At 38.5% G+C, this 109,666-nt stretch overlaps 1 protein-coding gene across 3 annotated transcripts; it reads right to left on the reverse strand.

The window, feature by feature from the left end:
- Positions 1 to 233: 233 nt before the first annotated feature.
- Positions 234 to 87,316, reverse strand: GALNT1 (polypeptide N-acetylgalactosaminyltransferase 1). 3 transcript variants are annotated; one of them, XM_059466432.1, is made up of 13 exons: positions 86,883 to 87,315; positions 61,901 to 62,076; positions 45,374 to 45,603; positions 37,924 to 38,098; positions 24,485 to 24,651; positions 17,475 to 17,682; positions 15,807 to 15,977; positions 14,256 to 14,373; positions 13,130 to 13,310; positions 5,908 to 6,047; positions 4,834 to 4,932; positions 3,934 to 4,068; positions 234 to 1,602 (listed from the first exon to the last, which is right to left on the reverse strand). In XM_059466432.1, exons 3-13 carry the CDS (start codon positions 45,510 to 45,512, stop codon positions 1,456 to 1,458), a joined length of 1,680 nt encoding a protein of 559 aa, XP_059322415.1. In that variant the 5' UTR covers positions 45,513 to 45,603; positions 61,901 to 62,076; positions 86,883 to 87,315; the 3' UTR covers positions 234 to 1,455. The 3 variants fall into 3 exon arrangements, with proteins under 3 accessions (XP_059322415.1, XP_059322422.1, XP_059322428.1); XM_059466439.1 differs by having other exon boundaries at positions 61,901 to 62,071; positions 86,883 to 86,901; XM_059466445.1 differs by lacking the exon at positions 61,901 to 62,076 and having other exon boundaries at positions 86,883 to 87,316.
- Positions 87,317 to 109,666: the final 22,350 nt, after the last annotated feature.

A 109,666-nucleotide genomic window follows, 5' to 3' on the forward strand; every position in this document is an offset into this window, starting at 1 on the left:
AGTTGGCCAAAGAATGACATTTATCATAAAAATATCCTCTCCATTAAGCAAATCTCATTTTTCTTTCCAAAAGAAAATTCAATGTATACTCTGAGCAGTCAGTGGCTCATTTTCAAGATCAGCCCACACAGATTTTTCTTAACAAAACAAAGCAATTCAGTTAAAAAATGCAGACCAATGTAATGACATAGTCATATTGCTTTTGGCTATGTTAACTTTAAAAACCATGCCAATTTCACTATTTTTCTTTAGGTTTTATTAGAAAAAAGCAGCAGATCAACATTACAATTCAGAGTCTAATCTAAATATGCACTTGACAATGAAGCACATCTGAATATGAAGTGAAAAAGGATTCCAGAAAACCTTCAGTTTTGCCAATCTTCTACCCAAATCATGTATCTTTTCTTCTGGCTTTCTGATGACTGAAATCAAACGAGGAACAAAAGATTTATTGCTATGAAAACAAAACTGTAGTACAGTAGTAGAAGTCTTGGGCGCTAAAGCATACTGAAGTTAACTTAATCTCAAAGTGTACTTAAATCTTTTGTTTGGCCATGAAAGTCCATAAGCTGACTGACCCAAGTATAAATTGAAATGGCGGGTCTGGAAAAAAAAAGTTAGACAGCATGTTAACCTCCAGTTTTCAGACAGTAATAAAAAGATACAATTCCAACAGCCAAGAAATTAAAATTAAAAGGAAAGTGGATCTGACATTCAAGAGCTCAATTTATTCTTATGCTCATTTTGTTTGCGCCCAAAATAATTTTAGACTCACCAGGACAAAAAAAAGTATTTATGGACTATCACACAATTGAAAAAGAGAAACAATTGCCTTTTGACTTGGTTATTTTCCCCCAATGAGGTATAAAATCTACATATAAATTTGATACTTCACTATAACAAATTGTACTTTTCATAGTTCTGATTTAGCTTCATTAAACCCTGTTTACTTTTTGCTTTTAAACCACAGAATTCTTATGTCATGATACTGAATCTGGTTTGCAGCTCTCTCTTTCATTTATTTGTGGATCTATACTTAGTAGTCTGGTTACCACTGCTAACCAGGAAAAAAAGAATTCTTGAAACTTTCTTCATTACAACAGCACTTTCAGCAGAGGTTACTGATGTGCAAGCAAACTAAAACGATATGCAGCTCTTCAGAGAGACTATTTCATTGATTATGTTTCCACTGTCCAAATGTTCTCTAAATTATTTGCTGGAAGAAACTCTTTCGATCTTGTAAACATCAGTGGGCACAGTTTCACTGCTATGTGTGGTAGTTTCACATCCTTATACAGGAAGGCTGGTTCACAGATACTGAGAAGCTGCAGGAGTTCTGACAGCTGAGGAGCTGTGGATTCTGCTGAGCAGAAGTTTCTCCTGTTGCTACTTGACAGCGTAGCCAAAGAATCAGCCGAGGTAGCCCAGTCAATCCTTGCTCTTCTCGAGAACCTCTCAGAATATTTCTGGAAGGGTGACGTTGCGGAGCAGCCACTGCTGCGAGCGGCTGCCCGTGCAGTCTCTGATGCTGGGTACCTGGCTGTCCTCTTCTGTGGCTTTGTCCAGGCACTGGTTACTGTTCACATGCAACAGGGTTAGTTTCTTGAAGAGAAAATAAAAAGAAATTAGCTTGATAAAAATCACCAGGCATAAGGTAACCAAAAAATTTCTAGTTGGCATCAAAACTTTTCCATAGGCAAGTAGGAACTAGATAAGACTGTAGTTATTGACTGCAGATCCCTATCCTAAAAACACTTAAACATGCTATATGACATGGTAGACACTAAAAACAGTGCTTTGTGAAAAACAAAATAGTCTTAACTTGTACATGATGTTCTTTGTCAACACCCACCATTCTATAAACAGGGCTACAGATATTTGAAGAGTTAGAAATTATAAGTAGGTAAGATATACAACTTCAGTTATTACTTATAATAGTAGCTTTTATCAGATCAGAATGAACACATTGAATATGTTTTCAAAACTATTTTTTCCTCAGCTGGGGACACAATACTGACCTTAAACTACGTTCCTTCAGCACTTTTTGGGCTCTTTTTAAAAGGTATGTTCTTTAATGAAAAGTACCTGCAACTTCATATAAGTGTATATCTTCTGCAATACCTACTAATCCCACTTATGCAATCTTTGGTAAACCACTCCATCTACACCTCATGGAGAAGAGATCCTCAGAAGCTGCATTCCCTGCCACAGATACTCCTTCTGCAGTTACTCCCCAGTGCACCAACTTGCCTACAGCACCAGAGGCATTTCTACCTGTATTTCCTCTCTCATTCAGCAGCTCAGCCAGGACATGGGAATGACTGAAAAGTAGTGGCCTTATGTGCACAAGTAGCAAAGGGTAATTTAAAAATCAAATTCAAAAACCTGAGCATATCAATTTCCTTCACTCATAGAGGTGCTGAAGAATGAAGGAAGGAGTTGAACAGAGGAAGAAAGAAAAAAAACCAAAGGAAAAAAAAAATCACTCAGCTATGTGAGTGGGAGTTCTTTTTAAGTGCCCTATAACTTTTTTTTGTGCTTTATTAGCCAGCTTTCAGTTATGTTCTGAAGATTATGCCTAGATTTTCTACTGACAAAATAGAGAGGTAAAATACATATAACCAAATTTATGGCTGAGGATCAACAAAGGGGAAGTCTGTGACAATCACTGCAAGACAGATTATGGCATTTACATGTCTAAAGATGCATTTTTATTATCACTGATAAGGTAGAAACCGAATGAAAAGCACTCGCTCTTTGGTAAATCACTGTAGGTGGTAGTATTATTTATATTATCTGCTTAAGTCAGGTAAACTAACTACATTAAAACCAAAAATGAATGGTTCCCAAGACTAACTTAATCCTGCAAACCTTCAGCTTTCTTCAGTGTCCCATCAACAACTGCCAGCAATGTGCAGAAATCCTAGCAGAGATCCATTGTCTTCCACATTAACTGCCATCCTAATCACAAAATCATCATTCACACATATTTGCTCTTGGTCTAAAAGGCCGCAGGATTTGTTAACACCTCAGCTACTGAAGTCTACAGCAAGTGCATTTAGTCAGAAATAACCTTGCTTTTTAATTAGTAGTAATTATGACTTTTTAGTAGCTAAACATCTGAAAGTTCTTTTTAAAAACAGTCACTGCAAATACTGGCAAGATTCTTCATACAAATTGTATCAAAACTGTCGTTTGGAATGACTGATAGTAAATTAAAAAGCACGAGAGCTACTTTTTTTCTAATTATCCATCAAGTCAGAGTTCTTGATGCATTACTCAATCACAAAATCATTTCTAGAGCTGGCAAATCAAATTAATGATGAATTGATCACTGGACAATGATTTCTAGATCTGGCACTTCAACATATGAACTTCAAAGTAAATTTGAGCACCTTGTAGAAGAAAGAACATGATTTAAGTAAAGGTGTTTTAAGGTATATCTAAGTTATAGATATATCTTAGATGTAACATTATTAGAAATGTAAAATCACCTTTATCAGTTTGCAATTCTCATTTTTCACTTGGAAATGTATTTCCTTTTAACTTTGTGAAAGACAAAATACTGAGTGCTAAATTTGTCACCACTTTATTATTATCGTTACTCTTATTTCTCCAATGGATACCTGGAATACTTCTCCATTTTTGATCTGATTGTAACACGACACTACACTGTCAGATAGTATTTCTCCATAGGGTCCTACAGCACATGCAAAATGCTCTTCCAAAAGCTCCCTCAAACTCCCCAGGTAATTAACACAGATGCCCACTGTGTGACTACATAGTGAATTAGTAACAGAGGGACCATAATCCTGACTTTGTTTCCAATTTTGTCTGTCCAGTAGTGGTCCACACTGGAATATGTTGCTCTGCAGGCTCATGTAAAAGCCAAAGTTGCCTCATTTTACAGTCAAAAGTCCTTAGAAGACTTACCACTGGATCATATTCCCAAAGCTGGTTTCCTTTTAGATGGTGGCACTTGAGCATCGTGACTGGGCCGTTAAGTTTGGATACATCTAAACACAAATCATCTGTTCGAATTTCTTTGTTGGCAGTATATGAGAAAACCTAGAGAGAAAAAGAATGAGAGGAACTGAAAAAGAACTGCTTCAACCAAAAGATTCCTGGAGTGAGGGGAAAGGGGAGCATTTGTGCATTACTTCATTTATTCCCACTATTTTTTTTTCCTTTTGCTTTCTGTTCCCTTCATAATAGCAAGGCATGGAAAGATTTTTTAAATTTTTTTGGGGGGAACAAGTATTAACAGAATCACAAGCTGTTCAGTCAAAACAGACTTTTTTTGAATTGAAGATTGCTTGCTGTGAAGGAACAGGAGACTCCCCAAACAGACGTAATCTCTGTTTATGTGAAAACAATTCATCAAGAATCATTAAGAAAGTAGAACAGAAAAACCAGATGAAACATAATTCCCACAACTGACACCCAGAAAGATATATATTGAAATATATTTCAGGCACAGGCCTGTTTTTGTTTTTTTAAGTAACAATGCCAATCAGGAGTTCTAACCAGAATGCATTTCCAAAGAACCTACAGGGGGTAAAGTCTAGCTCATAGAAGTATTTTCCTCCCATGATTTTTTTTTTTACTTTAAAGTTGATCTAAAATGTATTGCAATCAGGTCTGAAAAACATACAAGCAGAAACCAACACCAAATCTTCTCATGCATTTCCTCTTACAGGTATTTTCTTTCATGAGGGTTTCCTAAGTATACTTTGAAGATAACTACTGAAAACATCCAAGAATTGCCACAATAAGCAGTAGGGCCTCAAATAATTCAATACATTAAGAAAATTCCTTTTTAAAAATTGTCACCTGATTGCCACCCATTCCATGGCAGTTAAAGATTCCAACTTTCTCATTTTCTTTTCTTGCCATGTTATCCAGACATTGATTTGTCTCCACATTTCTTATCTGGGAGGGAAAAAAGAGCACATCACTGAAGGCGGATATTTTTAGGAGAAAATTAGGTCCTTATCAAACCACAGTGGGCACCAGTTCTCTCCATGCACCAGAGGTTATGTGAAATAAATGACCCATATTAGCAATGAGGCATCACTGTCCAAACTCTTAAGCAAATGTTCAAGCTACCAGGTTACAGAACCATGATTGTTTCTTTGCTTTCTTTGGGGGATCCTTCCACTTTGGGGCCCTTTTTGCTCAAAGATTCAGCTATAACAGAATGGACACAATTGAGTCTGCAGCCCAAAACCTTCAAAAGTGCCAGTCCCTATATCACTATATAGTGAGCAGGCATGAATACCAAGTCTCTTGATAGTCATGAAGAAGCACATTCTGCTAAAAGTGTTTCTTTTAAAATCAACAGTACAAAATCACTCTACAGAAAACTTGATATTTAGTTCAACATGACTTGTAGAGGAGAAGGTGCCTACTTATTTAGGACAGCATCATCTGTTAAAAAGGTTAAAGAAAAAAGAGAAATGCTAAGCAAGGCTTAGAAATCACTAGAATTTGCTGGTCACTGGTGAGGGTTCTGGGGGTAAAGTTCAGGACAACTTTTAGGCAAAAACCTTGCTTGACCTTGTATAGCTTTCAAGCAAAACTTCACTCATACTCTATATAAAGAACATTATACAGAATGTTATGCACAACTATATTTCTGAAGGATTATTTCTAAAGCCATTTATATGACATTTTGTACTACAGTATAAAAAAAGGAAAACATTCAAATTACAGTACTGTATACCAAAGTTCAGTTGTCTGCCCTGCTGAGAAGCCGGATTTGTCATTCTACATGGGACAGAAACACAGGTGCAAGATACTTGAACTTTGCTAGAGACAACTTGCATGCACTACTCAGTTCAAACCACAACTTACTGCACAATGTACTTTACACAGGGAAGATGCATATGAAAGATGAAATCTCACCTCTCCCAGAGAAAAGTAATGGCGTGGGATTTGGGAATCAGGATAAACATTCTCCAGGTACCAGGAGAAAGGCTTGCACTGGAGCTTGCGCCTTAGCCCAAGTCGTGACGATATGTCCCCATAATCAACTTTAGTAACTCCTGAAAAAAAAAAAAGAAGTTGTATTCAATGTCTGCCAATAAATACCAATTAAACATAAGAAAATCCATCAGTATAATTTACTACTTCCATGAAAGACTTTCTCTTTAAAAAGTCATCTCTATTCAAAGGGAGTTTTGCTTAATATAGCATTATGAACATGTCTGACAAGACCTGTGACTTCTTTTTCCACAACAGATAGAATCACTCCATCTGGGCTGTGCATGACAATTTCTTACCTGTGGTTTGTGGAACAATTTGAGTCTAGTTGCTTACTAAGTTAATAGAGGAGCAAGGCTGAAACCTTTTTAGTAACTAATGCCATTCTATCCCCAGTGGTAACTGGAGTGCGTATCTATGCAGCATAACACAGCAGTCTCCTTCTGTGGAGCAAGCAGAATTCCAATTTAATTTATTTCTGTAAGCCAGGTACCACCTGCTGGACTCTTCATCATCTATCTAACTGCACAAAGAAGCAGGCAGAAAGCAGCCTTCATACAGAGCACTAAACCTTAAATAATTCAGCATTTGTTCAATATAACCGCAGCATTTGCAGGAAGTATGCTCACCATTATGACTGTTATCATTTTTTTTGTGGTAGTTTGCTTGCCTTTTTATTCCTTTGCTCCTCATTTATCAAAGTGTTCCTTCTTCCTGTACCTTCCCACTCCTTTATGGTTGCTTTAATTCCCTCTGAAAATTAATTTGTGCAAGTCCCATCTGCAGATGGGTTAAGGATAGTGTGCATAAACAGTAGATATTTTTGCTTCACCTGAATTCAGCACTATTGTAATTAATATTCTATTACTATTATTATTACTACTACTACTACTACTACTACTACTACTACTATTATATAATTTCTACTTTTCAAGCATCATGTCTTTTCTTCTGTTTCCCACACCACACTCCATATAACACAGGTCAAATGCAGTACACTACCAAAAAACTCAAATAAAAAAAAAGAACAAAAACTGGCCCCAGCAATTTAAATTCCTCTAACAGACTACAAATATGGCTCAGCTGGCCACCATACTAGAGACCTCCAGCTGCACACATTTTTCAGAAATCTCTCCGCTTGGCGGACTACAAGTTACATTGAAAATTCTTGACCTTGGAAAGAGTTTGAGACATTTCTAAGCTGGCATACTGTGTGTTAAATGGACTTGCCAGCAGATGGTGTCTTTCTACTCAATTGAGATAGATAATTGGATCAAACTTTAGCTAACTGTCTGTAAATGCCAATGAAACACATAATATTTGAGAAAGAAAAAAATGTTAGCCAGGTTTTTAGGATTTTATTTTTAATGAAAGACCATTTTCATAAATATATTGGAAAGCTATACTGGTAAAGGAATGAAAGCGAAGAAAATCTTGTTTGTATAGAATCCCAGAAAACTTCTGACTGGGCTTTCAAGTCACAGAAGAAATCCCAGAACTGAGAAATACAAGACAAATTTTAAAAAACCAAAAAAACAAAAAGCAAGCCACAGAATGCTGCTCCCTCTTCAGGAAAGCAAATATTTGCTCTACAAGAAAGCAATACTCTCTCAAAAGCTAAGGAGAGAACAGAAAGGTTCCGACCACAGCTAAGTACTGGATTCTTCATTTTCCAGTGATGAAAAAGCAGCTGATGGATGAAGGAGTTATCATGCCCCTCTCACAACAACTTTACAAACAACATCCAACAAGACTCAAAACATACTCAGGTTGCTACACTGACTTCCCAAAACCAGCACTGTTACGGCTTTGTCACATCACTGAATGGCAATAAGAATTAAAGTCACATCTATAAATAATTAAATGTAAAGTGAGACTTAATAGCATACAAGCAAGCTGTTTCTTAAAGTCATTTTAAATGTCACCACACACAAAAAAAGTGCCAGCTGATTTTTCTCTTACATTGTATTCCATTAAACCATTTTTATTCAGAAAGGTTTTCAAAAAATCCTCTCTGAAGTCAGGTCTGCCCCAAACCATACACAAAGAATACAGTTAGCAGCAGGTTAGCAGCAGGACTGAAGAGCAGAACAGTTAGAGCTGCCCTTGGGGTGTCCTCTAGTAAGGCTGAATTTTTCTGTTTCCAAGATTTTTGGAACCTTATCAATATTACTGTAAACCAGCTTGAGTATTTCTCTCCAGTGCAGTGCCAGTTACTTATGGGTAATTTCTTTTGGGGGGAAAAAAGAATGGAAGAAAACAAGGAAAACTGCAGCAAAGTATAAAGCATACCAAAAATTAGGTACAGGTTTAAATCATTATTTCCTCCACATACTGGTAAAATTTATATGTATACCTACAACAGGGACATATAAGCTTCTAGGGGCTTTGGGCATTTGATCAAAGGCTCAGCTAAAAACAAAAACCAAATGGCAAAATGTAAATTATATCAGATTTCCTCTGAGGAGACAATTATGCCAGATTCCAAAGGGATCATAAGGAATACAGAAAAAACATCCACTTGTTTTTTTCAAACTTTTTGTCCATTAAAAATATATATATATATAGGAAAGAATCATATAATTACAGAATTGTTTGGGTTGTAAGGGACTTCAGGATCATCTCATTCTAACCCCTCTGCCATGGGCAGGGACACCTTTGTCTACACCAGGCTGCTCAAAGATGCATCTAACCTGACCTTGAACATTTTCAGGGATGGAGTATCCATATCACACAAATCAGAAATAGTATTTAAGAAACCTTGCTACTGTTGTCTTTATTTGACCATAACTATATTTTTCCTCAACCTCCCTGCCCCTACCCCTAATTACATTTAAAAGTTTGGGCCTCCCTGATGATTCTATTTGTCACACAGCTTGCTGTTAGCTGTGAGATAATCACATGCTTTTTTTTTCCACACGCCTGTTTAAAGACATAATCAAAATATATAAAATATTTTAAAATATATAATACATAAAATATTGGTAATGCAAAAAAAAAAAATCTCCAAATCATCCAGCCACACCAGCCATGTTGCAACAGTTGTGCCATCCTCAAATTTTCAAGATCTGAAGATTTCCTTGCCCAAGTTTAATGTGTGTCAATATATTTATGCTAAAATCCCTTGAAAAAAAATAGCATGTTGTTATCATCATGATTATAAATTGCTCAGTCATTTGCAAAAGCAGAGTATGAAAACTATTTCATCTAAATCTAGCCTTCTGATAAAAATAATATAACTTGTTTTTATTTAGTATTATGAAACTCTATAAGCAATAATTATTTAAAACCAATTTGAATAGCTACATGCTTTGCATTCTCAATTAATGCTAATAGGGACTGGTATCTGAACACAAAACCACATGGAAACATTTATTATATACTTTGTACACAGGCTTAGCTACACTGCAAGATGTGGACTCAGTCCCTCTTCTGTCCTCCCTATCAACCATAAATAAAGTTTTCCATTTCCAGTCTCTACATACTGAACCCTGACCTGCTGTGCCTGGCTAGAGACCAGGGCATGCAGCGATGAGATACAAGGCCTACAGAGCCAGCTTTCAGACCCAGAGACAGACCCTACAGACCCTGTCTCTGTCTAGGCGACTCTTGCTTAGGTAATTCCACGGTGCTGTCTATCCAGGCTTTCTGCCTGCCCAGCACAATACACCTCCTGACTACATCCCAAAACATATCTCAGAATACACCTTTTAGGGCAAAGCTGTCCAGTCTAATGCTTTGCAGCTGCTGCCAAAGGGGCGGCTTTCCCTTGCTCACCTTCAGACTCCTGCTGTACCTCCTGTGCTGACAGATTCTAACTCAACCCCAGGGAGCCAGCCCACAGGAGGAACACCCCTGAGAAATCCACAAAGTCCTAAAAGCAGCTGATGCAGATGAAGGATCAGCAGGTGAGGGGAGATGAAGCCCTATTACCTTCCCTACACCTGCCAGGAAAAGCAAGGCAGTCCCTTCACAGCAAGCTGTGAGACAGATATCAACATCTCGTGAAGCCTCCTCACCCTGGACAAGACAGTCCTAAGCTTTTAGCCTGGAGAAAGTGATGAATGACCAGCACTAGAAATAAAGTGGCAGAGTCCACAGAAAGAATGACTGGAGCCAGGAAACAGATTATGCACATGCTGGATTTGTTTTCTGAAAGCTGAAGTGAAAATGGTCTGGGAAACAGGGCCCTGGTGTAAGACATGACTGCAAGGAAAGCCAGCAGCTCATGAGCAGGGCCTGCAGCCAGTGCCTGCACTGCTGGGGAGACAAGCTGCTGCCTGCAAAGAGACAGGCTCCATTCTGGCCAAGCAGCAGCTGCAACAAGTTCCTGCCCAGCCTCCATCTGTACCTAACCACTCCTAAGCAGATGGGTGGCTTCTAAAATTCACATAAGCTTAGTACAGACAAGTAGCAGTTTCTATTGGGTTATACTTATAAAAGAAGGAAAGAATTTCAGGCTTACTTTTCAAGTGGGCAGCTTTCCATTTAACTACATTGCATCAATAGTAAAAAGTCTCTTGTTCCTATCATTCAAGCAGCCAGACTTTTTTTCCCAGACAACACAGATCACACAAAGTGCGAAAGCTACCTGAGAATCTTACATTTGCTTTCCTGGATGAATCCCTCTGTGATTCACTATCTTAGGGGAAGAGGAAAGAAAACGTAAAGGAGGAAACAAGTGTGTCTTGTTAGCTAGGCTCAGTGATTCTTGTCAGTATATTCTCTCCTCCAAAATGCAATTTTTTGTATCCATATCAACTAGTGAGAAAAATCCTAGGTGCACAGAGGATTGCTTGTTTTCCTCATTCATCTGCACCAAAGGCTTGCAAACCAGCATCAGCCTAAGAATCCTCACCTCTCTCCTTGCAAGGGCTTGTGACACTGTCACAGTAATACTGAAAGTACACATTTGTACCAGCAAACAGTTTCACAGGCTGCACACTGTGTTCTGCCTGAAGATTACTACACCAGCACTCTGTAAGAATGATACATTTAAATTTTTATATTAGAAGCATATCTGGAAAAGCTAAATGAGCCAAGCTAGCAGAGATTCACTAAACAACTAGCAGAGTTCCTAAACAACTAAGGGACTTACTGAAACGTGTACTGATGCTATTTGCTGTCAATGGGCAAAGTCACAGTCTGCAACACTCAGCTAAAATTGGAGATACCAGAATTACAAGAATGAGCTGCTTGTGAACTTCCCAAAATGGTAATCCTTGTTAGTTGATATCTACTGGCTCTCACAACTTATTGTGGATTTGGGAGGGTGAGAGGCATGAGTGGCTCCGAGTACATTTGTGTGTTCACACTCTGAACAACAAGTTTTCATCAGAGCTAAAGAATGACCCACAGTACTGGGCATCCTCCTCACAGCCCCAGGCAACAAATCAATTTCAGAATAACCCAACTTATTCAGATACACTATTATCCTGTTCTCAAGACACTTGAAATTTTTGGCATCAAACTTCAGTGCCTGGCCAATACAGTCACAGGGACACAAACGGGAGCATGTGACAGGGGGCAGATGCTCTCAGAGCAACTTGGCCAGAGCACATCCCTATCCAACAATCACTCAGGCCATTAGCATACAAATTATGCAGACATCCATCTTTTGAAAGGAAAGAAAATATACAGTGCAGTTACAGATAACTGCTGAACTTACTTTCACTGTTTCAGAATTTTTACTGTCTTTGGGGAATGCATGCATGTTCTACAGTACTGCAATGCTATGAAAGTCATATAAAAAACCCCCAATCCTACAAAATTCAAAGAGTGTAACTCCTTTTCTAGGTTACACTTACCTCACAAAATGGAAAGAATATAGAAGTGACATATAAAGTAACAGAGCCTCATCACATCTTATCAGTAACTTACATTTTTAGAAGAACTTGGTTATTTTTTATAATTAAGTCTTCCTGTAACTTTGTACCTTTTAAAATCTATCTTGACATGGATGCATAAGAGCAATCTTTACCAAAAAAGACTGCACCTATTTATATCCAACTTTTCTGAACGTTTCTACATGTTCATGTTTGAATTCATAATGCTGTATTAATTACATAACAGGGCAATAACAACAAGCTGTTAGCTTCTGATTTGCACCTAAAAAAGCTTTGAATAGTAGCCAGACTTTTTTAAATTAAAAGTCTTACACAGTCTCATTTGAGTAAAGCATTCTTTAAGGAAAAACCACTGTGAATCCACAATGTCAGTTGCTTTCAGAAGCGTCTGTAAAATCCATAATCTAAAATTTGACACTGTTCAGACTCATATTACATTGTATTACAGCTTTTAAATGTCAACAGTAATGCAGGTTTAATAAGCAGGTCATAAGGAAATACTAGCTTTAAAGAAATTTCTTTGGAAAAACAGATGTGGTCTATAAAACTACCACTTAGTACATAAAGTCTAATGGCTCAAGTATTTAGAAAGGTTGGCTTTTGCTACCTGAAGCTTGTCTTTTTATGCAACAACAAAAATAACCTGTAGATGAAAGTAATACTTCAATATTTCCCAGGCTTCCTTTCTTCTCCTGAATTTTTTGCAGAAAATCTGATTTTACAGGAAATTTTCCCACATATTTTACATCCTCTTGTTTTGCTAACAGCCACATAAAGAAACAATAATAAATATCATCACAGTCAATTATATTGGCAACTTGCCCCTATACTCTAGATAGTGAAATACAAATTCTATCAGACAGAAGATATTCACTTTTGCCACTCCTCCTTCTGTGTTTCACTTAAATCACTTGTGATGCATTCAACATGGAATGCCTACAACATGGGAGCCAGAGCCCAAAATTCAGCACATTGCAATATGACTTTGGATGGCTAATTTTCAGCACTACAACTGAGCTCTTTGATGTTCCACTGAGCTTCAATTCTATTGCATAGGAAGCTCATTCATAAATCATGTTCATGTTAAAAAGCAAACAAACAAAAAACCCTTCAGGGCATGTCTCTGGCTAACAAAATTATTTTTCAATTAAGACCTTACTTTTTGTAAACCTTAAGTGAGTTCTGTCTTAACAAACTTCAAAGCAATAACATTCTTATACAAATACTCACTTTATTTCCCAGTAGTAGCAACATTTTAATTCTTAATAAGTATTTCTCATAACCAAAGACCTGCTCACCTGGGGAAATAATGTAGAAAAAGTTTTTGAATTCATCCATCCAGACTTCTGCGAGCCGCCTGTTATTTTTGTTGATTATCTGCCCTGTACCTCCTGGGAAAGTGTATGGTGTTGCTTTCCTGAACACATGCCCAACATGTGAACAAGTTACAATTTCCAAAGTGCCACCACACTGCCAGATCTGGAAGCAACAGAACAATTATTGCATAGTTACAAGTTACTAAAAAAAGTTCCAAAACATTAATCATTTGCTTCTGCTCAAGGTGGGGAAACAACATTAGCTGAGGTCTTGAACAAATGCATGCTGCTTGGAAGAGAACTGCATGTTTTTTCCTGCTCAACAGCTAAAGATGCTCACAAGCTCAAGCAAGGCAGCATATGAAAGTACTTCAGCCCCTGAAGCAATACCACATCAGCCAGAGATTACTTTAAAGAACAGGGCAAGCTGACCACAAAGGAAGGAAAAGGCTCACATGAATCACAGGAACTAACAGGTGTCTAAACTAGTCCATTATAAAACAGAATATCCACGTAAAAGAACCCACACACTTCCCAAGTCTCTGAGAATACTTTCAGTTTTATCTTGGATCTTGAAAATAGATTCAGAAAGCTGAAGTACTTCAGAATTCCCACCTATGTGCCTTCTGCTAACAAAATTAAAGGAAATGGTGCCATTTGGTAGGAACAAAAATGAGAATACCACTGGTTAGGTCCACAAGCAAACGAACCCCTGAAGTTAGTAAGGAGAAAGAAGAGAGGGTTTGTAACAGAGGTGCTCACATGTCACTGGCACATGAAACAATGCACTGACGACATCACCCTTAACTGCTGCTCCCACAACAGCTTTTCTACCTGAATTCCTTTCAACACACAAACACTCATTCTTCAGAATAACCATCTTAATCTTTTAATCACAAAGCTATACCAACAATTCATCATGCATTTTTTACTGGCAGATACAGTCTTTGTGTATCTCTGCTGGAGGAACTTAACAGGGAAGGGAAGTGCCAGCTGCAACAGCAGAGGACACTGGTGCAGGTGGCAGATCTGTGTTTTACAGAACTCCAGATGCACTGTCCTGACTAATAAACAAATTATTAATAAAGCCCAGCAGAGTTTTACCTACCCTGAAGGAAATTTCTAAGTTTTCTCCACCCCAAATATCCATTCCAGCATCATATGTTCCAATTTCCTGAAAGTAATCTCTGTCTATTGAAAAAAGGCCTCCTGCCATTGTAGGTGTCCTGGGGGGAGAAAAAAAAAATCACATTGGTCACTGTAAAAACATGCTGAGATACATTTCACACTTACACTGACAAAATAGCTGTTTATTTCCCAAGTTCCTAGCATATTCCTTCTCAGTAGTCTTTCTTTCAAACTCTGTTACTGTTGGTGTAGTTGCTAGCTCAAAATTTTTCAGAGATGGAATTAGGTAGTGGCAGTTCTCCTTATCTTCTCACTTCAAACTGATGTCTGGATAGAGAAACAGTCCCTAGAAAGCTGCTGTCATTCCTTAGAAAGACTTCTGTCTCCAATGCTGGTAACTCATAAAAAGGAAACCAGTTCCACACAGGAAAATTGTACATCAGGCTACTGCCCCTGAAAAATTTTGGGAAGGCCATTAAGCAGCCTGCTTGCTTTCATTTTTATTGCTTCATGCAGGAAAATTGTACAGTCAAGGTTGCATCCAGATTTTCCTTACAGATTCCTTATTGGTACAAAAACTACAACTCTGCTAGTACTTTCTCAGAGCTTTAGAAACATCTCCCAAATTTCAACTTTTTTAGACAACAAACATACAATAAGTAAATCACATGTTAGACCAATGACATAACTTTATAGTTCAATTATTTACACTTTTAGCATAAATGATTTAATATCTCTAGCTATTTTGCTGAAATGTTTAGGGCTTTTTCTGAAAGACACATTAAATACAAGCTAGGTCACAACCTAACTAAAAACTTATGGGTCTTTACCCCTGCTAAAAGGAAACAGAGGGAAGAGAGCAATATCCTGAGCAGACCTCTTAATTTCTTAAACTAAAGACAAACAAGAATCAGCAAAGGCTGGATCCTGAGCTTTACTGTAAGTAAATAATGCCCAGTTTTCAGAAAAGTAAGGACAGAAAATGTAAGTTTGCAATTGTTAAAAGGTACACATTACACACGGACTATCTTCCTCATTACTTTTCTTATAAACCTACATGACATCCAAGTATAAATTTACCTCCCCTACCACCTTTTAAGACTTAAAGTTTGCATATAAATGCACACACAACAATATATATATATACACATAAATATACCGAAAAATCAATGCATCTTTACAAAATACAGTTTACTTTGTCATAATAAAAGATAAAAACAAGGTTCAATTAGAAAAAAAGAAAAAAAAGTTGTATTAAAATCTTGCGCATCATTGTAAGTGTTACCTGAAAACTAGTAATTCTGCAGTAATTAGCATAGAACTGAAAAATATTTTCAAAGTGACAAAGTGATAGATTCCTTTACTTCTATCAAAAGTTACTGACAACCACGCCATGCAAGAACTGTTATGTTGTTCCTTCAATCAGACAAAAAAGATGCTATAACGTTTGACTTAAGTACTTATTTTTGAGTATATCATAAAAAGTAGATATCAGACAAGGATATTAAGCCATTTAATAATTTCTCATTACCTAACAGGGAGGGTTCGGTCTCCTTTCCGTCGGTCCATCTCTCTCTGAGGAACAGGGTACCAACGAAAATTCAGCTTCCAGTTGAATCCACCGTAGGTCATGTCAGAACCTGCCATATATTCGAAGGTGTCATCACTGATTACATCAATGATGGGACACACTACTGTCCTCCTAGGAAAAGGAAAGAAGCAAAATTGTTAAATTTTGAACTAATAAAATCTATTAGTCAAAAGGGTAAAAAAGATGTTTGGTTTTTTTTTAATTATTGCTTTTACAAATGTAGTTGAAATTTTCATACCATCTCTTAACAACATTATTAAATAAATTAACAGGAAGCATACTAAAATTCTGTCTTATAATTAAAAATCTGATACAATTTTGGCCATGCCATATCTTTTTTTAAATCATATTTTCATTATCACCAGTAATAAATATTCATCCCTCCGCAGACAGAAATAATGATCCCAACTTTCTCATTGCTACAGAGTGATTAGATAGAAAACAAGAGGTTCTTGTTTCTAGTTGAGTGGTAAAAGTAATTTGCATGTTTTGAAATGAATACTTGGATATTAACTCTGGGTATTTTTATACATCCTCAGGACTAAGAGATTACAGTAATTGTTAACAATGTACAACTACTGCATCACAGTTGACAGAAAGTGGCCTCGTTGTCCACTGTTCTGACATTATTAACACACATATTCAGAAACCAATTCTAATCATCCTAAAGACACTTAAGTAACCATGCTCAAAGCACGCTTCTTCTCATGGGAAGCTCTGTAAAAAGATTCAGAGGCAGCTTGCAACTCAATTCAAAGGACTTAAGTTGAGATATTTACACAAATTGTAACAATGTATGTATTGTAGTCTCACAAGCCTGATTAATGATAACAAAGTTTACTTTGTCTTTGAACAGTGCTGAACAAAGATTCTTCGCTATTTGTAGCTCACTCATCATGTAATGCTACATTTTGTAGCATCAAATTTTAAGCTGATTTTTATCTATAAAAATAAAAACCTAGGGATCTTTAGCACCATGTTGTATTCTATTTAATATGTAGACTAACAGCCTAGTGCACAACTACAGCTACTGTTCAGAGGTAGGGATATTTTATAAAGCAGACAATTCTCTCACCTTCATCCCCAATACAATTTCCATTGTGTATATAAGTGCAGATGAGCATGATTCCAGTAATTATTCTAACTTCAGAATATACATCCCAGAAGACCAAGAGACAGCCCAGATTCCCCCAATCAAAACCATTATGTAATAAAGAAATCACAACGAGAGCCTGAAAACAGTTCTTGTTCACAATGTTGGTGCTACACAAAATCAGGGCTTGATTCCTTTCTCAAGAATATCTACTCAAATTCATGAAGGAATAGGCCAAGCTGCAGAATGAACACCTCAATTTCCCCCAGTTCCTCAATTTCATTCATTGCTCCTGCTATTTAACACATTATTCCATGCACCCCAATATAGACTTCGCTTGAAACAGAGTTTTACTTTTAAAAAAGTTTAACTGAATTAGCCTTTTATCCTTATACCAATGACAATTTATTCAGCTCTTCAGAAAGTAGATATTTGCTTGTAGGCTATTTTGTAATACTTGGAAAATTTCTTAATAAGTGAAAAAACTGAAGATGGGTGAATAGATGGATAATTACCTGTCAGCTTTGATCCTTGCCAGCAGAGGTTCAAGCCAGCCTACTGTACATTCACAATGAGCATCTAGGAAGGTGATGACCTGGCCTTTAGAAGCAGCAGCCCCCTTTAATCTTGCTCTGATCAATCCAGAACGCTGTTCCATTCGAATCACATGAACAGGTACTTTTAATTTTTTCACATAACTCTCCAGTGGTCTTTTCAAGAAGTCTGTAAAGAATGATCAAAACTGTTAGTTATGTAGTTCAGCTTTTTTTTTTTTAATGGAGAGACTTGAATCAAGATACATTTCCCCTGTTCTTGTCTATCCTTTTTCTACTTTCTCAGATAGTTTCCTCTACACTTCACAATACTCCTTTTTACATCTTCCAAGTGTTTCACTTGATAGCACAGAAAGTTCTTCCTCCTCTTTATTTCTTCATTATGGAAAACCCAAAAAGGAAGAGAGGGTTAGACACTTAGACAAAACTAAGATGGAATTCACAAGTATTTACAGCAGAGAAGATGTGACGCTTATTTTCAAAAACATGCATAAGTGCTCTTGGACTTCTCTACCAAGGAAATACAGAAATGTTTTGACCAGCTGAATGTAATGAATTGCCTCTGACAGTAATGCAACTTACAGATAATTTCTTTGTGAGAAGTTTAAAACACAATCAAACATATTTCAATTGTGCTTTCTCTAGGGTTTTATGGTTAATATTTTTTATATTAGATTATCACCGTAACAGCTAAAAAAAAAAAAGATAATAAGCTATACATAAATGAGAATCTGTAACACCAACAAATCTCAAAGTAGCACAAATTATGAAGAACAGCAGTCAGTTACCATACACCCCAAGAGTCAAAATTACTTGCACTGCAAAGAGCTATTGGGTTGTGATGATTGATGCCAAAGAAAGAACAAAGAAGTAAGGGAGAACACAATGGACGGTCACAGAAACAGACTTCTGCAATAACTTACAGTTTCAAAATGTGTAAAAAAGGCAAAATAGCCTTACTGCTCAGCTATGGAATATTAGATTGTACACTCAAAGCACATAGGAGTAGAAAGTTGTACCACAACAGTGCATGGCCTGTATCAGGATTTCAGTACCTCATACAAAAATAAGTGTGACATTGGAGGGGTGGGGGGGAAGCTCAGCATGAACTCTTAGTGACACTATTGTAAACCTCAAGAAGGAGGGTTGACTTAAAGGTGATTACCAATCCTTACCACTTCTCCAGATGAATGAGTTCTAATTGCCTTCTCGCGTTTTTCTGTGCATTGTTGGACTGCCACTAAAACCCACAGAAATAAGTTCTGATGTGTCTTGAAAGCTAAACTGTGCTAAAAGTACATAAGAGTTTGATAAATCTAAATATTTGTCTCCAGAAAAACTCAAAGCATCTTAATTCTTATTTTGCATATGAGAAGAGACTCAAATTATTACATGTTTCTTAGTACCAACCAAGTGTACACGTCAGAACATTTTGCAAGGCTTTTGGGGTGGAGCACAAAGATCATAACTGAGTCTGTAGCAAATAGAGCCTCATCTCTTTACAGTGTAGCTTTCCAAAGCCACTATTTTAAAAGAACTATTATCAGGGCTATGTTTATAGCTTTAATGTACACATGATGTACATAGAGAGTGTGTGCAGCATTTCTCTCTATGCTCATGAGCAAGTTACACAAATCAATATGTTTCTCTGCACATCTCAGGTGTAATACCGATAAGCTTTCAAAGTAGTTCCATCCACTTTAAACTTAGAATGAATTACTATGGCCTGTGACATTGGTTCTTGAATGTAGCTACATTAACAGAATGGTAAAATTCTGGCAGAGGGAAGAGAGAAAGATTGCAATAATACAACTGCAGCCAGTCAAGAACTTGCATAAAACACAAACTTACATACAGAAAGTCATGCTCAATGTATTGCATTTGAAAATCTTGAGTCCTACCTACATTTTATCAGTAAAGTATTTAAAATGTCAATTTATCGAATACTTTTAATTTCTTTTTGACTGTGAAAGAATCAGAGATGTGTGCAGTGTTTTCACTACAGAGGGAAAAAGGTTAAGAACAGTCTTTCTCTCATGTTTAACCATGCCCATAAGAACATTCTTATGAACTACCACCTGGTTCAAAACTGCAGAAGGGACTATTCCCAGAAACAAAACATTGTGACAGACCTCCAGTAACTTTGTCCTTAAAATATCACTAGAGCTCCAGCAAAATATGCAGAAAAGATAAGGCTTGATCTCTCATCCCTATAAAAGCATAGTAAATAATTCAGGCATCCAGATTTCTGAAGTTCCTCTGCTACCAGCAGTTAGGGTAAAATGTTCAAATCTAAGCAGCTATTTTCCCTCCAGGACACTCTAAGAGCAATACACATCCCTTACAAATTGCTGCCTTTGTTTAGGTAGCAGGAAACTAGCTTTTTTGATTAGTCATGCATCCAGAAACTAGTAATAGTTTTTTTAAGGAAGACTTGATTTTTTCCCTTAGAGAAAAAAAAACCCAAATATTTGCATAATCTTTTAATGAATGTAATACACTTTGACCTACAAGAAACATCAGGATAGAGCCATGAAGATGACTTTTTATTCAAATCTATTGAGGATACTAAATTCTACATTGAACACTGAGATGAGAAGTTTCATGCATTACAGAGTCAGCTGCTTATAAACGACCCAGGATTAGAGCTAATTTTTTAGCATTGCTTCATATACTTCACAACAGAGTGAGGTTCGATAATATTTTAAAAAAACCCAAACATCTCCACAATACTTCTAATTTGGAACATTAAGAATTCATGTAGTTTCACAGGTATAACTATAACTCTTTGTGGTGGATATTCTTTTCAAGCCTTTTCTCTGTCAAAAGGGTGCATAGTTTCACCTAGGACTGAGAACCTTCTGTGGAAGTAACAGAACAAAGGAAGACAAAAGAGCAAATATATTCAGTTCAAGTCAACTAAGTGCATTAGTTGAAAAATACCTTGCCAATTCTATTACCAAGTCACACTGATATGAATATAAATGAAAAATTATATTTCAACCCCTTTTTTATTATTAAACTACACTAAACCACAGGTTTATCATTTTTATAAGCATGCAAACATGTTTTCTTAAGAAGTACAAATATTTTTGCAAGCATTGGTGGCAGGACTTAGTTGCAGTCACTTAGCTTTGACCTGCATCTCTGTAGCTAAGTTCTGTGGATGTGGTCTCTCCTGATGCCACACTTGGCTACTGGGTGCTGATCTAGTCAGAGGTACCAGCTAATTGTGATTTCTCCTGTTAACTGTGTCAGACTAGTTACCAAAGATCAATACTTCAAAATTAAAGTTGCAATTGTGATAAGTAACTAGAGAACAATTTTACAGATACATCTTGTTTCTCCAATGCTTTTCTTTTGGGTGTAAATAAATGCATGCTATTATGCAAATTCATTCTTCTAAGAGCATGACACTAGCAGGTACAAAGTGTGCTTCAGGCAGACTGAATGCTTACTTTATTCCAATTAAAATGACTCTGATGTTAGAATTCAATATACAATACTCAGGCTGAACATTGTATTTTTCTGGAAAAGTATGCTGGTTTAATTGAACACAAACAGAATGCTTAAGTAGCAAACACAAACCCTTCACATCTTCAGGCATCGTACCCTTCTGTTTTGTTTAATGTAAAAGCATGCTTGATGGAACCATAACAAGCTCTTGGAAAACAGAACAAAAATAACCCCTCTCAGTAATTGTTGAAAATAACAACAAATAGAAGATGCCTAAGTGATCTGAAATGAAGATCACAGGCTTCAAAAAGAAATGCTGGAACAGGTTCAGTAACAGCACCAAAGGAAGTATGAAATGCTCTATCTTTCAGCCTGGAATTCAGTTAATATGTTTTTACTACCAAACCCAGAAAGAGAAAATTTATCTAGAGAAAACCACATGCTTTTTTAAGTGGACTAAAATCCTGTGATTCATAGTGAGGACATCTTCTTTCTTATTGCTTATTGCTCATTGAAATAGATTTTTTTCTAAAACAGAAACTGAAGAGGCAAAATATAAGTAATATGATGTCTACATATTCTAATATTAGCTTGCTCTTTATTTCTAGGTCATACTGAAAGCTGACCTGTCACAACTAATAATTAGCACTGATTTGAATTAGTGCTAAGAATTGTTTTGATAAATAAAATATAGAATTTTTTACATGAAGGTTTTTAACAACAAATCAAGAAGTATAATTACAAATTACCCACAAGTGCAAAAAGCAAAAATTTGATGTTGTGCCTTTGAAAAGGCAAAATTTGATCATGCCTCTCATTTAATCTGGAACACGTTTCTGTGGCACTTTGCATAGGCATTTCTCCTCTGCTGCCAGAATGTAATTGTATTTAATGCTTCTGTTCTTTCTTCCAAATTGCACTGGAATTAGCTGAAGCACTTGGAGTTGGGTAAAAAAGGAAAAGCAAGTGAGGGTGCCCAAGAGAGGAAAGGAGCAGAGACAAGTGCAAACACAACCCCAGTGTGTGTGCTGTGCTTCCCCAGGAAAGCAGAGCGGTGGGAGCTCAGCGGCTGATGGGATCTGTCCATGCTCCACGGGCAGCTGTGCCCCACACCGACCCAGCCAACCAGCCAGGCATCAGGCACACACACAGAACCTGGAGGGGCAGCTCAGTGCGTTTGTTACTGTCTAAGTGGCAGAGCAAACATCCCTTTCTAATGCTCTTCAGATACAAAAGCTCCCCTTAACCACGGTAAGTACCCTAAAACCTTCCCTTACACTGTGACCTGTGTATCATGGGGCTACCTGGGGCAAATCCAGCTCCTCTCTTCATATGCACAGATCTTGGGCAGATCTTGTCACCTGGACAACAGTCAGACATCTTGCTCTGAAGCTGGAATTACCATAGGCAGCAAAACATCAATTTTGCATCGCTAGAATGAGAAGCAACAGGCTGAGATGTCAGCATGCTGTAAAACCCTTCTATGTCTTACACACGGGAATTCCTTCTGCCTACAACTGGTGACTGTCAAGACTTTTTCTCTAGTGGCCTACTACATTGGTTCCAGTAGAAAACGTTAAAAATAGAAATAGAATGAAAAAAGGGTGGATCAATATAAAAATACAGACAGGTTTTATTTAGTAAACCTGTACCACACTCTCAACTCCATTTGCCAACACAAGGAAAAAAAGTACTTCATAACCCATACCATCAAGAAATATTAAGAACAAGCCAAATATCAAGTATTAACCAAAATTAAATGTAAAGTATTATATAGAATATTATTTTAATTTCTAATACATTGCAATTAAAATACTATGAAAATTAAAATCTAAATAATATTATTATATTTTACCAAAAAATCAGCTTCAGGTTTTGTGTATTACACATGGCAAGAGTCATTCTGTAGCATGGAGTTTTCATTTGGAGCACTATTTATTAAGAAATGGAACCTCCTGCAGCACAGAAACTGAATTTTAACTTCCCATGAATGGAATAATCAAAATTGATCCCTCTGAACACCGAGCCTACGGTGGCAGTGACAGTAAATTTAAATGTGTGCAACAAACAGAGCTGCCTTTGCTATTATTCACCAGGTGATTCAACTATTAAATACCCTCAAGCTGTATGAATGTGATCAAATTCTAAATGCAAAACACAAAAACTGCAGCAAAACACAAAGTCCATGCTGCCAACAGAAAAGCAAGCAGACAGATGAAGTTACACCAGCTTTCAGCGTAGAATGATCCATCTGTATTTCAAAATGGGCATTGCTCCCTCTGCCTTCCCCTGCCCCAGGTGCTGTGTTTTGCTAAGGAGAGCTAAGCTCACATCAAGGACATTCATCATGTCAGAACACAGGAAATTTCTCTGACTGCCCTGGAGGACTCGAGACCCTGACAGGGGGCTTGGAGACCTTGACACAGAGCCCAAGATCCCTCTGCCTTTGATCTTGACCATGGAAAAAAATTACCACCCTTATATGAGGAATTACGAGCCATGAAAGTTAAAGCAGAATGATAGCGAATTTATCACAGGGTGAGAATGTAGAATTTTGGGGTTTTTAGAATGAGGGTTCAGTAGGCAAGATGGAGGAAGCTGGGTGTGTCCAGTCTTTCTCCTTCTTCTTCTTGGCCTCCATCTTCTGCTGTGATGGTGGCACTTTTGGATTGGTTAAGAGTGGAAACACATGGTCTAACATAGGTGATAGGTATTGGGAAGTTATGGTAAATAATATACACATAGTTATTAGTATAAAAAGATAACACTGCCCCAAGGGCAGCCAGTGTGCCTCAACCCGACCTGCCAGACAGACCTGCGGCGGGTCAGAGACAGAAATAGATAAGAAAGAATAAACTGTAGCAAGCACAGACCCTGCAAGGGGCAAACAGAGGCCTAAAGATAGGAAATGTCAAGCCATGGTGAATAGCTAGAAGCCCCTCTCTTCCACCTTCAGACCCCTGTTTACCTCTCTGTAACCCTATAGGTTACTCTCCTTTAAGCCCTGCTATTGGACAATTTCTAATCCCCCTGTATCCTATATAATGGGCTGGTTTAGCCTCTTCTGGTTGGAAGAGCTGTCACTGGAACCTTCACAGACCACCCAACAAAGACATCGCTGTGGAACATCAGAACTGCCTTCTCCTCTCTCCCCTGCGTCTGCCTGCCTGGGCACCCAGCAAGCTAAGAGCTGAAATCACAATGAGCTGATCATCACTAAAGAGCTGATATCACTGAAGCATGCTAGGTTGCCAGAGGCTGAGAACTGCTTGAGTATTCGAGCAGTCTGTCCTGTAGGAGGACTAAGCTATCCTGGGCAGCCTGCTCGGGATCAAACTTGAACCCAGCAGGAGGCTGCATAAATAAACAACCTTGAGAATGAGAACAAAAGAATCCTGACTCCTTCTTCGACTGCCAGGCTGGGAAAAGAGACTTGTAGCAGAGATTCTGAGAGAAGCCAGCTTCAGCGCTGGAAGCACAAGGAGCAGCAGGTTGGGCGCGGGCGCCGTCCTTACCTCTCTCGCTGGCGTCGTCGACGAGCACGATCTCCTCGAGCATGTGCCGCGGGGAGCGGTTGATGACGCTGTGCACTGTGCGCAGCAGCGTGCTCCACGCCTCGTTGTGGAACACGATCACCACGCTCGTCGTGGGAAGGTTGTCTGCGTACACCTTCGTCTTACACCTGCAAACCAAGGTAAAGCAGGTATTTGTAAAGGTCAAGGCTCCAGTTAGAGCTGCAAGTCTGAGGTTCCTCTCTTGAGGATCCCTACTAACATCACAGATATATCAGTTTTATGCAGAGTGTGACAAAGGAGCACACAGTGCACGTTTTATACATGCTCAAAGTGCTATAAAGTTCACCAAATAAAAAGAGAATTATATTCACTTTCCAAATTAGCATGGAAAATCATAGGTTTACCTCTCCTAACAGCATATATAGGGCATTTATGTAAACTATAACATACACTTCAAGTGATCCCACATGGCCACCCCACACCCCAAATTTTTACATTCTGCAATGTGATTTTGAAACAAATTATGTTTTCATTATCTTCTAGAAAAATCAATACACTGTACATAAAGTACTGATCACAATTTCGAAAAAAATCCAATTCTGCTCTAAAAAACAACCACACAACTACAAGTGTTCTCTGAACAGATCTGCTCCTCCTGTACATTTAAAAATTACAGTTACTTATGTAAGCTTTGGTGTTATTAATTCTTTAAGAATCCAAATTAAAGGGATATATGCAGATCTCAAACGACAGGAAAACACCGAGGTGGAAAAAGAAATATATTCAACAGAGCTCCATTCCAACAAAAAAGCTTTTATTAGATCCCAAATTGTTGAGTCAGTTCACTCTAATGTAACCTGATCTAAATGCTACAATACATTAACACGTATTCATAAATATCACCCTAACAGCAGCACTGTCCAAGGGCTTGAGAAGCACAGAGTGCATATCCTCTACCCTAAATATCCAAAAGCAGAGCTTAAGGAGCAGCCTGCCAACACAACAGATCACAGTGTCAACATCCAGTACCATGCCAAACAGTGACACGAGGAATGTCAGCCAGAACTAGGCTCCCAATTTCAATATTTTATTAGCTGGATAACTCATTTAGCCAGAGCTCTTCTCAGAGCAGCTCTCACAGCAAACCAGCATTTCAGCTCTGAGGTGGTGACAAAAGCACAGCATGCACAGACATCTCAGAAAGGATCAGTAAGTCCAGGTGCAAATGAAGAAATACCTGGAACGGCTTCTGTGAAACCATTTCTGACAATTGAAGCAGTCAGATCAGGCACTATCTGCCTTCAATATTATGCCTACTTATTATACAACTATGCCAAATTTAATTATTCATCACACTGAACTGAACATTATAAAATCTTTATGGAAAGCTCCAATATATCCCTACGTTATCCTGATTTATTTCACATGTTAAAAAAAAAAACTTGCAAAGCATGCCAACTGAAAAAGCTACTTCTTTGGTATACCTTGAAAAATAAAACAGCTTTTCGCAAAAACACTACGAATTTCAGATGAAAAATTCAATCATAAGCCAAATAATTTTATCACCATGTTTGCCATTTGTTCAGTCTACTTTGCTACTTTAAATCCAAAATGTTTTATTCCTTCTGCTGCACTACTCCCTAGACCAGAAAATAAGTTTCTGATTGTAGACCTTCAGCTACAATAGTAATACAAATCTACCAATTGCTCCTCTTCTTTTTTGGAAGAATATTTGTAAAAAAGTTGAGAGAAACCTGTTAGCAGTTCTCTATGAAAAACAGTAACAATGTGTCATTCTCCAGGAATATCATGCTGGGATAGCCACAGGATCTACTATTGTAGTATGAAATCTCTCATCTTCAGCCTTACTTTTTATCTTGGTTTTACAGAAGATTTTATTTTACTGAGCTCAAATCAATGAGCTGGTATAAACATCAGCCAACTGATCAGGGCCTACAATGTTTATACAGCATTGCACTGTCTGAAGCACAAATAAATCAAAACATTTGAAATCTGTCATTGAGGGGAAGCTTTTTAGCACTAACAGGAAGGCTTACAGGAGTTTTTTGGGGACCCTCCTCCCCAACTGCAAGGCATTCCTCCTGCTCTGTCCTGCAGAAGGTGAATCTCCACCTTGCCAAAATGGAGTGCGTCTATTCTCACCCTCCAGAGAATAGAATTTTTGCTCCATTTTGCTCAGCCCTTCCTGGGGTAAGAGTCTGGAAGTGACCCTGCACTGGCACGTGGCTGCTGGCTGGGTTTAACTGATGGCATGTGTTTACCAAAGTGTAAAAGGCAGCCAGGACTAACACAGGGGTGGTTTCCAACCAAAACTGGCTGGGCATTTTTAAATGTTATTCTCAACAAAGTGTTTGGTATGAAATGATTCTGGATTCATTGATGCAGGCAAGACAAATGAAAGGGTTGAAATATAAAACCTTGTTTTTAATATTCCTTTTACCTGCCCTTCTATATATACCTTTTAGCTATATCTGTACAAATTGCTATGAATACATACAAATAAAGCCTCCTGTTTTGAATTTGGAAAACACTGGTAACTCCTTCCTCCCCAGGAATATATTGCTGCAGAACATAAGACAAATAAAATAGAACACTTGATGCCCATGATTAGACATTAGCCTTCTAAGGAAACCTCATGTTTTATTCTATTAACAAACATTTAAATTAAGAATTCTTTTGTCTTTCATTTGAAAACAAATTACCCCAGAAAGGAGTACTATAGAATTTAAAATTAAGCATTAGCTTCAACCAAGTTATGCAACATTAGAAGCAGAATAAAACCATGAGGGGTATGACACACAGGCTATGAATTAAGGACAATTTGAATTCTAATGAGCTACTAATACATTATGTTCCTTTTGTTGGATCATGCCTCAAACTGTTTTAAAATTGAGTGCATAACATCAGGAAGGCATACCATCCCCAGTAATTTAATGAAGACTCCAAACAGCAGCTGAGAATGTCTACTCCTCATGGAATGCATCATCCTTCCTTTAATCTACAGCATTCACTGTAGATTATGCAAACTCTCAACTAATGTGACTCCATATATTATTTATACTGTGGAAACTCCCCACAAACATCATATATTTTAAATACAGACACAGAAAAAAAAATTAGCTCAGATTGTTAAAATACAGAGTAATGGCATTTGTCTTCCCAAGTCACTGTTACAGGTGATGGAGCCCTGCTTCCCTGCAGATGGGTGAACACCTGCCTGCCCATGGGCAGTGGTGCATGAATTCCTTGTACCACTTTCCTTTCCATACATGTGACTTTTGCTTTCCTGATTAAACTGAATATCTCAACCCATGAGTTTTTTCACTTCTACTCTTCTGATTCTCTCTGTCAGCACACTGTGGGGGCAGTGAGCAAGTGGCTGCATGGGGCTCAGTTGCCAGTCCGTGTCAAACCACAACAGAAATAAAGGAGAAAATTACATAAGAAATAGAATTTAAATTATCAAAGATTTTTAATGCCCCATCAAAATCAGATGTGAGAAAAACCATTAAGTTTAGTACCAGGCTTTTTAAAGCTGTTTTACAAAAACACCACTATAAAGACATGACTCTGCATCTGCAGACCTTTTTAAGGTGCTCACAGAATTTTATCTTTTTGCAATCTTGCATCACACATTCAGAATATTGAGTACTGCATTGTGGTCTGGGGTCCTCAACATAAGAAGGACATGCACTTGTTGAAGCAAGTCCAGAGGAAATCCACAAAGATGTCTGAGGGCACCTCTCCTATGCAGACAGGCAGAGAGAGCTGGGGTTGTTCAGCCTGGAGAAGAGAAGGTTCTGGAGAGACCTTATGGCACCTTCCAGAACCTAGAACAGGTATAAATGAACTGGTGAGGGACTTCTTACAAGAGTCTGTAATGACATGACAAGGGAGAATGGCTTTAAACTGAAATAGGTTTAGATTAGATCTTAGGAATAAATCCTTTACTGTGAGGGTGATGAGACACTGGAACAAGTTGCCCACGTTGTGGATGACCCTGGGAAGTGTTCACAGCCAGGCTGGATGGGACTTTCAGCAATCCAGTCTAGGAGAAAGTGTCCACAGCAGAGGGGCTGCAACTAGGCAATCTTTAAGGTTCCTTTCAACCCAAACCATACTGTTCCATGATTCCATGAGAATAGATTGGCCCAGTTCATTACAACTACATACTTAGTCCACATCTCCCCAAGAACACAGGGCAGTGTTAGAAGCCAGAATACTTTATAACTTGAAATCAAATTTAATTGACTAAAAGCAAAGAAAGGTGGACAGATCCTAGCATTTATCTGTAACACTGCTAAAGAAGACCAATGACAATAAAATAAACACATGTTGTCCCTGACCACCTGTACTCAGAATCCAAAGTTTTAAGTCCATTACAAAAGCTTTTTAAATGAAAGGCTAAAAGCTACTATGAATTTTGTTTGCCTTGTTCATTATTGTGACTCTTTGTGAAGGTAATTTGAATCTTTCATAGAGAAGCTTTGCAGGTTTTACATGGGAAAATGTTCAGACAAAAAACCGGAGAGTATTTTATTCAGTGGACTAAGTATAACCACTTGAAAACTACCTGATGCTACTTCAAATGCATCTGAAGAGCCTCTGAATAAACTGCTTTCCTACATTCTTTTTCAACCCAGAGTACAAATAGTCCACAGGAGACATTACAAAAATAACCAGAAGAGACAACAAGTACGGCAATTATGTCCAAATAAAATTAAGCCATTAAATCTCAGAGTTTAATTGTTGCTTCAGCACAAACTTGCAGGCAAAGAAGACAAGTTTGCATTTTGCACTTTCTACAACATCACAACCATACATACTCAATCCTTCTCCACATCTGGCAGAACTGGAAGCTTCTCTTCTCTCATACAGTGAGGGAATAAGGGAACAAATGTACTTCACTACTGCAAGGGCAGAAGAAATCTATGAGATGATCCTACAAGATGCTCCAATTGAATTCATTAGAAGGTGATATTCTTCTGATCCCTGTCTGATATCCTCAGTGTCCAGTCAGAGATAAAAACACTACTCACTCTGTCCACACCCAGGCATGCAGAGACTCCAGAAACTTGGGACAACACCTGTGCTGTCCTCATGCTGTCTCTCTCATTTTACTGTTGGGTCTTTGACAAGTATTCCAAATATGACATTAGAAAAACTCTGCAACTGTGCAGCCATCTTATTACAGAATAGCACTTGACATTTTATCAATATTTTAAAATTGCATTCATGGATCAATTTACTTAGAAATTATTCCTGAAACCCAAGATTGAGTGCTACGTGTCTAATGTTAGCAAGTCTTGAAAGACAGATATTTACAATGCTAGCAGTGATCTCTGCACACCCTTCAAAGACATACTAAATCATTTCTGAAAGAGAAAAATAAGGATTTACTATTTGGATAGTTCTTAAATACCTTTTCATAGACTGAAAAAAAAAAATCACATCCTAAACAAAGCTACAAGCAGGGAAGAGATCTTATAGGAAATCAGTTACACACTACCATAATGCTTATGCAGCAAGACATAATGAGGAAAACCTCATTCACTGAGGCAAAATATGAAATAAATTTCAGATAATTTTATAGGAAGATGAGGCCATAATTATAGTCTGCATTAGAAATAAATGCTAAATTTCTAAAGTACAACAAGGCAGATTTCTACCCCTTCTGATGCTGCCAACATGTTATTCTCCACAGAGGAGAAATAAGAGAACAAGATACACATTGGAACGTTTTATTAATATGGATTCTTCAAAACAATAATCATGAAAATTAACAGTCAGACACTACCTGAGCTATGACCTGCTCTACTTCTTTCCAGTTTTATTCCCTGTTCCACCAGCCTTTCAAAGGAACAAGCCATGAGCAATAATTTACAATGGCTCAAAAACATTAACAGCAGTAAAACATGTATGCAATCCTTGTTTTCTAGCCCAGTGCACAGAGCCCAAAGCACTCTGATAAAGGACAGAGATGGAACACAAGTAGAAGTGTCTCCTGTGCACTGAGCAGCTCAGCTGGGAAATCCCAGTGGAGCTCAGATTGGTGCTTGTACGTGCAGCACGATAACACAGTGCCAATGCATTTCTGAAAGCTGAACCAGCAACAGACTGGGGCAGGAAGGGAAGCATGTTTAGTCATCTTACAAATTTAATACAATCTTTCATCTCGGATACTACAAACAACAGTTATAAATAAAAACTGCAGTTATAAATAAACTGCATCTCAGGACTTAAATTTGACAATGACACATAGGAATAATCCAAGTCTTGCTGAAAATCAGGTTAGAGCTGAAGTACTGAGGAAATACTACACAGCACAGCCTCTGTAATAAATTTGTTTAATATTACCGATGCAGTACAAACAACTCACATTTCAGTATTAAAATACATTGAGAGTCTCTGGAAAGTAAGCATCAGTATCCTTTGACTTGAAACCACACATTTATTTTACTTTGAGGTTACAAAAGTTAATTCCAGATCGATAGAAAACAAAATCAGAAAATCTGAACTCCCCTCATGAAACTTCAGGTTTAATTACTGATATCTGATGAATATCACTGCAGAGCTATAAAATGTCAGTATTCCATTGCTTACCTGTTCATATGCTTTAAGTTATAGCCTGCAATAAAGTTAATGTTACAGAGCTGAGGCACAGCTATGCCCAACAAGAAACCTCCTCTCTACTTAAATCCAGGTGAAAACAAGTTTTGAAATTAGACTCTGAGAGTCACCCTGAAGCTGCTGAGACTGACCTATATTTCCATCAAGAGAGAACGCCCTGTAGCAGGGTGTCAGAGAAAATGTAAAAACAACACATCAAGAACCACCAGGACTCAAGTCATGTGGTGTTTTTTCTGGTAAACACTGACTTAGTCTTTCCTGGATCACAGAATCACAGAATGTGCTGAGTTGGAAGGGACCCACAAAGATCATTGAGTATAAGCAGCAGCCTCATAATATCATTTAAGAGGGGGTGCTAATAAATCTGCTTTTCCATAAATTTTAAGAACACTCCAAGCTCCTGAATTGAAGACAATCAAGCTGAATAAAGATCTGATTTTCATATAGAAGCAATACAGCTAAGAGGACTAAAAGCAATTCTTTGGAGACATATGGGATCACTAGCTTTTGCAACATGCCAAACCATATTTCACTACTCAGATTTTGCATACCACCACACCTTTAACTTGCAACTGAACAAAGAGAAAGCGCTGCAGATAAGGTTGCAACAAAACTTCACACTACCCTGAATCTGGTTCTTCCAATCAAATCAGAACAATTCCTTTTAGGAAGAGAACTCTTTTCTGTAGTTCAGAATTCTTTTCTGTAATTCATATCACAACTTCAATTATTCTTTCTGAACAGGTGCCCTGGATGCAGGCAAATCCCTTATCCTTATTTAAACATTTTAAAACAGCCTGCTTAATATCTGCCTTCAATAGTATTACATAATTTACCTGACATCAAGAGTATGAAATTTTCCTTTCTTCTGATCTCAAAGATTTGGATATAAGAAAGGTCGCATTATCTCATGAGTCAAGTAGAAATCTTCTTAAACCCTGAAAACAAAATCCAAAATGGTTCTTAAAACCATTGTGGTTACAGAATTCAAGCAGAACTTCACAAAAATAATACTATTTTCCTTATCCTGAAAGCGATCACAGAAAAGCATCTCTTGACAGAAGCAAAACCAATTCTGTCCTCAGAGACTGAAATTGCACCTAGATTTCTAGACCAATTATTTTCCATACGTGACCTAACAATCTGAATAAATTTCAGGATACGGTAGCTCATCCAAAACGGATGAGCATGAATAAGAAGATTGCAATTAAGAATGAGACTGAGAGACTGCCAAGTGTTTGTGCACATATACATCTGGGTATATATATATATATATATATATATCTGTGTGTGTATAGTGTAACCCCCTCCCACCACCAAAATAAAACCAAAACGGTTTACAGGAAGTAAGCTGATTTTTAATGCTATTTTTTCCCCTCTAAGCTTTCTCTAGGGAAAAGGTTTATATGGAATTCTTTCAGCTAACTCACTAAATCAATGTGAGCAAGAACAATTCCAAACATTGATTCTGCAAGGGGCCAGTAGCAAGCTATAGGCACCATAAAAGCTTGATGAAAAAACATTCCTGCTTGAAAGAATGGTAAAGTCTTTAATACCTCACGTGCTTTCAGACTTCCATGACATTGCTGAAAGTTACACTGCTGGTGATGAGGTCAGCAGATTTCTTTACAGATGCCAGGTTAATTAACAGCCTGGATTTCTAGCTTAAGTCAAAAGCTCCTGAGTCTTCCACCACTTACGTTGACAATTTTACTCTTTTTTTATTGTCTTTACATTACTATGACCTGAGCTAAATGATTACCCAAAGTTCACAAAGTATATCACAATTTATGGAGCTTAAATCCCCATGGCCTTATGGGGATTTTAATGCTCAGGTTCTATAAGAAAGCTTTTCTTCCCACCACATTCCACATAATCCAGTGCAACTGTGGGCTGCTGCCAAAAGCAATAAACCTACCTTTTGCCATTACAGTTTTGTCCCATCCCCTTCTTTCCACCAGATCTGGTAAGCCACATGGCTGCTGTGTATGGATTCAGTTTGCTGAATCAACAAAGTATACTTTTTTTCCACTTTTTGGTGTCCATCCAGTCAGTGAACACCCAGGCCACACAATCATCAGATTAGTATCAACAGAAGTGATGAGAAAACATCTTTCATCTGCAGTCCACATTTATACCAAATTATATGTAGTATAAAACTACCCCTTAGCTATTCTCCTAAATTAAATAACTAAGTAGAAAGCACACTTACACAAGCCTCATATAGAAGCAAATACCTTGAGTGCTGTCTTTTAAAAAACCCTGAAATACCACACTTGAGTCCCAAGACTACGCTCTTGCACGTGTGCCTTCATTTGTTTTACTATGAATACTTCTACTCAAGCTATTTTCCTCACATTGAGATTGTGTTAATTTTATGAATGTGTTATATTTTGATTCAACTATAGTAACCTAAAGTATAGAGCAAATAAATTTGCTTTGAGAAGCTACAATTCTGAATTCCAGTATATTCTCACATGCATATGTCATACTTAAAATTAACATTACATTTTTAAAGCACAGATATGAAATCCACATTGTGGTAACTGAAAAAAATTATATTGTATCATCTAATTCACAGTGCTGAAATCTAAATTCTGTTCTTTCCAACCAAAGATATGACAGAATCAGTCAGAATTACTATTTTACTAGATTTACTCGAGAGGACCAGCATAATTGTCATGAACTCCACAACCTACATGTAACAGAGAAGAATGGCTTTTAACTTGGAAAATTGTCTACTTCCTTCCAGTTGTGGAAGCAAGCTTGCCAGCAGGAACTGAGAAGGGTAGTTTGATCCAGAAAAAAACCCTTCAATAATAACAATCTGACAACATTAATGTACCAGTAAAACATGAAGGTCTCAGAGATATGCACCTTTCTTTTTTCCATGAAGCGGCTGAAGTTGTAATTTGTATGGATTTAAACACAGTTGACACAAAGTATGTAGGGTCATCTAGCTAAAAACTCTGATTACACCTTAACATGATTTATAGCACTCAAAATACCAGTACACCTACCTTCCTAAGTACAGACAGTTTGAGAAAATGATAGTTAAAAGATCCAAGACACTCTGCAGAACTAAATGAGGTATAATAAGATGCCTGATACCCTTAATTCTGGCAAAATTATACCAATTGGAAAAAAGGAAAAGGAAAATCTTTTATGATAAATTGTATAGATCACGTAGCCTTGGAAAAAGGATTGCTGAGGGATCAGCAAGGAGCATGGATATTCCTGCTTGCTGCAGGTCTGCTTGGGGAAGCCATCACCAATCCAAGAAATATCAACCTGCAAATATGACACCCTGCTAGCACTGCATCACAAGCTCCAGGGGGGACCAGAGCTCACATGAACACAAAATCATTCTGCTGCAGCTATGCCTTCATTGTTTGAAGACTTGATTGCTTGTGCCTAGAAAAAAAGTGTTTGAAGCAGCTCTTTCCAAGAGAAAAAAATCTCAGAATTTGGTTTAAACTCTCACAACAGGGAACAAATGTCTACTTAAAAGTTTTATATATTCCACAAATTGCTAACTAATGAGTTCAGGCTGGAAAGCTCAGCCTTAGAACACAATACTCATTCTTCATTTTGCAAAGCAGTTTCTGAAGTCACCTCCAACAGCACTGAGAGCCAAACCAAGTCATACAACATGTGCAAATTTCATACTTTCAACCTCCCCACTTTCCTGCCTGAACATCAATCTAAGGCACACAGCCACAGCTGAACATGTACTTTACTCACTGGCACCTATTTTATTCATTGCCTCCCTCATCTTCAGCAAAATCAAGGCAAGACACCAGTGTTCCTGATCATCCATCTTTTACTCTCTGCTGTCATGTCAAACCCACAGCTGCATATTTTCCTGGCAACTGTGAATCAACTCCCACTTTGATGATTGATTCACAGGCTAGAAATAAGACATGCTTGCAAGAATAATTCTATTAACAACTTCAAACCAATCTGGTATGTACAGCTGCTTCTTCCCCTGCAACAGCTTTCCTCCAGAGGTTGTAGCCTAGTCCATCATATTAGTTTGTTATACTAACGTGTCCCAGTCCAGATTCAGGGAAGTATCCAGGCTAAAAAAAATTGTTCTGGTTTAGCTTTTTCTGTTGAGCAAATCACACTCAGCTGGGATAAAGAGAAGTAGAGCAGTGCTTCTGGTTACAGACACAAAGTGACCAGCAATTCAGGCACACATCAATGATTTTATAGGTGTCTGTGTGCATCAGTAATTTTGTGCCAAATAATAAAAATAGATATAAACCTGTAAATACAGCTGGGGCACACTTGGCAGAGCAGAGATGCCAACTTCTGTAGACGTCTTGTACTGAGGAGTTCCCTTAGCTGGAGAAGTGCCTAGGAGTTATTAAAGAAGCTCACATTTTTGTTCTTCTAGTAAGGGAACGAAATTTCTTGGCCAAAACAGAAACAGGGTGCCCAGAGTGCATCAACTGCGGAGATTATCCTATGAGCACTCCAGGACCAACACACTTGTTTTTGCACAGGTCACAGGGGTTTGCCAGAACTAGAAACTAATTGAAGGATGAAGCACTCTACTTCAAAAACTGCTCTCAAGCTGACATGTCATGCCATTCCCATTAAATACATGCGGCAAATTGGTCCTGGCACTCTTAATTCCACCAGCTTTCCAATGATTAACCGCTAGGCAAAACCTCTGCAGGCTTCTGTACTTCAGAAAAACTGACATGCTGGAGAATTAGAGGACTTGAAATAATCACTTCTTCCCGCCACACCACATTAAAGGAAGCAACCCACAAAACTTGTGAAGAAAATAATTACATGCTTGAACAGCTAAGCGTGCCTTTGAACATATCCTGCTTTTTCAAAACCTTGATTGAAAGTGCTACTGGCAGCTGTGCTGTAGGCACATAAATGTGGTAAGGAATGATTAAAAATTATCCATTCTCCTTCTCCACAAACTATTTCCATATTACCAGGGACATAGATAGAACAAATTATAACAGAAGTAATTCCACTAATGCAGCACAGAGTGTTTCCGACTTTGGAGTATTTTGACTAATCAGATAAATAGTTTCATCAGACATACACACAACACCAGAGTGTATTTATAGTGTTCACAATTCTGAAAAAGGCTACAGCGTTCTCAAAGAGTAATACTGAGCCACACATACAGATTAAGACACCCTTGCATTGTAAATACAGTATTGTTCTCAAATTTGACAGAGAAAGGTTAACGTTCTCCATGACTTCTTAATTACCATGACCTTATAAAGTACACGTTGAAAAGATGACAAATGGAAGAGATTTTTGGAAGGCATTTTTCTCTCAAAAATACTAAAAATGCACACACACATAAATGTTAAAATTTTGGCAGGAACTTAAAAGAACAGAAAAACCAACTCTGTCCTGAGGCTATACCTAAAATTTTATACTAAGATTCCACTTTCACACACTGAGTATAGTGAGAGTATTGTACACAGAAAAAAAATGGAAAAGAGAAGCAAATGCAACACTACAAAACTTATAGCACATGTCTCACTGTGAAACACAATAACTGCAGAGCATAGCCAAATGTGAAAGACAAAAATTTCTATTTCGCTAAACTGGATTTTGAAATAGCAATTTCAATTGCCCGCAAACTTGAGTTACGCCTAGGTAATAATTTTTTAATAGTTTATAACAATTTCTTTTTCCATTTTTGTCTAATTCAAAGTCTAGACCTCACAAAGGTTACAATTAAGTCAACTTTTTAGAGCCACAAAAGTATGTTTTCATATTTGAAAATCTATTAAAAATTAAAATACATTATTTCAATCTTGTGAAATCATATTTTGAAAAATATGCCTTCATTATTAGGAACACCAGCAATGCATCAAGAACACCAGCCCTACCAGGAACTCACAGAATCACTTTCATCACAACAGATGAAGGCACCTACAAACCAGTTCTTTATCACTCATTAAAAATGAAAAGCAGCAAGAGCTTCATCTCATTCTGCTAATATTATCTTCTGACAGAAGAGATGAAAACAATTCATCCAGGAGCTAGGCCTTGTATATACAGCAGCAAAGCAGAGTTTCTAAAGAAATTGTTCTTGCAAGAAGATAATGTAGATAATTAGGAAAATTTTGTTTCATAAGTTTTATTCAACCCGAATGTCCCTTTCATAAAGAAGAGGGGCTGAGGTGGGGGGAGTCATCATCTATCCTGTCATAGTCCCAGGAGAGTAAAGCAATCTTATTTTTTGTTAAAACAAGGCTACAATTTTCTTTTTAATTACTTATGACTCAAATAGCTCTGAAAGGATCAATATTCTAGAGGCAAGATCAAAACCAAACCAGATGGATATTAGAAAACATTATAATGCAATCCAAATGAGCCTTTGAACATTTCATTAGGTAAGAAAATTTTTGAAGTATTTCTCTCATCACCCAATCTCTTTTATTTTATATAATGTAGGATTTTAGTCTGCCTTATTACAAGCAATGCACGAATTTTTCAAACAAGTGATTTTCTCCTGAAATGCCGATGCTTAAGTTAACTTTCCTTCAGCCAAATTAATTTCCATTCCCTGAATAGGCTTCATACTTGTAATCCGATTCAAAGTTAAATAACACTGAAGAAAACTGGTTCCTGTTGGTCCACCTTATTTTACTAATAAGTATCTTATAAACAGGAAATCCTCCAACTGTTTCCTCGAACGGTAATATCTTAGAGACCTGTACTGTTTTTTTGGCTTCGTCTTCACACATTCTTCATTTAAAGAGAGTACATTTTTAAATACAAGAGAAAGTACTTACCCTTCTAACCTGACATCAGGTAAAGATCTGTTGAGTGCAATCATTTCACTTGCCATTAAATTAAATTGATTTATTTTAAACATTTCTTTCATTTTCTCTTGCTCCTCTTTTGGAATGACCACAGGCTTCCCCATCTCTCCAGGTCCTTCATGAGGTTTTTGCATGGGTTCTGGAACTTTGAAAAAATAAAATATTACTAACTCCTTTTAAGCTTGTTTTTGTTTGTTTATAAATTAATTTACACTGTAGGAGTGCAATCATTTAGAACAGTCCTAAACCCACCAGGTTTTGAAAGTGAAAACAAATCTTCATATTTGGGAGTTTAACAGAAATAGTTAAGTGCTTCTCTTACACACCAGAATTCATGTAAAAAACCAATAAGGATTTATTTCTATCCACCATTACATCATAATTGACTTTATAAAGTTCCTGTAAAGGAAAATTCAACTTTTCCAGGAAAGCCTGCATGTGCAAAAAAATCTGGGATATAAATGAGGGGAGACCTCAGTGCAGTCTGCAACTTCTTCACGAGGGGAAGAGGAGGGGCAGGCACTGATCTCTTCTCTGTGGTGACAGTGACAGGGCCCAAGGGAATGGCCTGAAGCTGTGTCTGGGGAGGTTTAGGTTTGATATTAGAAAAGGTTTTCCATCCAGAGGGTGTTGGGGCACTGGAACAGGCTCCCCAGGGAAATGGTCACAGCAGCAGCCTGACAGAGTTCAAGAAGTCTTTGAACAAGAGTGCCAAGCACACGGTGAGACTCTTAGGGTGTCCTATGCAGGGCCAGAGGTGGGCTCAATTACCCTGATGGGACCCTTCCAACTCAGCTTATTCTGTGACTCTGTAATAAATAATGTCCCAGAACAGTAAAGGTTCAATTAAAGTAAAAGTGGAGCTTTACATCTATTTCCACATTTTTATTTTGACAGAGTGACATTGGCAGCAACAGTTTAGAAAGAATTTCTCTTGTTTATACTAATGTTATTTTTATGCAACAAAATTACACTTTGAAGTTTAACATTAGTACTCAAAACAGTAACAATACACATCCTAAACCCAAAGAAATTTAAATAACAAATATCTGATCAAACTGAAGAGGAAAAATGGGAGAAAAGTAATTCAGACCCTTGAATTATTTAGGGTTTTATATCAAATACATATAAAAATCAGAACAGTTTTTAAAAAGTTACCCTTCTCTTTACAAGTACCATTCACTTTTCCCCAAACAGAAATTCCCAAATATGAATTTGAACTGTATTACTGCTTTACAAATTCAGCAAAAGTTTTAATTTAAATAATAGCAATTTAAGATCTAAACAGAGGAATAGAAAGTATTTTAAATTAAAGACACCAAATCCCCAAGAAACAAACCTAGCTTGAAATTATCTTTAATTTGCATCTAGGATAGCACAGTGTAATTAAACCTTAGGCAGAGAGTAAACAGGCATGTAAAGAATAAAAAGAAAATAAAAAAAAAATTAACCTTCCATCCTTGCTGAAACACTAAGACTTAAATATATATTACTAATAAATGAGGCTTTTTGCTGGTCTGCATTTAGTGCTAACAGGGAACAAGCACCACATCCTCCTTGAGAAACTTTCATTTTCAAGTACCTGAAGCGATTGCAGTAGTTGCATTCACACAGGAGCATTTAGCAGAGAAAACCCTCCCATCCTCCTCCCATCACAGGGGTGCTTTCTTTTAACCAAACTCTCCTTGATGGCCAGTTGAGCTATAAAACCCTAGAAGTTGCCAGCCATCTACTCAACCAGTGAAAATTGATGGAGTAAGTGTGTTCCAGCAGATCCTGAGCAGATGGGCCACAGGCTAAGCTGAGCAAGCAGTCTGCTTTGCATCTCTGCCTCTTCAGAAGGTATGGCTGGAACCTGCATCAAACTGCTGACTTGCAATTGCATAACCTTTTCAACTAGAATTTGTGCCTTCCAGGGGGTAATTAACTTAAAATTATGGTATACAATAAAGTAATTATTTGGGCTTAATTTTATACATACAGTGTGCTATTATTATCTGGGCTATCACAGCAACTTTTGTTAAGTGTGTAGCAATGAGTACATAGGTTCACTTAGACAGAAAGTGATTTAACAATGGGTGTTCCACATAACTAAAACAATTTAAAAAACCCCATCAGAATATAGTTGTATGCAGTATTCTGAGTTCTGAAGAGCAAGTGTCTTAATACCAAATGACCTATTTAAAAGAAAAAAAATTATTTCCTCTTTCATTTACACTTCCAGTTCTTTCTTAACTTTCACTAAACCAGTTAAACTGAATAGCTAAATCAGCCAAAAGCTCATCTCTCACATTTGCAGATCTTCCTGTTAAGATGAGAGTTTAGCACATACTGGATACTGGTGTACAAATCCCACAAATTAATCAGTTAATTTTTTAAATTTCATTAGTAAATACATACTGCTTGATTACATATTTTACCTCAGTACTTCATTCTCCTTGTAGAAAAACACAGCAACAACTAGCTAAATCCAGATATTTTGTGCGACTCACTAAATGCAGACAGTCAAGCTGAGGCACAGGCAGGGCAATGACTTTCCAAGAAAAGTTAATCATCAGAAGATGTTCTCTCAAGTTTCTGAGAACCATCTTCTCTTGAGTTTTTTTTTTATGTTTATCTGTTTTCCCACAGAAGCATGTAGGTTTCACACAAACACCAACCAACAACATTCTCCCCAAATTACTAATAAATGCATCATTAAGAATTCAGACTACAGTGTTCTTTTGTTAGTTAAATACAGAAAAAAATTTCCTTTGAAGGACTCTATGTACTGATGGCATTCTTCTAACAAAGGGAAATGAAATTTATAGCTACAGGTTTCAGAACTAAATGGATGACTGAATCACTACCTGATTAAATAAGAGATCTAGTAATGTATTTCCAGATTTGTATCAGTAAACCCTTAGTTTCAAAGAAGGCTTGATCTCTTCCAGATCTTCATTTAAAAATCAGGAACTCTTTATTTCAGTGGACTAGAAATTTCTTTTTACCAGGCAATATGCCTGATGAAAATCAGATAATTCAAAATCTAAGACCATCTAAAGCCAGGAAAAAGGGGTGGATTCTTCTGGCGAGATGTTTTTAGAGCCTACATAAACCAATGCAAAGTGTCCAATCACCTTTGGATGCATGACCATAATTACAAGAAGCTGTTTGGACATGTAAAAGTTCAGAGCAGTTCTGCCTCTTACACACCCCTCAACCTTAGTACAACAAGACTGATTTATGACAAATGGTTCACATTTTCAATAATTAAATCTTGATATTGCTCCCTTTTCTTAGGATTTTTTTCATGCAGATGAGATTATTTAGAACCAAGACACAATTTAGAGATTCCATCTTTATCAGAGCTCAAAATTCAGAATGCAAGGTCTTGATTGGCCATTGACAAAAATGACTGGTCCTAGTTTAACTTTGTCATTGTAAATACCAAGGAGCTGAGATTCCATGACTCTTGCAATTCACCAGTCCTAATTTTGAAAGATTCCCCGGCATCCAGGGTTTCTAATCATTACATAAGGGGAATGCACCTTCAGGTCAGAAAAAAAAAAAAAAAAAAAGAGAAGAGGTAAGCTTATTTAGAAACCACATCAAGTGCCAAAGCTGGAAGTTGTTTTTTTTTTGCAATCAGACCTTTAGGAAGCCTATAACTGGGGGTAAAGAATGACTCATTCCATCTCCATTTAAGTCAAGACCTGAGGGATGACGTTCAGGGTTCTTACAGAAATAAGACAGAACTACACAAAAAAACCCCTTTATTATTTTATTAGTAAAACCACACTACCACCTAGGTATATTTTGTTTACAAGAATGGTCCCTAATTGTACTGTTAGAGAACAGCTTGAGCCCTATCTTTAAGTCTGGAACTTGTTTACATTTTTTAAGTAAGCTCTGTTCCAGGCTGTGAAATCTAAATTGCAATGCCAATCCCCAAATGAAAACAATAAGGCTCAAGTAACTATCCTATGAATATTAGATTTGGAAAAAAATACTACATGGATGATGCTTACTAAAGTTAAGTGATTTTATTTCCAATTCACAGCAACATTTAAACTTACATCAGCCACCTTCCTTAGACAACTATTAATTACTCTTTGTGGGTTTTACTGAGTAATCCTCAGGAATTGCAAACAGGGAGCCACAACCCAGCAGATGTGGCAATAGGAAGAACACGCGTGGTGTTCTGGATAAGGGGTGTGCACCATCCACGTCAGCGGAGGTGAGACAGCCTCAGAGCTGAGCACTGGGAGAGGGCTTCCCCCAGTTTTCTCCCAACCCCTCTGGGGTGGTCATGGCAGGGAGAAGAAAGAGCAGCAGTATCAGTCAGCATAGCACAGGCTCCTCCCAGCTCAGGGATTGCTGCTGGAAACAACTCTGCTGGGTGTTCTGATCCCAGCTCCCCAGGTTACCTGGGGAAGCCACTGCAGGTGTCTTCTGCCATGGTGGTGGGGGTGGGCCACCATGGCAGTGGTGGCAGCAAAGGTTAAGTCCACAGAAAAACCATCCCACACAACTACAGTCACTGGATTACAACTATCCCTCCCCTCTGGTACAACCTTAGTTACTCAGTCTTGTACTCTCCAGACCCCAAGCCAGGCCCCCTTTTCCCAAGGCACCTCCACCTCAGCTGGCTAGTGGCCTGTCCCCTTTCTACCTCACCTTTTGTGCCCTCAACTCCACACCTGTGTCACTTCAACTCCCAGCTTTAATCTCTGTCAGAGCAGACACCAAAGCTTCTATCTCATGCACCTTACAGTTCCCTATAACCATGTACACTGAGTTTTCCACAGTTGCACATTCCTTTACTATTCCTTTACTATTCCTGATTTAAGATTATGGTATCTTATGCCATCAATACCAATGAAAAAGAGCCCAAAGACAATTTTGGCTATGGCTCTTGCCTAATTCTATAAAAAGAAAATCCTTCCATTTTCTGTGTTAAAGACCCATGGAAAACGTCCTTCAAACTTCATGAAAGCCCAAAGTGTCCAAAGTTGTCCTCAAAATCCTTTGCTCCTGATGAAATAGCTAAAGAATGGTTTTACCAACTGGACAAGCACAACCTGAAATAAACATAAACTCCTCAGAAAAACTTGCTCCTATGTTGAGTAAGTTCATCAAATGGCATGGAATTCTTCCATGAATTGCAGAGATAAAGCAGAGTGACATGGACAAGAGGATATTAAATTCAGAACACTAGCATAATTTATGCTGAATCAAGGAAACTAATTCAATTATGGAAATTAAAAGCAGAGGAAAAAGTGAAGTGAAAAAGCAGATTTTGATAAAAGCTTCACAGACAAAATAGCCTCAATGTTATCTGAGATGACTCCAGGCACTCTGAGCAGGAGTAAACCCACTAGAGATTCCAAATCAGTAAACTACTGGAACAAGTAAAAATATCTATAATTAGGCATGCAGCTTGGTTAAAAGGAAATGTCACAGGGTCAACCAAGGTTTCTAGCAGACCTATTCCTGAACCTTACTACAAATCAGCCATTAAAAAAAAAAACCCTACCAAAAAAAAAAAAAAGAAAAAAGAAAAAAAACCCCACCCCCCAAACAAGAAAATGTACAAAGCTATATACAAGGTTTTGTTTGTTTACCAGCCAGCTATAAGATCTTAAAAATATATCAAGAATTTCAACACACACAGGTTTGGGTAAAGGTCAGAATGAAGGCTGTACTCAACTAAGTAAAATTAGTGTTGCATAGGGAAAATCATAACACTAATATGTCAAAACTGAAGACTTTCCCTCACCTGAAGGTTCCCCCAATGAATTCATACGTAAAGTCATCTGAAATTTCAGCATTATCAATATATCACAGTAAGTTGATAGATATTGACTTCACCTGCTGTTTTCTGGCATAAGTTATCTGCTTTATGGGAAGCCAAAAATTGGATCTATTCCTACATAATACCACATCAGTCACTGTCTTACCATATAAAAATTTCCAAATTTCTGGAGGGAAAAAAAAAAGGACAAAAAAAAAAGACTGAGTTCCTGTAGAAGATGTACTTTCTACATACTTTCTACATGAGCCTCATTAATACGCTTGCCACTTTGCTCTCCTCTTACTGAAAAAGAAACTCAAAAAATGCAATGCCAGCAATGAAAAATTTAAGTTAGTTCTGCAAAATTCAGGTGGACTAGAACCCCTTTGAAATGTTCACATGCAGTTGTGAAACCAGGAGTCCAGAGGTGCTGAGCACAGAAATTCTACATTCCATACAGTGCTCTCTGTGGAGATTTATTGGCTTGTTTTCATCACAGGGAAAGAAAACAAGTAAACCAAATCTGACACTTCTTAAATATCTCCCCAGTGTTACTCTGTAACAGAGCAACATTATTCTTAAAATACTTCTGAAAATTTCCCAGGAAAGTCAAAGCTCACACCAGACGTCAACAGGTGAAAAAGTTTCTTGTGATAGAAAGCAATAACCTTGAGTGCAATTAACCAATTGGACTTGAAAATTAGCAACACTCAAAAGGTTTCCAACATCAGCAGTGAAACACAGACACAGCCTTTTCAGAGGGAGAGACTCCAAACTACAGAATGAGATGCTTCACAAACAAACTGGAGGTGGCAGCTGCCTGCAGTTCTAAATGCATACACTGAGACATTGCAGGGATGAAAAATCTCCCTGCACCAGTCCTTTCTCCCATGTGATCAACTATGCTACCTTCCTAAAAATAAGGTTGGCAACATCAATAGTAGTGCTGTCAAAAAAGCCCAAAACAAAACAACCCCACATTCAGCTCATTTAATTGGTGCTCAAAACCCTAAGATGGCAATAACAAAACTGAAAGCTTATCTGAAAACCTTCAGTATTGAAAAATACAGTTCTCACTTAAAAGTTATCTAAATAAGCATGCACTCACATTTGTCATTTTACATCCAAGTTCATTCTATTATCATAAACCTTACAATATTTACTGTGTCTTATTGCTACAGTCTTTGTCCAAATTTTGGGTTAGGTGGGTTGCAGGGCAGGGAGTCTTTTTCAATTTGGCTGGTTGAAGTCTTTTTTTGCAGCAAGAGGCAGACAAGCGAGCTTGGTTGTTGGCTTGGTTTGTTTTATTAGCAGGTCTGATGAAGTTAATAGCACCTTTGCTTCCTTACTCATGAAAATTTAAAATATGCTTTAGACTGCATTAACATGGCTTATATTTCTGCATTTCTTATTGCACAGTTTTTTAGGGTTATTTCATATACATTAGTGCTTAAAATTCTACATCTTATGTGCTTTGAGTCTGCAACGTATATCTTAAGCAATGTGGTTATTCTCTAATCATTCAAAGAAACATGGAATATTCTGTGACTCCTAAATGCTGACACAATGCTAGATTGTTGAAAAAAAAATCCCAAATCTTTAAAAAGAGTGCAATTTTAAAGAATACTTAGGCAGAAAACTTACCATCTCCAGCTGGCAGGCCTCGTTCCTTTTTCTCATCACATTTATTGCATTCACTGAAGTACAGCAATAGAAACATATCCAGAAGGACCCAAACCAAAGAGGTGGCAAGGACCACCTTACAATATGCAAATTTTTTCATGGCACTTTAAGTCAAATACAAAAATAAAAAAGTATAAATAAAAATATCAACAGGGTTTTTTTAATCCAGTTTGAGAGACAATGTTCTATATCTGGAAAAAAAAAGAAAAAGAAAAAGAAGTCACAACATTTATCTGAGATGCTAAAAGCAAAAATTTTAACTCCATTTGAAAGGTAACAATTTAGTTATGTTATGATGTATGCAAGAAAATTAATGTCCTATGCATTTCAGTGAGATAAGGGAATAGGGTCAGTTTTAGCAGCATTATTCCAATCCTTTATAATGTTAACATTCATCACCTGAAACATCAAAATGAGTGACCAAAACAGAGTCCTCTGCTGAGCCACTGGAAAAGAAGGTAGGCATATCTAATGACATCAGAAGAAACTCTCTGGATCCTCTGGAAACCAGGACAACACCAATGAATGAAAACCTGGAACATCTTGGGAAGCAGGGTATCACTCTACTGTGTGAATCCCTTGGCTAATATTTCTCATGCTTCTCCCATGTAGCACACACTGACATTCTGGGTCCTTCACTAGGAATGCTGGCCTACAAATGGATTTTACACAGGGTCTAATTGCCTATTACAAAAGCATCACAAAGACAAATGCTTTGCACTTCCAGCAAACCAAAACCAAACATCCCTTTTGGTAAAATAAAACAGTAGGCAAGGTTAACAAAGTGCCCATAAGCCACCAGGATCATTTACTAGGTATTCAAAGCTAAAGTTAGCAAGTCTGACACTTTATGCCTTTATTAGTTTAATGTTTGATTATAGAGCAAATCTCTATATATTTTTTCAGTGTGTACACATTACAATTTTAGAATGCCAACCTTTGAAATTGTCTTTTGCCCAACTCAAATTACAGATTTAGTTAAAAAGACTACATATTTCCATGACTAGTAGGGCAGAATCAAGAACAGCTTTGAGCTTCCTTACACTAAAATACAGAGAGTTTAATTTTTAATTTTTTTTAACCACTACTGACATATTTCAACTCAAGGTACTCCTGAAATGTTTACCAGTGGGAACAGAATACCAGTTAAAACCAGAATTGCAGACACTCTTGACATAGAAAATGAAGGGAATAAAATAAGGAGACTTTAAAGACATGCTAGGATTTTACAAATTACATACATTAAATTTTTCTTACATGCTTTCAGTGAAAACTGAAGAATTTATTGAAAAGGGAACTTTAATCTCAAGTGTTTGTGCTGTTTTGGACTGGTGTAATTTCCTTCACTGTGACCAGCAGAGGCCATGTTTTGTATTTGTGCTGGAAACAGCATTGATAATTCAGGGATGTTTTTGTCACTGCTAATCAGTGCTTACACACTGTTGAGGCCTTTTCTGCTTTTCACCCCACCCCACCAGTGAGGAGGCTGGGGGTGCACAAGAAACTGGAAGGGAACACAGCAAGGACAGCTGACCTCAACTGACTCAAAAGATATTCCATATCATATAAAGCTCAGTATATAAAGGTGGTGCAAGAAAAACAAAGGAGGGGATGTTTGGAGTGATGGCTTTTGTTTCCCCAAGCAATCGCTGCATGTGATGGAGCCCTGCTCTCCTGGGGGTGGCTGAACATCTGCTTGTCCATGGGAAATGGTGAATAAACTCCTTGTTTGTTTTACTTGTTTGTGCAGCTCTTGCTTTAACTCAACTCATTTTTCATTTTTATTCCTCCCATTCTCTCCTCCATTGCACTGAGGTGGTGGGGAGTGAGTGAGTGGCTGCTGCATGGGGCTTGGATGCCAGCTGGGGTTAGTGCACATCAGTTGTGACTACACAAAAACCTCATTAAAGGCCTGCATCGTTAAGACTGCATTTCCTTTACTATTTCATTGCCATAATTTGACCCCTGCCTCCCCCCACCCTTCTTAAGGGAAAATATCATGACATCCCTTTTCTAAATACAGCTTATTTCTTCTTATTGGCAGCAGACACATTCCTATCTCCCTGCACTCCTTTACACTGAAGTCACACAGCTCTGGATGGCACAGCAAGAGAGGAGCCTGTGACCTTCCACTTGTACAAGGCTAGAAGGGTATACAACCCTCTGCTTCCTGCATATCAAATGACAAGAATGAATTATTTTTGGGATCTCAGCTTGCATCTATATAGTTTTGGTGTACAGGGATGACTGTAAAAAAATTAGGAACTGCAGAAGGATCTGTAACTAACAACCCGATGATAAAGTAACAGATGAAATTACCACAAGGAAACATTAAGTGACATACATTATGAAAAAATCCCAGGGGTTGTTTGGTTGGAAGTTTTTTGGTTGTTTTTTCAGTTTGTTTTTTTTTTTTTTTTTTTAATAGATAGAAGGATAGACCTGAACTCTATCCTCCTATCTATTAAAAAAATATTGGGAGCTGTACTATGAAATTCTGTAAAACCATCAGCAGCAGTGAAAGAATAATAAATTTGTTACAGACTACTATGTAGAAAACAGAAACCAAACCACCACTACTCCATTACACAGTACCTGCTCTCTCATCTTGAGTGCTGTGTGAACATCCAGTCTTATAATTTCAAAAAGGATACAGGAGGATTAGAAGGAACAAGTGAGAAGTGCAAAAGGATGAATACAACAAAAAGCAGCTTTATTACAAGACAAAAGTAGCACTTTTCCTGGCTGGAAAAGATGTAACCTAAATCAAGTGGCAGGTCTATAAAATCAAAAGCTGTACAGAGATGGTAAATAGAGATCAACAGTTGCCTTTTACTCTTACTTCCTATATTGGCAGAAATCAAGTGAATTTAGCAGCAAGAGGTCAAAACCCAGAAAAGGAATTTATTCCCTACAGTGTGCAGTCATCCAGGGGAGCTGCCTGCCACCATCCCCTGCCAGCACTGCAAGCCTCTTCATCAACTAATAAATACCAAATCCTCACCCCTACTTTGGCCAGTCCCCGACTGTGAACTTCAAGTCACTGCATTCCAGGAGAGTACAGCAAGGAAGAATCATTCCAGTTTCCTCTATTCTCTGCCCTAGATATGCATATCAACCACTGGCAGAGAAAAATACTGTATACAGACAAAATTTGTCTGACACAGTGCATGACTGCCCTTAAACTCTTCATACAATAGGTTTCTTCTGGTCCAACCCGGACACCACAGAAATTGTTTGGCAAAGAATGAAGTCACACCACCACCCTGCTTGTTCTTAAAGAACACAAATGCTAATAAAATAGGTGTTTTGAAAGAAAACTCTACCAATACTTTTAATTTCACATTTCTTGAAGTTCAGACTTGTGAGACATGAGGCTGTAAAACAGTGTAAAACCCACAGGAGCACAGAGCTTTGGGGTCCTCAGATTAGAAAGACAAAGGAGAACCACACTCTAGACTTGCTGCTCTATATCAAGTGCTTTGGAATGTATAGCCTGGCAGTATATCTGCCTCTAACAAAAGAAAATTCCTTTGTCAGTTCAGTGAAATGTCAAAAAGACACTTTGTGAACTCTTTGAACCCTTTGAGGGTTTGGGGAAGTGATGAAAAGACAGTGATGCAAAAGTTCAACACGCAGTTTTCCATTGATAAGGTCCTTCTCCGTACCTTTTGATGAAGGCTCTCATTCCCTTGGGCAGTCTATCATCTCATGAATTACACTGCATTTTTACCACCGCGTTTATGACAGCACTCCCCCATCTGCTTCCCCAGCAGAGCAGTGCAGCAGAGGGGCCCAGAAACTCAGATGAAGCAACTGCTCTTAGCATACCAGAGCCTTGACCCAGAGCTCAGGGCTTGGTTCCTCCTTCTGCTGCTGGAAGGTGGTGGTGGCCTCAACCACGGGAGGAACGCTCTGCCTGAGTGCTGCTTCTTCAGTGGAAGAGGCTAAGGAGCAAAGTGAGCAAGGATGAACAGCAGGTGGGTGCATCTCCACAGAGACCTTGAAGTGCCATGAGAGTCTGTGCCCCATGATGAAAAAAAAGAGAAAAGACAGCTAAGCATTGCACTCAAAGGATAAGTGGATGGAAACTCCCAAAAATGGAGGCTGAGAAAGACAAACCCAGGAAATTGTGGCAACAGAAGGAAAGCCTGCAGATGTACCCTTCCACAACAATTATACTGCCAGGGATGCTGTTGAAAGACTGATGAATAAGCCTGAGTTACATTTCCTGAGCACGTGAGGAGGTTCTCATATAATCCAGGAGTACAAGCTGGAACAAAGCAAAAGCAGCAACAAGAACGGCACTTTAAGGATAGCAAAAAAAAAAAAAAATTCAAAAAGGCTGAGAATAACATAGATCCAGGGCTCAGCATGCAAAGGCTAAGATACTCAATGCCTTTTCCAGTCCCTTTGTTATTGGAGGCAGAGTCTGCAAGAGTGAAACTTCATAGGTAGGGGACAGACTAGGTCAGAGATCTCTTCCATGGCACCAGAAAGTTGGCATGGAGGGTGCTGAAGGATCAGGCTGATCTTACTGCAGGGCCATTCTCCATCATCTGTGAAATGTCTGAAATGGTGATCCAGAGATTCCCAATCCTCAAGATTAGGAAAAAAGTTATCATCAAGTAGGAAAGGAGATTCTGGAGAACCATCTGCTAAGTCAGTCTCACTTCAGTCCTTGCAAAGATTATGTAAGAAATCTTACATACAAACACACAAAACACCAAACCAAAAAACAAATAACAAAATAAAGCAAACCCAATCCCTACCAGATCACCACAACACAAAAAGTAAAAGGGAAACGGGCAGTACAGATACATCAAAGCCATACCATACTTTTAACAATTTGGCAACTCACTTCAAGGAGAGCATTGGTTTGGTGAACAAGGGAAGAGCAGTGAATGGTGTTTGCATTAACTTCAGCAGGGACTGTGATAGTCTTCCAGAGTACTTTTTCACAACTTAGTGAGATTCAATCTAAAGAAGTGGGTTTTCAGGGGGGTGGACAGCAAGCTGGAGCACCAGGCTTTATGGGTTCTGTCCAGCCATACAAAGTTCAGCTGACAGACAACCACTGGTGACAGCTCTCTGAGGCCAAAGCTGGAGCTCACACTTGCTGGTGCCTTTACTGAGAAGCTGAGGGACAGCACTGAAAGCACGCTCAGCAAGGTTGCCGGTGACACCCAGCTGGGCTGGAGCATGCAGGCAATACCCTGAAACAACATGCAGGAAATGGGTCTGGGTGGCCAATTCAAGGGACATTCAAAGGCTAGAAAAACAGGCAGGTAAAAACCTTGAATATTCAGTAACTAAAAAGTACAAATTCCTCTTCTTAAAGGTCAAGTTGGATAAGGCCCTGAGCAACTTGATCTAGCTGGTGGCATCCTTGCCCATGGCAGGGGCTTGGGACTAGAATATGACCTTTTAAGTTCCTTCCAACTCAAACCATCTTATGATTCTACGAGTATTATCTATATAGGCTGGGTACTACCATGCTAGGAAGCTGCTCTGCAGGAAGAAACCTTTGGAGCCTGAGAGCAAATTCAGAATTAATCAGTAGTGTGTTCTTATGGCAAAGAAAGTCAACTGCATCTAAAAACCACCCTAGCAACCACAGAAATAAATCCTCAAATGCATAGACTTAATAATTGCATTTACCTACAGAGTAATGAAATAGAATTGAAGATTTTTGCAAAACCAAGTACTTTTCATTCCTTCAAAATACTGGATTATAGATTACAAAACCCTTATACTATGGAAGAAAAAAGAGTATTAAAAGCACCTTGGAAAAGGTAGGAACAAAGGCTGTACTTTATCAAGAACAAAGTGAAAAGAGGAAAAATGGGTACATTCAAGTCTTGTTATTTCTGAAGGTCAAGTGAATTTTTCTTCCCCGTGACAAAATCCATGATATATTGGACACTACAGGAAAAGGTCATCTTTAAAATTACTGCTCATATAAAGAACATTGTTGCACTTAACAACCTCTTTTACAAACACAGTTGGCATGGGAAAGAAAACCTACTCTTTTTCAGTATAGCACACAAATACTCAGTCATTTTTGTCTTTGGATCAACTTTATCTGTGTTTATACCAGTGATCAGTCTTCAATACGACGTTGTGGCAGACTTGACAAAGGATTTCATTGCTGTTATTCAGCTAAATCAGGATTCTACACTGGATGCAGCACGTAACCAGACAAAGCTGATGTAAAGTTTGTTTTCCAGAATTTCAAATATGAACAAACAGAAGCTGGCACAAAATAAGGGCTCATCAAAATCCTGACACAACATTTACTATGTTTAAGCTATTAATATCAATTTATACCAAATGGAAAATGATTAACTGAACAGCATCTAAGGAAAGATTGACGGCCAACACAATACTGAATTTTCAGCTTCTCAGTCTACTTAGTAGCGAAGGAGAAAAACTGGCATACTGTAAGGTAACATATCAGGCATGCGTATGGATTTTTGAGCAAATTTCTAAAAAATGGAGCCAATGCAAATTGTAGTGAGCATTGCCTACAGCTCTGTATCTCTGAACTATTAGTGAGTCCAATCCCATTGGTTACATTCATATTTGAAACCAGAAGTGATGCCAACACTACAATCAGGTTCCAGAATTACTTTTGCTGCTGTGCTGATGTGTTTTGTTTTTTTTTTTCTTTTTTTTCTTTTTTACTGGCCCATGCTCTAAATTGGTTGTGGTGCGTGTTTGCAGAGAGCTCATTACCATCAGAACATCAGTAAACAGGTGGAATTGAGGATAAACAAAGCCCTACCTTTCAATGCTATGAAAGCAAGTGATAAAAAACCATTTAAATTAGGTCAGCCCATCACCTGTGGAAAACAGATTAGTCTTCATCTTTTTCACAGTAACACAAATGCATCCGGTAAATTTCAACAGGCTAAAGAGTTTTAGGATGCCAGTAGTCTTCTTCTCAGAAGTTAATATAAGAGAAGAATATTTCATGGGGCTATGCTCATTTGATGGATTTTGAAAGGTTTTATTATTCATCTGTTCGGTACAATTCAGCAAGAAAGTTCTGAGGAGGTGATGAGAGAAAGCAGATCATACTAGTCTGAAAACAATTCATTAAAAGCAAACCTGCACTTCAGAAAAATCTGAGAAATGTAGGTCAGCACAATAAATTTCTATTCTTCTCTCTCTGAGTAGGAAGACTACACTTTTAATTCATCAGAAGCAACTTTTTAATTCATAAGTCAATTTTTTAATTGACCATTTGAAAAAAATATAATTATGTTTCTAAAAATGATGGGCCTTGGAATAAAGGCAGAATAACAAACATAGAAGTGGCTGACTACAGCTGAAAAACAAGGATGAACTTCATACACAAAGGCAGAAGCTATTGGTTCATGCTTCCTTTCCAACGAATTAACAGAATGCATTATACTTACAAAAGTAGAAGCTCTTGTGAGGTTAAAATCTCTCATTACATAGAAAAGCAATACCAAAAATGGAACAACAGTGATGCACTCCAACTACAACTCTGTCAAACTGCTTACAACTGTATGGAACTACCTGATTGTGTATTTGAACCTCTGATTCTCCCTATTCAGAATCACGGAATCATAGAATATTTCAAGTAGGAAGGAACCTTCTTACTCAAGCAGTCTTTACTTAACCTTTAAACTTTTAAGATTAGCTCTAAATACTTCTACGTAGTAAGGAAATAACATTTCTGAATTGAAAAAAATGGCTTTTGTAAAGTTTGGCTTTTAAAACAAGTTCTTACAGTTAATGCAAGAAAGTTAATTGAAAATGCAATGTTATTTTGGTACCTATAATTTTCAGAAACAACTACAGTCACTGAACTTCTGAAAACAGTTTATAATTTCACAAATCGGTGCTTAATGGTTTCTCAAATGAGTTTGTAAAAATGCCAAATTCCCTCAATAAAGCATTTTTAAGAATGGAACAAAAGATTATTTACACAACTGCTCAAATGAAAACCTTTGAAAACCCTTAAATCACATTTAGATTGACTTTATGAAAACCCTGTCTTGCTTGCAGGAAGAAACTGCAGTGGCAAAGGTTTCAAAGGACCAGAAGAACAATATTTTAATCAAATAATAAAAAATCAAACCAATTCAATGCACAGATTTTGGATTTACATGCTTTTATTCACAGCAATTTTTGTTATGCAAGAAAAGGAATAAATTGATCCAGGAGGGAGATGAAATATTCCCTATCAGAATATAACTGTAAATACTGCAAGAGCTCAAGAGGATAGCTAAAATTTGGAAATTAAGAACACAATAAAAGTACAAAGACTACTGCTGTCATATAACCAGCTGAGATTCACTAGATGTCTATTCTATGACTTTGAAGTAGATTTCAAATGTCTGAGGCAACAACTTCATTTCTCTTTTGTTCCACAGGTTGCATAAAAATTATCTAAAACCAGACATCTCATTCAGGGATTCTTCACATATTCCTATTTTCTTAACTGCTCTAAAATTTAAAATATACTTCTATTATGTCCAGTGAGCAATCAAATTACATTACTTAATATTGCCAAGCTGATAACAAAAAAACCAACTATACATCTTTATACAGAACTGCTTCAAATATTTGGAGCACATCATTAGCCCAGGTTAACTGCAACACATAAGAAAATGAATACACAGATATATAACACTCTGAAGCAAAGAGAAGTAGGTGTTTGCATGGCCATTAAGTTATTGGCTGTTATTACAGTCCTGGCAGGTAAGTTCAAATCACTGCTATTCAAATCTTTCCCTCTTAGACTGAACCACAGAACTGCCTCTCAGGAGAGATGCAGAACAGGCAATCCTTTTTGGAAAGCAGATTTATAAGCCAAAAGACAGTTATTTCTTCTCCTGAAACAACTGCATCTTAAATTGGGTTACTGACACCTCAGATGCTCACAGAGAGTAAACATTCCTCTTCCAAACCATAGCTACTATGCATGCACACTCTGGGAGGGCTACTGAAGGTGCTTGACTAAGAGAAACACTCAGCTTGAGAATACAGGCAGTATTTTCATCACTGAGTATCAGAGGCAGCACAAAGACAATGAGCAATTCATGAGTGAAAAGCTTTTGTTGCTAACAGAGGCAAGAGATGATTTAAGCATTGAGCTCATAAAGACTTGACATGCAATAATTAATGGCTGAAGATGCATCAGTGAGACCTATTTGAGCCTTCTGCTATCCTTCACAGCAGCCTGGAAGGCTGAAGTGGACTAGAACCACTGGAATAGTTTTTCTTTTTGGAAGACTCACAGATAGTGACCCAGCACTTAGTTTTTTCAGCACAGCAACACTCCTGCCAATCAGCATCCCAGAGCTATAAACTGACTCCAGTTTTTAATAACTCCCTGAAGAGCTGTGTTAGCTGGACTTTCAACCCCAACACTACAGGACTTTTGGAGAAAAATTGAGGTCACATCAACACAGGTGTTCTAGGTGAGGACCTCCATTTCCTCAAGAAAAACAATGTCATGTGAGGTACAGACTGTGCAAGTTTACCATTACTCAGAAGAAACAGCTTAAAACGAAGTAATTTTAGGCTCCCTGTTGGATCTAAATGGTCTTTTAAGAAATTAAAAGCTGAACTACCAAAAATTTATATTGCAGTGGAGTAGTGTCACAGTAGCAGAGATTGGGCTATTAGTACACTATTAGCTGTCTGCAAGGAAAAGCTGTAAACACCTCCACAAGTTTCAGGCTCTCAGTCTTGTGACAGGATGTAACACAGTGTGAAGGCTTCGAGACAAAAGCAGCATCACCTGGCCTTACAAGGCATGGGTTCCCTAAGAAACAAAGCATGCAAGCAGTCAAGGATTTCTAATAATCAAAAATTCATACATTTCCAAAAATTATTTTAAATAACTTGGCAACTGTCAGTTGAGCTGTAAGTAGAATAAGCTACCTGATAGGACTTTTTTTGAAGTTAAATTTCTTTCTGAAAAAAATTGAATTCAGTATTGTGAGCAAGCTTCTTTTACACTACATTAGTCTATGTGGAAGTAAAACCACAGTAAGCTGTTTCATATTCTCAATGCTCATATTTTCCATCTTCCTTTACCATGTTTCTGCACAGTTCAGAAAATCAAATTCACTTCCAAAATGTTTTAAAAGTTCAACCTCAAAATGTCCAACCAACTCAGAATTTACCAGCTGAGACAGAGCTAAAATGGATACTATACTTATCAATAGGTTGCTCTTCAAACAAATGTGTCAAATAATAGAATTTTCTGCAGATTTTATGATATTCAGTCTGCACATGTCAACACTCAAAAATGTCAGGCAGCATTTGCTTTTGAAGTATTTTGAGGAAATAAGCAAATTCTTCTCATAAACAGTGATAAGCACAGACAAAAGGGTCTCAAACTCTCTCTCTATTCTGCTATTAAGTTAGGAGAGAAGAAAACTAGAAACTCAGGAGTCAGTATGAAAGAATTACAAACTTCAAGGAGAAATCCTTCACTACTTGAAGGTCAGGTGAATTCACCATCACAAAACTAGCTACATATTTTTCATAGACAAAAACTGATACAGACTCTGAACAATCAAATGAATAAATCTTATACAAAATATCCATGACACCTTCCTTGTATGTTGTAAGAAATTATTAAATCTTTCAAGCTAAGTCTCAAATGTTCAAAGGTATCAAATCTCCATAAAGCTTCTGATTATTTTTTAGGTATGTATCAAAGCCACAAGCTAGAGTGGAATAAAATTGTTCATTAATTCTTCAAACACTTTTAAAGATGGCAGAAAACAACATAGGAAAATAGTCATCATTAAGGATGAATCACCAATGGGCAAGAATTTGATTTAAAGAAAAGCAGAGTAAGCTAATTAGAGAAAAAAAATTATTATAGAGGAGACTTCTGGAAACATTGGGTAAATTGCAGTCAATAGATTCAATCATCCTTTTGTGAGTAAGTGCAGAAAACTCTAATCCTGAAAACTGTCTACTGCAGATGAAAAATCCAGCAGGGAAAATTGAAAAAATACCAAATAACTTTGAAGAACATTTTTTCTCTGCCTTCAGCATATGTGAAAAATATTTAAAATAGAGTTTTAGAAGAAAAGCTTTGAAATAAGCACAGGTAAAGAAAAAAATCATCATACATGCTGGGGCTATAGGGTGTTTATCATAGAGAAGGTGGCTGAATTCTGCCTAGAGTAAAGGCAGAACTTGCTGAAAAATCAAATGCAGATATCAAGTTAAAAACTGCTGAAAGGATAACATGTATGACTAATGGTGAAGACTTGAAGAATTACAATATATAATTTGAAAACATGGGTGACAATCACTTAACACACAGTGGGTTCTATCACCACAAGTAAAATGAAGAATGATATTGCAAGTAGAATGAAGAAAGGCAAAGAATTCAAACAAGTTAACAAGCTTTATCTCCCATTCCTTTAAAAGTGCCACTGCAGATGGTTTAAAATAAAAATCAAAAAGTACCACACCTTGTCATGTCTAGGGAAACACCCAAATTCTAACCAAAATAAGCCTGCACTTTTGCAGGGCTAAACACTTTTTGAAATACAGAGAAAACATCAGATCTCCATCAACAAAAGTCTAGCAACAAAAACCCAAACAAAACAAACAAAAAAACCCCCATGCGCGTGTTTCTCTTTCTCTAGAAAGAAATGACAGATTAAATATGGAGAAAAAAAAGAAAAGCTATCTCTGTCAAATTTTGGGATACAATAAAGTTTTGCAAAGCTTCCCCCAAAAACTTGTGCTCCTTTGGTTTATATCCATAGGCAAATAAAAAGTCTACCTAGAGAACAAAAGGGCAGTATTTATAGAGAAAGGCAATGTAGCTTTTAAGCACACAATCCCAGCTAAGTCTGCTCTCACATCACAAGGCTGTGTGCTCAGCAGGTAGCTTCTGCTGCTAACAACTGTTCTGTGCTTAATTAACACACAGTACTGCACTAAACATTAGATTCTTCACATCCATTCTTCCCTCTCCCTCTTAGGCTCACTTGTTTTAGAGGCAGTTTTGCTTAATTCTGTCTTTTCAGGGATCACTGATAACAAAAATTTGACAAATACCACACTTTTATATCCTTTGTTTTAATTGCTAATCCATGCAAATGTACACATGGTATAAAAAGAACAACTATGAGATTTTCTTCAACCATGAGATTCATCAATTTTTCCATGTAAAGTTTATTTCTAAAATAGGCAATATCCAAATTTTGAGTTGTACACTGAAGAGGGGAACAAGAAAAGAACTCTCAGATAAAAAGCTAAAAAGGCAGAATAATAAATGCAGAGTTCTGGAAATTCTTTAGAACTTGAGAATACTTTCAAGACTGGACAAGACAAGAAGAAACTGATAGGGAGAAGTTGCTAGAAGAGCTTTCAAGCAGACTGTTATGGCAATGGCTCTTCTTCAGGACTGAAGTCCTGGATCTTTGTTCATGTGGAATCCTGGTCTTAAGCACTGGTACTGGTATCTCCACAGGAACTGAGCCTAAACTCTTGAATTCAGACCTCAGGTGACCTTCAGAGGTTCATATGCTGACATCACAAGAGAATTCACAGAAGTATCAGTACTTTTGAGCAAAGCCTTGCAAAGGGGCTGGTTTCACACTGAGACATTCTCACCACAGAGTTCTACCCTCCCTTTCCTTTTCAGTGCCTTTTTCCTTTGTTGCTCAAGCAAGCAAAGTAGCCCTAACTCTGGCATGGAGCAGCCATGACCAATTCAGGTCCCTGCAAGCAGATGCCCCCTCCTACCCCATTGCTCTTACACTGCATCTCCTAGTTTGCTGTCACACCAACAAAAATCAAGATAACAGGTAATGTAGAGACAGGATAGAAAATTATCTGCTACTGCTGGACTCAAAACTCCAAAAGAAGAGCAGGAGAAAGTGACAGAAGAACCCACCTAAGAAATATAATTCAGCACATATAATTCAAAAAGCCAGGGGCACACAGTATCCACCCATCCAATAAATCTGCATTTGTAATTGTAAAAGTGGACAAATATGGGCCAAATCACAGAGATTTTAATTGATCATGCACATACTTCTTCTCAGCTTTCAACTTAATTGAAAAATAAATATAAACTTTACATTCAAGGTCACATTTGGTCAAAAGCAGCACTATGGAAAAGATAAACTGAGTTCCACAGAAATAGAAGTCCTATTTCATTAACAGCTTCAAAAATCTGCATTTTTTTTTTTTTAAATGATCATGCTTTGAGTTCATTTATGGGAGAAAACACTAAAAAAGCAAAAATCAATAAAAGAAAAAAAGTAGTTTTTACTTAAGCCATGGAAATTATTTAAACAAGGTCATTTTCAAAAGAAAATGCTACATTTTCATTATTCTATAAGAAATGCTTTTTAAACGTTGCTGCATTTTATTTCTTGAATATTTCTTTTTCTTTCTTAAATATTCCTTAGAAAAAAAAATGGCAATTCTCTCAGACATTAAACTTCAAGATTATACTCTTAAAGCTAGTGATTCCAAAACATGTTTTTCATCTAGCCTAACTTGTATGTTTTCATCCTAGTTTGACAAATTTAAATAAAATAGCCATATCATGATATGGAGAATACATCAGTAAGATAAAGGAGCAAATAAAATTTAGAATTTTTTATTTGTTGTGCTGTACAGCAGTCCAGAGAAGTCTGAAGAGTGGGATATGCAATTTGAGGCAGAAAGATTATTTTGTGGAAGAGTTCATTGTTTCCCCAGTTACCTATAAGTGTGATGATAACAATTTTCTGCATAGTTGCATAGGGGAAAAAAATCAGCAGAACATTCAGGAAGGCAGGTAGGCATCAGACTTCGGTGAAGCACTTCAATTTCTTCAATACTTTGGTGCTTATTACTTTGCTTTTTTTTTCCCCAGAAACTGTCAGGCACTTCATGAAAAAACAGCTAGTGTATTTAATTTGACATAAAATGATTTTTGAAGGTATAAAGCTTGTAGCAACTTGAGCTGTTTTACAATTCAAAATTAATTCCCGACTAGAAGCCAAGAGACAAACAGGTCACCATAAAAAAGGTCAATCTGTCGGACAATATTAAAGAAAGGAATGTGATGGAGCTGTTTTGGAAATTCAACTATAAAATAATTGAAAATCACAGAATTTGAGAAATAAAATCACTGCTACAATTTAAATTAAATCAAAGATCAGATATTTTTTAAAACATCTTCTAAAATTCTGTGCTCCAAGACAATTGAAATTACTCTTCAATACCTTTCCTGAAATATTTTCACCTTCTCTGAAAGTTCTAGAATTTTTACAAGGAGAGATAGTAGAGATGCCTTAGAAGCCAGAGCACGGGTAAAGATTTATCAGCACACTATTACTGTGTACGTAGCTGCTACTCCAACACACCAGCCTTCTGCTCTGCCAGCAAAAATCTACACAGCAACAAAGAAACTTAATCAGAGAACTGACACAGCTGAAAAAGAACCAAGAACAATTGTGTTTATTCAGCCACATTAGTCTCTCAGTGCAGACTCAGACCAATCGGGTATTCTCTCCAAAAGAAGTTATTTCTACTCAAATCTGTGTTCTCACTAAACTCAACATTAGTCAGCAACCACAGAAGAGGTGATTGGGCCATCATGAAAAAAAATAATGAAGATACCACTTGAGTGGCCAAAAGAAGTAAACCCAGAAGTAAAAAACTGCTCTACTGTTTTTTACCCTAGATTTTTTTTTTTCTTATCAGCCTCTACTACTAAAGAGTATTAGGTAGTAATTTTGGATATACTTTTTCCTCTCCTCTAAACTGATACTTGTTCCAGTTATACTCATACATATATATATATTTATATATTCTGAAGGACTGAATTTAAGACTACATGTTAGATCTTTTGAAGTTGACTGGAAAAGGACCCACTCAAACATGAAACACACTTTTCCCATTTTACAATGCTGAACCCGAACCTCAGAATTGGACCCAAAGAGTCCTCCAAAACTCAATCTGTAAAAACTGATCTATGAAAACTACTAATAGGTTTCGGGAAAGATAAAATCAGGATGAAAAATTAGCACGAAATGTCAATACCAGTGACTCCAAGTGCAGGACACCATTTAACACACTAAATACAACTGCACTGGTTCAACTTTTCTGCCAAAGGAAGTGGACCTGTCACAGCACATCTTTGCCTGTCCATCCCACTAAACTTTGGCTTTCCATCTTGCTTCCATCAAGCTTTAAAAAAGCGTAGGAGAGGCACACAGAGAGGAGGCTTCAGGAGCGCTCAGTTGTTAAACACCTCACTGCACAGCCAATGACTACACAGTGGTGGTTTAATAAATCATCTCTTGTCTGACAAGGATGCTTTAAGGGGACTGTGTTTGTTGTAGAAACACAGAAAATAAAACTCAGGCTTTCTTAGGTCATCTGGATGGAAAGTGTATCTGAATTTCAGTTCACTGGACTAAATAACTCTTTTCAAGATATTCTGAGAGGGTAAAGGTGAATTTAGAAAAACTAATAATGAGGTCCTTTATCCACTTGGACACTGTGCTTCCCAATACTCAGAGAAAACCACAGGAACAGTTTAATTAGGTCTGCACTAACATCTAAAGGGATTCTTAAGGAAACTTGTATAATAGCTGCAGACAACTGAACTGGTCCAACAGGATACAGAAGGAACAGTAAAATATGGAATATGCATGCAGACTATTGACCCTGGCTGGACTCCAGGTGCCCAAAGTCACTGTCCCATCCTTCCTCAGCTGGACAAGGGAAAGAAAATATGACACAGGGTTTGTGAGTCAAGATAAGGGCAGGGAGAAATCTCTCACTATCACAGGCCAAACAGATTCAAGATGGGGAAATCAGTACCAATCAAATCAGACTAGGATAAGAAATAAAACCAAATCTTTAAAAAACTTTTCTCATGCCCCTCCCAGCTTCCCAGGCTCAACTTCTCTCCCAGTCTTCTTAACCTTCTCCTCCCCCTAGCAGCACACAGGAACAGGGAATGAGGGTTAAAATCAGTTCATCACATCCTGGCTCTGCCTCTCCTTCCTCCACAGAGGGAGGATTACTCACACTTCTCCCCTGCTCCCACAGGAAGCAGCCCCTGACAAACTTCTCCAACCTGAGTCCTTCCCATGAGCTGCAGTTCTTCATGAACTGCTTCCATAGGGTGCAGCCCTTCAGGAACACTGCTCCAGCATGGGTTTCCTGTGCAGTGCCCCAGAGACTCCACCTCTGTCAGTGATGGGCTCAGCCTTGGCCAGTGGCAGGTCCCTCTGGGAGATAACTGCCATTGGTTCCACTGGACACAGGGGAAGTTTCTAGCAGCTTCCCAGAGAAGATGCCTCTAAGTAAGTCACTGGCAAAACCCTGCCACACAAGCCCAGTGCAATCCAGTGACAAAGCACACGTGGAGTCTAAGTGGTCCCTTTGCTCTGAAACACACCCAAAGCAGACAGACCTAACCAAAGCACCAAAAACTCCTGGAACACATTTTGTACTCACCTCCTCTGCAGGTTTACAGCCATCTGGATGATCCAGCAGCACTGGTGGCAAAATCCTGACCCATTGCTGCAGAGCACCTGTAGCAGGAACCGTACAGCAACAGACTGGCCTAGGCCATTCCAACATGGACGTAGGAAGCAAAAGAGGTATTCCACCAGAAAGGTCTTAAGGCTGTCCTAGAGGAAAAACAGAAAGTTCCTAGCTCAGTTCTGGCAGAGCTTGAGGTGCAAGGGGAAGAAAGTTTCCCATTTAAGATTTCAAAATCTAAAATCCCATGCAAGGGAGAAGGAGTCAAAGACTGTTTCTAAAAAGAGGCAGTGAACTGTGCTTGTGAGGAAAACAACATATGCAGGGAAGAGTGGAGAGGTGGAACAAGTCATCAACATTTTTTAGCCTTCCAGATGATATGATTTAAGTGGGAGGACTGCCTGTCCTCCCAAATAAGCTGTTATCTATTTTTGAGCTCTATATATGTCGTTCTCTATCCAATCATGAATACTTAGCACAACAAACTATGAATTGTTCTCAATAAGGCAAGAAAACAGCCTCCTCAAAAACAGCACACATTCACATGAGCAGCTCCCCAGATGATCACTCTTTTGGACAAAATCTTCCTATACATATTCTAGTTTATAGATGTAGGGGTTTTTACATTCTTTCATCTCTCGCCCACAAGTTAAACATTAGCATTTATAATGACAGCTTTTGGGAAAAAAAGGTGTTATTACAGTAACACAGACTTGACGCTTAAGAAGCAACGTTTTTTCACTTCTAGAAAAAAAAAGTGACACCTGAAAAATGATGTCTGAGCCTTTCCAAGTCTTTTCCATTAAAACTGTAGCAATAGTGAATGAATTCCTTCAAATCTCTGCCTTTGCCCAGTTAACACAGCAATGTCTGAAGGAAATTCTAAACAGCTGAAAACTAAAGAATGTGTCTTAACATTCAAGAGAGATTTGTTCAATCTTTAATGCAATTGAAATTTGTCTACACTTGGGTAATATTTACCATACATGATTCAAGCTTGTATCTTCCACTTGCCATATTATATCTGAACCTATTGAGCTAGTCAAGTTTCTTGCTCTGCATGTTTAAACTGTTACCTCTAGGTATCTATCCAGGTGAAAAACTTTGTACAAAGGAGGGAAAAAAAAAAATTGTTGATACTATGGTAACACAACAGTATGGAGAAAGGGTAAAGAAGGTTAAGATTGGCAGTGATAGAAAAGGTGTTTGTCAACCACTTAATTATTAATTATTACCCCAATACTGAAGCAGATAAAATTAGTGTAATACTTGGTAGTTTCTCTCTTTTTTTTTTTTGCATACCAAAGTAGAAGGGGAAAATGTCTTGGTTTAAAGTCTGAATATTAATAGAACTGGCTAAAGAGCTCTTTGAAATGATACCAATTTGTACCAAATCTGAAAAAAACAGGGAAGTTTCAAGGGCCAGAAAAAAATGATCCAAGATACATCCAGCAGGAAACCTAACATAAATAATGTTTGTTTATTTTCTGAACATGTTAATATAATAGATTGTGACATTATGCTGAAGAGACCCAGCCTCCTTTATCAAAGCCCATTAGCTGTTGCCTTCAAGAGGTTAAACAGATTTCCAAGATATATCTGACTAGGCTCTACACACTGCAGTGTAGCATGCAATACACCCACATAAAAAAAAAAAAAAAAAAAAAGAATGTTGCTTATGTTAAATTAGCCTTTTGTGTAGCACTTTTCTTCACTAAAACACAGGTGTCTTACAGAGGTGGGTGGAGAACATGATCCATTTTTACTGATGAGGAAACAGGTCTGTTCCTGGCAAGTCTGGGAGCTAATTTCTTCTACCTGCTCTAAAGTTTAAACTGAAGTATCTCTCTCTACATCTGCCTGGTTGGATGAAGAGCCTTACTTTAGTGATTTTGCTAATTTATATATTTTTTCAAAGGATCCTAAGATTCTTTGCTCAGTGCTGTCCAGACCCTGAAGCAGCCCCTACAAAACACAAAACCAGAAGCCAAACAGTAAGAGGAGGACACACAGGGAATGGCCCATATTGCCATTAGTAAGCAAGGCACAGCTACCAAGGGAAGATGTTCACTTATTTGTAGTGAGCTTCCACACACTTAAAAGCTTATTATTTCCCTTGATCTTTTCTCTGGGTTACAAAAATGCCAATTCAATCATGCCTTCTGCACACAGCACCTTTTCTAAATCATCAGTCATTACACTCCTGAGACAAATTAAGTGTGCCTACATCTTTCTTGAAGTACACTGGCCAAAACAGATACAGCACTTGAATTTCATAATATAGAACAAAGCAAAAGGTTCAACTCCACATCCTCCAGATTATACCACCAATTAGTCATGTCAATACATACACACAGTTCTTCTTTGTCAACCATACTGCAGTGTCAGCTCTCATTTTATAATCCATGGTGAGGAATGGAGTGGCAGGAGAAACTTAACAGATGTTCTCCATATTTTATTTTGACCTAAATATAAAGCATTCAACTTATTCTTCTAAATTAAATCCTCTTCTCCCAGGCCATCTTTCCAATATTTAAGATTTTTCTGAATTGCCATTCCACCTTTGTGTAACAGCATTTATTCCCAAACACATCTTTAGATTTCATAACCATACGCTAATTAGCCAGTATGAACAAGAACAGTTAACTGAAACAATTTTACAAAATTCCATACAATATGCTTTCCTTGCTACTAAAGAGAACTACTGAAAAACCTCTGGCTACTGTTAACCTAATGAGTTTACACATATCCTAAAATAGCGTTTTTATCTAGGCCGTATTTCCTTAGTTTGCTCTGTAACAGTATCACAGTATCAGAAAGCTTGTGGCTTTCTCCAGTCCACAAGCTTCCTGTTAGAGAGGACATTACATGGCCTTCATTATGCATTTCTGATCTTCTCAGAATCATAACATGGTTTGGATTGGAAGGAAACTTAAAGACCATCCAGTTCCAGTCCCCCACCACAGGAAGGGACACCTTCCACCACAACAGGTTGCTGAAGCCCCAGCCAATCTGGCTGTGAATACTTCCAGGGACTGAGCATCCATAACATCTCCATAACATCCATAAACTATTCTCATGCCTCACCACCCTCACAATGAAGTTCTTTTTATATCTAATCTGTATCTACCCTCTTTCAGTTTAAAGCAGTTACCCACTGTCCTATAATTATGTGTCCTTGTAAAAATCCCCTCCCCAACTCTCTTTTAGCCCGCTTTAGGTAGTGGAAGGTCTAAGGTCTCCCTGAAGCCCTCTCTCCTCCAGGCAGAAATCTCTCAGCCTGTCTGCACAGGAGATGTGCTCCAGCCCTCTGACCATCTTGGCGTCCCTGCTCTGGACTCTCCAGCAGGTGCCCATGGTTTCTTTGCTGGAGGCCCAGAGCTGGGCACTGCACTGCAGCTGGGCTCTCACCAGAGCAGAGCAGAGCCCCCCACCCCTTGCCCTGCTGCCCACGCTGCTTTGGATGCAGCCCAGGGCATGCTCATCCTTCTGGGCTGGGAGTGCACATTGCTGGGTCATCTCGAGCTTCTCATCCACCAAAAAACCACTCCCCACCCAACCTGCAATTGTAGGCCAGGCCAATTCCCCATCCCCCCACTCCTGCTCACATACAGGGCAGGATGTTCTGTGGTATGGAACATCCCTTTGGTCAGTTTGGCTCAGCTGAACCAGCCATGCTCCCTCCCAGCTTTTTGCACACCCCCTCACCATGAAGAGCATGAGGCACTAAAAATTCCTGGCCTTGGAGTAAGTCCTACTTAGCAACAACTAAAACATCAGTGTGTTATCAACATAATTCTCATACTGAATCCAAAACGCAACTCTCTGCCAGCTACTAAGAAGAAAATAAATTCTATCACAGCCAAAACCAGGACATCACTTAAAAATGAAGAAAGGTTTATTTGAAACTTATTTAAACCTAAACAAATTTTAGCCAGTCAATCTAAAATACTGACCAGATTCACAGCCACAATGTTTGTAGAGTGCAAAATATAACTCATATTCAAGCAAGTGGCTAAACTGAATAGTCTCAATATTTGCATTCCTATTATGCAGAGAACTTTCTTCTGATACATTTAATGTTTAAAACAGCAACAATCATGCAGGGCTATCTATGCCAAATGAAATAGCTATCCCTACTTGTCACACTCCACTTACCACTTTCACCTCTTCCTAAATAATACAGATTGACCGTATGATTTTTTTTGGCCATGCATTACCTTTCTAGTATGTGCAGTCAATTTCTTTTGTATTCAGTAAAACACTTCCCCACACATACAAAATCATGCATGTGCCATAAAATATGGAGCCAACCCCATTGCATCAACTTTTTTTTCTACAAACTCATTACAATGGTATGATCCCACACAAGGTCAGAAAAATCAGTGCTAGAGACTGAACAGAAAAGCATTCCATTATTAGGGTGGCATTAAACTCTGAAGGAAACAGATTTGTAACACTGAGAAAACCACATCTTCCTGTTATTCCTGAAGTGACCAAAAATACATAAAAAACCCAGAGTACAACAAAACAACCACAATTTTGTTTCATAAGTCTCCATGGTTTTATCTGATACAGAAAGACAGCAAGGGCAAAAAAAAAAAATCATTTGAGTAAATCTTTCTTAAGGGAGACAATTCAAAGATATTTTTTTTCTGAACTTTGTTTAAAAAAAAAAATATTCATAGGCATCATTTATAACAGAAGCAGCAAAACCATAAAGACAGGTATTATGCTGAACAGCTGTTAAGTACACACTGCTATCATATTACCTCACCAAAACTGAGGGAAAAACTGTCAAGTTAACAGAGGCTTTGAGCAGACTGACATCTAAAATGCATGTCACTGCTTTTCTTGGCCTTCACTAACAAGTTGTTCACCAACCAAGCAATGATTCTGGCACACACAGCCATGCAAACAGTGCAGCAGCACCTTCTTCTCACAGGTCTCCTGCTGCCCATGGGGACAGGGACTCAAAGCAGCACAAGCCAACACAAGCAGTGTGGTGTGAAAGGGAGCAAAAGTGGTTGAACCCTCAAAGGTATTTTGAAGTAAATATGATTTCTAGAAGTCAACTGTAAATAACACCCCAACTGTAAAATATACCCCAGTCAAGACTACTGAAAAGCTCTATTTCATGTGGCTTGAGAGCACTACACCGCTGGAAAGCACCAGAAAAAAAACCAAAAACACAGGACAGTCTACTGCTCTCACCAGTGAAGTGTGTACTGTCATATTCTGCATCACTACTAAATCCCTTTGGACGGTAAGAAATAGGTTTTTCATATTATGAACTACCTACACAGAATTGTTCAATTCACTCAAAAAAATAAAATAAAATAAAATAATAGAGAAAAAGCTATCTTTCATAACCTCGCAACTGCTCTCCAAAAAGACAAAACCCCAAATTCAAAAATCAGGAGAAGCACTGCAGGTTTGTAAAGATGATATAAATCTTTCTAAAATATCATGATTCAAAAACATTAGTAAGGCGATCAGCAAAACCAGTTTATTTTGATAGCATTAACTTACATCAGCTTTAAGTATGAGCACAAAGCATCAATCCAGACATGCTTGCCTCCAGTGGGACTATCAACAAAGAGTTGTGTGTTGACTGCTGTGAGCTGGCAGACACCCTCTGCACCTTCTCTTCAGCCACCAGGAAACACTACCCTCATTGTTCCACAAGCATGCAAAGCAACCAGCACTGGTGTGTATGGAGGATGTGAGCCACAGTGAAAAATGCATCAGACGCCTCAGCCCCTTCAGCTGACAAAACATTCACTATGAAGGAATCCAGAAGCCAAAAAAAAAATTAATGTTTGTGTCAACTAAAGTGTTTTGTTTGCATTTGTTTGTTTATGAAGAGTGGGTAGCGTAGTTTTCCAGTAATGTTTCCATTGTAATAGGCTATGAAAACAAAGACTGAGCTGCACTTTGCTCTAAAAATTCCACTTTCCTATCCAATTTCAAATGCAGTCTTGTCCTCTCACGCTTGCTGGGAAGAGCTCAGGTGGGCCCAGCAGCAGATGCACATCCCTGCCACTGCAGACAAGACATTTCCTGGGCAAAGAGCACTGACTCTGGACCTCACACGCAACTCTTCACCACAAGCTACACGAAGCGCAGGAGACATCAGATGGTTATCACTCACTCTAACAGATAAGTCATCTCCCCAAAAAACACCAGCATGGCAGCAGCCTCAGACCCAGCAGCAGCAGCCAGGCAGGATCACCAGCCCATCCAGGGCTCAAACCAGCAATAACCCCAGCTACACATATCTGTGTGCATAGCCATGCACACAACGTTAATTTCTTCACTTAGTTCTTACAAATGTAGCTCAGTTTCCATTTTCAGAATACTGCTCTTTGATAGAAAAAGTGTACATAATATTAACCCTGGCAAATGCATTAACAAGGGCCTCTTCAGCTGAGAAAGACGGGGCTTTAACATTTTCTAGTCTTCCCCAACTCATGGGAAAAGACCAAATGTTTCCAGACCTACTGAGTAAAAACATCCTATTTAATAATGAATGCAAAATAGCTAAATACATAACTACATTAAAATCAATGACAGCTGCCCTCATAAATTTTACATTCTGTAAAATTGCATGCCCTATGATCAATGTTTTTTTCAACAGCATGCAGAGGGCTTCAGGAGAGTTGCCTGCTTTATTCTAGATTTAATATTCAAATGAATAATCTGTAACCTCCCTTTCTCTGATCTGATGCAAACACCCAGACAGTAGTAAAGCTTACAGGTGTAGATGGCACAGGAGAACGAATTAGGGGAAAAAAATGTATATGAGTTTTTCCCATACCCATTTTATTAATTTCCACTGATAATTACTAATGGAACTACAGAGTGAAATAACTGCAAGTACTTCCCATTACCTCAGAGATGATCAGAGGGATCCAAAGGTACAGGTATATATTCAAATATACAGCCTTAATGGTGCTTAAAGGACTACAACCTCTGCCTTCCATGGGCCAAGAAATCTGTTCTCAAGTGTTAACAACCGCAGGATAATAAAGTTACAGCAACTCTATCCTATATGCAGAGAAAGAGAACTGAATTGTTCTACTTCTAATCAAAGGCTTAGATTTTTTGAGTTCACACACACACAGAGTATTATAGCAGGAATGATAGCACATTACTTAAGAGTGAGAAAAGTGGGAGGGGGAAGTAACCAAGCAAGATCCTAAGACTTGCCATTCACAAGAGGTAGTACTTGAAATAAATCATCCAGTAAATTTGCAAAAGCAAATGTCACATTTACACAATGCTTCTCAACATTTACAAATGGCATCAATGATATTAATATTTTCTCACAAAGATAATAAACAAAGTGCTAAGTGGTAGAAAATCCCCAAAGTAAAACCACTGCTCCACACAACTAATTATGTCTCTTTGGACACTGAGAAATCATTCCTTGCAGCTCTCTGGCATGAGACAGACCACTGTCTATTCAGCTCTATAGCTTCATTGCGAAAGCAATATAAATATTGGAGTTCTAAATTAAATCATTTGTGGCTGTACACAAAGCTAAAAAAAGGCGGTTTATATATTTACCAACTTAGGAACCAAATGAAACTATAAAAAACCCCTCACAAATCTAACAGGAAGTAGTTTCTTGCACTATGTAATTAGCACTTGTTAATCAAAGAGGAAAATGAGAAAATTGTATTCTTGTCCACAAGCTTTTACTAAGTCTAAATCATCACACATTACAATATTAGCCTCCAGTACATAATTGAAATCTTAGAGACAGCTGTTTAAGAGGTGAACAGCACATCATAACTCCAAAGTCCAAAATAACACATTGCTTATTAGGAGGACTTTAACTCAGGGAACAGATAAGTTTACAGTACACAAGAGTAAACCTTTAGAAAAAAAGTTACCCTAGGGCACAGAAGTAGTACAGACAACCTCCCCTAGATAAAAAAAAAAGAAAAAAGTCTGGCCTAGGGACTCAGTCCTTTGAAAATGAAAATATTAATGTTCTATTTAAAAACAAAATTTTGTGGTGAGGGAAATAAATAGTGAAGAGGGAATGGTTTTCTGCCTTCTGCCAGATTTAAAGCTTTTCAGTAAGACTGTCTGTCAGTGTCAACAGGAGAAAACATACCCAAACCAACAAACTGCTTGGCTGAGCATATGTCTTCATGCACAAATACGAACCCTCCCACAGAAATTCTAGTTTCGGATATATGCATCTGCCTCCAGGCAAAGCTCTGCTGCTTGCAACAGTATCTGAAATTTGGCTGAGCTGACAAATGACTATCATTTCTCACTTGCAAGAGTAGCAAGATCACTTTACACAACAGCAGCGACAAAATATTCCATTTTTCTAAGGAAAATAAAGCAGGCAAACTTTTTCTGGCTTCAGGTGAGATAATGGTCCCTAATTGAGGAAGTTTTGTTTACCATGGAGGAACACAGGAAGCATTACGTTATCAAGTTTCCAAAACAATGGATTCAGTTAGCAATACAGATCCCAATTTTTTTCTTGTCCCTTTTTTGTAAAGACAGTAACTACATTCAGGTAGTTGAAACAGCATTCTGAGAGCCATTAACACTGTCAAAACAAGGATGAGGAAACTGCGACAATAACCCAATGAATTAGCTCTTCTAAAAAAAGCACTGCTGTTTTAATGCAGCCTTTGGCAATGCAGCAATCCAGCCCACAGTTTCCCAAATCATGCTGCAAACCGTCAGGTTTCTTCCTAGAAATATCCCATTTCATTTGATTTACTAATTGCTGAGTCAGTCAGCTGTTTGCAGCATCTTTCTTTTTACAAACACAAACCCAAAAGATATTTCAGTATGCAGGAAACAAGGTATGCAGTTTAATATATATCATGCTTAAAAGAAGTGGGAAAAAAAAATGTCAAGAAAGCTGAAAATCAGCACTGCAGCTCAAGGACTGCATAATGACACCCCTAGTCCCTAAGCATTTGCTCTATCCCCACACTCCTTTCTGACAACATCACAGTCACAGATTCAGAGCTAATTCAGTACAGAAATAAACTGCAATCGAGAAATTTTTGCAACCTATTTCACAATACCTGCCTAAGCAAGGGAAGGAATGCCCAGGAAAAGACTTTACTTCAGCAGCAGAGGCAGACACATGATGTTAACAATGTAATTTTTAAATTTTGAGAGTTGCCACTTTCCTTACTCTAAATCTCAACATGTCTATTATGTAGTAATTCTATTTTGTCCAACTCTGTGGTGTTTTTCAGTTATTCTTTATCAGTTTTCCACCTCAATTTTACCAGCTCCTGAGCAGCTGGGCCACAAACATTGTTAATTACATCATAACATCATGAGGAAAGGATTATTAATCTGATATTTGGCAGAATGCTTCAGGGAATGAGAAACTTTCATTACTGGAAATCTCCACCAGTTATTCAGATATTAATTTGACCATTTAGCATTTTCAATAACTGGAAAAACATGACTTGCTTCCCTTAACACCTGATTCAAGATTGAGGAATAATTCTTGCTTGAATATTCCAGAAAGTGATGAAACAGGAATCTTGTATATAGAGGCTCATCCTAGTATACATCATAATCTAGGTAGCAATATGAAAACAAGCAGAATGTTGAAGTTTCTAATCAGCCCCTAAAAACGAAATTACTTAAGACACATTAGTGCAACAAGCAGGCTAGGCACCCACTATGCTGACGGAGAGTCAGGATATTGAGAAATATCACTTACAGAAGAATAAAATCAGAACTTTTTATTTTATGAGTGGATCTGCTATGCTAGTGAACATTTCAGCATGCATCAAAATGAAAGAAGGCACCTTTTAAAAATACAACTAAATGAAAAGCAATAAAAAAATTATCATACTACTTTTGTTCAGTCAACACTGAATTTCTTTGGACACATGGGAAAAAATTTTGGAAGCACTACACTGTCTTAAACTACTTATCCCAAAATGATTAACTTTCATGCAGCAAAGCAAGCAGGGAGCTCTCAATACTTCTGCCAACCTCATGACAGACCAAAGCAAAGCCTCCCCACTCATTCAGCTCTCAGCTCAACTGTTTGATAGTGTTATATGCTTTGCAAATGACTCCTCAACATTGGCTCAGGTGGAAAAATAACTTTTCTGTATAGGTTACGAAATTTACTGTGCTATTTAAAGACTCAAATTCAACTCATCACAAGTAACTAAACTAGAGAAAGCAGTGCCAGCTAAAACAGCATTTCTAAAACCTTCCTCTGTAACTGAAAACCTCCAGCTTGCAAATTCCTCCCTGTGATGCTCCCACCAAAGAAGACCATCCAGTTGTCAAAATAACTGAGCTGTGTTTACATGATGATAGATGAAAATTTAGCTTCAAAATACTTGGATATAAAATTAAGAATCAACTTATAAGTAGTAGTTCAAGTGCTTCATCAGCTTTGAAGGAAAAGCAAATGCTGAGAATGGATGTTTGCTTTGCAAGCTGAAATGTTCTACAGACCAAGAATGCTCAAACCACTGATTTGTCAGCATTGCTCTTACATTTCTAGCAAAAAGTGTTGCAAACTTCCAGAAAGAAAGCTCTAAATAAACTCTAAATAAAAATATGATGATTTAAATATGATCCTTTCAGCAAAAGCCTTATCAGCCTTCCATATTAATGGAAAAATTACATGCAGAATGGAAAATTAAATTTGATTTTCCAAACCATAATGACATTCAGCTAATTCATCAAGAATGAATATAGCAAAAAGATCTGTACAAGACTTACAGTTCAATGTTATCTTCAGCACATGAATATAAAAGAAAATTACAAGTATTCAAAGAACATGCACATCTAACTTCTTATGCATGGTCCACAGTTTGGAAGACCATGTAACTTTTTGACCAAGGGACATCATGTCTTATCCAAATACAGACACTGTCTTTCCCACCTCCCCAACAATTATTCCAGCATACCCCAGGACTATACTGGTGTACCCCATGCTGTAAATGAAAGCAGAGAATGTGATGATTCTATATTTTACTGGGGCATATAAACCCATCCCAGATCTTGCAAAGATCCCACTGCTATTTTCCTGGAAACTAAATCCTATGTCAAGAATAAATTTTGCCCTTTTCAGAGTCCAGAGGGACAGGAAGGAAGAAAGTCAAACTGATGTTTTTCCTATGTGAAATTGGCTGAACAGGCAAACCATGCTAGTCAGAACTTTTATCTGTCAATAGGCAAATTGTTTCCAATCAACACTTCCACATTCCCTTCATAGTTCTGGATTTGCCATCTCTTTTACTAATTACCTTGCTAAACCTTTGTAACACCACTATTTGACAGAAGAAGTAGTGAAATATTATTTAGCCATTGAAACTTTTTGTTATCTTCTAGAGAAACACATTTCATTCTCTCTTGCCAACTTTTCTGTTCCCTTTTCCTACAGGTTTTATGTTGCCCAGTACCTGTCTGACTTTATTTTGAGCTCCTGATGAACCTGCCAAAGCCTCTGATACTGACACAATGCAAACTACTTTTACCTGCTAAAAGGTGCTTGGAAGCATCACTCTTGCCATCCAATCCCAATTCTCCTCAATCTCAAATATTTGCTCTTTGGGGCAATCTGCTCCTGCAATAGTTCTCCACAAAGCAATGTCTCATGATCAGATTTTTTTTTTTTTTTTAAAGCAGGAGGCCAAGCCTCTAACTACTTATGAGGTACACACTTACTGCTATAATTCCAAGCTGAGGAGCCAACAGTGCACTTTTTCAGTATTGTGACTCAGTGATTTACTTATAATGCTTTGAAAAGCATGTCAGTGACCCATGAACATCACGAGAATGGCAGGAAATTTGAGTGTAGCAGGATGTTTTATATTACATGCAATTTGGAATTTTTTTGCTAACATGCAGAGTGATCCCCGTCAGAAAGACCAAGATAAACATACAATTCAGATACCATTACTAAGAGATTAAAAAAATAGATACAATGCACCTTAAGACAACCTATACTTTTTCTTAGGATTTAGTAATTTCAAGGCTTGATGTAACCAACTCTTTTCATGATTACACTGGTTTGTGCCAAGAAAGTTATTATTTATTACATGTACAAAAAGCAGATAATACAGGTAAAAACTGGAATGAAAGTATAGGTAACAGCAATATTAAAAATCTGTCCATTCTTACACTAACATTTCACTTTAGTAACGGTCAAGTCTTTAAAATCATATCAGCTACTAGCATTCATTCAGAAAAGTCAAGAATATTGTTTATTAGAGGAAGGTATATAGGGTATTGTTTATAAGAGTAAGGTACCCAGTTTGATTTTAGTGCAGGAAATATTAGCACAAAGACAGTGAATTATGATTCTTTCCTTCCTTTTCCTCATGCAATTCAGAAAGCAAATAACCTGGGTTATCACTCTCCTTAATTATATCAGCTTACACACTTTACATGTATGAACAATACATTAATCTTCTCATCTAGTCTGCTCTCCCGTGCTCCTCTTTGGTTTTCCAACAGAGGAACAGGAGATGTCATACTGACTTAAATACTCACTTTATCAGCTAATTGTCTCTTCTACAAGCAGCTTTCAACTATTCCCATTAAGAATAAAAGATACAAAAATAAGTCTTTCTATAAATTCAGACCAAACAGTTCCTAAGCAAACTGTGGAAATTTTGTTTCAGGGAGAAGAAACATGATCAACCATCCATTAACGTAAATAAGTAGACCAGTTTAACTTTTACCACTATGCTGTTCTAATAAACTGCCCTGTGGCAGCATCTGGAAACTTTTTTTATAATATAAAAGGACCAGCTGCAGTACCAGCCACAGCACACTGGAAAAAAAAAAAAAAAAAAAAAGACTGACAGAATGTTGACGCTTAGAAATAAATTGTGGTCTATCTGCAAACAGATCTTGTTAAAACAATTTATCCTGCCTTGTGGACAGCAGAACTTTTGGGTTTGTCTCCCACACACAACAATAACCTCTGCACCTTGCTGCTGCTGCCTCTTACAAGCTCTCCTTTATTCCTCCACCTCCAAAATGTCCATTCCCCTCGCAATTCTAAGACATCTTCCCTATGCCTCTTAATTACCAAATCATCAATGGGTATCAGATGCTAGGGTTTGTTCCAAGGTTCAGGTATCCCATCTGGCCAGTCAAAGCAAGGCTCACTGCTGAATTGGCAGGCTAGAAAACAACAGGTAAATGTTGAGTTGCCTTTTTTTCAATTTTCTCCAAAATTGTGTCAATTTAATATTTTGAGGGTTTTTGCCTATCAGGTATTACTACAAGCAATCTCCAAATTGGAGCAGGAGGGTGGTGGGGGCACAGGGTAACAATGAGGGAGGGCTGAGGGTGAACAGAGCAGGAGATGAAACTGTCTTGAAAAGGGAACTCTTCCTCTCCAGCCAAAATTATTTTTGTTGCCTGACTGGGTCAATCTTCAAGTAAAAACACTATTAATTTTCACAAAAAGGAGTACCACATGTCAATGTCACCACACTTGGCATAGGATCAGAAACCAGGCAGACAAACTGTGGGCAGGGAACAGAATCCCAGCCAGAGGTGGTACACCCAGGGAAATGCCCCTCCCATCACTTCAGTCTGGACATCTGATCCATACATATGCAGGCAAAGCCAGAAGTTTTCAAGATTTGTCCTTAACTTTCCTCTCTCTTGAAAGAGCAATACAAAAAAAATTATTTAAACATCTTAAGCTTTCTTTTTGAAGCTGAACAGAAAACAGTATTTCCTCCATAAACCTTCATTTACAGTGGACACAAAGATTTTCAGACATGTACACAGTTTTAACATAGAAGTGTTTTAAAATTTCCCTAGTCTACACACAGTTGACTTCATAAGCTTGGAGGCTTTTCATTTATGTTCCTCCATAAACATTCAAGCTTTTACGATTTTTTTTGGCTTCTTACCCGTCCATCTGAAACAAATCCCTTCTGGAAAAGGAAGATAATTCTTCAACAAGTATGCATAAGACTGGCTAAACTTCTCCAGTTCCAGCCACCACCAAAAGAGCTAAACTCCTTTCCTCAAAACCTAAGACTTGGATATGGAAATCTTCAACACAGTGTTTGTCAGTTGGGCCATTGTGATGATTTCCTCTTCAATAAGCCTGACCATAACTGGACTTCAATCTACTTCAAATACACCAGTCTTCACTTTGCTCTTAAAGCCTCGTCTCACTTCCCTAGCATATCCCAATTTTACCTTTTATGTAACAGTTTAATAAATTGTTAAAACATAAAGAAACTCATTAAGCTATTCAAACTACATTGAAATATCTTTAGTAAATTAAATTATGTCGTTAATAACTCACATGTGAAGGAAAATAAAAGACCTTACATCTTTTCTGGATACTCTCCAAGCACCAGTACAGTAAAATGAACATTCTCAGTTAGCTGACTTTGAGGTAATTTCCTTTTTTTTTTAAATTTAAATTCTTGAGTTACACTAAAAGTGATGATTTTCTGGAAAACACTGAGCTTCACTTTCAGACAGCCAGATCTCTAAGAAATGTGAAACCATGTATCAAAACCCCCAAATTACTCTATTATTTTCACTTCCTTTGGATTCATTTCTCCACTCTCGTTCTTGAATCATTACCACATTCTTCTGAATAAAATTAATGATTCACCCAACCACTCATCACATACCCAGAGAAATGGAAGAAATGGAGAAATCACAAATCATGAAAACCTAAGGTGGTGTGCTACAACAGTAATTGATATAAGCTCTTTTAAACTAACAATTAGCCAGCATTTTACAAGTGACAGATAAAGAAGCAAACAGTCTCTTAGAATAATGAGAAATTCCTCTTGGGTTTGCTCCCCAGAAATATCCCACACAGCTCATCCCTGCCGACGGAAGCGGTAGTGAATCACAGCAGTAAAAAATGGTTTGGCTGTAAGAAAATTGGTTTCAAATATTTTTACAGCCACAGAGTTGAAAACGCAGCTATGAAGATTGCAAGGTCAAACATTTGATTTGGAATAAGTGCCTGATGTGCGTGGTATTTGACTCTTCTGCACAGAAGTGGTCATAAAGAAGGTTTGCTCACCTTAAAAATCATTCCATTGTGGATTCTTTGATTAAAAATGCTCGTGATCCAAACTAGCACATTAGTGCAAACTACTGACCACAACTCACTTCCATCCAACTCTACTGCAAATAACATGAGGTATATATATTAAAAAAAAAAAAAAACAAATAAAAGGCATTGTTTTACTGGCAGAAAGCAAGATGTTTTATGAAGTTTTCCATACAGAGGAAAATGTGGTTAAAAAAGGAGTCCTTAGATGCCTCTCAAATATACATAACACATGCAAAATATAGAGAAACCATTGTTTCAAGCTCTTAGAAGCTCCTACTGTGTTTGGGAAAGAACAATTTGGGGGGAAGAATGAACAGTCATAATAGTCTAAAACTGCATAAGAAAGCTTTGATATGATCCAAAGCAAGAAAATTACATATTGTTGTACTTTCACGAATCAGATCCCAGCTGAGATTGGGTCAATTGGTTTCTTGCACACAGCAGATTTCAAGCATTAACTGCCTGCAGAAGAGTGATTAGTTTTCCTGGACATGGAAAGACAGAATAAAAGATATGATTTGACAGCGCTGCAAGATCCAAAAGCAACTAAAAGAAAGAAACATGAGGAGGAAAGAAGATAAATAATGTCTAGTAACAAAGGGGTTGGTTTAATGGTTTTTATAGGGTTTCTTTTTTTAAAGATTTAACAAATTCAATACACAAGATTACTTTGTTTCCTGTGGGCATTGGTGACCATAATTTTTTTTTAATTAACTACTGCAGGTATAAAGATTTTATGATTTAGAACTGCAGCACAAAATTAGATATAGAATCTGGCAAGTATATTTTGCTAGAGAAAAAAGTTTTGTGCTGAGTCTGCATACATAATGTATTAATTACTTTAAAATGCTTTATCCAGCTCAGGTTGCTCACTAGACTCCTTGAATTCTTCATGCTTTCTAAACACTCTTTTTCATTTGATGACATGACACCATAGCAGAATAATGTGAATAATATTATGAAATAACATTTGAATATGTAATAGCAAAAAAAAAAAAAGGCTGTACCACATGCCTTTCAATTATCCAAGTTCAGATTTTCTTCCATCTTGCTCTGATCTACCACATTTAAATATCTTCCAACTACACTCCTGCAAGAGTTGATGGATTGCTTAATATTTTCTGCAGGATTCTGTTAGTGTCACTGGGCAGTAACGGTACCAATGCTTTTCTCTTCTTTAACATTTTGTACAACAACAAAGTTAAAATACAAGCAATATTTTAACTACCAACACACAACTTTATACTTGATAAAATATTAATGCAGCTTCCAGCAATTCAATGAATCTATTCACAGCCAAACATCAAATACAAATTTCAGAGCACACAAAAACCTATAATGAAGAGAATTTTTTTCTAAAGCTATACTAAGAACAATTTTAAGCTCTCATAACATCAGTTGTTTTGAAGGCTAGATTATCAGCCATTTACTTCTGGAACTCTGTATAGATCAACATCATCCTTAAGGGCAGCTTAGGCTACACAATTTCAAATTAATTTATTCCAGTGTCCATAAAACCTGTGATATCATACATAAAACCAATTTGATGCTCAAAATAACCCAAAAAACAACCAACTAAAACATTTTTGATGAGTATGCAATCTAACATAGCAGCAGCTGCCCCACTCTGTTCTGTTCTATCAGGGAACTTGACAAAGAATGAAGAATTCCTGAGCATCCCTGAGGTCACATGGCTCTCCCTGCTCACTTCAGTGCCCAATTAAACTACAGCAGAAGCCGCAGGAAAGGAACCACTGAGCAGCTTGGAGTTGTTTTCTCACAGCTATCTCAGACCACATTTCCAAAAGGTTGCCAGGCTGTTCTTCTAAGAGGACAGCTAATTAGATTGAAGCTAAGTCTGAAGCAAATGTATGTTTAACTTACTGGACTGTCCTATCTGTAACTCTGCTTAAACACACACAGCACTAGAGCAAGGAACAAGTCCCAGTAAGAATCTAAAGGCCTTTCAAAGACTCTAAGAAGGTACAGAGTGTATTTTTGACCTGTATTAGGGCTCATGGAGGTGGTACTGTGCTCTTCTACTTCCTAAAGTTATTGAACAACTTTGTATTTTTCGTGCCATTTCTGAGACTTTCAGTTCACAAAAATAAGCCTCAAAATCAAATATTTAGAAACATCAGCCTGAAGAAGTTCTTCAACTATATAACCATTCTTTGCAGACAGACGGCCTTAAGGGATGACTTTCTTTTTTCTTGAAATATGTATTTCAAATAAATCAAAGCACCTCTGCTGCACCTTAGGAAGCTTAATATTTGTTGTATGATGTGTACACATCCACACTATCTTCAGAATTTGAAAACAAAACAAGTTTACTAAACTATTACTAATTTAAGTACCCAGCTTTCTAAAACTTCTGATCAGCAAGCCCTGAAGAAAAAATTGGAAGAGTATATTGGAAAAGGGGTGAACAAAGTTACAGACTGCTAGCAGGGGTGGGGGTTTTCTTTGCTATTCTAAGTAGAGCTGTTATTCAAGTATCTCTTTGAGATTGCTCTGGTGTGCCCTCTTCAACCATTTTTCAAAGATAAAGATAGCAGATATTTGATTCATTCACACGACACTACAGACTGCAGCCTTTAAAACCACAAAGTCATCTAAAAAAACAAGTTATGTGAAAATGCATACTTAATTTCTTAATGGCAAACTCACAAACTGGACATTCAAATTAATATTCCAATCAGGAAAAACAGAAATAATTCCTAACAGAAGTATTGTCTGGAAACAGTAGTTAAAGCTGGGGTTTGCACCTAAAATTAGGTTTCAGCTTCTCTGTTTGAAAAGTGTATCAATCCCAATTACCCTAAGTATGTAATGAACTGAAAATTAAATAAATCCATTAGTTTAATTTTAACCTAAATGAGTCCTTAAAGATACTTTAAAAGTGCTCCATCAGTGAATGTTCTCAATTGAATGTATTTAAGGCAGAAACATAATGAACAGGATATGCACATAAGAGCCTGGGCTGCTCTTAATGCTAAATTATTCATAGTGGTAATCAAACTGATGAATGTCACTGAGTGAAAAGACAACTCTGATCAATCTTAATTTTTTGTCCACAACTAATAAGCTTTTGGGCCATCAGAAGATTTGGAAGCCTATTGTACATGGGGCTTGTTTACTCTGTTTTTTAAAAAATTAACACCTAGCAAAGTTAAGAACTGAGCTCATGAAATGACATCTACTTGTTACCCACTTTGGGTTGGGGTGAGAGGCAGCTTTATGCTTGATCTTGGTCCTTGCTCACCCTGGCCATGGTTGTTAAATTCATTTTTGAATGCTGTTGTGGAGACATCTGCTCAAGGGAGGGGATTGTCCTGCTCTTGGGCAGCCTCACCTTGATCACTGTGTTTAGTTTTGGGCACCACAATACAAGAAAGACATAGAACTATTAGAGAATGTCCAAAGGAGGACAACAAAGATGGTGAAGGAAGGGAAGATGAATGAGAAGCAGCTGAAGTCACTTGGTCTGTTCAGCCTGGAGGAGACTGAGGGGAGATCCCATCATGGCTACAAATTCCTCATGGGGGGAAGAGGAGGGGCAGGCACTGATCTCTTCTCTGTGGTGACAGTGACAGGACCTGAGGGAGTGGCCTGAAGCTGTGTCTGGGAAGGTCTGGGTTGGACAAGAGGGAAACATTCTTCACACAGAGAGTGATCAGGCACTGGAAGGGCCTGGGCTCCCCAGAGGAGAGGTCAACCAGCCTGACAAGGTTCTGGAAGTGTTTGGACAAGGTGTGACTCCTGGGGACAATCCTGTGCAGGGACAGGAGTCAGACTCAAAGACCTTTGTGGGTCCTTTCCAACTCAGCATATTCTATAATTCAGATCAATACTAAATATCTCTTTGTCTTTATAGACATATGTGGTCATTTGATCAATTTTTCATTCTGTTTTTTAGTCAGCTTCACCATTCAGGTATCTAATAAGAATTTTCAAATCTCTATATATATACTGACAATTGATTCCAACCTGTTACCAGTATTCCCATCTTCCCCTGGTTTGTTTCTCACGGACATCTGAAAAACAAATAAAAAACACCAAAACAAACCAAACAAACTCTTTGAAAAAAAATGAGGAAAAAAAAATGGCAAACTCAAAAGCCCAACCCCAAAATTTGTTTCCTTCTCCCTGGAAGAATCGCCTTCTGTTTAATTGTCAGCATAATTCTGGCTCTCATTCACAATTTGCACTAAAGCACTGCTAGCCTACTGAGAGCAGGTTTAAAGACCATGAAAAGAGATAAGATAACAATAACCTGTGGCTATGGAAAAGTAAACAGATTGGGATTCAAGTTCTTCAGGTTCTGTTGGCCTTTGTCATGTGGTGCCTGTAAAACCAGACCAGTATTCCTGCCTCCTGTCAAACTACTTATTGAGAGATATGTATGTGCTCTGTTATTTTCATCATTCTTGTGGCTGACAGGAAGCACCAGCTGAAATTCTGGAGTCTATTCTAATGCACTGTAAAAATAAAAAGTCAAAGAACATGACATACCCTCTCCCTTGCCTGTAACAAGTTTTCACAAGCAACTTAAATGTTGAATATTATTCTGACTCAACTGTTCCATATAACCAGGATGACAAATTCTGTCGTATGACCCCATCTACACATCAAGAACCCTGTTACAGGAAGATATATTGGAACTCAACATGAAAATAGTACTGCATTCCATTACAAAGAAATATTTGCACAAAAAATACTAAGAGTTTACCTACAGTAAGAAATCTCATTAAAAATATATATAATTCCTACACTTGCACAGTTTAACCAATATTAGTACTAGTGAAAAGTAAAATTTTCCAAAAAATTTACAATATTACACTGGCTTGCAATTTACAGGACAAAGTCTTATAAAGCAAGATAAGAATTAAGGAACAAAAGAGCAGTTCACACATTCTGCCTCCAAAGGATGCTAAAGTTCTTTCAGCTAGACAGCAAAACACTGAACTGGATTATCTGTTGGATAAATTTTCTAAAAGAGTAAAGTTTCTAAAAGTTGATACCAGCATGGCACAAGAAAAAAAAAAGTATGAAAACACTTCCCTCCTTAAATAAGAGGTGAATTTCACAGCAGCTTTACATGAGCCAGTCCCAGAGTCTGAATGTCCACAGCAGCAAGCTGCTGCTGCTTTACACTGTTTTTCTCTAGTAGTACCTCCTCACAGGAGAACAAACACAAATGTCTTGAGGACCATCAGATTACACAGAACAGCAACACAACACAAGCAGTGCTCAATTTCCTACCTGTATATTTCTCTTATATGGTAGTCTGACAATAGAGCTGAAACTATCAATGAGAGTTGCTGTGGTCACTAAACACTGATTCCAATGAGAGAAGGCACCATTACAAAGCTCTTACTCTCAAGGATAACTTCTTAATTCCAAAGAAATTAAACTGACCACTCTAATGCCAAAACGAAATACTTTATGAAAAAGTAAAAAAAAAACAAACTGTTTTGAAGTATCGTCATAGTCAATTTCCATACCACAGTTTATCGCTTAAAGAGAGGAGAACGGAAAAAAAAAATCAAAACAAAAACATGTTGTGGTAGAGTTTTTCAATAATTGAAAATAAAACTCTGGATCACAAAAACAAGGTTGGCAAATGGTATCAAAAGCCAGCTTAGGAAGACTAACTTGCCAAGGGTACCTTTTCTGAACTAATCAAGTCTCCAAGCACATTTGCTTTCAGTGACAACTGAGGTTATGAGCTAAACACACCTTTTCCATGCTGACTGTTCAGTTCCATTGGTCAAAGACAGGAGGAATTGCTCCTCCTGTACTACAAACTTGCATACTACAAACCTGCACTCAGTAAGATGCATAGTGAAGGGCTTTAGAATTCAAGCTAATTCTCTTTTGTGGGTTATAAAAAGACCTTAATGTGAACCCAATGGTAAGAATGCCTCCATGAGTTGGGAATTCCTACAACAGCCCATGTATGAGATAATTTATGCAGTGCTCAAAGTCACAAGCTTCCAATTTAGCCGAAAGTAAATGCCCCTAAAGAACCTTCATATTTCATACTGCAAAACTGTATTTAAGTAATCAAAAAGTGAATAATAGAGCAGTTAGCCAGCTCTTTAATACATTAGCTAAAAGTATATCAATTCCATTGATTTTTACAATGGGCTGTTTTCACATAATGGATTAAGCTCTCTAGAAAGACTGTAAAGGGGAAAAAATGCTCTGCCAGAATTAGCAGAAGATGGTATCAAAGTGCTTTTATGACAAGCATGCAGTTAAAACATTTTATTTGGGGATGCTAAATTTAGAGTACTTCTGTCAGGAATAGACCTGGTGCTAACAGTTGAGTAAAAGCCATGATTTCAACATTGCAGATATATTTTCAATATTTCTGTCATATTCTCTTTCAAGTATTTTATTCCTAGCTAAGAAACAGGAAGTTTGAACTAGGAATATGTAATCAAACTTGCAACACAACAAAAGGTTAACAGCAGGATGCCTCAAGGATCCATAAAGCTAGCAACATTTAAAGGCACTAATTAATGAGCTGAAAAAGAAAGCAGAAAAGTTAACAGCTATATAGGTTGGTCAAGTACATAAGTCCAAAAATGTAACCAGCTGGAAGCTAATCAACCATGATGTACAGGTAATGCACTGGCAGATAAAAGTCAATGTTAATAAATGCAGAAGAAGTGTCACTGAAAGTTAAATAATTACTAGTATGGTCAGCAACCTTCTAAATTAAGAAGGCCTAGTACAAACAAGAGGATTACAAGCATCCCTGTGGAACTCAGGGAAGATCTCTGCTCAATATGAGAACATCACTGCTGATAATTAAAAGTATCAAGATTCAAAAGCAGCAGTGGCAAGCACTAGCTCAACTGCCTTCATATAAAACTACTGCTTCATTCTTAATGATGACCTGAAAAAGGCTGCTGCAGCATTAGACTAGGTAGAGAATTAGAAATCCAACAGAAAGGTTAAGAAGACAAAGAATGAAAAAACACAGTTATAAGAAGACTAAATGTAAACAGAAGGGAAATAATTTACACCTCAAAAATTAAGATGCTGCTCAGTGAAAGCAGGAAGTACACAGTCCAGAGATACTCATTTTTTATACAATGCATAATTGAATATTCACTTCTGTCTAGTGCATCTTTATAATAAAGAATCTGTCACTATTCAAAGGAGGACAGAAAAAATTGACTAGGATGAAGAACATCCCATGTAATGATCCAAGCCTACCTCTATTAAGTATGTACAAGACACATACTACGAGAGAAGTATTCAACACTTACCTTCTTTAACACTTCTTGTATCTGTCATGAGTTATTCAACCAGATGAACCCCAGATAAACTCCAGTGTCACAATTTCAATACTAAAATCAGCATGTTGACCCTTCAAAGAGGGTGGGGGGCACCAAAACCACCTCCTTCCAAACAAACTTTAAAAATCAAAGAGCAACACAGAAAAGCAAATTATGCACTATAACTTGGCCTGAAGGAGAGCAAAACATGCTTCTAGATTTTGGTTATAATTTAAGACAGATAAAAGAACTCCAAAATTCTTAATGAGGTGATTGGTTAAGTATGAAACAGCACCATTTTAAATAGCACTACTACAATTATTAAAAGGTATTTTAATGTACCTTACACACAAAAAAAATCAATTTATTTGAATTTGTGAGTGATTTATTTTCTTTATAAGCAGTGACAGCTCCTGATACAGCTCAACTTAAGTCTAGAGATGGCCCCTGCACTTCCATGAGAAGACATCTAAAGACACAGGCTGGGGAAGACTGCAGAGCCAAAGACCATACCATTTTGGTCCTGTGAATCAAACTTTTCTGCTATGTGGACAGTCTGACACCATATGCCCTAAAATAAAAAAAAATTAAAAAAACCCAAAACCTACTAGAAATATAAAATCTGTCAAGAATCTCTTGTCTCTTGAACAAAACATGATGCAAATTACATTCAAAGGATTTAAATATTTGGGAGTACTTTATTTTTAGATGCGTGTCTCTGAAGCTACTTTTTGTCCTCTGACCAAAGACAAAGATTACACTCCTTTTACGAAAGAATAAAGAAAAAATATTTTAAAAGTTCACAGCTAACATATGGGTTATCAACACATATGCAACAATGAAAGGACAGCAGAATACTATTTTCCTAAAGCAGCAATACAGCATTGAAATTTATTCTATATTACCTCCATTCTTTTTCTGTACAGCTTATTCCTGAACTCATTCAAACAAATTCACTTTGAGATGAAGAGTGGAGAGGAATAAATCTTCATATAAAAGTGAAACAGTACCACCTCACCACTAGACTAAGAAATGACTGTCACATGGTGTTTTCAAAGCATTTTCATGACTTACATTAGTGTCTTTGAATTGCCCTATTCCTATAAGAACAAGGTACATGAGGAATAAGGTATACTCATTCATGTAGCTTACAAGTCTGAGCAGACAGACATCATCCAGTAATAGTCCATGTGCTGTCCTTGCCACCTTGATCTCAAGGGTGACTCGTGTGTGGTGTCCTTGCCAGGTAATGTTTGTATCATTTTTCTGAGGATGACCATGCTGCCACAATTTCCCTACTGACAATAACAATCTCAGGTTTACATTCTTGTTTCACAAGTAAGCCTGAGAAAATGCAGCAAACAAATTCAAAGTGCTAGCAATTCCACTTTAAAAAAGGCCAGCATCACAGGAGAACACAGACACAATTCCAAGTCACAGAAAATGATGAAGCTGGCACTAGAAAGTCAAGTGCTATCTTCAAGGTAAGTAATTCTTTGTATTTACAAGAAAAACTAGTTCTGTGGTGCTCCAAGTGCTCAGAGTAGCATGATCTTCAATGTCTTTGCAAAGGAATGAAGTTGAGAGCAGCAAGCTATAATAATACATGGTTAGTTACATAGTTTTGGTTTGCACAGCTGTTGGCTATGTTCATTTACAGTTCATGTAGTGCCAACATCATTTATATAAACCGAGGAGGCTGTTAGGCTGTTTTACTCCTGTTCATCGCCATAAAAGTTATTTCTCTCAGCAGCTGCTGCACAAAAATCAGTTTCTATTTCAGTATCTCAGGCTCTAAGTTCACGAAGTGGCAGGTTCCAGAATCTACTAAAAACAAGTGGGACCTAAAGAAACTTGCCCATGCTTAATAGTATAAGAGGGGGGCGGAGGTAGAGGGGGCAGAAGACACGCACTTCTGCTTTCCTAGAGTGGAAGGAGGTAGTAACCCTCTGCTAACACGGCCAAAGTCACATGAAAACCGAGTTCCATTAGGCAACCAATTAGAATGAGAGCTTTGCCGAGCCTCTTCAGCTTTATGAATTAAAATGCAACAAAATAAGGCTGATCCGGAGCCCAGCACATAAGAGAAACTCTAAAATATTGGTCACATGTTACATAATAACCATCAACTGAACGAACTTGATGCGACAGCGGTGAAGAGGTAGAGCCGACGATGGTGCCCTGGTACTCCCCCTGCACACACACACACGCACAAACAGCCACGCCGCCGGAGGCTGCTGACACACGGCAGCTCCGACCGCTGGCAGCAGCAACAGGACGTCCCCAGTCCCACGACCCTCTCCGCGGCAAGAGCACCGAGCCGAGCCGCCGGAAGGCAGCCGCAGGCTGTGTGTGCCCGTCCCCGGCGCCGGCTGCCTCCGAGCGGGCACCGCGGCGGGGTCACCCCGCTCGGAGGAAGCGGCGGCCGGCCGAGGCGGCGGCTCTCCCGCGGGCGGCCGGAGAGGGAAGAAGCCCGGCGCTGCTGAACTTGGAGCTTCCCTTCCCCCGAGACCCAGCGCGGCCGGGAGTGGGGCGGGGGGAAGCGGAACCCGAGGCGCCCGGAGCCCACACTCACCTCGGCCCTCCTCTCCGTCGCTGCGGGGCGAGGCGAGGGGCGCCGCCAGCCCCGCCGCTGCCGCCCCGGTCACCGGGCGCCCGAGCACAAGAGTCCCGCAGGGTAAATCCTCCGGGCGGCGGCGGGGACGGGCGCACACGCCGCTCGTCGCGGCGGCCGCTGCCTCGCACCAAGTTGAGGCGCGGCCGCCGCTGCCGCTGCACTGCCGGGCTGCCGGCGGCCGCCGCTACGGCCCCGGGGAGCGGGCGCCTCCGCTCGCCGCCTCGCTCCGCGGCCGGGGAAGCGGCGCTGCACCGCCGCCGCCTCGGCCCCCCTCTTCCTGCGGCTGCCGGGAGCCGCGCTCCGGGCGCAGCAGCGCGGTCACACGGAGCCCCGCGGAGGAGCCGCCGCCTCCCTGGGCGCCTCGGAGCCCGCAGCTGCAGCCCCCCGGCGGCGCCCGCTCCGCATGCCCCGCGCCCCGCCGCTCTCGCTGCTGCCGCCGGCGGCGGCGCCCCCGCCCGCTCTCCCGCGCACCACCGCTGCCGCCCGAGCCCCGCTCAGCGCCGCGTCTCCATCGCCGGCGGCAGCGGCGGCGCGGAGAGGCGGGATCAGGGAAGGGGCGGCGACCGCCCCGCGCGGCCCCGCTCCGCCCCGCCGCTGCCCCGGATGTGCGGGGGTCGCCGCGGCGGGGATGTCTCTACCCGGGGCGGGGGTCGCTGTCGCGGGCGTGCGGGGGCCCGGCGCGGGCGGGAACCGCCTCCCAGCCCGGTGCAGCAAAGCCGGCGGGCTCCGGTGCCCCTGGTGCCAGCCTGCCCCGGGCGAGGGCGGCTGCCGGCTCTGGCGGGCTCCAGTGCAACACGCACCGACGCGGGGCTCCCGGCCGAGGGGGCCGAGCGGCGCTTCGAGCGCGGCCCTGCGGGCTGTGGGTGCGTGGCTGCCAGCCGGGTGGCGGCTCTCCGGGGCCTGCAGGCTTTGTACCGGGGAGCAGGTGAGGTGTTTCCCTGTGTCATCCTGCTGCCCGGGCACCTGCTGCACCCGCGCTTAACGTGTGCTTTTAAAGCAGCTCTGGTCGGCGGGGATGAGCGGGAACCGCGTGGCACCGGCTCGTCTTTGCTACGCCTTGTGCTGGGGTCAGCAGCAGTTCCCAGCTCCTTGCTGGGCCACGGCTTTGGCATAGTTTGTGTGCCGCCAACGTGGTGCCCCAGCAGCGATGTTGGGGCGAATAGCTGAAACAAATGTTGCACTGGATCATTAGGCTGCAATAAGGCTCTTAGCAGTGGCCCCTGGGCAAGGAAGCATCAAAATGTTACCTACGTGCCCTAAGACTACGTTTGTTCTAAGGTTATTCCATACAACTGGAAACAGCTTCACACACACAGAACAAGATATATTCTGCCACCTAAATTATGTGAAGTGTTTTATCTTCTCCCTAATCTTAATTTCAGCTTTTTAAAGTTTATAGATCAAAGTTTGTTTGTTCCCTTTAGAAAGTCTAACTCACAAAGTTTTAGTGAAGAAAACGCTGGGTTTCCTTGACAAGTGAATCTTAAGTCTCTGAAATGATATATAACTTTAAAGAGGTATTTATTTACAGAATCCAAAAATCATGCTGTGCTCATTATAAACATTTTTAACAAGTTTCTTGGCAGAAACCCTATATTCAAAATAGAACTTAAACAGAGAAAGGGGGAAAAAAAGTGTGCAGACAAAGTTAGGGGAATGCTGAACACGTCATACTGATGCCTCATCATTTTTAGGGAGATATTGCTGGTGCGTCCATTTATTTCTCTCTTTAAAGACCTTTAAGTTAGGTCACTGTCTGGTTCTAGCCCTTTATCCACAACACATTTGAAGTTGTGGTGTTTTCATTTCATTTTATTTAACCCTAAGAGTTAATTTTTATTGTGGTACTTGCTCTTGCTGCCCTCCAAAGTAACTTAAACCTTTTTAAAGGCACTTAGGTTTTCCAGCCATTCATTTGGGATGCTTTTTCTTCAGACAAAACCAGCGAGTTCAGAATCCTCGTGTACCCACAGATCTGTTGAGGATGAGCATTTAATTTGTGAGGTAGCATACAGGAGTCTGTTTCTCCATATATTTTGATGTATATTTTGAAGCTATTTCAGGCCCAGCCTCTTAAAGCAGTACACTGCAGGCAGCAGCACGGTTGTTGCATTTGAAGTCCATCTGCCTTTTCTCCCCTTGCTGGGCAAGAGTCAAAAGTGCAAGATGGATTCCTGAGAAGACCAGGGTGCACTGAGAATTTGACTAAAAGAGGATTTGACTAATATTGACTGAAACAGTTTGAATATTTAAAAAAAAAATTTTTGAAAAATGCCTGAAGGTGTAGTCACGTGACAGAGTAAACATTCCTGTGAAAATACCAAGGTAGCCAGTGCATAAACAGTAGGACAAGGAGGCATTCTTTGCCCAGTGGAGGGCTCTAACATGTGTTCACCTTCCCTGAGCTGAATGGTATTCCTTGTGTGCTTAAAGAACTTAAATGTTTGAGCTTTGCTGCATTGCTCAGCTGATACATCCAGCAGGGAGTGTGTGCACTGACAGGCAGCTTCCCTGTGAGAGGCAATGCACACAGGAGCTGTCGAGCTGCCTTCATTTAGCATTTATAGCCTGGGCACTAAATATGCGTGTACTTATACACAGACAGATAATACAAGAAGTGTCAGGCTTTCCCGTCAAAAAAAAGTGTTAAATTCACACTATTTTTTTTATGATCTATTGTATGCAAGCAGATTAACACTTGTTCTGTTATGATTGATGGTGCCATAGGATGTATCCCAAGTAGAATGGTGGAATGCCTTTATGACACCTCAATTAATTATTCTATTGCATTGCTGCCAAGTCCAGGAAACTCACTTAGCAAAAATGCTATTAATTTCATGAAAAGAAAAAGTCAATGTGAGATGTCTAGATACAGCCAGAGACACTTTAAAAAGTGACATGAATTCACTAAACTCTGTAAATAAAAAGATGTAATTTTGAAGTGAACATTCAAAAATGTAGTCTATAATTTAAGGGCTATCTTTATTGCAGTTGTATTTAGAGAATTATACTGAGATTCAGGTTTATGGATTGTGGAGCACTACTGAGTCAACTTTGTAAAATTACTATTGGAGGGATCTTTTACAACATGCATATCTTTAGGTCATGAGAATGAATAAATACTTTTTAAAAATCTTTGTGATGGTTTGTAATTATAGTCAATGCTAGCCTTTTGATTTCATAAGACTCTCAAATTCCTCTAACATACATACTGCAGAATTGCCTGGAGGGAAGCAAGAAAAAGCTTTAAGTATTTTTTCTTACTTTGGTTACATGTTTGCCCAAGCTGTGGCACTCCTTTCATGTGCCCAGAACCCCACAAAACACCAGGTAAGGAAAAGAGCAGAGGAGAGGAGCCCCTCCCTGCCCCATGTAATTTGTACTACACCAGGCACTAATGAGTACAGTTCCCTGCACTGGTCTCCATCCTGTCTGCAGCCCACCTACACCTGCAGGGGGGTTAATTGACCATGACAAATGCCAAAGCTGCCAGATGAGGAGCTGAAGTGCAGGCTACCTACAAGGTAAAGGGAAGCATCAGTGACCAGATTCCACAGGCAAGGCACAAATAACTATAATACACATCAGCAGCATGACTTAGTGTCCTGAGGACAACAGCCAGCAGTAGCCTTGCCAAAGAATCCTCACAGAACTGGGATTAAAATACTCCCTAGCTGAAGGAGGTTATAGTGCCAGGGTTTGGCAGTTTGCTGCATCTGAGGCTGCATCCCATTTGAACTGAATGCAAACAGGCAGTACCTTAGTGGAGGTCATTTTGCACTCATTCAGTATTTAGATGGCGCTTAGAAACCTTAGAAGTAAAATGCGTACTTATGTGCCAGATACAGTCTGCTTTTTCAAAAGGAAGAAATATGTAAATAGTGTCTTCACATCAAATTTGGGTAAGTGTTTGTCTCAGCAGAGCTAATTACCAATGAGAATATTGACATTTATTGTTGAGGTTGTTACAAAGGTTGTCATAAACTAACTTCATTATAGCAAAAGTTGAACTGTATTTGCATTATTTCTACTGCATTGTCTTTGCTTTACAAGCTGTCTGAAATAGCTTTTCTTGGAAGGTCTCCAACAAAGCATTCTCTTTGGGGCCACTAACTGCAAATAAGATTAAAGTTTAATATGTCTGGTAATCGGTTTTCTTTTAAAGAGTGCAATCTGATTTCTTATGGTCAGTTGGGATCCCGCACATCCTCATCTGCTCTGTTTTTCAACTTGCTGCTTTCAATAACCCAAAAAAGGGCAATTTGCCAACAGATGTCCTTTCACCACTTTTCCTGAAATGGAGCACCATCTGAGAGGCAGTCATACACAGCTTCTACTCCAGAATCCCAGGCTCCTGTCTTCTAAATGGAGCCTTTTTTTCTTTTTTTTTTTTTTTTTTCCCCTTGAGCCTGAGCAAGAACAAAGTGCTTTATGCCCTCCATTTGTTCCCATGACATGCAGTGAATAAAGGTGGGTAAATCTCCTCTGCTCAAAATCAAACAACAGGAGGAGGTAATATCTATACTCCTCACTCAGACTATTGATTTGCTCCAGAATAACTGTGACTATACTGAGTGGATTTTCCTTGATATCAATTAAAACATCCTTTGGGGCAAATGGCAAAAAGAAAGAGAGAGCACCACAAAAACTTGTCAGTCTTTCATGAACCCAGTCCTACCTCCCAGCTGGAGCTGATCTCACTCGACTTTGAAGAATGGAAGGAGGGAGCAGCTGGGATCTGTGCTAACACCCAGAGGGAGGGTAAGAACACCGTCTCACCTCCCAAGGTGAGGAGTACAATGATCCCAGCACTCTCACTTCCCATGAATGCACAGCCCTTGTCTGCTTTGATCCTTTGCTGGGAAGGACTAGAGAGAGAACAAGTCTCCTTCACAGAATTCCTTCCCCTCTATTGGACTGGAACTAGCATACTGTCCTGTAAGTGAGAAAATTCAGGACAGAAAAACAGTGAGACTGGACCTGCAAAACTGGACTGAGTAAGCCTAGCCCTAAAGATATCATGTGGGATTGACAGCCTAATAATTATTAAATCATTTGGTGCCATGTGCAAGCTGCATAGCAGCCACAAGGCACTCCTGACATCTATGTGGCAATATTTTGCCACGGAAGAGTCAGGAGTTGCAGGAGACCATGGATCATTAAAGAAAGCTTTTGATAAAAGGGCATGACATTTTTTTAAAATATTTCTAAAACTCATCCTGACTGATACTGAACCTTTCCTATTGGGCCTACTGGAGGAATACACCAGAGGATAATATCGTCAGACTGTTAGTTCCTCACTGGGAGATAGTTTCTCACACCCCAGTCCTTAATTTTTTTTTTTTTTTTTGACTCTCCTATTGAACAAGTAGCCCAAAGAGGTTGCAGAGTCTTCCTAACTGGAGATATTCAAGAACCATCTGGACAAAATCCCACACTGTCCTCTAGAATGACCCTGCTTGAGCAGGGGGGTTAAACCAGATGACTCACTGTGATCCCTTCCAAAAAACCCATTCTGTGATGAAAATGAGCTTTCAGGTAAGATAACATCAGAGCATATCAGTATATTCATCAGTTTGGTTGTCAGAGGTCCAAGAGGATTTAAACCAAGTTTGCCAAAGTAGGAGGTTGCTTCTACATATAAACAATTCAAAGAATGTAAATACCAGTTTTCAAAACATTATTAAAAGGTTTTGGCAGGTATGAAAGTGTTTCCATTTCCATCTACATTAAACCTGGAACATATTCACCACTCTTACACAGCCTGTTGTTATTCCATATGTGGTAAGTTGTTTTGATACTTATTTTTAAGTTCTGTAACAGGAAAAGAAGGTGAGTCCTGTTTTTCTAGCACATTTCTGTCACAGCAATGTTTCAATATATTACAAAACACTTGATCCACAGCTACAAAATGTGGATGTTCAGAAGACAAAAAAAACCAACAGCCTATTAGGTTTCATTCAAATACACATGCGACCAAAAGGACTGAAGATTTATCACAAACAGCTCCAGCCTATACAAAGTGGTCCCATTCTGGAAGAAATATGAATGTGCTTTCTCCTAAGAAAAATAGAGGCAGCCTGAGGGCAACATAAAGGTATAGTAAACTTCTAAAAGATGAAGTCTCTATTTTATTTTTTACCACAATAACTTTATGTTATGGATAAACAAAGACAAGATATAATTTTATGCAGCCATTTGAAAATTCATAAGCCTGGCTAAAGCTTTTCAGGAGCAGCCTTTAAAAACAACAGTAAAGCTAGCAACAAGTAAGTTTGCCTGATATACTGTCTCATCTAGAGGATAGTAAGGTCTGTCTAACACCACCATTCTCCCTGCAGATGGGATCGCAGTGTTCCTATTTCAGCAGGATGTTTTTGTCATTGACTTAAAAATAATAAGCAATTAAAGTGAGAGCAGACACTAAATGTTTTCACATAAAAGCCTGTCACAGATTTCTCACCCAAATGCTTCCATCTATCCTTCACTATTTACCATTGCTGTTCACACAGTGGGTCAGCAGTATAATATTTTTGCCAAAAGTGAAACAAGACAATTTTGTAGGGAATGCTTGAGGCCACTTGGAAACTGATTGCTTGAAGGAGAAGGTACCCTCTGAAAAGGGACTGTTAAAGCAGCACCTGAGGCTTCAACTTTGTACCTTGATGGCTCCTTTAATAAACAGGCTCTGTTTATCACCTACAGAAGAGCAAAGGAGAGGAAATGGGCTTCCCACAGACAGGTCTGCAAGGCGAAGTTACCGTCTGCTTCACACATCATAGATTAAGCAGAATAAAAAGGCTGAATTCATCAGTGTAGAGATACACTGCATCATTAAACTATGCCTTCAGTGACAACAGAATAGTCCATTTGCCCTCAGCAGCTTTCTAGTGAAGGCAATGATTGGAACTTAATAAACAGTTGTGTTAGAAAAACACTATTTGTTATATATATGGCTTGTTAAACACAAACAGTAGAAGAAAGCAGGAACATTGTTTGGTTTTTTTTTTGTTACAAGCACCAGAAGAAATTACTGGCAGATAAAGGAACTGGACTGATGTGATAAAAATACACTACTTACCACTCAATTTTCAGGTAGAATAAGCCTTTAAGAAGTATTTGGTAAGTCTTCGCTTAGTCTGGTATTCCTAAAGTGTGCATTAAGTAGCATTCCAACATGTTATTTTCAGTAAAGTGCTCCACCCCTAATCTAGATTCCAGTTTGATGTCTCAACTGGGTTTTTAAAATGATTAATACCTGCAGCAATTCAATAATTTCATTACATTTATAATTTACCTAAATGGCATTGCAAGTGAGCTACACCAGCACCAATGGATGGTTTGGGACAGACCAAAGGTGTGTCTAACTTTGTATCATCTCTGACATCTCCCAAAATGAGTACCCTGGAAAAGATTAAGAAGGCCACTACAAACACATGGTGACACCTCCCCAGTTTCCAGCTGAACTTGTGTTTCCTTCCTCTTTTCAACACAAAGGTGACTTGCTGTTCACTTGTTTTCTACAACTTGTAGGAGTCTGCAGAGGCAATAACCCTGAAGACAATCCTTAGTTAGGTCTCTCCTGAAGTACATGCCTAATTGAAATGTACTAACAATATGCAATTGCTGCAGGTGAGCTTTGTAGACAAGCAAGCGGCTGGCAAAAGCAAAAGGCAAACATCACCTCCATGTGTTAATTCAGTTTCTCCATTGTGATCATTCCTAGAACATGGGAATTCACACACCTTCCCTAGGGGTTTGATTTCTGGAAATAGTGGATGATATGAATGTGGATCAAATAATTTATCCAAAGTATAAAGATGTTTTTCTGTATAACCAAGAAATAACCCATCACTCAGATTTCCCTGTTATCAATTTTCAAGAATTAGGAAGATGTCTAATTTTTTACTGTTCCATTCTTCTTATTAAATCCTCCTACCCCACAATATCAAGGTATGTACAAGTATGAAATATTTGGCTTAGGATATGTTTAAGTGATAAGGGCATTCTAACATGCTTCCTTCTGTCTTGTTGTGTAGCAATGATCTTTGATCTTAGTACATTCACTGCCTCCCTTCCAGGCTTGCACTGATTTTAGACAAGGTGGATGAAAATCCCTCCACCTGGAGCTATTTTAATGCTTACTGCCCAATTCTTAAATCCCATACAGGAACAGAGTGCACTGTGGCTGAGCACAAGCCCAGAATGGAGGGATTAGAGAAAAAAAATCCAGCACCTCAAGGCAGTACTTGGCAGCTGCTGCTTCAGCCTTAGAGCTACAGCAGCTGCCACAGCCAAAACAGCAGTGCTTGGCACAGACAAAATAAGGGAGGTTTGCCTGATGTGCTTCTTCCCTTGTGGAAGAAAGGAAGGCAGGCAAAAACCTTGTGGCTTGCCTTCGTTTTTTTAACTCATCCTTTACATGATGCAAACAGTTCTACCTGGAGACTAAACTTGTACATCCAAGAAAAGGCTATGTTTTCATCCCTATCACACAATACAGCCACAGAAACCTCTTCTATATTCCCCCAGGTAAATATTATGCTAACTTAAAAATAAACCACAATATTTTCAGAAATTATATGTCTCATTAAAATTATATATCAGAAATCCTAGAGGAGGACAGTAAGAAAGATACTTTCCTCAAATGTAACAAACATGGAGACTGTGCAAATAATGAACTATACTTTTAGGAAATGGTGAGAAAAAGATTGAGCATATAGTCTAGAACCAACAGAGCAGCATAATGTACTTAATTCTATATGAATCTATTTTGATAGCTTTCTTTTCCTCCAGTCTTTTCCAGAAAAAGGTTTAACTCTCCAGAGTACCATTTCTGAGACAGCTTCCCATAATGCAAGGGGGAAAAGTCTGTGAGCTTTCCAGTATAATAGGCGAGCAGCAGATGTGTGAGTACAGCTCAGTAAGCAGGTATTTCCAGAGAGCTTAGATAAAGTGCTTAATACGATGCCCAAATACCACAAGTCCCAGTGGGATAGTGAAGCTTGCTATGGAAAGGAGACAATAGAAGAAAGTCAAAGACAGTGCAGGAATATGACCTTTTTGAACTGTTTCAAAATCCAACAGCCTTTGTGTGAACTTGTCAGTCTGATGCAGTCAACAGAATGATGCAGCACAGGCTGTGGCCATGGAAGGTAAAATAGTACCTGCTCAGGGTTATTAACTGCATTCCAACTGTCCTGTACTAATTCTAGGGTTAACCATCAGAGCCAGGAGCAATCACACTTTTATAATTTCTGAAGTATGGTTTTAAAGTTGCACCTTTGCATCTAAGCAAAGTCTAGCTTTTTGCTACTCATCTGAACGCACACAAGATCTGAGTTTTATTAAATACTGAAGCATTGGCACTGGTCAGTGCAGGCACTAGGTGAGTAAACATGCACATCCCCCATGCTTTTAACCTGAGGTTCTCACAGCTTTTGCAGATGCAGCTGCCTCAGCCCCATTCCCTTTGGACAGACAGCTACACTTGCGCCAAGGCCAGGAGGCGCCACACGGAATCCCACCTGCACTGCAGGTGACCCTGTAATGCAGGGTGCAACCCTGTGACCTCCCTCCCTGCTTCTTGGGAGGCAAACTGGGGTCTTGCCTCAGGCTGCAAAGCAAGGCTATGACATAGTGCCAAAAGGATTCAAGGTCTCCCCCTGCCTCCCATTCCTGGGCTCCCTTATTAAGTCATGCCTCTGTTTTATTACATGCATCTCACTTTTCATTACAATGTATCACTGTGTAGCAGAGTTTTAACAATAAAACTTACTTTATGATTTTAAGTATCCTTCTTTGGATAAAGAGAAAAGCATTTTCTTCTATAACACACTCCCATCTTGAAATGCAAGTGTTAAATCTGTAGCTGAAAGACTATTTATGGTCTGCATAGTTATTCTTTCAGGGTATGACATCATCTTCAGCACATGCATAGCCCAGAACACGTAAATTATTCTTCCTGAAAATTCCTTTCATTACTCTCAGATTGTTAAACATCACCCAGTGGCAAATTTGTGACTGATGTCTCTTGTCTGAAATTGATTTGCATGCTTATTTCTTCTGTTAACTCACTGGGGTCTCTTACCTTTTGTGTCTACAACAGAACAAAGGATGTAAATATTTTAGGATTGGGAGAATAAATTATTCTAGCCTATTTGCCATTTTCTAAACCTGTATTTACTTCTTAAAAATGACTTCTTTTCAGGCAAACAATACTCTTTCACACAGTTACACATCCTCGGGTATTACCTCAGATGCAAAATAGTATTTTCTACCCAACCTTTGATGTAGGACTTCTGCCTCATCTGCAGCCAACTTCTGCCCATGGCTACTCTCCCTGACATTGCCAAGGAGTGACCTTTTGAAGTTAACACTGTTTTGTTCATTCAGTATCACTACTCCAACTAGCTGAACATTATCACGATGATCTGAGGCCTCTGAAAGCATGAAGGTTTAATCAGAGCCCCTCATTCAGTCTTTGCAAGTATTCTTCAGAAAGACAATACAGGCTTAAAATTGATTTCTTGCAGGACCTGTGAGTGGCTGCTGCAGAGAATGAGGAGATAGCACAGATAGGAGTCCCATGAGGAAAATCACTTTAACCTGAAGAACACTGGAATTCCCAAAAGCTGAATGGCGATGAAAGCAATTATCTGAAAATATAGACAGTGTTTTGATATTTTTGCTATTGGGTTTTCTTCATGGCTTTTAGAGCTGTTTTTCTCCTAGTTCCAGTAGTCAAGCCAGCCCTGCAGCTTGCTGTTGTCTATCAGCTAAGCAAGTGGCCAGTATTACCCTTTTGTTATGGTGGATCAGGCCCTTAATCTGAACAGTACTGACTGTAATGAATCAAAAAACCTCCAGGGCGTTCTCCTGTGTATGGCACAGCTATTTGCTCCCATGTAAAACATGCTTTTTAGTCACAAGTGCTGTGCTGCTTCTAATATCCAAACGGTGATAAACTCCTGGTCACATATTCAAACAGAGCAGGAAATACCTCTCTTTCTAAATTTCTTTCCCCTATGCTGTCAGTCAACCAGAGTTTTTATTTTTATTAAATGGGCGGATTTGCCTTCCCTCATGTGTCTAGTAAAAGCAACCTGCTCTAGTGGAAGGTGTCTCTGCCCATGGTACAGGAGTTGGAACTAGCTGTTCTTTAAGGTCTCTTCCAACCCAAACCAGTTTGTGACCATTTTTTTTTTTTGTTTGAGCTCTCACAGTTAATCACTTGCTACCAAACAAGACACCCTGATCTTCTGACTAGTGCCTTTATTAGGATTGTTGTGCTAGAGACTCTTCCCTATTCAAATTCAAACAAATTTTTGGACATATACAGATACAGAGGTAAAGAATGAAAATGGACACAACTGATTATTTTTCTATTTGAAAACAAGTTTTCCTGCTGTTCTAGACAGATGGAGAGGAAAAAATATAGTACTTAATGAGGTGGGACATATTGCACTCCTTGACAGTACTGCTGAGCCAGAATACCATCTTTTACCATGAAAACCAATGCAGTAAATAATGTGCCTTTCAAATACAGATTTAAAGTAAAAACCAATACACAAACCAAATCATCTCACCTAATTTTCACATAACATTTTCAAATAATGCCTTTATTGCCTATATTTGTATTTATTACTGCTCCCTCTTCCTCCCATTTCTACTCCACTCTTTTTTTCTCGGAAGAGAACAGATGCTAGCAGAGTAACCCTCAAGATAAAAACACCTAAGAAACCATGCACAATTTTCCATTAATTCTTTAAAAGCATGGTCCTAAAGGACTATGCTCATGAACTGCAGCCTCATAACCGAGCTCTGGTCAGTGTGGGACATAGTTTTACACTGCTAGAATAGAAATGCTGCTCTAACTGTATGAAAAAGTTTACAAAGTTTATAAAATTGCAAAATTTTAGAAATTCTCTGCTGGCAAGGTTAAATTACCCCCTGCTCTGAAAGCAATGATTGAAACCATTTGTGAAGAAAAAAAAAAAATGAGGTGTCAGTTATCTAGAATGAGCTTGTGCTTTACATACAGCCACAGAAACTCTACTGAGCCAATCCAGCCTGTAGAAAACTTATTTTAGGCATGTGATTTGGGAAGCATGAAGAGAAGAAGGCTCATCCAGGGCCTCTGCAGTCATTTGGAAGAATGTTGTTAGCTGGAATGGAGTTCAAAGGACTCTGATGGGTAAAAGCAGATATCTTTGGCTGCCAGCATCAGAGTTAACAAAAGCTGGGATCTTCTACACTTACACCCAGCTGAAGAGAAGCCAAAGTTACCTTGACTATCAACATTCATCAGTAGGTTGGAATCTTACCGTCCAAGGTCTACAATCCTTCCTCTCTCAAAAGCCACAAAGATGGCAAAAATGAGATGAGGCCTGGAGCAGCACTCAAAAACATAGCTTTTGAAATTTCAGAAAGCCAACTCAAATTCTTTAAACATGATTTTGGAATAATTCTAATTTAATTGTTGTGTTTTGCCTCAGAGTTTTTGTGCCTATGTGTTTCAATTAACATTTTCAAGCCAAAACCTAAAAGCATTTTGCTGTAAGTAACAGTAGAAGCTAAAGTAAAAGCTAATGGAGATTGTTCTTACCATTGAATAAGGCACAAAGGAAAATAAGAGCCCCAAAGAATTTACCATCTAAGGGCTCATTAATTCAGTGGGACTACTTCCAAGATTAAATGAACACTTCTGGGCTGAGTATTTGTGAGATCAGTTTCATACTGCAGACGTAAGATACAAAGCTTCCCCTTGAGACTGAGAATAATTATGCATAACAGGAGGCATGTACTCACTTACTGTACTCTACAGCAAAGTTTAATGATAATAGGAGAGCCCTCTGTCATCTTCTTCCACACTCTCACTCACACCTCTACATATGTGTTTATCTGGATGTTTTACCTTTTTTTAAAAACATATTTGTGTCTGGGTATGTGACGTCCAATCACATAATATTGAAGTATATTTATATTTATACTTATATCTATATTTATGTCTGTATATATATTTATATTTCTATATTTATACAACTCCAATCTATCACTGCTGTATGGCATACAGCGTAATAAGAATTTGTAAGCTAAGAAAGAAAGGGGGCAGTTAGAAACAAAGTCTTTCATACAGGTTGCAACTTCATTCTCATAAGACATCAGAGCTCCCATTCCAGTTTTAGAGAAATATCATCTCATTAAGTACACGAAGTAACTCCTCTTTCTGCAGGAATTCTAGCTCCTGCTATGGTCAATGGAGAGTTTTCCTCTGCTTCCAAGAGGAATTAGACCAGGCCTGCTCCACCCAAACAGATAACACACAGACAAGGCTATGGTGTTCCTTCTGATGCAGGAGTTACATATTTTAAAGCAGTAGATATTTCATGATCACCAATAAAGGAAAGACACTTCAAACAACCCAAACCCCAAACCCCAACCAACCAAGTTTATTTCTTCTATGTATTGTTTCAGATGTAGAAAAAATTCCCTCTTTTTAACCTCATGTGCAATTTTAAACCAACAGAATCGTATGAAAGTGGAAAAGTGGATATTGACCACTGCTTTGGGACTAGGCAAGTTAACATTATTATATTATATAACAAAATTTAAGAATTTAAACCTTAAAACTACAGGGATTTTGATCTTCAGGAAAACCCTTACATCTTGCCAGGCTGTTCAAACTAGTTTCTGGTATTCATACTAAGCTCCTACATGGTAACATTTCTGAAATACAATGAACTTCTATCTTTTAATCAGGAGATTGAAAACTGCCTACCTGCCTACAAAATCATCATTGCTTCATCAATAAAATCACATCCTATATTGCTCTCACTTAATCAAAAGCCAGTGTTCTTAAGTTAGAAAAAAGAAGTGGCTTATTGGCATTAGCTAACACCAACCTTAAAAAAAAATAAAAATAAACTAATAGCTCATTCAAAAATTAAAGCAAGAGTGGGAAGGAAAAAAATAATTGGAGTAGACTCTTTTCTCCAAGAAACATAAAGAAAATGCCATCAATTTTCAAAAAGCATTGGCAAAGCACACATTTAGAAAATCACTTAAGATTTCATCATGGCAAAAGCAGGATAGCGTCAATATTTTAGATTCTGTAACATCTGTTTACAGTCAAGATTTTTTTCTGAAGTACTATAAATTGGCAATTGTTTGTGTACAGTAATGGACTCAATTACTCCTACCCTAGATTATGCAATAAGCATATTCAGTAACTGAGATAATTAAGCAACACATATATACTCCGAGCTACAGCACAGCCTTGACAGCATTAATTCTGCAAAATCAGAAGACATGCACACATTGCAATGTCATTTATTCACACTTCATTTTTCACTACTTTGTCCTTCACTGTTCTCTTCTGTAATGCTAATGTACCATTGCCTTGCAAATAATTAAAATTATGGTCTGACCACATGCAGTTTGAAGAAATTAATGTGTGACCTTCAACACTACACAGAAACACATTTTAAGACACCTCTTGATTGCACAAAGATGTGTGTGTTACATCCTTGCTTTACAATAACATTTTGTTGGGGGTTTTCCTAAGTGTCCCTCAAAGTCTCAGCTGAACCACCATAATTTGTCTCCAAGCTTTAAATCTGTCAGAAATATTCTCCTATTAATTTTTCATTCTTTTTTTTTTTAGCCAGACACTTAAGTTGCTGATAGTTGCCTTTGAAGGCCTAAACCTCCTTAAATTTACTAAATCCGTGGCAGAACAAAAATGCTTCACATCACCAAACTCGCATTATCTAACATCTCTTAGAACTTACTAATTGGGAGAGACTGAATGTCACTGCAGATTAATGCACCTCCTTTCAGTATGAGCACCTGAGTTGAATCTAATCTGCACAAAAGTGACTAAAAATCAATCTAATCTGACAGTGGTGAAATTGTTATGTATAATTATATGCATTCTCAGATCCTTAGCTGGAGAAGACAAATTCCTTAAAACACTTCAAGAGAAGAATTTAAATATCTGTAGGGTTTACTTTTAATTTTTTTTAAATAAAAAGCCATGCAGATAACATTTTCAATCAGAAAAGATGAAAGGTGATCAAGACAATATCTTCTGTTTATATCAGCCCTCAGTATTTGCTACAGGAAACAACACATTCCCATGCCAGAAGTGTGCTGGAGGAAGGAAGGAATTGGGGGAAGGGAAAAACCTTGAACAGTACTCAGATGCATCATTTTTAATTACCTGAAAATATGCATTACATTTTTAATGATGGGCTCTTTTCCATTAAAGGGGCAGAGATCTTAGTTTGCTCATATAATGACACAATCAGCAACATTTCCTGCTGGCAAAGGGCTGTATACATGCACCTAATACAGGCAAGCAAACTCAGCCTCTTTACCAAATCCAGAGCAATGGACATGACCAGCAGAGCATAACCCTGATTTGAAGCTACTTTTCCTTTTGCCTCCTTCGGTTTGCTGTGTGATATTCAACAACAAAATAGAAAATATAAAAGACAATACATCTATTTTTGTCAATAATGTCAGCAATAACACATCACCAAACAGTACTGAGAAAAAAAATGTAGTTTATTTCAATAGGCATGATTAGTACTGAAAAGATGTAAATTGTTTTGCAAATTTTTTATTGTACAACATGACACATTCAACAGCACTCAGTTAAACAATGATCTTCATCAAAATCCTTCTTCAAGTAGTAAAATGCATCCATTTATAATGCTAGTATTTAAAAAAATCAAGACAGAAATGATTAAATCATTGTATCTGAGCATTAAAAAGCACAGAAAGGCTATGTGTCAGAACTTGGAACATGACAGTGTGACTAAACCAACAAATTTGCATTTGGTGAGTAGAAAAGTTTCTCATGTCCAAGATAATCACATTTTTTGCTACTACTGTCTTAATTTTATTCCCAAAGGCACACGAGCAGTGGAAATCCAGATGATACAGTCTATCAGGATTTCCAGAAGGCTTAAGGAAGCTAAGGATCTACCAAAAAATAATGGAGGCTCTTGCACAGATGAAGAATTTTTCAAAAATAGAATAAAATCACCTACAAGAGTTAGGGAACTTTACTTTAACAGTTCTCACAGTCCTGGGACTCATGCTGCTCGTCGTATTTATAAGAAAGCCAGAAAAGGAGCAGGAGAATAAAGCTTTCTAAATTTCAAATAAACAATGAGCTGACCAGTATTACTCAGGAAAAGGGACCTTCAGCTAAGGACAGCAGATTATGGAAACATAAGCTTAGTGGTCAACAACAACATCACAAAAATAAAGAAATCACTTACTTGAAAAGGAATTGAGAATAAAACAAAGAACATATTTTTACTACCTATATAGTGACTGCATCTTAACTTCTATATGACTTTTGTGCCCTCCATCTGAAAGTATGTAGAGCTCAACACGTTCCAAAGAAAGCAACAAGGAAAATCCAAGCATCATCTGCCATATAATAAATAGCTATGCAAGCTAGAACTTTTGAATCAAGACACAAAAATGTTTAAGAATGAATGAGGTAGAGGTTGATAAAGTCTTCAGCTGCAACAAAGGGGACGGGTCAATAATGTCTGTCTAAAAGAACGAGAGCCCAGAAGCACCAAATGAAGCTAAAAGAGGGTCAAGTTCAAAACCAAGAGAAAGGTTTTGACGCAGGTGATGGAGCTGCAAGAGCTTCTGGTTGTGGAATACCATGAACACCAAAAGCTCAGACTTGTTTAAGGGCCACCAGATAAATTCAAGGGACTGGAATCTAACAAAAGCTACTAAATACACAGGAACCATCTACAGAAAAAGTATCACCCTGAGTAGTTGCCCTGTTTGTACAGTATTCCCTGCACATCTGCTTTCAGCTCCCACTGGGATGGTGCACTGGGTTAAACACTCTGACCCCATCCAGCCACGCTCACATTCTCACTGCTCCGTGTGAAAGCACATGCCCTTAACGAATAACCATGGAACTGACACAATCACAGAAAACAGAACTGCAAAAATTCTTGAGAGGTCATCTAATCTACTCTCCTGTCTCTGGGTAGAATCAGTTGTGCATGATCTTTTGTGGCAGATGTCTAACCTGTTTTTCAAAACCTTCAAAAGCAAGCTATTCTAGTGTGAAGCAGCCCTTCTCTGAAAAAAAGCTCTTTGTAATACAACCTGAATCTTCCTTGCTGCAAAGTTAATCCCTTCATTTCTTCATTGTTACAGACACAGAGAGAGATGGTCCCTCCCCTTTCACAGTGGCCTTTCATATCCTTGGACTTCTCTACCAAAATCTAGAAAGAAAACTGAAGCCCTCTCAAATTGTTGTCACCTTATCATTGAAAGAAAAAACCAAGCATTGTTCTTTGCAAATATTAAAATTCCTCTATATATTCCCACTTGAGTGCATCACAGAAAGTAACAAAATAGATTCTTATAGTAGGGACATTATTATTAAAACAAACAAACAAACAAACAAACAAGAAACAAAACAAAACCAAAATCCATATAAACACAAATAAAACCCACAAACACAAAAATGTGTGAAGTCTGTTTAGTATATAAAGAATGGCCTATAGCACATAATAAACTGAGTTCATCTACAGCAGGCACAAAGAACTGCTCTTCCTTTCCTGCTGGAACCTCCTCCAGTCCCCTTCTCCTCCTTATCCTTATGTCACATAGACAACCCAGATTCTCAACCACTTTTCACAGACTGCACTCCCTAGACCTCAGAGGATCCTCTTGGAGAGAGCCCAGAGGTGTAATGCCCAAAGCTAGACATAGCATTCAAAGTGAGCCTAAGCAAAGCTTTGACAAGGGAAGGGAATACTGTGTGTGCCTTGCAGGCTTCCTGCTGGTGTGACGTGTGTGTTTCAGGGCTCTGCAATCCCGCTGATTCATAGCCAGCTCATCAATCAGCCAGGCTCTGCAATGCCTTCTACTGCAATTGTTATCCACTCCTTTTTACACCCAGCCCATGATTTATGGGGCTCCAATCATTTTCTTTTTTTTTCCTTCACACAGAACAGTTTCTACTAAAGAAGAGACAACCTTTTTAGGAATTCTAGCTTTGCACTGAGGCTAAGCACTATCAATTTACTTCTTCTGGGCACTTCACATGAACTGCAAGGATTTCCCAGGATCAACAGGTGAGGCTTTTAAAATTACTGGATGTGGAAATCTAAGTGTGAATTTGTGCTTGTCTGTGCTGATTCATTTACATATATATATATATATATATATATATATATATATATATATATATAATTTTAAGACCAAAAAAAAAAAAAGAGAGAAGCTCAGAAACATTTTCGCAAAGTTTTAATCTTATGCTCCAACTGGGCTCTTCTTGAGTATCTGCACATTTAATTAGGGCTTTTTTGTCCATCCAATCATCTGCTTTGCACAGTAGCAACTCAGAGCAGACATACTGTCTGCAGTCTGACTAGTTCTGCACACACCAGAGCAGTTCATCGAGCACTTGAAGTCCTAGCTAGCATTTAGGAAAAAAACAAGTTAGACTGACAAACAACCACCAAAGTCAAGATGTCATCAAGCAGATGCCAGACCTTGGTTGAATTCTGCACCTTCACATTTTGAGTTTTTTTCTTGTGTTGAGTACTAATAGTGAGAAAAGCAAGTAGCACCCACAGATTGCCCACTAACAGTTAGAGACACTGTTGGCACTACTGCCTTACTCAAATTTGTATCCCAATTGCAATAAAAATACCACAGGCTTAATGTACAGGCAAATGCAAAGTTACTATAGAATCGAGAGTGCTATAGCACCAGAAGACTTGCTGCAACAAGCAGAGTTGCATGAGCTAATCCCTCTGAGCAATTTATTCAGAGACTTCAACCCCTGTTCTGGTAATGAATTCAATGGGACAGTTTTATTTCTGTGAATTTATTCCTTAGAATTATTAATAAATTAATTATATAACCATGCTGAGTCTCCAGATTGCTTGCAAACTAATAGCCATCCTACCAAGATTTTATGTTCATAAATCAGATTACTTATTCAGCTAATCCACATATTTTTCAGTCTACAAACCCTCAGCATTTTAAAGGTGGTTACTACACTAAAGATTATGCAAATTGATATCATGACATTTTTATCTTTCTCAGCTGAGCCTTTTGGAAATCAAGAACTTGTTCACATGAATAACTGCAGAAAACATTCATCAGACTCTGAATGCAAACTAAATAGGGAAATTCTTAACCCATTTTCACTTTCAAAAAGAAAAGATTAAATTTAATATGATAAACTAATTTCATAAATCTTTTGAGACAGGACCTAAATATACAAAATATTGCTTAATAATTAATTATTTGGGATATACAGAATACAGGATTCCATTAACTTGCACAAGGCCAGTTTCTTTCTATTGTATGCAAACAGAATCATGTTTAAAATCAAAGTCAAATACTATGTGTAATTTTTTTTTCCCCAGCATAAAACTCTATTTTACTATAGTGAAATCTGTATTTAACAAAACCTTTTGGGTTGGATTTCCTTGCTTCACAGTATTTTGGTAAAACCTGTCAGGCATAGTATAAACACAATTTTTGGTCAGTAGTCCACACTTCAAGTAACAACACTGATAAATATCAACATAAGTTTACTTAAGATAGTACCAAAAATTCAAGTAAAGTACAACTGAACTGCAAACAGAACAGCACTTTGACTCTTATTGCCCATTTCTGATGTATCAAATTTGTCACACTTTCTAATAAACTTGGAGAAGGAGAGACTACTAGGAAAATGACAAAAGGCATTCCTAAAGACCCTGCTTCTCTTTTTGTGTTACTAAGAATACAGAAACGGCTTCAGGAAGATTGCATTGCCTGTTAGATGTTTGATGTGTGCAGTAAAAAGGCCTTTAATATTACCAAAGTAGTCTCCTTAAGCCACAGTTCAAATACCTATTTTAAAGGCATTTGGCATTATATTTAAACAAAGCTAGTGCAGTGCCTGCAGCTGCAAATTGCAGGGAACAAATGCAAATCACAAGAGTTCACACTGCAGGCTCTGAAATGTCATCAAAGCCTCCAAGTACTTTTAAAGAATAAGGTACAAAACACCACCAAGACCCCACAAGCTACCCTGCAGGAATCCATTGCTGTGTACCTGACAGAGCAGTGAACAGAGGAATCCTTCCTTTTTCCAGAGCCTCTATGAAAATTCAAACGATACCAGATACCATACACAACTAAAATGGGAAAAAACAGTTGCTTTTGGTTTTAATACAACTTGAGTCTTTTTGAAAAGTTAAAACCTTACAAATTAGAGCACAAATTGCACCTGTGCAATGCTGCTAAAAATGGCTAAATTAACAAAATCTTGTCTGAACGTGTTGGATACTGTTGCCAGGAAATTGTAATAGTACAAATCACTATGTAACTATCACGATGAGCTATATCTTAACTACCACAGCTTCCTATCTTCATTTCAACCTACTGTCCAAGAAAAGGTTATCCCCACTTTGTAGGTACAAAAAACATCACCCAAAAAACGAGGAAGAGGTTATTTAAGAAGTCTAAACTCTTCATTCTAATTCAGTGATATACAGAAGGGTTATACATATTCTCTTGCTTCATTTTAGGTACCTGATAAACTTACAACTGCAATATAGCTAATGAGTAAAGGCACAATTTCACTTTTAATACACACAGTTTTCTGTAGCACAGAAGTAAGAATAATAGGAGTATTGATAGTTAAACAGCAAGGAAGGATGTAAGCTGGGTACTGAGATTTAAGTTCAAAGCTTGAAATAAAATAAATACACAGTTACACCTACTAGCCTTTTCTTTTGATGGAGCAGAAGAGTTGCCATGCACTTGAACTGAAAGCATGGAGCACATTTCCTCCCAGGCAGCCTGAATGTGTCAGTCAGAGGCCTCCCCCCGCAGCAGCCACCGCACTGGGCCAGCTCAGCGGCAGGAAGAGAGCTGGCACAGCTCTGCCCGGCTGGGGAGCTGCGCTTGGGGCTGGGGCAGCGAGCAGCTCGGACTCACACGCCTCCTGGGGACCTTCTCTCTCCACGCTGCTTATCCTAACTCACACTAGAGATGTTTCTGCTGGCTTTCCAAACTTTTTTTGTCTCCCAGCACCTTCTTCATCCATGGAAAAAATTGAATCTTAAATTGTGAGGCACTCACCAACCTTCACATTCCTCAAAAAGCTTCACACTGTACTAATCCCCTGTGCATGATGAGAAAATTATCATGGTAAATTTTCATCCAGCCAAAGGGTAAAAAAAGCCAAAAACCCAAACCAAACAAAAAAACCAACACCGCACATCACAAATCTCGGATAGGAGCCTAAGATCTTCTTCCCTAATTCAGGAAATTCCTGCATTTTGCCCCAGCTAATAATAAAAAAAGTACCAGGGGCTTTTCCAGATCCCTAAGACTATCACAAACAGGCCTGTTGGAGGCTATTCACATCAGAAAGCATGCAGAGTTGTTGCTTAGCTGTATTTAATTTTCATATCAGCAATGTAGCATATAAAAACACACCTTGCAACACCACTAAGGGCAAGGTATTCAACTCAAGCCAGGTTCAAAATTAACAGCAGGACGAGCCTTGTTGCACCAAGCCAGGTTAGGAATTGCAATTTGCACTTGTTCAAATGAGCTGTATCACAAAGCAGCTGCTTACTTAAGTGTGTAACAGGAACCCAGCAAGATATATATGACACTTATTCAGCAGAAGAACACCTCTTCATTTTCAGCAGAGCTGGTTATAGACAGCCACTCAAAGGAGCAGAGAGAATGCACCATGCAACTCCCCAGCCCTTCTCTCATCCCTGATTCTATTACTCATCCCCCACAGACACCATCACTGTTTACATTGTCATTGTTCCTATTTCTCAATGAGCTATGGGTGTTCCAGGATTGTGACGTGGATTGAGAACTGGCTGAACAGCAGATCCCAGAGGGTCATAATCAGTGGCACAGGGTCCTGTGGAAGGCCTGTCACTTGTGGCGTCCCCCAAGGATCAACACTGGAGCCAGTGTTAACATGTTCATCAGTGACTCAGAGGAAGGGGCAGAGGCTTGCTCAGCAAGTTCCCTGGTGACACAGAGCTGGGAGGAGAGGGTGACACCCCAGGGGGCTGGGCAGCCCTTCAGAGGGACCTCAACAGGGTGGAGATGGGCAGAGGGGAACTGTCTGAAATTCATCAAAGGCAAATGCAGGGTCCTGCACCTGGGGAGGCATAACCCCCTGCACCAGCACAGGCTGAGGGCTGAGCTGCTGGAAAGCAGCTCTGTGGAGAAGGACCTGGGGGTCCTGGTGGACACAACAAGCTGTCCATGAGTGAGCTCTCCAGGAGCCATGGCTGAGAAGGCCAATAAGATCCTGAGGTGCACATTAGGAAGAGGATTGCCAGCAAGTGGAGGGAGGCGATCCTGCCCTTGTACTCAGATCAACTGAGGCTGCCTCTGGGGTGCTGCATCCAGCTATTGGCTCTTCAGTACAAGGGAAACAGGAGCTCCTGGAGAGGGTCAACATCTCTCTTACAAGGAAAGGCTGAGGGAATTCGGCCTGTCCAGCCTTGAGAAGAGACAACTGAGAGGGGACCTCATGAATGTCTGTCAGTATCTGAAGGGAGGATGACAAGAAGATGGATCCAGGCTCTGCTCAGCAGTGCTGAGCAATTGGACAAGAGGTAACAGAGAGAAACTGAGGCAAAGGAAATTCCATTGAATATGAGGAAGAACTTCTTTACTGTGCAGGTGACTGAGCATTGGAA

This window comes from Ammospiza nelsoni, chromosome 1, assembly GCF_027579445.1.
Source record: "Ammospiza nelsoni isolate bAmmNel1 chromosome 1, bAmmNel1.pri, whole genome shotgun sequence".
In the NCBI taxonomy this organism is placed as follows: domain Eukaryota; kingdom Metazoa; phylum Chordata; class Aves; order Passeriformes; family Passerellidae; genus Ammospiza; species Ammospiza nelsoni.

Excerpts from the sequence above, each read along its gene's own strand:
- GALNT1 (XM_059466445.1), bottom strand. The coding sequence starts at position 45,512 with ATGAAAAAATTTGCATATTGTAAGGTGGTCCTTGCCACCTCTTTGGTT. Across the intron at positions 4,933-5,907 it reads ATTACTTTTCTCTGGGAGAG|ATAAGAAATGTGGAGACAAA; the intron begins GTGAGATTTCAT and ends TTTCCCTCCCAG. Across the intron at positions 1,603-3,933 it reads TTTGGGAATATGATCCAGTG|AAACTAACCCTGTTGCATGT; the intron begins GTAAGTCTTCTA and ends TTTCTCTTCAAG.